The sequence below is a fragment of the Durio zibethinus genome, chromosome 3 (genome assembly GCF_047325235.1).
Source record: "Durio zibethinus cultivar Kanyao isolate XHJ-2024 chromosome 3, ASM4732523v1, whole genome shotgun sequence".
Lineage (NCBI taxonomy): Eukaryota > Viridiplantae > Streptophyta > Magnoliopsida > Malvales > Malvaceae > Durio > Durio zibethinus.
This window is the reverse complement of record NC_143164.1, coordinates 28,168,027-28,312,205: the sequence shown is the minus strand read 5'-3', so window position 1 is coordinate 28,312,205 and position 144,179 is coordinate 28,168,027. Positions and strand designations below refer to the sequence as shown.

At 30.7% G+C, this 144,179-nt stretch overlaps 1 protein-coding gene across 1 annotated transcript; it reads right to left on the bottom strand.

The window, feature by feature from the left end:
- Positions 1–109,552: 109,552 nt before the first annotated feature.
- LOC111283987 (putative laccase-9) lies at positions 109,553–113,049 on the bottom strand. The gene is made up of 6 exons (XM_022872695.2): positions 112,619–113,049; positions 112,371–112,522; positions 112,008–112,252; positions 111,737–111,862; positions 110,119–111,066; positions 109,553–110,031 (listed from the first exon to the last, which is right to left on the bottom strand). The coding sequence occupies exons 1-6, from the start codon at positions 112,721–112,723 to the stop codon at positions 109,898–109,900; spliced, it is 1,710 nt and encodes a 569-aa protein (XP_022728430.2). The 5' UTR covers positions 112,724–113,049; the 3' UTR covers positions 109,553–109,897.
- Between the last annotated feature and the right edge of the window lie 31,130 nt (positions 113,050–144,179).

Below are 144,179 nucleotides of genomic sequence, written 5' to 3'. Positions count from 1 at the left end.
TTTTATTCACTCAATGGCTCATAGTTGGTCCTCTATAAGGCTTATTTTATGTAAAGACTCTAGGTTTTTTTTCACTTTAGAAGCACTTGTTTTGAGCTTCTTTTATTCTCTTGGGTCATCTAGATCAGGAACATGGATTGGAACTGATGATTTCATTCCTACCACTAAAGTGATATGCCTTTGAAATTGGGTAGGTCCCTGTGTTGTTGGCATAGTGGTATGGGCAAATGGATTTCATCCCATAAAAAATATAGGTTATGGTTGTGCTTTTTGTGAAGTCTAGGCTCAATATAGGGTAAAACTTAAGGGATATAGGGGATCATTGTTCTATTGTTGTGAATGCCTTTCTTGGGGATTGTTTTCCCTCACCACTTCTTTCCTTTTGTCCATATTGGTCATCATGGCCATCTTTGTGGCTAACTATTCCTTTATCTTCTCTTGTGCTTTCTTAATCTTATCCATTTGGTTGATTTGCTCTTTTTCCATGCCTTTTTCTCATGATCGAGTGTTATCTAAATGATGGACAAGTTGGTTTGAAGACTTTACCAACTGAACTATCGTTGAACCTTTATTACTACAATTGTTTCTTGAAAAAAATTAGAATATTATGTATTGAAAATTTTTTGTTCAACTTGTTTTTAATTTTTTTACCTTTTACGTTTTTTTTTTGGAAATTGATGGTTATAAAAACAAACATGGTGCATATGATAAATGAATGGAAGTGAGAGATATTTGCTTTGATAAATTTCAACACTATAATTTTTCATTAATTTTAAACAACTTTGGTTACATGAATCTTATCATTCTAGAATTGCATCCATAAAAACATTTAACTAGCTCATAATGATCTTTAGATTCATCTAGAAAGTTTACTAGGTGTTGTCCATATTCTTATGTGGGATTGACTCTTACCTTAATGCCTTCACCATTTCAACCATTTCTCTTGCCTTCTTTATCGCCTTGCAAACTTGACTAGTCAGATGATCTATGTATTGTTGCCTTTCTAAGCTTTTTATTTTCTATTTAATGCATACATCTATTTCCAAGTCACATGTAAAGCTTTAGTCCCTTTTCGTTCTCTACCACTCGTCCATAATGGTTAAAATATTATTCTTATAATCTTATAACCAGTGCTCTAACCCTTGGATCACTTAGCAAAGTGACTTTTTTTCATTTAACATTTAAAGGTGCTTTTTTTTCTTATTTTCGAGCTTGACTAGCAACTTCTTCTTTTCCTTTTGACCTTCCACCAATCTTGTTTAGCAGTTGAGTACAATTTTTCCCAATTCTGGTGCTTTTGAGAAATTATGATAGCCTTTTCTTACTTTTCTTAAGCTTTGTCTTTCTAATGATTCACTTCCTCTCATTCATTTCACATTGCCAACTAAGGTAAGATTTGGAAACTTTTCAGATCTTGAGTTGAACTTGTAATTTCTTGTTTTCTTAGTGCAACTTTTTCAAATCATTATTAGCCACATCACTTTATTTCGTGACCCTTTCCAATCTACTCCCTCGTAGTTCTGCTTTGTATCTCAATTGTCCCATTTTCTCATGAAGCTTCAAATATTCTCTTCTAATTTCCTCCTTTTTAGCTTTTAATTCTTTCTTAACAAGCTTGACTTTTGATAACTATTATTTTGCCCAAAGGTTAGTTGATTGACGCAAGCTATCATTGGGAGAAAGTACCACATCTCCAAGTCATTTTGCCTTCTAAATCTAGTAATCGAGGGTGACCTTGTCGAAGATAAGCCCTAATCTCAACCTTAAAGTCTTTTTACATACTTGGATTAAGTGTTTCAATGTTCATAGTGAATTGAAGTCCTCCTAATTGAACTCTACTTAAGCAAGGCCATAAGTAGCAGGAATAAACTATTTTGTGCCAAAGTGCCTTAGCACCATTAATAGGGCATAACTCACCACTTCTCATAGTCCCAATAGTGGTATCCACAACTCATTTCCTCCTCGATATAATAAAGGCACAGGAGGAATCCAAGGCACCATCCATTTTATTTCATCTTGGGTAAGCCTTTATAAGAATGTGATCCATTCTTCTTTGGTATTTAATGTTGGCTATTGGCTTTTGCAAAATTCTTCAATCGGTGCCTTGTTTTGAAGATATGGCTTTAAAAATGCACTATTCCCACACTTAAAGTGACTTCTTAAACACACATACAACAATGGTGCATATCTTATAAAGCGACCTTTCTTATTTCGTCGGTAGAAGTTTAACAACCATATGGTTTCAACTAAATCGTTAGTGAAAGTGTGATTGCTTGGGTTTCAACTTGCTCAAAAAAGTTCACTATAGTTATCTCAATGTAGCCTAAAGTTTTCAGAAAGATCACCATGCCATGTATTACCAAATCAAAAACAACCATCTTTTGATCACATCTAAATGCCCTTAAACAAAATTATAGAGAAAATCTCAATCGATACTAAGATGTTAGCCTTTAGGTCTTATGAAAGAATCTATAGTTTCAACCTTAACCCCTTATAAGTTTCACCAATTTTTTATGATAACCTAATTTCAGCTTCCAAGTGAACACCTTGTTTAGACATTGTAGTTCTATCTCGAGCAAAATTGAGTACTCCTCGATGGTCGGCATCAAATCCTTTTGATTAAAAGTGAAGCATCTGTAGGATGGATCCCAAAACTGTATAGTCATTTGGATCAATTGTTTCTTAATCACCACTAAAATCAAGGGTGCAATCTACCCATACTTTTCACCAATCTTCTTTTTCTCTTCACTTAGTTGACACCAGATGATGGACAAATCTTCTAAATTGTTTTATGTGAGATCCAAATGCACTTTTTCGGGTAACCCTGATGCATAACTGGTAAGCAAACAATCTCTATTCTTTTGCTAAGCTTCCTTTTGACCAAATATGCATTTTATTATATGACTCACATGGGACACTTAACGGATGATAAGCAAATTTGTAGTTCTACAGGATCTAGGAAAGGAAATTCTTAAAAGAAAAGTGCTATAGAGCAAATATCTCAATGGGAAATTGCATGATCTGTTTCTTACAAAAGAGAAAGAAAAAATAAATAATGAAACAAAATTGAGTTAGTATAAAGATATGATTTGAGATTAAAAAAAAAAACTAATTTTCCCCTATTCACAAGCATTTAGGGTGGTATATAACCAAATGAAATAATAGTTTTTTTTTTGTAACCCCTTATTATTTTTGTGTTCTATAAAAATGCCCCCTTTTGTGAATTTTGTTTTGTAACAAAAACCTTTTTTTCATTTTTTGTTTTGTTTTATTTTGTTTAAAACACATGATTTTTTTTTTATTTTTGCACACTTTGGAATTGTTATGAAATTTCTCCCTCATTTGTCCCAAACTTTGGTGCCTTCTACAATTAGGTTGGCGAAGTTCTACCTAAGGTTGGTTTCCTATAGCTTATTATATGCTTGGTTTAGACCAACACACATTTAAAGGTTCCCAAATTGTTCCTCACTGTCATCCATGCTAGACTAGTAAGGCACCTCGATCTTTACTCATTATAGGCTATGAATGAAAAAGGTTCAATTTAAATGAAAGTATTTCACTTGCCATTACAGAGGTTATCACCTGATGCGAGTTTAGATATTTTACTTCCTCCTATAAGGGACAAAGCTTGGGTATAGAGCTTATGCATGAAATGCGAAGTGTTATCGTGTGTGAGAGGAAAGTTAACACAAATGCCCCATAATTTATTGAGAATAATATGTACAAAAGAATGAAGTAATTAAAAGAAGATACAAATGATTTTCTTTAAATCATTGTTATTATTATCATTATTACTTTTTTTAGTTTTTTTTAGATAAATTTAAAATCAAGAGAGTTAATGTTAAATACCGATTAAGACCATTAAATCAAGATTAAAGATAATTCATAATTAATTATTGGCCTAATTCTCAAAAATATTCTCCTTAGCAAAGTCGACAAGCTTTTGTAATAGTTTTGGGATCGCAAGATGAATTTAAAAGACAAATAGAGTTGTCACCAATCTTTTTTTGGTTAGGTATGATTGGTTATCTATTAAAACTTTACCTTTTTTTATAAAATCTTAAAATTTATTAAAAAGATAATTTTTTGATCTGTGAAAATAGTTTAAGTTTGGGAGTCGATTACACGTAAGAATGATTAGTACCCCCACAACGTCTGTTAAAAAATGGTATCATTTAATTATATGTTATCCTTTAATTTTTGACAAAAGGTCTTAATTTTGGTATTTAAAAATTACTCCCTTGACTACCTTTATTAATTTATTTTCATTTCCACTTTTGTTTTCTCACCCTTTTTTTCTTTTTTATTATTTTATTTTTTAAAGATTAATCCATTTTATTTAAGAAAATAAATTAGAACCTTGTTATCGAAAAAACTCTTAAAATATTTTAGTACGTTGGTAACATTGAAAGAATTTTTCTCACCTCAGGATTTTTTAGGAATCACTATATGAATTTCTTTAAAATCTCATTATCGAATAAAAATTTTGTTTTCCGCATTTTTTATTATTTTTATTTCATTTTATTTTATTCTTTTTTTAAATAAAATTATCAAAATTTTGAATTTTTATTCTCATTATTAAAAGGGTTAACTTCATATATATACCTTATGGTTAAGGCTAAAATGAAAGTGCCTCTTGAGGTTTAAAACATGACATTTAACCACCCTATGTCGTTATTCTGTTATCACTTATTGAACGGCGTTAGAAAGATAGTCAAAAGTAGTCTCTATTTCTTGTTCCTTCCATGATCACTGTTTGTTTCTTCCATTTTCTTTTCTTTTTCCATCTTCTTCTCTTCCATTTTCATTTCTTCCATGATAGTTAGATGTATCTCCGTTTCTTCCATTTTCTTTTCTCTTCCCATCTTTTCTTTTCCATTTTCCTTTTTTCCATGATAGTTAAAGGTATCTCCATTTCTTGTTCATTTTTTTTCTTTTCCCACTACATTACTTTGAGAAAAATGCCATCACCCACGTATGAATTCTCAACAATCTATAGAAAGTGATGGATCGAATGGTGCCAAATTATGCTATTGTGGTGTAGAATCACCAATAAGAACTTTTGGAACAAGCAGTAACTACAGGAGAAAATTTTATGGCTATGTAAAATTTGAGGTAAGATTTCGTTAATTGTTGGATAGCTTTTAGGTAGAAAATTTGTTTAATCCTTGGGTTTTTGCATTTATAGGGAGTACGAAAATGTGAATTTTTTCAATGGGTTGATGAGATACCATGTGAAAGTTGTAGAAAACATTTACTTACATTAAAAGAAACAATCAAAAAAATGACAGATGAGCTTTTGTGATCAAATGTAAGAAAACAAGAATTAGTTTAAGCATTGATAATATGCTTAGCAAGAAAGTTGAGTTTGCAACAACAACAACTATTTGAATAAGAAAACATGAAGCTGAAATTGAATGAAGAACTTGTTCAAGCTTGAAATAAGGAGCAAAAAATTTAGAATGAACTAGTTGAATCTCATGCAAGAAAGGCACAATTAAAGCATAAGCTAGTTTAGATTTAATGCAAAAAAAAAAGGTAATTGCTTTAGTTTGTGGCAGTGTTATGGTGTTGTTGATTTTGATTTTGTTTGATCCCTTAGGTAGAAGAAGCTTAAGACTTCTTTTCTTGAGTTGATGAATTGATATCAGTGGGTTATTTGGAATTTGTTATGGGTAAGATGCAAGGTATGGCTTAGCTGTATGCAAGATTGTAATGTTTATAGGGTGTAGTATGTAGCAATGCCAAATGTTTGATGAAATGTCAATGTGAACTTGTTATTTAAGTATGGAATGAAAGTTTGCCTTTTGTTCAATGTGCTATGTAATGGCTTTTGTTACTAATTTTTTTATCTTGCAAATTGGTATTATACTACTTCTAACCAAGTAGGTAAGTTCTTAAAGTGGTTTAAGAAAATATGGCCTACAGAAAGCTAGCATTCCTATTGTAGAAAATAGCCTTGTAAACAAAGGCCACATTCCTATTGTAGAAAACAGCCTTGAAAACAATGTTAGAATTGTAAAAATGACCACATCCATTTATACAATTATAATTCAAAATACAACTTATACCGTAGAAAACAAAGGCCATTTTATTGAAGAAAATAAGGCCATATGATATACCACACTCCTATTGAACAAAAAACATGCCATCATCATTCCTATTAAACAAAAAAAAGCCACCAGTTTGTAAGGCCAACATAAAATGCATAATAAAAGACCTATACATCACACAAATCTATGCATCAAAATAAAAGGCCTATACATTACATCAGTTTATAACAAAAACAAGCCAAATAGCATACATTCAATGAATCATCCTAGAATAGCATATATAAGCCTTTTCCAGATTGCCCCCAAACACCTTGGCTACTAGTTGCTTGGCTACCAGCTACTAGTTTACTGGTTGTTTGGGTACTAGCATTCGGATTGCTAGATGCTTAAGAATTAACAACTTGACCACCAATATAGCTTGAGGTACTACTTTTCTTATTGGAGCAACTTTGGCCCTAACTTGACCTCGTCCTCTGCTAATATTTCTAGCATGACCTTTCCTTAAGCCAACATTTTCAGCATCACCTCTTCCTCTACCAACATTTCTAGCATCATCTCTTCTTTTGCGAACATTGCTAGCATCTTTTTGTCCTACATTTCTAGCAGATTGAACTTCTACCAGCACCCATTCCTTTAGCAGTACTTAACTGTAACTCAGTTCTAGCAACAACATTAATGATAGGTCTTCCTCTAGATCTGCCTTTAGTTATAAGTGTATTTGTTCTTGAGAAAGATGCAAAATTTGTCTTTTAATCAACCTATAAAATACACTTCATTCATGTTAAATTTAATATATAAAGATCATTTTAAATTAAAGATGCAAATTACCTGACGATTGGTAGACTGAGGAAGAACTTTGTTTCATCCCTTCAACCTCATCCTTCTTTTCCACAAGGTCTCTCCAACCACTAATGCCTTGTATCTAACATTATGTCCAACCTAAGCATAGTTACCATATCTGATTGGCTTGTTCTTTCATGATGTTTTGTAATGATTTTGTGGTTTATCGGTGCTCTCTTTCTTAACTTTCTTAGTTTGCCTAGTGGTCTAAATATGATTGGAAAGGCAAGAGTAGGGTTACCACCTATAGTCCATTCATGTTGTCCTAGAATAGGAATAATAATGGCATCATATGTAACCATTTATGTCTCCTTAGAATAGCAAGAACGGACATAGGATTCTAGTCTTTCCTTATTACTGTAAATAGTAAAAACAATATGTTTACGGTGGGTTCCAATCAAATCCCAAACCCTACTAGTCAACTTTGTTCAGCCAAGTTCACAACGTAAGAGGTTGTATCATATTCAACTTCATATATAGACCTACCAGCATGAATAAAAAAGCAAGTAAAATAGTGTTTTTTAATCTGCATAAGCTTATCTTGAATATTTAGATATAAAGGAACATTGCAAGACTCCATACCAACCATCATAGAATGGAACCTTTTCATCAATCTTTTCCTTATCCATTCTAACATGCTAAGGATAGGAAAATCCCTAGCTTTCAATATATAAGCATTGAAAGATTCATTAAAATTATCCACCACTAAATTAGTTTTCATTCTAAAGCTAAAATGAGACCTTGCCCAAGTTTTTGGATTTAATTGTCTCACCAAAGCATGTGCTGCCCCTGTTTGTCAAGCTCTTTCAGCACCAACAAAGCTTTCTCCTATTCTTTCACTAACCCCACACTTGCTGCCTTCCAAAGAGCTTTTTTATACATTTCTCCCTTAAAGTGAAGTTTGAAATTTGTATACAAATGCCTTAAGTAGAACCTATACTTAACTTGAGGGTACACTTCTTCAAATGTTTGGTCTAAACCCTAAAAAAAAGCTTAGTAGATTAATACCTTTTGTTGGTTAGATATAAACACTATATAAAAAAACTAAATACAATGACAATTAATACTTTTTGTTGGTCATATATAAACTCTAATACTAGTTTAGTGAAACTACCAAGTTTTTCGTGTAGCAAATTCAGGAACCAAGACCAAGTTTCTTTATTTTCTTGTTCAACAACTGTTTGCATCTAAACAAGACCATTTTTAGGATCTTATAAGATTAATTGGAATCATCTTCAGACGAGCATTGTAGAGGTACTATAACCTTTCCCATGCATAACCGTACTCCAAAACCTAATCTCAAATTTGTAGATGAAAATATAGGATTGGTGTCCAATCGCATCTCAAAAAAAAAAAAAAGATTGGTTGCTACTCCTAAATTTTACGTTTAGCAATCAAGTCCACGGACCGATATGTAATGACAGTTTGGTGACTCCATTGGAGATACAAAGAGTTAAACTAAAATTAATCTTATGTAATCTTAGGTCTTGATTGACTAGTCTAGTTTTCTTTATTCATTTTACTGATTTATTTAATTAAATATATTTTATTTGTTTATTTGCTTAAAAGATGTTCAAAAATCTATTCCTTCACACACTACGCATGCATATCATAACATGAGTTCTTGACCAAGGTTTCATCCTTCTTAGGATAAGATAAAGTACTTATGCCCTTGTAAGGTGTTAACCTCTACAATGGCTAGCAAAATACTCCAACTCAAAATGAATTCATTTTTTTTGTAGCCTGTCATGGGTGAGGATTGGAGTTCCTTACTAGTTCAGCATAGATGACCATAAGGAACAATTTGGAAACCTTTAGCTTTTACCCTAATCCAACATATAAATGACTTAGGAAGCCTACCTTAGAATAGAGCCATGACCATCTATAATTTAGAATTATTCTAAACATATAAGGACACATAAAGGAATAGGCTGTTATTGTTCAAACTTCTTTTTATTTGTCTCATACATCATCTCATATTCATACAGAGAGTTATTTACCACATACCAATTTTGACAAAATGAATCTCAATTATATTCATGGATAGCTTAAAGTAGTTTTAATCTACCCCAATCCAACATGATGCCTTAAAAATCAGATTAGAGAAAACATAAAGTAAAGAAGGAGACTGTTCGTTGGCAGATTATGTGTCCACTTTTCATAAGAAGGTTCGTCTTAATTTGAAGCAAAACAACCTTTTTTATCTAGCTTTAATTTGGAAGCAATGGAATAGATTATGCAAGAAAAATTTCAAGAGAAATATGGAAACTTAGCATTACTTATTCTCCATAAAAGTGGATGAACAACTTAATAGAGCCATGATATAGCTTTTGGATCCTTCGTATGGATGCTTCATGTTCAACAAGGTGGATATGGTGCCCGTAATTGAGGAGTATTCCACATTGCTTTGCCTACTCCTTTCATGTCTCAACAAAGTTTATATATGACACAAAAGCATAGGCTATTGTAAAAAGCTTGCCATGATGATGAAAATTAATGTGGAAGATATTGACAAGCATGTTAAAGGAAAAGGCAAAAATGCATATATTCCTTGGGATTTCTTGCATAGTTACCTCATCAAAACTACAAGTGACAAACGGTGCATGACTCTATTTGCTTAAGTTATGTATGGGATAGTGGTATTCCAAAAAAGACTTGGATATATAAAAGTAGTAGTAGAGGACTTCCTAGAGCAAGTCGAGAACAATGTCAATCCGGCACTAGTTATTTTCATAAAAACCATCAAATTTTTGAATTTTGATCAACAAGAAGGAAAGAGTCATTTTATAAGTTGCATACAACTCTTATATGTGTGGATGAAGAGTCACTTTGAAGCCAAGAAGGGCAAATTTTATAAACCTTATCTCACCTCTACCATTCCCCTTAAGGAATTTTGTGAGATTAAATTATAGGAATTAGAGTTCAAGAAATAATGGATTTTTTATTTACAAAACTTGATGAACCCATAAATACTGTGGAGGGTACCCTGGATGCCATATGATTTAATACTTCATAGTTGTGGGGACAAACTTTAGGTTCCACTTTTTGGCATTTGGGGTGTGACCAGTTATGCCCCATTTATGGTGTTGAAATAGTTTGAATATGAATAGTTTGTTCCAATGACACATGGACTTTATCAGTTAGGTTTTGTATATGATGAATTGTGTTCACTAAAAAAGGTAGGAGAGATTGTCCAATAATGGAATAAATGAGAAGAATGGATCAAGGCATCCGTACCAACAAGATCAGCCTAAAATATTTTGTGTGGTGTATCAAGTGAGCTAAAAATGTTGTAGTTCTAGATAAAGATAGTCTAAGCAACCCATTTAGTCTAGTTTCCTCAAAGCCTTAGGGTTTGTAACTATAAGCAAAAATTACAAAACAAAAGTTATAGAAAAAAAAGGAAGAATTGGAACACAAAAATAAAAGGCTCAAAAAAGAAATGGAGGAAAGTATGCAACAATAAGAAAGAAAAATTTAACAGTTCATTCAAGATAGAAATGGATGGAAGAATTTGTTCATTGATTTAAACAAGACACATTCATCTACCACTCCTGAATTGGCTTAACTCCTAAAAGAGAATAAACAATTGCAAGTGAAAATACAAGGAAAGGAATATGTATTCTCAGAAATTCAAAGGTATAATTCGATGCTTTAGAAAGCTATCAATGCAGTGAAAGCTCAAGTTTCCATTTCGAAAGAAAAGTGCCAAGAATACCTTAACAGAGGTGAACGGTGGAAGAATGTATACATGGCAAAATAAGAACACTTAAAGCACTAGTTTTATCATATCAGTATGGCTTCATATAAGGCTGCAAAAACGAAAGATAAGGTCAAAAAGCTAAAGATAAGAGTACATCCAATTAAGGCAAATGGTTCGAATTTGCTAATTTTTCTTTATGAGGCATAGGATTAGTATCAACAGATAAATAAGTTCCTTTGATAGGCAGTAGACTTTAAGCTTTTATGGATGTAACTTTGGATCGGTAATAAGAATCAATTGTTATTAATTGATGTGTGGCAAACTCTCCTTAATACATCATGTTCATTTTATTTATTTTTGTCCATTTTTCATTCATGTATTCATTCATACATTGGTTTGAATAAGGCATCAAAATATAATATCCTAATTCACAACAATTGTTGCAATAGAGGTTCAATAATAACTCACACATCAAAAATTAACTTAACCTACTTGTCATTCATACAACACCAAGGCTCGAACAAGAATAGGCTAGTCTATTTGAGAAGATTGAAAGGGGATATTAACAAGATAATAGATATGCATAAAAGTCTTAACAAAAGAAAAGTAATAGAAGGAAATCCTAGCTTTTAAGAGCAATCATCAGACATGGTGGATCTTGTATACCCTCCAGGGTTTGAGTCCTAGCAACCTTAAACTTTTCAAGGGGCTAGAATGCAAATTCTTACTCCTAATAGATATTTATATAGTTATCCATGAATAACATCTATACCTACTCTAAGATAGCTTCAAATATTTGCTAATCTAGTTTTTGTTAGAAAACCATCTAAGCCAATTCTAATTTCAGATTTGGATAATCCTAAGGAGAAATAAAAGTTAGGAATGAAAGCATTTGAGATAGTGGAAGACACAAATGCCTAGCAGAATACGAAATTGCTAGAAGAAAGACTTAGAGCCATAGAAGGAATAGATTTTTATGGCTTTATAGACACAGCTGAGCTTTGTTTGGTCCCAAACATGTTCATTCCTCCGAGATTTAAGGTCTCTGAGTTTGAAAAGTTTGATGGCACAAAATTTTCAATGACTCATGTCACTATTTACTATTATAAGATGGCTATTCATGCTCGTGATAAAAAGCTATTAATGCATATATTTCAGGACAGCCTTATAGGATCTATAGCTAGATAGTATATTCAATTAGACAGAACCCATATCCATTCGTAGAAAGAGCTTACGAGGGCATTTATTACTCAATACTGACATGCCATGGATTTGGCTCTAGATTTTTTTCTTTGTAAAGCATGAAAAAAAAAGTAATTAAGAGCTTTAAGGAATACATGTAAAGATAGGGAGAAATGGTCACACAAGTTCAGTCTTTCCTCATAAAAAAAATAATTGTCTTGTTGTTAACACCTTGAAAGCACTATATTATGAAAGACTAAATGGAAATGTGACTAAGAATTTATAGACATGGTGATTTTAGGCAAGATTATTGAAAATACCATAAAAAATGGCAAGCTTGATGCAAAAGAGATGAGTGGCACAAAGAAAGGTGGAGCTTTCAAAAAGAAAAAAAGTGAAGCATAAGCATTAAACTATATGGGGCAACAAATAAGAGGTTTTACTTAATATCCTACATCAATGTACCAAGCCTCTTACCCTCCTATAAACAATAGGACATCCATTCCTCATCCATATAAGCTAATACAATAATTAACTTATCCACCTCCTTTTCAACCATCTTTTCAATGACCCACCTATATGAACAACCGTCCAGCTGCACTTATTAGGCTAGAATGGAGACCTAACTAGGGCAATGGTCTAAGAGCCCTTAAAAATACTTAGGAGAAACCCTTTTTTGACCCTATCCCATGACATACATGATTTGTTCACTCAACTTATGAAGAATCATTTGCTATCCCCTATTTTTCATGAACCATTAAAACCTCTATACCCTAAATGGTACGATCCTAATGCACATTGTGATTACATTATGAAAATGCAAGCTATTGAACAGAGAACTGCACTACTTTAAAGTGCAAGATACAAAAGTTAATCGAGAAAAGAGTGCTAAACTTCAATACCAACAATCAAGAGGCTCCAAATGTTAATGTAAATCTTTTATCAAATTATACTAGACCAATAATAAATGTTTTGATTAATGGCCATACAAGTTATGTTAAAAGCAAGATAAATGAAGTCAAAACTCCGATGGCTAAAGTTTTTAAAGCTTTAGTTAAGGCTGGTATACTAGAACCAATAAAGCCTTACAATTGTCATGGCTAAAGTTAGGGAGGAAGAGGGAAGTCATAACAATCCCGTGGTGGTTCTTAATAGAGAATACCAAAAACCGATCTCTAAAAATGAAATTTATGAATTTTTTAAGTTTATAAAGCACAATTAGTATAATGTGGTAGAGTAGTTGAATAAGACACCAGTTAGAATTTCACTATTGTCACTCTTGCTAAGTTCAAAATCCCATCGTAATGCTTTACTGAAGGTGTTGAATGAAGCATATGTGTCCTATAATGTATCTACTAAATATGTCAAATAGTTTATTAATAATCTAATGGTCTCAAATTATATTTCTTTCACTCATGAAAAGATTCCTCTAGAAGGTCAAGGAAGTACCAAAGATCTTTACATTAGTGTTAAGTCCAAGAGTCATATAGTGGCTAAGGTTTTAATTAACAATGGCTCTTCAATTAATGTCATGCGTATGATTACATGGTACAACTACTTATGGATGTATCTTACGTAAAACCCAGTCATATGGTTGTTTGGGCCTTCGATGCAACTTGATGAGAGATGCTAGGGGACATAAAAACGCCATTGCAAATTGGCCTTTGCACTTTTAATGTGAAATTCCAAGTTATGGATATCTCGTCCTTATATAGTTGCTTGTTGGGTAGGCCATGGATTCATATGGTAGGTGCTATTCCATCTTTACTACAACAAAAAGTTAAATTATTGTTGATGGAAAGCTTACATGTGTAGTAGGAGTAAAAGATTTAGTGGTAACCCAACCTGTGAATATCCATTATGTGGAAGCTACAAATGAAGCTTTGAAATGCTTTTATAGATCTTTTGAAATTGTCAATGCTACATATGTGGTTGAAAGATCTAAATTATATCCATCGTACTTGTTTACTACTACTAAGACGATTGTCAAGTAGCTTACTAGAATGGGATGCCAACCAGGAACTAGAATTGGAAAGAATTTGCAATAAATCATAAAGCCACCAGTAGTATATGACAAGAAAGATAGATTTGTCTTAGGGTATAAACCAACATGAGGGGATTAAATGAAAATGATGAATGGGAAGAAAGAAAAAGGATGCCTAATCTCAAAGGATATAGGCTAGGGTCAGAGTCAATGGTTATTCCTTACCTTTATGATTTTCTTTTCATTCAAGAGGATGTATTTATCTAGATCCACTGAAGTCCCAAATGTAAAATTTTTAGAAATTTTTTTGAAGCTGACCTTTCAGATAGTGGATGATGAAGAAAAGAATAGTCAAGATGAAAATCTGTTCATGCATCCTTATCCTCCAAATTTTGAGCTAAATAATTAGAAAGTCATAGAGCTGCCTACTATCTTTTAAACTTTTGAAAAGTAATGTGAAACTTTATGTCCTTAATTGCTTGTCCTATAAGGATTAAGATATCTTTTATGGTGTGTTTTATGTTAATCATTTTAATAAAAGACTTAGAAGATGCATTTATATTTCTTCTATTGTTTTCATTTCCGTTCATTTGATCCATTTTTCTTTTCATTCCTCCATTTCCATTTGCATACCATACCAATGTTGTGTGCCAATATTCTCTTGATTTCACCCATTTGCAGATTCTTAAGTAATGAATATGAAAATAAGTATGACAATGATCTTGGATTTAATTTTGAAAACCCAATTTATGTTGACAAACTTGATAATGAAAAGGATTCAGATGATTGTACTTTGTATCCTAATTTGTTGAAACTAATAAAGCATGAAGATAAGCCAATTAAGGCCCATTAGGAAGTTACTGAATTAGTGAATTTAAGAGACGATGAAAATAGAAAAAAAGCTAAGGTTGGTACATCCTTTCTACCAATTGAAAGGCAAACGTTAGAAATATTGCTCCAAGAATACGAGGATGTGTTCGCATGGTCTTACTAGGACATGCCAAGACTCAACACTATTATTATAGAGCACAAATTACCTTTGAAATTGGAGTGCATGCCAATACAGTAAAAGTTAAGGTGTATGAAACTAGAAATGCTATTGAAAATAAAAGAAAAAAAAAAGAAGCAATTTGATGCTATATTTTTAGAGGTGGCAAAATATCCTGAATAGGTAGCCAACATAGTACTAGTTCCTAAGAAAGACAAAAGGTAAGAATGTGTATCAATTATCAAGATATGAATAAGGTGAGTCCTAAAGATAATTTTTTTACCTCATATTGATACCTTAATGGATAAAACTGCTTAACATTCCATATTTTCCTTTGTGGATGGCATCTCTAGCTATAATTAGATTAAGATGACTCGAGATGATATGAAAAAGACAACATTTGTAACCATGTGGGGCACATTCTACTACAAAGTCATGCCTTATGGATTAAAAAATGCTAGTGCTACTTATTAAAGAGCAATGAAGACTCTCTTTTTATGATAAGATGCATAAAGAGATAGAAGTATATATGGATGATACGATTGCAAAGTCTCATGAAGGAAAGGATCATGTAGTCAATCTTAAAAACTTGTTTGATAAGTTGAGAAAATTTTAACTGAAGTTGAATTTTGTCTAATGTACATTTGGTGCTAAATCAAGAAAACTGCTAGGTTTTATGGTTAGTGAAATGGGAATTAAAGTGGATCCAGATTAGATACATGCCATTTAGAACTTATCCCATCCTTATACTCTAAAAAAAGTGCAAGAATTTTTAGGAAGATTGAATTATATTACTTATTTCATTGCTCAACTCACCTACAAGTGCGACCCTATTTTCAAGCTTCTTAGAAAACATGATTTAGGAAAATGGAATGATGAATGCCAAAAAGCTTTTGATAAAGTCAAAGAGTATTTGTCAAATCCACCTATGTTGGTACCATCAGCTCTAGGGAAACCCTTAATTTTGTACTTAACAATACATGAAAATTCAATAAAATGTGCACTAGGGCAAAGAGATGAAACCAACAAAAAGAGAAAAGTGATCTATTACTTGAGAAAGATGTTCATCAATTATGAGTCCAAGTATCCATCATTGGAGAAGATATGTTACGCATTGGCCTGGACAACTTAAAGGCTTAAGTAATACATGCTTTATCACACCACTTGGCTCATAGCAAAGTTGGATCCCATTAAGTACATCTTCGAGAAGCTTTCATTGACTGGGTGAATAGCGAGATGGCAAGTTATGCTCACAAAATACAATATTGTTGATGTAACTTAAAAGGCAATAAAAGGAAATGCAATAGCCTAGTTCCTTGTAAATTGCACAACCGAAGATTATAAACCAATGAAGCTTGGTTTTTTTGATAAAGATGTGATAGTTATTTCTCAAATTGAAGGCAAAGAACTTGTTGAAAAATATTAAAAAATGTATTTTGATAGAGCTGCAATGCCTTGGGTCATGGTATTGGGGCAATTTTAATATCTCCCAATGGACATTATTATCCTATCATAGCTAGATTGAATTTCAATTGCATAAATAATGTGGCTAAATACAATGCTTGTTTTATGGGTTTGCAAGCAGAAATTGAAAAAAAAATTAAAGTGTTAGATGTATTTGGAGATTTACATCTAGTCATATATTAGTTACAAGGGGAATGAGAAACAAGAGATTCTAAGTTAATTCTATACCATGAATACATCTTTGAGTTGGTCAAGTAATTTAAGGAAATTTAGTTTGAGCATTTACCTAGAGAGGAGAACCAGATTGTTGAGCACTAGTTACTTTGGCTACAATGATAAAAAGAGATGTAAATACTGAGATCAAACCCATCAAGTTGGATGTAAAAGATGCACAAGCACATTACTTAGGTATTAAACAAAAAGTTGATAGAAAACCCTGGATCATGATATTCTACAATACATCAGAAGTCAACAATACTTGGAGAATACAATAGAAAATAATAAAAAGATTATCATAAGGTTGCTTATAGGTTTTTTCCTCGATGGAGATATTCTTTATAAAAGAAGTCGAGATCAGGTGCTTTTAAGATATGTGAATGTAGCTGAAGCAAAGAGGATTCTTGAAGAAGTACATGATGAGATTTGTAGGGCACATGCGAATGGTCATATGATGGCTAGACAAATTATGAGGGCTAGCTATTATTTGTTGACAATAAAAGTGACTATATTGATTATGCTAATAAATGTCATAAGGGTCAGATTTATGCTGATAAGACTCATGCTCTTCCATCAACTTTGCATGTTTTGGTACCTCAATGGCCATTCTTTATACACGGCATGAAAGTCATCAATCTCATCACCTCGAAAGTTTCAAATGGGCATAGATTCATATTTGTGATAATTGATTATTTCACAAAAAGGATAAAAGTTGCATCATATATTAGCATGACCTAATCAGTGGTATGCAAGTTCATAAAAAAGAAGATAATATGTAAATATGGGCTTCCAAAGAGGATTATTTCTAACAATGCCAATAACTTGAACAGCAAAATGATAAATAAAGTGAGCACTCAGTTTAAGATCCATCATCAGAATTTGGCACCATATCATTTGAAAATGAATAAGGTAGTAGATGCTATAAACAAAAATATCAAGAAAATCCTAGAAAAAATGATAAATACTTACAAAGATCAGCATGAGAAGTTGCCTTTTGCCTTGTATGCTTATAAAACATTAGTAAGAACATCTATTAGGGCCACCCCATTTTCATTAGTGTATGGAATAAAAGTTGTGTTGCTAGTTAAAGTGAAAATTCCCTCATTAAAAGTTCTAATGGAAGTTAAGTTAGAAGAAGCGAACCAAGTGTAAAATCATTACGAGCAATTAAACCTCATTAAAGATAAAAGACTTATAGTACTTTGCCATGGTTAACTATATCAAAAAAGGATGATGAGAGCACATGATAAGAAAATCCACAATCATCACTTTCGAGAAGGAGACTTAGTGCTGAAAGGATCCTTTAAAATCAACATGACAATTGTGAAAAATAGATACCAAATTGGAAGGGTTCGTATACGTGAAGAAAGCCTTTTCTAATAGGGCATTGATTTTGGCAAAAGTAGATGAAAATGATTTACTTAGTTAGATGTTGTGAAAATATATTTTGCTTAAAAAAAGAAAAAAAAGAAAGGAAAAAAAGGAAAAAGGGGATATATCTAAGTTGAAAACCTGAAAAAGTGGCTTGGATATAAAAGAAAGGCAACATAATGAGATGACCTCACAACACAGGGGCAAACGTGGTTTGATGAGTTTTGAAGGATCAATGATTTTATCTGGTTAAGTTTTGGAAAAAAATTTAGAATAACTTGCTCATGATTATCTTGTAATCATTCTTTCGGTGCTTTTGTTCTTGCCTAAACATTTTTATTACTATGCTTTTGTTATCTATTTGATGAAATGTGTTCTTTCTTCTTTGAAAAATAAAAATAATATATATCCATTCCTTTATCTCATTTGCTATGCTTGTCCACCCTACAAATGAATAAAAGAAATGTGTGATGCATTTTATTTGTTTTGAAATTAAAATAACGAAAAAACTAAACAATAACATGGAAGATCCTAGCATTACTTTCTAAAAGTTGATAAATATAGGTAGAAAATGACAAGAAGAGCATGACAAGATGTTGATATTGCAAACTTTTAGGAAGGGGAAAAGATATTTCTAAGAAAAATGCAATGATCAGACATTAAGAGCAAGTTGGTCTTGTTGCAATTATTGAGAATTTTGATAATCATAGTGAAAAAAGTGAGAGATTTTAAGAACCTTTTACCTTAATTGGAAGTGAATATTTTGATTGCATTACATTAATTCCATTTAGAGCATTTGGTACATGCATCCACGAAAGGTTAAGATCACAAGTTGTAACAAGACTAAAGATTTTTCATTCACTAATGAAAAACAGATTTTTGGTCGATCAAAGATAAGACTTCAATCCTCAAAAAAGAGAAATCTGTTTTTTCAAATATGAGATTTCAGTTTCAAAAAGATGAGAATTTTAAAGTTGTTAAGCCTTTGCTTAGAGGGGTTTTTTAAATTTTTAAATTTTGTTAAGCTTTTCTACTTAGAAAAGCTTTTTAAATTTTCAAAAGTTGTTAAGCCTTTGCTTAAAGGAGCATTTGAAATTTTCAAATGTTGTCAAAGCTCTACTTAGAGGAGCTTTTTAAATTTTTAAAAGTTGTCGACCTCTGTTTAGAGGAGCTTTTCAAATTTTCAAAAAGTTGTCATGCTTTTGTTTAGATGGATAAAAAAAATGAAACAAAAAAAAAACTTTTTGTCCAACATTTAGCTTTTCATATATGTTTGCCCAAACAACTATAAACACCCATTCTGTTTGAGTAAAATCAAATTTCTTGATTTTACTCTGATATGATCTTAGATTGTTTATTGGGTCCATTAGATTTCAGCCCAAATGTAGTTTCGTTTCTTTTTTACTCTAATTTTAATTTTAATTTTGTTATTTTTTACTATTATTTTTCTATTCTACTTTTATTTTCTTTTCCCATTATTTTCCTTCTTTTCTAGTTTTGTCCCAAAGTCTTTAGTGCATTAAATGCTCTACTAGACTTTACAATAAGAATTTCAAAGGCCGAATTTCAATGAAGTCAAAGTCACTGGTGGCCACCATATTTTCTTCTTCAAGTACCATTTTTTATTCTTCAAATCCTAGATTTTTCTTCTTCAAATCCCAAAAACTCTGAATTTGATTTTCCAGTGGCTCTATAAATAGAACCTTTCTTTAAAAAAAAAATAGACAGAGGGAACAAAACCTAGATATAAGAAACACTACCAAACTCAAACACAAAATTTTTTTTTACAGCCAAAGTCCTTTGTGAGCCCACCACCCAAAAAAAAAAAAAAACCTTTGCAAAAAAAGAAATAAAAAACACATTCCCCGAAATGGAGAACACAACACCATAACCAATAATAAAAAAAAAAGTTTTTTTAGCCTAAACTTTAAAGGCAGATCTAAGAGGTTGGTGGTTGTTTTTTTTTTTAAAAGAGACTAGATTGTCAATCAAGAGCCAAAGTGGATTTTTTGGGTTGTTTTTTGGACATTTTTGGTCACTAACAACAAACGAAGATGACAAAATGACAAGGACAGGGGCGGCTAGCCAACATTCTAGGTTGTAGGTTGGGATAATTTTTTTGGTTTTTTGAAATTGTTTTTGAAGAGGGTTGAAAAGGTTTTTAAAAAGTTTGGTTTATATAGTTTAAAAAAAAGGTGAGACAATGCCATTTGGAACATAGAGGATTTGCGCGTGGACTCGAGAGTCGACCTAAGATTCGCTCACCTGACCTGACAACCCATATCAACTCTGAATCAAAACCAATTCAAACAAATCAAATCAAAACCATACCAAACTGAATTGGAATAAGGTGGACCATTGTTGAACTAGGATAGATCGTTCACTATTGATTGGTGTTGACCCGCATTGATTGGTGTTGACTTGCCATTGATTGATAAAAATTTGATATTTTTAAAATTTTTTATTTTAGGTGTTACTTTAGTATTTTTAGTATTTTAATTTACAATTTGAGATGTCTTAAAAAATATAATAATAATAAATAAATAAATAAATGTAAAATTTTGGAATAATGAAATAACAAAAATAAATAATGAAAAATAAATAAAATATTATTAATAAAAAATAAAGTCACAAGTGGTGATTTTATTTAAAATATTCACGCAAAGAAATTTTTAAAAATATTTTAAAAGTGTTAGAAATATTTTCAAATTGTTCAAGTATAAAAAAAATATTATTAATAAAATAAAGTCACAAGTGGTGATTTTATCAAGAAATTTTCTCAAAAAAATTTACCGAAAGGTATTGGGAATATTTTTGAGAATTTTTATAATAAAATGATAAAATAACAATAATGTCACAATGGTGATTTTATTAAAAATATTCATGCAAAGAAATTTTCTAAAATATTCTAAAAGTATTAGAAATATTTTAGAATTTTTTTTCAAACACAAAAATATTAATTGGGATAAAAATAAAGTCACAAGTAGTAATTTTATCAAGATTCCTAGACAAGGGATTTTCTCGAAATAGTCCAAAAGTGTTGGAAATATTTTGGGAATTTATCCAATAAAATTTTTACTTACCTCAATAATAATATAAATAATAAATAAACATTTCAAAATAGATTAAAATTTTTGTCGATGATGAAATTAAAAGGAAGTCAAAAGTGGTGATTTTCCTTTAAATTTTTAGAATTATAGCAAAAGTGTTTGTATAAGAGAATTATGATCTACTTCGCTTTGAATATTAAGATAAATTCGACGAAAGAGCTCCTTCAAGAAAATAAGTGATTTCTTTGAATATTCTTGAGGTAAAGAGGTTTCTTAAGTTACACCAAAAGTGTTGAGAATAGCTTAGAAGATTTTCAATAATAAAAATATAATAACAAAAAATGAAATATTAACTAAAAAAAAATTGAATGAGACCATTTTTGGGATCTTATAAGATTAATTGGTACTATATTCGGGTGGGCACTATGGAGGTACTATAACTTTCCTTATGCATAATCGTACTCTTGAACCCAATCTCAAATTCGTAAACCAAAAGATAGCACCTCAATAAAAAAAAATTGCTGGCGACTCCTAAATTTTACGTTTAGTGATCAAGTCCTTAGACTAATACGTTATGACACCAATCAAACATTAAATCAAAATACATTTCCCTATACTTGAATAACAAAACCAAATCTTACCAAATTACTATAGAGAAGTGTTCTATCATCCTACAAAACCAAATTTTTTATAATTATTTTGAAAAAACCATTAATATGGAAGAAGTTAAACATATGAAGTTCATGGGCTCCTATTCCACCTCAACCACCCTAAATTTTGCATTAGCTTCATGTGAAAACTAGCATAATATCTTAACATGAATTATTGCAAGACAAATTTGCAAGTATACATGCATATGCACTTAAATTGATAAGGAAATTGAAATTTTGACTTAAGTAGTAAGTACAACATGTTTCAATTATATGCTTTAGTAGGTAGAATAAAGGGCAAAATGTCACTTGATGTAAAGAAGCTATATCACTTTTTCGAACAAAACACAAGAATCCTGATCACTTTTCTTTCACATAATAAACTCATGGAAGAACTATTTGATACAGGAAAATTTTCTCCAACCATGAGAAAATTCAATTTGCTACAACCATTTTAAAAAATATTTCTTCCACTTATCGTGAAAATCTTTCTAATTAATTTTTAACAGTAAAAATTTCATTCCTAACTAGCTTTCGAACTCAAGGATGGGTGTCCAATATAGTCAGTAACTACATCCAACATGCATTACAAGAAATATCATCTTTAGCAACAGAATATTTTGGAATGTATATAAATGTTGCAAAATATATCTTTTTTACAGCATAAAAAGTAATATGTTTCCATTGGTTATTGTAAGTTACATTTGGCAACAAATAGGTCAAATTATATAATAGATATTTGCAATTTAGTTAAATAGTGGAATTAATCTCTCATCTTAATGTGTTCAATTGGCTCCCTATATTTCATTTAATTATCAAATTTAGTCAAATTGATAATGGTTCAAACTTTTTCCATTAAAATTCATGATATGGGATTTTGACTTTTTTGACATGGCATTTTTACCTATATGGCTATTGACTTTGCTGACATGTAAAGTCCACATGCTCAAACATGATGATGTGGCAAAATTCTTTAACACGTCATCATTTTTCCATGCCAACTTTTCTCAAATTGTATGGCCCATCCTTGTAATTTGGTTAAATAGTGGAATTAGTCTTTCTACCTTATTGTCTGTTCAAATTTGATATATATACATAAATTAATTATCGAATTTAAGATTTGATATAAAATAACCAAAATAAAAGAAAAAATAACCTTTTCAATGCAAATAGGTTGAGTCATAAATAGTGTCAACATATAGGTCAATACATGAGTTACACTAGACCCATCTTCTAAAATGGTTTTGTTTCAACCCATTAAAGAAACAAAAAACCATTTTTTTAATTTTCCTTTTTTCTCCTCTCTCATCCTCATTTTCCTCTTACTTGCCTTTACATGTATCATTTAACAAACTCATATTTCAATAGAATTTCTAAAAACTAGTGATTGAAAATTTCAACGATCATAGAAAAATTTATTTAAAAAACCTAAAAACCGTCAATACCCAAAAATCGATTGCTATTTGATTCTTAAAATTTTTTTAAATCAACATTTCCAAAAAATTTTCATATTTTCCTTATTTTTTTCAATTTTCAATTTTCAATTTTCAAGTTTTGATTTTCAATTTTCAATTTTTGATTTCCTTTTTTCCTTTTTTGCATTTTTTTCTAACTTTAACTTCTTGACTTTCACTAAATAAACAATAAAAATAAAATAAATAGATAATAATTAAAATACTTTTAGGCCTTTAAATTTGGGCTTAAAATCCAATTTCACAATTAAACTCAATTGATCCAAAAATGATTTTAGAACCTAATGTCAAGATAAAATTCAAAACCCATTTAATATTAAAAAAAAATTTTTAAAAATAAAATTTCTACAATTGCTTTTATTATTGATTGTGTATCTGGGTTTATTGATTGTGGTTTTCTTGATCTAACTTTTACATTTCTATCAGTTTAAAAGTTTTTCATTTTTTGTCTTTTTTTATATTACAAAAATATTAAAAATAAAAATTAAGAAAAAGAAAAAATCAAAATAGATAAATAAAGAAAGAAAAGATGAAGAAAAGATATAATTTAGTTTATGTTGGGTTTATAATCTAATTTGAGATTAATCCAATTTGTCAAATTAAGTCAAATTAATAATTCAAATATAAAAAAAATTATCTAAATATGAAAAAATGTCATGGTCGAATTAATAATTTATGTTATTTATATATTATTTTAGGTCAAATCTTAAATTTGATAATCAATTAATATATAGGGATCAAACTTGAACACATATTAAGGTAAAAGGACTAACTCTACCATTTAACCAAAGTATGGGAATGGGCTGTATAATTTAAGAAAAGCTAGCATGGAAAAATGATAATGTGTTAAAAATTTTTGCCACATCATCATCTTTGACAATGTGAACTTTACACATAAGCAAAGTCAATGGTCACGTAAGACAAAAATGCCACATCAAAAAAGTCAAAATGCCATGTCATCAATTTTAATGGAAAAAGTTAGAATCGTTAATAATTTAACTAAATTTGACAATTAAATAAAATATAAGGATCTAATTTGAACACATTAAAATAAAGGGATTAACTCCATCGTTTAACTAAAATAGATATATCTATTGTATAATTTGACCGCAAGAAGAATGTATATAGAATTGTTGCAAATGCTTTTTACAATATTACTATCAAGATTTTGTAGAACACCTTTTGTAACATAAAATGTCTTATGTTGCAATAGGTGCTATACACTATTTTTTAAACAAAATGTGTATCAAACATATCGATCCGTGAACTCGATTGCTATATAGAAAAGATTAGGAGTCATCACCAATCTATTTTTTAGGTGTGATTAGCCACCCAAAAAATCCATCTTTTAACAAACCTTACATTAATTAAGGTTTGCTAAAAAAACTTTTCGGTCAACAAATCAAAGTTGGATTCGGGAGTACGATTATGTGTGGGAAATATTATAGCATTCTCATAACACCCATCGAAGACAGTACCAATTGATTTTGTGTTATCCATTAAGCATGACAAAATTTGTTAAAATATTTTCAAAAGAATTTCATATTAGAAATTATTCTTAAATTACTCTAATATTTTAGCAAAAATTCAAGAATATTTTCTCACTTAAGGAGTATTCAAGATATATATTAATACTCTTGAAAGAGCTCCATCATTAGATTCAAAAACATATTTTTTTATTTTGTTATTAAAATCCTTGATATTGAACAATTTTTTAAATACTTTAATATTTTAGTAGCATTTAGAAAATAATACCTCACTTATGAATTTAAGTAGAAATTGCTATTGCAACTTTCTAGTAATTCCATTGTTGGAAGATTTAAAATTTTTATTTTTTAATTTTCAGGAAATATTGATATTTTCAATTTTTCCTAAATATTCTAAAAAAATTCATTCTAAGAAAAAAAAACTGACATTTCATTTTTTCTTATCATTTTTTTACAAAATTTTTATTTTTACTTCTCATTTATCAAACAATTTTGGAAAAATTAATATTTCAACTTATTTCTAAATATATTTCATAGTTATTTTAAATATTTTTCACACCAATTTTAAAATATATTTTCAAAACCACATCAAAATTCATCCAAAAATACAATGAATAATCACAAAAATAAAAACAAAAATATATAAAAATCTACAAAAAATTAGGTAAAAAATGAAACAAAATAAAAATTATGAAAAAAATACCAAAAATGCCTTTAGTCAACTCTGGTCAATGGTTCAATGATCTGAGTGGTTAAACCCAATTCTATGTCGGCTTGAAGCAATTCGTGAGTGGTTCAACGGTAGTTCAAGAATAGTTCGACAGTTCACTGATGGTTCAATTCAATTTTTAGCATTTTGGAACAATTAAGCCAAACTAGTTTAAACTAGTTTAAGGATGATTCACAATGGTAGGACCTCGGGTCGGGCATGTAGACCTTAGATCCAGGTCAGGTCAATGCGAAGACCCTCGAGTAAGTTTTCTTTTTCAAATATAAAAGGTAATTTTTTTCATTCGTTTCTCCAATCTCTTTCTCTCTCCACTCTCCCCCTCTCTCAAATACTCTCGCTCTTTTTTTAAAATTTCTATCGACGCCACCGCTATTTCTAGAAACTGGTCACCGACCACTCTCCACCATCAACAGAGCTGAATCTACTCCAAAATACACCAAAATGTTCCCTTCAACCCCCTCATCACTGTTCCAACCTCAATTTAGTCTAAAACAATCCCGAATGGCCTAGATATGAGCCTAAAGCTATTGGCTTCAAAGCCCAAACGATCCCTTCCATTGCGCCAAACGCCATCAACTCACACTATGTTTCTCCTCAAGCAAAGACCTTCTTGTGAATACCTAATTTTATCCAAGATACTTTTCCTTGTGATCCGGGCGTGCTTTTGCAATTGGGCCTAATCTTCATTTTTTTAGCCTAATGTAAGGCCCACTTTTGATGCTCTATATAAGGCCCAAAATGGCCCAATAAAATGTCTAGGCATAAAAGGCCCATTGCTGGCTATTAATAATAAAATATATATAAATATATAAATTACAAAAAATAAAATTAATAAAAAAAATTAGTTAATAACATAAAAAATTAAATAAAAGCAAAACCAAAAAAAAAAGGGAAAAAACAAAAACAAAAGCTTGGCCTAATCCAATAAAAACCCAAAGCTAAAAAGACCAAAATAAAGAGAGGCCCAAGGTATGGCCATAGGGGCTATTAACCGTGCATGAGGGATTTTTACGCGAAAAATAAAGATAAGCTGCAGCTAAATAAAGGAGCATGAACGCTATAGGGCGTGAGGGGAATGAAAAAAAACAAACAAAAACAATGTAATAATAAAATGAACAGAAACTGCATGGGTGGTTGAAACGTGAGGGCAAAAACAAAAAGGAAGGGAGGTAAAAACGTGGGAAGCAGGACGTGGAAGGAGAAAACAAACAGAAAAGAAAAACTGCCGAAAACAAACTGGCAGTAATCAAAACAAAAAGGGGAAGTGAGAAGGAAAAAAAGGATATGGGGAAAGGCATTTGGCAGCAAAAAAAAAAAAGGGAGGTGGGCGAAAGGAAACCAGAAACGAAAAGAGGAAATAATCAGGGAAAATGAAACAGAGAAAAGGAGGAAACCAAAATAAAATACTACAGCAACAGGAAAACAAAAATCAGAAAAAATACTGCAGCAGCAACAGAACAGAAACCAGAAAAAATACTGCAACAGCAGTAGAACAGAAACCAAAAAAAATACTGCTGCGGAAACAGAACAGAAACCAGAAGAAAATACTGCAGCAAAAACACAAAGAGGACGTGCAGCAGAAAGAAAAGGCAAAACATGGTGAAGGCTTCCAAGAACACCAAGCATACAGGTAAAAAAAAATAAAATAAAAATAGGTAAGTCCATCGAGATGGTTTTTCTAGTTCGTTTTCTTCCTTCTTGCGTATATGGTATTTAAACTTTATTCTTAATTAGTACCTGCTGTTATAGTTTCGTTTTTTTACTGTAAACCTCTTTAGTCTTTGCATATTTTCCATGTTTCTTATCACACCAGTCTCGTTGTCTTCTCTACTGCATGGAAGCTCAAAGCTTCGTTCTTTGTGTGTTTCTTGCCTCTTTTCTTACGTATGCGAGCTGTTAGGGAGCTCAAAATTCCATCTTCATGTCATAGTGAAAGATGAAAAAGACGTTGATATTTAAAAGGAGTCTCATTTCAGTTCCAGTCGGAGAAAAACCCTATGGCTCCCTCCATGCGTTTCTCACGTAAGAGATGGGACCTTTCGTTTATATATCTTAGTTACAGTAAATAGAAGGAAGGGTTTATAGAATCTGGTTGATCTTAGTAGGTTGTGTGGGAAAAGGTTGGAAGTTTTTGGTTCATGCTTAGTTATAACAGAGGATGTTGTTGAAAAAGGATTCAAGTGGTTAAAAATTTAGTTATATTTTATTAAGAACTTGTATTCACGTTTTTGTTTGGTTTTTCTTTTGTTTTAGTTTAAGAAATACTAGTGAAAATCATTAGTATATGAAACAAAGGTTCTAACATGTTATTAATAGACAAAGGTTTAAAAGAAATGATGTGGCTATGAACTTGTTTGCCTTATGTTTAGGCATACATCATGATATGTACACCCATGCACATTTTTCTATTTATGATGTTTGAGTTCATGCATACTTAATTTCCCTATTAGTTTAATTTCCATGTTTGTTTTAAGTTTTATGCAATTTAATGTTCATGTAGATTACTTTAGGTGTAATTTATTTTAAATACATTTTAAATTTATTAATTCTATCTTACTTCTTACAAAATTTTTGTAAAAATAAGAAATAAATATCATAGCTAAAGTAATAATAGTAATCTTAAAATCCCTGCCTAGATGTTGTAGGGAGTTAAAAACATATTTTAAAAAATTAATAATTCCACCTAGATGTTGGGGAATTGTTAAATATTAAAAAATAAAATAATAAAACATAAATAAATTATAATACTAAATAAATTTTTTAAGGAAAAGAAAGATATATGAATATATATAATTAGAAGATTTTATTGTTTAGAAAAAATTATAAAAAGCAAGCTTGCTACGAAAGTCTACCTAGATGTTAAAGATTTGTAGAAAGTCTTGTAAATTCCTAAAATGAGGCCCTAACCCAAGGCTTGTAAATCCTTAAATTGGAACCCCTAAGTCTGAAACCCTAGGTGAAACCCTAAACCTTAGGTAAAATTTTAAACCCTAAATGAAACCCCGAAACCCAAGCTAGAACTTTAAACTTTAGGTTAAGTCCAAAATCTTGACCCATCCAAAATCCCAAAATTTTTTAAGGACTTATATGAAAACCTTTTTATGAAATAATATGTTCTCAAATGGTGCCTAGATGATGGGGCATTTATGAAGTCTTATTTGATTAAGAATTTTCATATATTTCTATAACTTAAAATAAAAATTTTAAAGAATAAAGAATAAATAAACAATAAAATGAGATTTTAAATATAAATAATCACACCCAAACTCTGTCTAGATGTTAGAGAGTCCAAGTGGTCTCTTTATATTTGAACGCTCAGTTCTTAAATTCGTATTTTACCATCATCTGCATAGATTGCATTTTTAGAATAATGTGTACATTCATAATTTATATATATGTTTGTTGATGTTTAATATTAATTATATTATTTTTTGTTTTTACTGCATAAAAAGTTTCCTTTAAAATTTGTAGTTTTGAACAAATAAAACTAAAATGGCATTCCGTGAAATATAATTGTTAGTACTTTGCCTATATGTTGGAGAGTCATCTATGATTATCATTTACAAAGAGTGTTGTTTTATTACTTTTAAGAAAAATGTTGCGATAAATTTTAGATAAAAAGAGAATATTTCAATTCTACCTTTATGTCGGGGAATTTGAAAGTATTTCTTTAATCTAAAATTTTCATAATACTTCTAAATAAAGTTTTCTTTAGATTAATCTTATTTCTTAAAAATAAAGGGAATTAATATTAAATCTTAAAATGAAACCATTTTTATCTAAAACCAGTGATAGCGTATAATTAATTGGTACCAACTTTGTAGGCATTGAGTGGGTGCTAATCCTTCCCCACATGTAATTGACTTCTGAACCTAATCTTATTTTTATAGACCAAAACTATCTTTTTAATAAAGCTCTACATCTATTTTATTAAAAGGATAAAATTTTTGGTGATCAATCACACCCTAAAAGAGATTAGCGGTGACTCCTTATGTTTTTACAGTTTTAAATGTTTATATCTAGCGATCGAGTCTCTAGACCAATATGTTATGATAGCTTGGTGACTCCACTAGGAATGTTTTGAGAGTCAGGCCAAATATATTAATTATGCGCTATTACAATTTTTTTTATTTAATTGGTTTTGATATTTAATTTAATTCTTTTTATTTTAATTTCTCAAAAAAAACATAAATTAATAAATAAAATCAATTGCATGCTAGTTATTACTTTGTTTTGATTTGATGTTTATGATTTATTTATGTTATTTTGATTAATATATCACTTTGCACACTTTTGCATATTCACTTACATGCATAAGCTCATGACCCCAGCTCCATCCTTATTAGGAGGAAGTGAAATAGCTACGCTCTCATGAGGTGATAACCTCCAGATTTGCTAGCAAAACATTTTCACCCAGATTGAACCTTTTCCATTTGTAGCCTGTAGTGGGAGAAGATTTGTATACCTTATTAGTCTGTAATGGACGATGATGTACAATTGATTTAGAAACCTTTAGACAAGTAAATTCCAACTCAACATATCATGAGCCATAGAAAGCCTACCTAAGGTAGAGCCGTGCCACCTTTTTTTAAAAATTTACCAAAGGTTAGGACACTATATATATTCTTTTATTTTTGTTGGATGACATGATTGTTTTGTTATTGTTATTATTTGTTTGTTTGGATCTTTGATTTCTTTTATTTGTATAACAATTAATTTTATTGCATGCATCATATAGATATTGCATTTTAAGAGGGGTATTTGTTTTGGGTCAATCAATGGTAAAAGAAGCACTCATAAAGCCATCAGTAGCTTCAGCCACTAATAAGAATTATTTTGAAGTCAAAAGCCAATTATAAAGCACCCAAGCAAAAGAATGAGATTGCTTAAGGGTTGGTTATGTTTTTATACTTCCACAGTTGGTGCATGTGGATTTGAGTCAAAATGATGTAGCTAAATCGAAAACCATATAGCAGTAGTAAAGAGTAGAAAATAGAGTTTTTTTTGAAGAAATATGGTGATGTGGCACTGCTCATGTCAGTGATGATTGATGAGTCACTAATTTGAGCTGTAATACAATTTTGTGATCCATCTTATCGATGTTTCATATTCAACCAACAAGACTTGATCCCCACAATTGAAAAATATACCTCTTTACTCCAGATAAAGTCTACTAGTCAAGATAAGATTTATTGGAAGGAGAAAAATACCACCAGATATAGAAAAAAGTTGGCCAAAATTATGTAAATAGGGGTCGAGGAAATAGGCAAGCACAAGAAGGAAAAGAATGGGGTTGAGACAGTTTTATTAGCCTTTCTATTAGAGTATATGAAAAAGCATCTTGATACTAATTAGGGATTGGATTTGTTTACTTTGGCTATGTATGGTTTGATGATATTCCCTAAGGTCTTAGGTCATTTCGAGGCATTAGTGGTTGAATTTTTTGAGCAATTGCATAAAGGTATAAATCTTTCGCTGACCATTTTAGTGAAAACAATTAGATCACTTAATTTTTGTCCAAAGAAGGGTGAGAGGCAATTCATAAGATGTGCTCGGCTACTTTTTATTTGGCTTAGAAGTCACTTTTGAGGAAAAGAGAAGATTTCATTTCAGCCTTTCTCAATTCATTTCATTCCCATCAAGGAGTTTGTCACCAAAGATTAGAGAAGGGATTAGACAAAAGGTTAATAGATGTTATTCTTTCTAAAGCTTACTGGTGAGGATGTAACATGGAAGGCACCTTGCATGCTTCCCATAACCATGTTGTACAGTTGTGCAAATGAGTCATGGGTTCTATTGCTAGGGATATAGGGGGTAGTGAGTTATGCACCTTTCATGGGTCAAAGGTAATATGATTCTCATTAATTCATCTTTATGAGTCATGGACTTAGTTTATTCAAATTTAACTATAAGGCACCTGGTTATATGAAAAAGTTTTGAGAGGTCATCAAGGCATGGGAACTGATTAATCATATGAACCCAGCCAGATATATAGATAATGTTACGTAAGGGTACCTTGCATAGAGAATGAAGAGAATCAATGAAGTTAGGCCCTTACTAGCAGATATTTTAGATTAGTTGCCCATTTTTACTTTAGAGCCAGTATGGTCAGTTCTTAAGATCGATAAATGAGAGTTCAAGATGAAAAGAAAGAAGATGGAGAAAAAAAAGAAAACAATGATAGATCAGGTCAACTAGTTAAGGTATGATTAGATAATGAAAGATAATGCATTATAAGAGTTGATCAAAGAACGAAAAGTGTTAAAAGAGGATTTGCAAGATCTTCACCAAGAGAATAAAAGAATGAGAATGGACATTGAACTTTCAAGGGGATCCAAGAAAAATGTGAAAGAATTAAAAAATGTGGTCGCATATTATAAAAGTAGAGCTTAAGAAAACATGCGAGTGATCTTTGCACTTATCAAAGAACAAAAAACATGGAAAGATAAACTTTTTAAAGTCTCTGTAAAGGTAGCCAAGTCCCAAAAGGAAAACAAAAAGTTAAGTGTTGGATGGAGAAGAGAATAGAATAGGAGTTTTGATTTGCAAAAGGAGAAAAAGGCTTTGGAACTGGAGCTGATGAGCTTGGAAATTCAATTAGTCAATAATCAAAATCACATAGATAGGATTTTGACTAAATGGCAAGAGAGGAAGGATTATTGGGCCCATACTTGTAATATGGAAATGGAAACTCGAGAAATGTGGAAAGCGAAAAGCCTAGGAAGGCAACAGTATATGGAGCACCTAACTTCATAGATCTACAAGGTTGTGCAAAAAGCAAACAATGGTGGAAAGAGCTGAAGAACTTGAATGAGAGATCATACTGACTCAACATTACAATCAATCGTTATTGAGTTTCTTATGTGAAGCCAGGGAGCAGTATGCTTAAATTAGGTGTTTTGATGGTTTTAATGCATGAATGATTAGGTGATGTACAAAGATTTTTATGGTTAATAAATGTTTTTTTTACTTAGATTGATCCAAAGCAATACCTCTTTTGCATTACATTACATTCATTGCATATGTAAATTAATAAAAGCAAACTATTAATAATAATAATAATAACAATAATGATTACACCATGCATTCTAATTCAAGATTAATAATTAAAGGCTTAAGGATAGAAAAGCCAAAAAAATCAGCTCAAGTAGTCTCGCACAAATATAATACTTGCTCTAATTCTTGAGTTATGGAAGAAGACAATTCACTTAGGTTTGACATGGTTGAAAAGGCATAGAAGAGATAAGTGATGGAAATACAATTGAATATTGAGGCATAGATGTCCGGGTTAAGACAATTATTAACTAGCTTCCTAAAAGGCCAATAAATTGCTAGCACATAGGAATTACGAGTGTGAATTCCATGATGAGGTTAAAGGGCATTTTATAAAAAACTATATTGCCTTCAAGGATACTATTCAAACTTTGATTGACTTAGATCCTGTAAAGTTTAAAAAGCTGGTTAATGCATTTAATGATTGATAGTAGTGGAATTATGAGTCAATTATGCTAAGGTGTCAAGTGGGGAACTTTTGTTTTTGTAACTTTGACTGTCATCTCAAGAGCACCATTGGGATTGTGAATTTTTGGATCTAGTCTGTATGTTTGGATTGCATGAGTGGACATTGTGCACCATAGTGTTTTATGGATTTATATTGTCATCTGAAGTCTTTTTATTCCATTAAGTTTTGGATATTGTAGGTTTTCTTTGAAAGAAAATTAGGGAAAAGGGAAAAATGTTAGATTTGAATAAAAACTTCACATAGTTAAGTACCGAAGCCATAGAAAGAGAAATGCTTTAAAGGAAAAGAGAAGAAAAAGGAGAAAAAGTGAAAAAAAAAAAAGAAGAAAAAGACAAAAAAAAGGAAAAGGAAAGTTTTGAGTCTTGGATGAGTTAGCGATCCCTATTGAGAATTTCTCAAACACCTTAACACCAATTCTTAAATCATCTAGTTGACTCCATTTCATTAGTCATGACTCTTCAAAATCCATGAAGTTGAATTTATGAACCTTGCCTTCACTTGATAATGTTATGATATCAAAGGTTGATATTTTTTTCTAAGACAATGAATAATGAAACATCAAATTAAAAAAGAAGAAATTTGGATTCCTAGAAGATCAGGCAAACATGACATTTTTTTAAAATTCGATGTGGTAATTTGATGTGTCAATGTTATGCTGTAGTTCCAAAAATTTTTCAAAGTCAAAGTTGACCCAAGTCCTATAAAATGACCTTAGACTTGCTAACCTTTCTAGCCTTTACCTAAAAATTAGCTTGGCTCATGTGTCTTAAAGGCATGTTGCTAAGAGTTACCAACCTTTCAACCCTTTTACCTAAAAAATTGACATGGTCCATGTGTTTCAAAAGCACATTTATCATGAAACTTACCAACCTTTCAACTCTTCACCTTAAAATTGTCTTGACCTATACATCTCAAGGGCAAGTTGATTAGAAAAAAAATACCCCATTGCCTTTAAGATAGCTTGATTTATGATCTATCCATTAATTTATTTTTTGTGAAATGACATGAATCATTTGATACCTTAAATAGATTTATTCCACATGACCCTTTTTCTCATTCATTCTACATGACCCTTTTCTTGTAATAACTTTATTAATGGAGATTGTTAAAATAGGGCATCTTCGATGAAATGCAATTCTAGCAAAGTGGACTAAGGTATGAGTTATGGGGGGCATGTCAAAAAAAGAGAGAAAAAAAGTAAAAGAAAAAAGAAAAAAAAAAGAAAAAGAAAAATGGTTATGACATCATGCATTTAGGAAGTTTGAATAAATTCAAGTAAAAACCTGACAAATCCAAAAGTTTTGGACAAATAAAAGGCAAAAACAATAGTGCAAAAAAGAAAAAGCTAAAAGAAAATCAAGAAAGCCAATAATTTCAAAAAAGAAAGAAGTTTTGAAATGAAAACCTTTCTTCAAATTCATTTCTCCAAAAGGTAATCGCTCTTTAATTTAGGTGATCATGCTTACAATGACAAATGGCCATCTTTCACCATTCCTTCAAATTTGAAATCTATCCTTTGCTACCCATTTGAGCTTGATTAAGTTCTTTCAAAGTAAACTTTAACTAAGAATCACCCTCCAATCTATAGGGCAAAAAAGGACACATTTAGGGGTTTAAGAATGTGTTGTCCAAATGGGATCTCATAGGTTAGGGCAAAATATCCATATAAAAGTTCCCAAAACTTTTGAAACCACTCAAGGAAAAACAAAAATGAAAGAATACAAAAGAAAAGGTGAGGAAAAAGAGAAAAAAATGAAGGAATAAAGAAAAACAAAGAAAAAAAAAAAGAGAAGAAATGAATGGGTGGAAAGCGAAAAGAAAATGGTAGGGAATATACCCCGAAGTGAATCCTTCAAATGAAAGAATGATCTTTGACTTTAGTTACCTTTAAACACTTATTTGGGCCTATCTATCTCTTTCTTTGACAACCTCAAACCTTAGCCTATTATACATCCTATGGAAAGTCCATATTAAATCAAGCATAGACGCTTAAAAAATAAAAGAGCTTTTCTTGGAAAAATGGTCGTGAAACCCATGAAACTTTTAGTCCCTCTTTATTACTTAATTTTCTATTTGGACAATTAATCCCTTTTGATTAGGTTTGAATTTTTTAAGTGCATGGTTAGATAATCAATAAAAAATTTTACAAAAAAGAAAAAAGTAGAAAAATAAATGCAGCTCTAAGGTGAAAATCCTAAAAAAAGCTATCTAAAACAAACCTTGAAGGTTACTCCTAATGCTTAATATGGTAGATGCTGAACAAGGATAAACCAAATCTTTTTGAAAGATCTGAATATCAAGGTCCTAAAATTTTGAAAAAGGTTGATTTTTGAAAATCTCAGCCTTGTTCCATTTCCAAATAACCTTTCAAAATCTCAAACCCTTAAAGCTAACCTTGACATATGTCAAAATGTCAGATATGAAGGCTAAAGAAAATTATTGAATATGTTTAATTTTCAAGGGATTCATGTTTTCGAAAAAATTTATTTTTCATTTGTGAGACTACATAGATAAGGTATATGCCTCTTTTATCGCTTTTAGGTGGAAAAACCCTTTTGAATGAATAAAAACCTCAATGTGCTGAACCATTCAATCCATTTGAAAAAATAATTTTCACCTCTTTCATTTTTTATAGGGATTGCTAATTCTTAAGAGTTTAAGCCCAATTTAGCTAGCACTAACGAAGTTTTAAGCCCAATCTAGTTAGTACCTAGTGAAAATTTAAGCCCAACTTAGTGGGCACCCAATGAAAAGATTTAAGCCTAGTTTCACTAGTCTTTATGAAAAAAATTTAAGCCCAATTTAGCTGAAACCAATGAAAATTAAGCATAGTTTAGTTGACACATCATGAAAAAATTTAAGCCCAATTTGACTAGCATTAATGAAACATTCAAGCCCAGTTTAGCTAGCGCCTAGGTTTTAAACCCAGTATCAGCTGGCAACAATGGAAACTTAAGCCTAGTTTAGCTGGCATCCAATGAAAGGTTTAAGCCTAGATTACCTGGCTCAATGAAGTTTTAAGCCTAGATTACCTAGCCTTCATGGAAAGATTTAAGTCCAGATTATCTAGCACCAATGAAAGATTTAAGCCTAGTTTAGTTGGCACCTAATGAAGTTTTAAACCTAGTTTATATGGCACTCATGGAAAGATTTAAGCCTAGCTTAGCTAATATTCATGAAAATTTAAGCCCAGTTTAATAGGCACCAAATGAAAATTTAAGCCCAGCTTAGTTGGCACCTAATGAAAAATTTAAGCTTAGATTACCTGATGATCATAGAAAAATTTAAGCCTAGATTACCAGGCCCAATGAAGTTTTAAGCCCAAATATCCTAGCCCTTATAGAAAGATTTAAAGTCTAGTTTAGCTAGCCCAATAAAGTTTTAAGCCCTAATTACCTGCCCCTCATGAAAATTTAAGCTCAAATTATCTGGTCGAATAAAGTTTCAAGCTTAGATTACTTGGCGCTCATGAAAAAATTTAAGCTGAGATTACTTGGCCCTCACGAAAATTTAAGCTTAGATTACCTAGCCCTCATGAAAATTTAAGCTTAGATTACCTGGCCCAAGGAACTTTTTACATCTAGATTACTTGGCCCTCATGAAAAAATTTAAGCCAAGTTTAGCTAACATTAATGAAAATTAAGCTCAATTTATTTGGTAACACATGAAAAGATTTAAACCTAGTTTAGTTGGCATCAATGAAATATTTAAACCCAGTTTGACTAACATTAATGAAAGACTTAAGCCTAATTTGACTGGCATCAATGAAAAATTTAAGCCAAGTTTAGCTGGCACATCATGAAAAGATTTAAGTCCAGTTTAGCTAGCACCTAGGTTTTAAGCTCAGTATTAACTGGCACCAATCAAAATTTAAGCCCATTTTACCTAGTCATTATGGAAAGATTTAAGCTCAATTTAACTAGCACTCAATGAAGATTTATGCCCATATTAGCTGGCACCCAGTGAAAATTTAAGCCCAGTTTAGTTGGCATTAAGAAGAAACTTTATCCCTTATTTACTTGACTTATAGCATTCTCCTGGTCATTCAATATTTTTTATTTAATGTGTTGTCTCAGTTGTTCGTTATTTTTTACTTACGATGTTGTCCCAGTCATCCTTTATTTTTAATTTGTAGAGTTGTCTCAATTGTTCATTATTTTTGACTTGCGGTGTTGTCCTGGTCATCTTTTATTTTTAACTTATGGTGTTTTTCTAGTCATCCTTTATTTTTAACTTGTAGTGTTGTTTTAATCATCCTTTATTTATTACTTAGGGTGGTGACCCAGTCGTCTTTATTCTTGACTTACAGTGTTATCCCCATTGTTTTTTAACAAAACAACAAAAAAAAGACAAAAACAACACAAAATAAAAAAACAAAACAACAAAAAACAAAAAAGGAATTTTAGAAGGTAGCATCTGGACAAAATTATTGTTTATGTCTTTGCATTATTCTTGATCCTCGAAAATATACAAAGATGGGCAGTTACAGACACTTAATTTTGTCCATGATGCTTTTCTTATGATCCGAGCATGCTTTTGCAATTGGGCCCAATCTTCATTCTTCAAGCCTAATGTAAAGCCCACTTTTGATGCTCTGTGTAAGGCCCAAAATGACCCGATAAAAGGCATAAGCATAAAATGCCCATTGTTGGCCATTAATAATAAAAATATATATAAATATATAAATTACAAAAAAATAAAATTAATTAATAACAAAAAAATTAGTAAAAAAAACAACAAAAAAAACAAAAAGCTTGGCCCAGTCTAATAAAAACCCAAAGCTAAAATGACCAAAATGAAAAGAGGCCTAAGGCATGGCCATAGGGGCCATTAACCATACATAAGGGGTTTTTACATGAAAAATAAAGAAAAGCTATGGCTAAATAAAAGAGCATGAACGGTATAGAGCATGAGGGGCATAACTATATATATAATAATAAAATGAATAAAAACTGCATTAGCGGTTGAAACATGAGGGTAAAAATAAAAAGAAAGAGAGGCAATAACGTGGGAAGTAGATGTGGAAGGAGAAGAAAAACTACCATAAACAAACTGGCAACAATTAAAATAAAAAAGGAAGTGAGAAAGAAATATAGGGAAAGGCATTTAGCAACCAAAAAAAAAAGAGGTGGGCAAAAGGAAACCAGAAATGAAAAAAGGAAATAATCAGAAAAAAATGAAATAGAGAAAAAGAGGAAACCAAAAAAAATATTGCAGTAGTAGCATAACAAAAACCAAAAACAATACTGAAAAGTAGCAGAACAAAAACCTAAAAAAATACTATAGTAGTAACATAATAAAAACCAAAAAAAATATTGCAGTAGAAACACAAAAAAAGACGTGCAGGAGAAACAAAAGGCAAAACTTGGTGGCAAGAATTTAAATTGTAGTGGCGTTCACATTTTCGGTCAAGTTGCGTTTGTCATTGTTGCAGATATAATGGAGATCTTCACGATCATCGCGGTTATCGCGATTGTGAATTTTTTTTAATTTTACTCAACTTTCTATAAAATGTAATAATTTTAGTTATTGATAAAAAAAACTCATATTTTATGATTTTTAAAGTAATTTATATTATGTCATGTGTTTTATTTATTTAAGAAAAAATATTTATAGTAAAATACTCATATTTAAAAATTTACTAATATGATAATTAGAAAATAACAAGAGATAATAAACATGTGAAAAATAACTAATCATAACAAATCATATATTTAATTATTTAATTACTGTACTCATCAAATTATTACTGAACTATATTATCCATAAATCAACTAACAAGTGATTAGATATCCATAAATTAAGTAAGAGCATTACTATTTATGGGCTCAATGAATTACTTTTTATGGGCTTACAGTAATCAAACTTGGTAGCCTCCATGTTGAGGGCAATCTTCAACAACAATAGCTTTAAGTCTACTTCCTCTGCCTCTTGACTAAATTGCACAGCCCACAACTTTCATTTGCTCACCTTCGATTCAATAATTTTTTCTCCAGATCTTCATCATCATCCCCATCTCTCAACTCTTCTTTTTTTTCTAGTGTGTGCAAGCTGCTCGTCTTTCTCAACCTCAAGTCTCACTCTCGTCTCTTGTATTTCACTTTAAGTCCCATAACTCTTGCCCCCTCCTAGCAGTACACCATAGCCCAATCCAATCCTAAATACACAAAATTGCATCAAATTTAGAAATTAAAAAAAAAAACTAATTTGAGTACTGAATTAATTGCTTACCTTAAACTGCATGTGCTTTATCTTGATTGAAGTTGAATTTGAAAGAATTGATATATCTGAAAGTTTAAGTTTTGTGGGTTTTTTTTCTTGAATTTGTGAATTGATGTTTATTTTCTGGCTTATTATTTTTATTTTAAGTAACCAGAGTTAAATGAAAATTTTTTTCTTGAAAAACAAAGTTTTTTATTGAAATTTTGAATGAAAAATGAAGTACATCATAATTCGTGACCATGATACCCCACTATAGATGAGATTTAAATTTCCCTCTATTTTTTCTTCAATAGCAGTGGTAGATAGTGGCACTACCATGAAATAGCGACCGTTATACCACCATCTGACCATTATTTAAATTTTAACGTGGTAGAGGTTGCCAAGGACACCAAGTATACAGGTAAAAAACAAAAAAAAACAAAGCTGGGTAAGTCCATTGTTCTGGTTCGTTTTCTTCTTTTTTGCATATATGTTATTTAAACTTTATTCTTAATTGGTACCTGTTGTTATGGTTTCATTTTTTTACTATAAACTTCTTTAATCTTTGCATATTTTCCATGTTTTTTATCACACCAGTCTCGTTATCTTCTCTATTGCATGAAAGCTCAAAGCTTTGTTCTTCATGTGTTTCTTGCCTTTTCTGTTATGTATATGAGCTGTTATGGAGCCCAAACTTCCATCTTCATGTCATAATGAAAAGATGAAAAAAAAGCTAAAAGATGAAAAAGAGTCTTATTCCAATTCTAGTTGGAGAAAAACTCTATGGCTCCTTCCATACGTGTCTACACTTGAGAGATGGGACCTTTTGTTTATATATCTTAGTTACAATAAATAGAAGGAAGGGTTTATAGAAGTTGGGTTGATCTTAGTAGGTTGTGTGGGAAAAGGTTGGAAATTTTTGGTTCATGCTTAGTTATAACAAAGGATATTGTTAAAGAAGGATTTAAGTGGTTAAAAATTTAGTTATATTTTTTTAAGAACTTATATTCACATTTTTGTTTAGTTTTTCTTTTGTTTTAGTTTAAGAAATAATAAGGAAAATCATTAGTATATGAAACAAAGGTTCTGACATGTTATTAATAAACAGGTTTTAAAAAAAAATTATGAGGCTATGGACTTGTTTGCCTTATGTTTAGGCATACATCATGGTATGTACACCATGCACATTTTTTTATTTATGATGTTTGAGTTCATGCATGCTTAATTTCCCTATTAGTTTAATTTCCATGTTTGTTTTAATTTTAAGCAATTTAATTTTCACATAGATTACTTTAGGTGTAATTTATTTTAAATGCATTTTAAATTTATTAATTCAATCTTACTTCTTACAGAAAATATTTGTAAAAATAAGAAATAAATATAAAAGTTAAAGTAATAATAATAAACGTAAAATTCCTACCTAATGTTGGATGGAGTTAAAAGCGTGTTTTAAAAAATTAATAATTTTACCTAGATGTGGGGGAATGGTTAAATATTAAAAATAAAATAATAAAAGATAAATAAATTATAATACTAAATAAAATTTTTAATGAAAAGAAAAGTATGTGAATATATATAATTAGAAGATTTTACTTTTTAGAAAAAAATTATAAAGAGTAAGGTTGCTACGAAAATCTGCCTAGATGTTGAAGAATTTTAAAGAGGCTCATAAATTCCTAAAGTGAGACCCTAACCCGAGGCTCATAAATCCTTAAATTGGAGCGCTTATGTTTGAAACCCTAGGTGAAACCCTAAACCTTAGATAAAATTTTAAACCCTAAATGAAACCCTAAAACCTTAGGTGGAATCCTAAACTTTAGGTTAAGTCCAAAATCTTAATCCATCCTAAATCCCAAAATTTTTTAAGGACTTACATGAAAACCTTTTTATGAAATATTATGTTTTTGAATACTACTTAGATGATGGGGTATTTAAGAATCTTATTTCATTATGAATTTTCCTATATTTCTATAACTTAAAATAAAAATTTTAGAGAATAGAGAATAAATAAACAATAAAACGGGATTTAAATATAAAGTCACACCCAAACTCTACTTAAATGTTGGAGAGCCCAGGTGGTCACTTTATATTTGAGAGCCTGGTTCTTAAATTTGTATTTTACCATCATCGGCATATATCATATTTTTAGAATAATGTGTACATTCATAATTCATATACATGTTTGTTGATGTTTAATATTAATTATATTATTTTTCATTTTTATTGCATAAAAAGTTTTCTTTAAAATTTTTAGTTTTGAACAAATAAAATTAAAATAGCATTTTGTGAAATATAATTGTTGGTACTCTACGTAGATATTGGAGAGTCATCAATGATTATCATTTACAAAAAGTGCTGTTTTATTATTTTTAAAATGAATGTTGCGATAAATTTTAAATGAAAATACTATCTTTCAATTCTACCTTTATGTTAGAGAATTTTAAGGCATTTCTTTAATCTAAAATTTTCATAATACTCTTAAATAAAGTTTTCTTTAGATTAATCTTATTTCTTAAAAATGAAAAGAATTATTGTTAAATCTTAAAATGAAACAAATTTTATCCAAAACCAATGATAACACATAACTAATTGATACCAATTTTGTAGACGTTGTGGAGGTGCTAATCATTTCCTATACGTAATTGACTCTCGAATCTAGTCTTATTTTTGTAGACAAAAAATGTCTTTTTAATAAAGCTTTACATCTATTTTATTAAAAAGATAAATTTTTTGGTGGTCAATTACACCCTAAAAAAAATTGGTGACGACTCCTTGTGTTTTCACAATTTTAAGTGTTTACGTCTAGCGATTGAGTCTTCAAACTAATATACTATGACACTTTCTCCTCGTAAAAAATAGAGCCTCAAAAACTTCTTGGATCCCAAGATCAAAAATCATTGTTTTGAATTTTTTTTTATTATTTCTTTTAGTGTGTGTTTTTTTATTTGGTGGCTTTTAGGTTTCACTTAGGATGTTGATAGACAAAAGGATTTATGATGGGTGTTCTTGACTAGAAATGGGCAATGGGTGGACAGCTGGTTGGTTAGTGTTTTATTGAGGGTTGTTCTGTTAATGATGAAATGGTGGTGACTAGGGGAAATGGAGGCCAAATAGGTAGGCTCTCAATGGTGGCTTAGGTGTTGGGTTTTTTGTTGTGGAAGGCTTGGGTTCTCAAGGGTTCTAGGAAGGGATTGAGAACGCAGAGGATGATGGGAAGCCTAGGTTAAAGGGGGATCAGAGGATGTTTACAAGTGGTTATGTTAGTAATGGTTGAGTCTGCTTTGAGAGATGGCTTGTGGGTAGTAGTCTTTGGGATTTTTTTAGTCGATTCCCCTTGTTGTCCCTTTGACCTCTTCAATTTTTCCAAAAAATCCTCTCTTTTCAGGTCCTTTAGCACCAATTTATGAAACCCAAACAAGGACCAAATCCCTGAACTTCGAGGATTGTAATCTTCATTTTCAATTAGGTATGTGGCTTGTAATGAAAATGGGGTGGAGCTTGGACTTTTGCTCTTACCGTTTCTCACCTCCATAACAATTTCTTACCCCTTTTTTTTTACTTAAAAAAATTACTTAATAAAATGTAATATATATATATATAATGATTGTTCTCAGTAAACAATAAATATGATCAAAATGCCGAATAAGTTTAAATTGGATGCATCAAAATAGTGAATGTCATTTAGATCCATTTTAATTAATCCAGACAAAATTAGGCGTCTACAATGTGTTTAGAAAAATTATTGAAAATACTTTTTATAACACAAGTCTTTGCAATATCTTGCAATAAAATATAAAATTATTGTTGCTAAAAATTGCATTTCTTGTAGTGATGACAAATACATTTAATCTTTCTAAATTTTTAGTAAATTTGAAAGGTTAGAAAGCCATACCTCTTTCATTGGATAAGTGTCAGAAATGGATACTTTTATAAATATAATGAAGAACCAAAGCAAATTTAGGGTTAGTTTCCAATAATTAAATGATTTGGTAAAATTATAAGAATATTTTAAGGCTTGGATAATTTGAAATCAGTATCATCTTTTGGATGGGCGTTGTGAGGGTGCTATAACGTTCCTCATGTGTAACCACACTCTCGATCCTAAAATTTGGTTTCATGGACTAGAATATGCTATTTTAAAGATACATAAATCAATCTTGGGACTCCTCTTTAAATAGAATGAATTCTGTCAAGTGGCCATTCACATCTTAACAAAAAAGATTGGTGGCAACTCCTTTAATCCATGTCTAGCAATAGGTCCATGGATCTATACGTTATGACAGTTTGGTGACTCCACTTTGGAGATCGAAAGTCAGGCTAGTAATCGATTTCTTGTTATCCAAGCCTAACTTAATTTAAGAAATTTTTTTCCTTGTCTGTATTTTATTTATTTATTTATTCATTTTATACATAACTGTCATTCATTTGCATATGCATGAGCTTTACACCTGAGTTTTTTCCCTTATGATGAAGTAAAGTACCTATACCTTTGTGAGTTTTCATGTCTTCATATGGGCTAGCAAAAACCTCCCACTAAAATTGAACCCTTTTTGCTTCTAGCCTATAATGGGTAAAAATTAAGGTGCCTTGTTAGTCTATAGTGGACAATGATATAAGTAACAATTTGAGAACCATTAGACTATTAAACCTTTAAACCTAGCTTGTAAATAAACCCTAAGGGTCCGAACCTATGTTAGAGCCATGCCTTCTTTTATGTTAGAAAATCCTAAATAGGACACATGATGGGACATTTATTCTGTTTGTAAATTTATTTTTCTTTGTATATATTATTTGCATACTAATCTTTTATATTGTTTCTTGTATATATCATACTTACTAACCCTTTTCTTTTACTGTATATGCGTGCATTTACATCTTTAAATCCTTCTTATTGCATTCATGCATACATGCATTCATTCATGCATTATTTCATTTAACTTTTTCATATATTAAAATATGTGAATCCTTAATTAAAGAGTAATTTTTTAAAAAGTTTTTGACATAGTTGTGAATATGAATTTTTGTTTTTACTATGTATTGCACAATACATCCATGTAAACATCATTGTATGTACATTATTCCACTTGTTTGGTGCAATCTTTACCTTTCGTATTTTGTATATAATTGTGAATATGAATTCTTACTATATATTGCATAAATGTATCTAAATATCTTTGTACATGCATTATTTTATTTGTTTGGGAAAATATTTGCCTTTTCAATTTTGTATCTAGTTTTGAGTATGAATTCTTATTGTTACTATCTATTGCATATATGTATTTGCATATACATTTTTGTATGTACGTTATTTCATTTGTTTGGGGTAATCTTTGGTATGTAAATATGAATTCTTGTTTTTCATTATGATTTGCATGCAAGCATTTTATTTTTGATCCTTTTGATTTTTATTTGACAATAAAAACCCACATAATTTCTTTCCATGATTGAAAAATGTTATTTGTAAAGAAAAATTTTCATAGAAACAATATTAAAAGAATTGGTAATTACTACCAAGAATAAACATACACTGTTGTTTCACTTACCATTTTAGATTCCAATTTCGTTGAACACCACACCATTCAAAGCCTGACTTTTCAAGTTTTATGATCCTAATTTTCACTTGAGGAAGAAAGATTTCCATGTCAATGATCTTTATTAAGGCTATGAGCAATAGAGTTTGAAAATTCTTATTTGAAAAATTCTTTGTAAGCCAATACATGAGGCTCTTTCTTAAAGATTCTAGATTTTGGCAATTTTATAAGTGTCAAGACTATTCCAAATACATCACTACCCATGTTTCATCACAAAGCCTAAACCTCTCCAATTTCTTTCGCAAGGCAGAATTACTGAAAATACTATATCCTGTCAATATCCTTGTTTGACATCTTGATTTATGCAACACTCTTTTTTCTTTTTACTTCATTGCCCTAAAATTTTCCTATACCCACATCTTAGGAAAAATTTACTAAATTATCCAATTTTTTCAATATCCTTTCTTCTAGATGGCATCGATTTCATTCCTTGGTGTAGGTTGTGAAAATGAAGATTGTAACATTTGGACTTATTTGATGTAGTAAGATGATACTTTGAGCTAGAGCTGCAAAAAAAAAAAATCCCAAAAGAAAAATGAAAAAAGAATTGATTGTAACATCATGCACATGAGATATTCAAAGGATTCCAATATCAAAGAAAAAATAGACTCCTAAGAATTGAATTGCTTTTTAATAAAGGTATCCATATTTGATATGAAAAATGGCCATCTTTCATATTCCTTTCACAACAAGAAAGTATCCATTTGTTACCCCCTTTTGAGCCTATTGAATTATTTTGAAGAAACTCTAACAAAAGATCACCCTCAACATTGGGTGGCAAGAATGTAAGTTGATTCATTTGAGAAAGCATGAGATCCAAAGTTAAAGACAAAGAAAGAATGCCTACGGTCAAAAGGCAAGCTTCAAAATTTTAGGCAATTTGTCAAGATGTGGAAACATGAAAAAAAATGAAAAAGAGAAAAAAATAAAAAAACGAAAATGCATGTTCTAAGAAGTGGAAAAGACAAATGTCCTTAAGAAGAGAAATGATCTTTGATTTGATTACCTTTAAACACATTTGGGCCTATTTATCCTTTCTTTCAAAACCTTAAACCTTAGCCTATGTTACATTCTTTAAAAAGTCTATTTTGATCAAGTGTGGGAATCTAAATTGAAAAACTTTTCTTAAGAAAATCACCATCACTTTTGGATTTTGGCTGAACTTTAAGTTTTTCAAATGCAAGATAGAATAGTTTAAAAAAAAAGAAAAAAAAAGGAAGAAGATTGAATGAAGCTCTAGGATGAGAACCTAAAAAAGCAATCTAGAGCAAGTTTGAAAACAACTTAAGCAAGTTCATTAGAGAAAGTGATTTTGAAGGAACCAATGAACATTGAAGACATTTGAGAAATTCAAAATGATAAACACCAATCTAAAGATTTGTTTTGAAATATGAGCCTTTTTTTCTTTCATAGAAATTTTTAACCTATCACAATCAATCTTGACATTTATTAAAATGCCCCATCTTAAGAATCTAAGAAAGTGCCGAAGTGAATTATGCTTTAAAAAAGATACATATTTCAAATTTAAACATTCATTTATGAGCCTAGATGAAGAAATATTGATTTTCTTTTTTATTTAATGACAAATTCCTTCTTAATAACGAAAATCTTGATATGCCAAACTATTTTATCCTTTAGGAAAAACCAAGATCCTCCTAATTCATTCTGGGTAGTAATCACTAACTTTCAAGAGACTTAAATGTCACATGTTGATACATTTTGGTCATGGAAAAGTGATATGTGGGATAATTTTTAGGGCAGTTGATTGCCATTCTTTTGGGAACTTTTGAAAATTTTCAAATTTGAAGTGTTGTATATATGAATTTTGATAGATGTGAGAAAAATGATTTTCAATCATTATGACAAGAGTGACTTTTCTAGGGTAGTAAAAATGCTTTGTTTTGATAATTATTTTTGCACTATTTGGCAAATATACAAGTCTTTGTGATAATTGCATTTGCAAAATTTTTTGGATATGCATTTGCATTATTTAAGGAATTTCTAAGTTGTATAGTTGATTGGACCATGCATCTACATTATTTAGAGAATATTTAAACCATTGTTTTAAATATTGCATTTGTATCATTATTTGTTTGTACCATACATTTGTGTTATTTGGTGAGTATCTAAATCATTGTTTGAACTTTGCACTTGCATCATGGTTGGGGCATGCATTTGCATCATGTAAAGAATATTTAAATCATAGTATGACATTTGCATTATTTTTTAAGAGATGTATTTGCATCGCTTATTAAGAATCAAGATTGTTACATTTGCAACATGTAGAAAGCATTTGCATTGACATTTATTGCATGCAAAATTTGACTCTGATTAGAGAAAAATTTTGAATTTTGAATCCTTGAATATGAAAGATCTTTCATGATGAGATTTTTTTTTTTTTGAAAAAGAAAATATTGGCTTTGTTTAAAGGAGCTTTTCAAATAAGAATCTTTGAAATTTTGAATGTGAAACCCTAAAATTTTTTTTGAATGAGAATCTTTAGGTGTGAAGCCATAAAGCTTTTGAAAAAGAATTTTTGAAACATTGGATGTGAATCTCTAATTTTTTGAATATGAATCTTTGAAATCTTTGGATGTGAATTTCTAATTTTCTTTTAAATCTTTGGATGTGAATCCTTAAATTTTTTTAATAAAAATCTTTAACTTTTAGATGTGAATTTATAAAATTTGTTGAATGTGAATTTTTAAAATTTTGGATGTGAATCTTTAAAATTTTTGAAGAAAAATCTTTAATGTTTGGATGTGAAACCCTAAAACTTTTAAATGAGAATCTTGGAATTCTGGCTATGAACCTTGAAATCTTTGATGTGAAATTATGAATTTTTTTTATGAAATTTTAAATCTTTTGAATTCAAATATTTGAATCTTGTCTATGAAGTACAATTTACGAACCTTTACAAATTTTAAATTCTTACGAATCTAAAGGCTTTGTGAATCTTCCATCTAAATTTCTTGAGAACCTGAAAGTTTTGTGAATCTTTGATTTCTTGCGAATCTAAAAGTTTTACGAATTTACCAATTCTTGCAAATTTGAAACTCTTACGAATTCTTATGAACCTAAATCTCTTGAGAATCTTTTAAACTCTTGCAAACCTTAAATTCTAGTGAACTTGAAATTCTTGTGAACCTAAAGTTCTTGTGAACTTGATTTCTTGCAAACCTAAAACTCTTGCAAAACTGAAATTGTTGTGAAACTAAAATTCTTGTGAATATGAAACCTTTGCGAATCTGGAACCTTTGCAAAACTTGGAATCTTTGCAAATCTAGAACATTTGTGAAACTTGAAACCTTTGCAAATTAGAACCTTTGCGAAACTTGGAAATTCTTGTGAATTTGAAACCTTTGTGAATTTGCAATCTCTGTGAAACTTGAAATCTTTCAAATCTGAAATCTCTGTGAAACTTGAAATCTTTTTTAACCTAAAACCACTAAGAATCTTGAATCATTTACAAACTCTTGGAATCCTAGCGAAACATGGAATCTTTGTTTAGCTTGGAATTCTTGTGAGTCTAAAAACCCTTGCAAATCTTGAATCTTTGAAAATTTGAAATCATTACGAATTTTTTGCAAATCTTGGAGTCATTGAATCTTTCAATCCTTGTTATAAAGCTTTGCGAATCTTGGAAATTTTATGAATCCCTAAATTTCCAAATTATGAATCTTTGGATTTCAAGAAATTTTTTTAAATTTTTTTTAAATTAAAAAAAAATTTATATCTTTTGTCTTTGCGCAATTCCTATTTCATGGAAACTATACAAAGAGGGGCAACTATAGACACCCAATTTTGTTCAAAATTTTTTTTGGCTTGAAAATGGGCTTCGATCGTAAAATCGGTCCATATTGGAAAGCTTCGGGCCCAATAGGAAAACTTTCAATTTTAATTTGGTTTGGCTGATTTATTTATTTATTTTAATTTTACTTGTTTAAAAAAAAAGAGTCAAAAGTCAGAAAAAAGTAAAAAAAAAAGAAAAATAAAAAATGAGGGATTTTGGCTTAATTCATGCAAATCCTATAAAAAAGGAAACTCAAAATCAAATCATAGATTACAAAATCGCAATAAAATCATAATCAACTTGATTTATTTTTCAAAATTAAAAGGATTCAATCCTTATAAATAAACAAAAACCACACAAAAAGGAGAAAAAAAATAAAATTCCAAGGATCTTAATTTTTTTTTTAATTTTGGGGAGGAATCATTCAACCAAAATTTGGGATTTTTTTTGGGTTCCTTGATTTTATTTCATTCTGAGTTTGACTTAATTTGCTTTTGGGTTTTTTGAATTTGGGTTTTAATTGAGTTTGATTTCATATTCTGTTGAGTTTTTGAGATTTTTGTTAGGGTTTTTTATTGGTTTTTTATTTTCAAATTTCTATTGGGTTTTCATGAATATGGAAACTTTTTTGGGTTTTTTCTGAAAAATATAGGTTTTTTCCTAAAAAAAATTGGATTTTTATGGGTTTAGGATGAACTTTTCGATTGAAGTTCGAAGTTTTCATGTGAACCCGATGACTCGCATGAAAATTCGTGCTTCAAGCCTGATCCGATCACTGTTTTCCTTTTTTTTTTATTTCATCCTATTTTCTATTTTGATTTAATCTGATTTTACTTTTTCAATTTTATTTTCATTTTACTTTTAGAATTTTTTTATTTTTACTTATTATTATTATTTTCATCTTTAATTTTCATCTTTTATTATTTTTAAAATGCCTTTATGAATTTCATTTTATTTATTTATTTATTTAAAAATAATAACAAAATAATGTTTCTAAAATAAATTCATGAATCCTACCAAACTATTGGAGGATTTTTCATGAATTTTAAATTTTTTATGAATTCTACCAAACTATTGGAGAATCTTATAAATCAATTTTTATAAAAAATTATTACTAATAAAATATTTTCTTTTGATCCTATCAAATTATTAAAGGATTTACGTCTTAAATATAAATCTTACCAAACTATTAGACGATTTAATACATTTTTTAAAAATAAATTTATAAGGAAATTTCACCAAATTATTATGAGATATGCATCAAAGTAAATCTTACTAAACTATTAGAAGATTTTACTAATTATTTTCTTGAATAAAAATATATTAATGAACCCGACGACAAAGCCTTTTCAACGTGGGACACTAGTCTCTATGAACACTCTTGAAGTGAGAAACTTATCTTAAATTGCTACTAAACTATTAGAGCAAATTTAGGATTAGTTTCCAATAATTAAATGATTTGGTAAAATTATAAAAATATTTTAAGGCTTGGATAATTTAAAATCAATTGGCATCATCCTTTGGATAGGCATTGTGAAGGTGCTATAATCTTCCTTACGCATAACCACACTCTTAAACCTAAAATCTGGTTTCATGGACTAGAATCTACTATTTAAAAATACCTAAGTCAATCTTGAGGCTCCTCTTTAAATAGGATAGATTTTGCCAGGTGACCAATCATACCTTAACAAAAAAAATTGGTGGCAACTCCTTTAATCCATGTTTAGCTATAGGTCTATGAATTTATACGTTATGACATTCTTCTAAATAGAGGCTCGACAATATTAAAAATTAAACTAAAAGGCCCCTTTTCCTCTTATTAAAGGCTTGATAACTTTAAAAATTAAACTGGAAGGCTCATATCATAAAAGGTTCAACAATTTTAAAAATTTGACTAGAAATCTCCTTTTATCAAAGGCTTGACAATTTTAAAAAAATCTGATCTAAATAGAATTTGGAGATTATGGTCGGAGGTCTTACAAACCTTATCTGATAACTGTCTTTCAATAAAAGGTACACGTCTTTCTAAAAAAATTTAATTAAAGGCTTATGACACTATCAACCCTTGGTCAATTTTCAACTTCAAAATTTAGTCTAGACACTACATTTCTTACTTATTGAGTGCAAGCAGGGAATAAGATGTGAACAAAACAATGCCATGCATTTTCAGTTGTGGTGAGAAGGTTCTCAAGATCATTTTTTCTTTCTTCGCTTTTTTCTTTTTTCAATCCTCAAACATTCAACTTTGAAATTGGCTTTCAAAATCTCGATGGCTAAACAAACTTTTTTGAAAATCAAATATTCATTCTTTCAAACCTATCTATGGTTAAACAAACATTTTTGTAAATCAAATATTCATTCTTTCAAACCTATGGGGTATCAGTTCTTTCCTCAATTTTCTTCCACTCTCATTTTGTTCATTCTTTCATGTCACCCTTGAATTCTTTTTCAATGCAATGCAAGCATTTTTAGGACAAACCTTTCATGATTTCAATTTTAAATGTCGTGCATCAATGTTTCCTTCATTTGTTTGAGAAAGTAACATAATAGAGAGTAAGGTAGGCTGATGAAAACTGAAAAAAAGAAGGATATCCATTACTAAATGATACATAAGCAAATTTTTATGAAGGATCTACACAAATGGGCATTTAAAGGCAAACTACTAGGAAAAATTGTTAGGATAGAGATAGTTAAATTGGAATAACAAGCATTCAAAGACTTTAGACATTTATCCAAAATTCTTATTTTGAAAACCTTGCCATTTGATGTTCTTGATTGTCATAGCACATCAAATTAAACTTTGCCCCAATGTGACTTGATCTATTATTGATGTTGACACATTTTTATACCTATATTGCCTTTTTAGGTTTTTGACTTAGGTAATAGCCTTAAACCCAAGCCAACCTTATTGGTTTTTGATTTGACTTCTTTTTTTTTTATGCAAAATATTTTTTCATAGCATCTAAGTTGATTGGGTTTGGCAATTCATCACCATCCATTTTTGTCAGAATTAATACCCCACTCAAGAAGGATTTCTTGACTACATATGGACCCTTTCAATTGGCATCCACTCTCTCTACTGTCATGGTAGATTAAAAGGTTTTTTTGCAAAACCAATTCTTCTTCATGAAATCACTTAAGCCAAACTCTTTTATCATAGGCTTGCATCAATCTCTTCTGGTACATTTGATCATGATAAAAAGCTATTAATTTTTTCTTCTCAATAAGATTCAGCTATTCATAATAACTTTGAACCTAGTTAGCTTCTTCTAATTCTACTTCATCTATGATTCTTAACAAAGAAATTTTTACCTTAATTGGTAGCACAACCTCCATCTCATATACTATTGAAAATAAGGTGGCTCTAGTAGAAGTGAAGATTGAAGTTCTATAAGCATGCATCGCAAATGGCAACTTCCCATGCTAATTCTTGCAAGTGTTGGTCATTTTTTCTATTATCTTCTTGATGTTCTTACTTGTAACTTCCACTACCCCATTCATTTTTGGGTGATATAGCATTGAGTTGTGGTGTTTGATCTTGAACTAAGCACAAACCTTTTTCAGTTGTTCAAGTTACGAGTATTGTCAAAAATGGTCCTTTTTGGAAGCCCTTAGTGACACACTATCTGCTTTTTTATAAACTTGCATACCACCGTTCGTGTCACATTAGCATAGGAAGTTGCCTTCACCCATTTTACGAAGTAGTTGATCACTACAAAAATAAATCGATACCCATTCAAAGTGTAGACACCCATTTGTGTCCGAGCTTAATTTAGTCCATTGGTGTCCAAGCCAAATTAGGCCCATTGGTGTCCGGCCCATTTAGGCACATTAACGCTCAGGCCCAACTAAGCCTATTTATGTCTGGGCCTAAGTTGGTTGACTCTTTTTATTGATGTCTCTATTATTCGATCATCATCATCATCATCATCATCATCATCATTATTATTATACTTTCATTTTTATTTTTATTTTTCTTTCTTTGGTATTTTTGTGTATATATTTATATTATTATTATTATTATTATTATTATTATTATTATTTTATTTTCATTTCTTTCTTTTTTTTTTATTCCTTCTTTCTTTTTTATTCTAATTTATACGTGGATGAGAAAACAGGGAATCAGAATTGGAATCCTTGGTCAAAGTTTTAATTGCAAATCATATTGTCGAAATTTTGGGACCCAAAAATCATGTTGGACAAAATGTAATCCCAAGATTCAAGCCTAGGATTGCCTATAAATTGGACTAATTTTGTAGAGAACAACACATAGAAATTGATAGAGAGAAAAAGTTTGGAGAATTTTTGCAGTAGGGAAATTTTGAAAATTTTGGAATTTTGGGTTCAATTTGGAGTTTTTAGACTTGATTTTAGGTTGTTGGAGTTTGAATTGGGATTCTAGGAGATTCTAGGAGTAATTTGGGCAAATTTTGGGAGAAATCTGGGGAAAGTTTGAAAAAAATATGAAAAATTTGGGATTTTTTAGAAAAATATTGGTTTGGGGAAAAACATGAATTTTTCGATGAATTTTTCAACGATCGATTGAGTTTCCCGATCAAATTCTAGTAAGTTTTCCAGAAATCGATGGGTTTTTCAGTTTTTGGTTGAATTTCCTAGTGACACTCCAGAAACCGGTGGAGTACGTAGTTTTCATTTGAATTTGCCGACGGGTTCTTGGGAAATTTTTAGAGAAAAGGTAAAGAGAAATCGGCTAGAGAGAGAGAGAAAGAGGAGAAGAGGCTTCTAAGCAAAAAGGCCCAAGACCTAACTTATATAACGCCTCTACATGACATCGTTTTGACCACTTAAGATCCGCATGAACTTGAGTCAGGATCTGTGCGCTAACCTTGGTACCAACCTGACCCGATCGCAAGTTTTTCCTTTTCCATTTTATTTTTATTTTTTGATTTTATTTTATTTTTAACCCATTTTATTATTATATTATTTTTCTAGTTTTATTCCCTTCTTTTAAAAAAAATGTGCTATTATATTTCTTAAAGTAAAAAAAGAAAAATGATTTCTTAAAAGAAAAAAAAAAGGTCTTTTTAAACAAAAAATAAAAATAAAAAAATTTTAATAAAAAATAAAAATAAAAAATTTTCAAATGAACAAAAATAATTTTTTATCCTCTAAACTGTTGGAGGATTGCTTTGAAGTAAGCCCTACCAAACTATTGGGAGGCTTTACTAATTTTTCTGGAATAAAAATTAATAAATCCGATGACGAAGCCTCTTTAGAATAAGACACTAGTCTCTATGAATACTCCTGAGATGAGAAAATTATCTTAAATTGCTATTAAACTGTTTAGATTAAGTTTAGAATAAGACACTAGTCTCTATGAATACTCTTTAGATTAAGTTTCAATATTAAATTATTTGGTAAATCATAAAATGATCAAGGCTTGCATAATTATTTATCAAACTGATACCATCATTTGGATGGGCATTGTGAGGGTGTTACAACCTTTCCTATGCGCAATTGACTCCCAAACCTAACATCTATTTTTACAGACCGAAATATGTTTCAGGTGACCAATCACACCTAGACAAAAAAGATTGGTGGTGACTCTTTTTAATCCATGTCTAGCGATAGGTTTATGGATCTATACATTATGACAGTTTGACAACTCCACTGGGGACATTGAGAGTCAAGCCAATAAATGATTTCTTATTATCTTAATAAATTTGAAGTTATTTTATTCCCTTTCTTTGCTTATATTTGCTTTATTATTTATTTTCCTTTTCATTGTGTATACTTGCTTAATTGTTCATTTTTTTGCCTTCTTATTCATTACTTATATTTGCTTAACTCTTTACTTATTGTATATATCTGTCATTCATTTACATATGCATGACATAAACCCTCTACCTGGACTCTACCTTTAAGAGGGAGTGAAGTACCTATGCCCTCGTGAGATTTCATGTCTTTGCATGGGCTTGCGAAACACTCCCACTCAAATTGAACCTTTTTTGCTTGTAGCCTATGATGGGTGAGGATTAGGGTGCCTTACTATTCTGTAATGGACCATGATGTAAGGAATAATTTGAGAACCTTTTAGAATTAACCCAAACCACATATAGTCAACCTTAAGAGCCCAACCATAGATAAAACCTTATCATCCCATCATTTGTAGATAACCCAAAATCTAAGGTCATGCTGCTATCTTAACTTGCTATATGGTGTTTTTTTTACTTACTTTATTGAAGTGACTAACTAATTTCTTTGTCTTCTTTTATTTCTTTTCCTTTTGTGCATATTCATAAACAGGCTTACAAATTGCATAATGTCCTTGCCCTAAAAATTGTTTCAACAAAAGCTCTCATAGATTCCATAACATGTTAGGTTTGTACCTCATCTATGCTCTTGAAATGTGATTAACCTATGTATGTGAAGTGGGAATCAGAAAAGAGGCAATGAGAAGAGGGAGATTGCTTACCACCTGGTCATGTCTGTACACTATCAGAAAAAGTTTGCCTACTCTTCAAACATAATGATCTGAAAAGCCTATTAGATATATAGAATAGTATGACTCCTTCAAGGCATGAGGCTTTTTTTGAGAAGTTTAGGCATATTGCATATTTCTTTTCAATGGAGGTTGACAATTCACTTATTAAGGCGATGGTGCAGTTTTGGGATCCTTTTTATCGATATTTCATCTTTAATGAGGTTGACTTAGTACCAACATTAAAAGAGTACTCAACTCTAATGGGGATTCATATACTCTATCCAGATAAAATATACACGAAAAAACACAAATCAAGAAATCACAAAAAGCTAGGTCAGATTGTAGGAATGGGAAAGGAGGTCATAGATTCATACATCCAAGAGAAAAGAGAGCATAAGGTTATTCTATGGAAATTTTTTGAGATTTCATTATCAAGCATCCAGATAATGATCAGGGAATGAATGCATTTACTCTAGCCATATATGGGTTGTCATTTTCCCCAAGGTCTTAGGCCATATTGAGATAAAAGTGGTGGATTTATTTGAGCAGATTGAAAGGGAGTGTAATCCTTCACCAGCTATCTTGGCAAAAACCATCAAATCTCTAAACTGTTTTAAGTAGAATGACAAAGCACATTTCATGGGCTGCATACCCTTATTTTATATAGGGATGAAAAGCCATTTCAAATGCAAGAAAGTGTTTTTACCAAACTTCATTTCTACACTCGAAGTCTAATTAGGGAGTTCTGTTAAAGTATCAAATGCTTACAGATTACATTTTAACTCTGACATTGAAGTTGAATGAACAAAAAAATCATGTCAGAACCATCACGAAAAGGCATAGAGAGTTATCCTATCAGGTGTGGTATGACAAAAGAGAAGGATTAAGAAGACAAAGATACATAAAGCTCCTCATAGCTCAGATAGGCAAGGCCATGAACAAAGCAGGCGAGATGCAAAAAAAGCTAAGGCACTAAGAGCTTTAGTTACACTAGTAGGGGAGCATGAATAGAGGCTGCTAAACTTCATTGAGGAGGCTAAAGATTAGTATGAGCAAGTTAGGCATTTCTATAATGGGACAATGTTAGATTCGATGTAAAACAGACTCTTGTGAAATAAATGAAAGTTTCCTTTTGTTGAATTTTTTAAGGGGCAAATATTTTCTTTTCTTTTCTTTTTCATGCATTTGCATCACACTCATTCATTCATTCATTATCATAACATCATCATTGAATCTTCATTTGTGGTACTAAGGTGTAAGAATAGCTACACATCTATACAATACTTGGGCTAGAACCAAGAGGATGGAGCAAGACAATGCAAACCATTTTGAAAGAATAGAAAAGGCCCAAGAAGCACTTAAAGGGAAACTGAGTAAAATTCTAAAAGCCTTAGAAAAGGCAAATAAAAAAAAATCAATGAAAGAAGATACTTCACAAGAAGCTACTGAATTAGCATATCCTCCAAGCTTCGATCCACAACAAAATCAAACTGCACCAATCTTTCAACTTCAGTAGGTAGCTTTTCCAAAGTACAATTACTTGAGGATGGCTTATGCATCCGGTCATGAAAACATCCAAAGTTATGATAATCCTATTTATGCTGAAAAGATAGTTGAACCCATTCAACTCTCTACTATAGATGAAGCAAAGAAGAAAGATAAGCTATAGACAGCTGTGCCCTTAGAGAGTTCTAAAACTGATTAGGCCATTAACAGGCTTAGGGAAAGATTGAGGGCTATAGAAGGCATTGATTTCTATGGATCCATGGATACAGTGGGATTTTTCTTAGTACCAGACGTGGTGATGCCACCTAAATTCAAAGTACCAGAGTTTGAAAAGTATGACAGTACTAAGTGCCCCATCATGTATATCACCATGTACTATCACAAAATGGTGACACATACTAGTAATGAGAAGCTACTAATGCATGTGTTTCAAGATAGCTTGATTGAGTCTTCAGCCAGATGATACAGTCAATTAGATGAGACTCGCATAAAGACATGAAAAGATTGACTAGTCTTTTATTAATCAATACTACTATATCATTGACATGGCTTTCGACCATCTTTCCCTACAAGCTATGGAAAAGATGACATCTGAATCCTTCATGAATATGCCTAAAGGTGGTAGGATGTGATTGCCCAAGTACAACCCCCTTGATGAAAAAAAAACTATAGTATTATTTGTGAGCACTCTAAAGTCACCATACTATGAAAGAATGACTGGAAATGCGAATAAAAACTTTGTTGATATGGTGATTTTGGGAAAGATCATTGAAAATGCCATAAAAAATGGTAAGCTTGAAAGAGGTGAGTCTTTCAAAAGCACCTAAGAAGAAGGAGGTGAGACTCAAGCTATGAGTTTTGAAGGGTAGCAATTCAAAAACTATTATCGACCTATCTACCCTACATATCAGTATATGGTGAACCACACTTTTGCATTTCCTTACCAATCAACCATCCGACCATCTTATCCATCTTCACCAAGATCCTCTACTCACCCAATCAACACTAAAAGTAATGCCAGAGAACCACGGATAAGGGAAAGACCCATTTTTGATCTTATACCCATAAGCTACACAGATTTATATCAAGAGCTCTATAAAAACCATTTAATTGCTCTTGTTCCTGCTAAGTAGCTTAAACCTCCCTACCCTAAATGGTATGATTCCAATGCTAATTGTAACTATCATTTTGGAGTAACAAGACATTCTACTAAAAACCGTGTCTTCTTTAAGCATAAAGTACAAACTTTGATCAAAAAAAGGTTAATAAGCTTTGACATTAGTGAGAATTTAGTACCTAATGTCAACGAAAATCTCTTACCCAGTCATATAATCAATGCTTTGGATACGGTTGGAAAAAATGTGAAAAAGAGAGTAGAGAAGCTTAAGATACCATCTAACTAGCTGTATGAAATCTTATGTAAAGCTAGAATGATACAACTAGTAGCTCTATGTACTTATATGAGAAGATGTATCCCAAATCAGAGGTGTGAGTATCACAACGGGGCTCCAGGGTAGTCAATTGAGGTCTACAGGCAATTCTGTGGTGAAATTCAAAAGCTGATAGATTCTTACCAAATAGAGTTATATAAAAAGTTAAGAGCCTCAAAAGACATTAGGGTGGCTATGACAAATATTAGGGTGGCTATGACAAATATGTGGGTGTCAAAACCTATCACTATACATTGTAAGAAGAAGCCACAATCAATTGAGAATAAGATTGTTCCTAAACCAGTAGCTCTCAAAGTTTCATGCCCATTTCTTTACAAAGACAACAAAGTGGTGCCTTGAAGATATGAGTGTAAGATGATGACTCGGAGCTAGCAAAAGGATATGTCGAAAGATAAAACTGCCCATATAAAGGGTGTATGAGGCATAACTAGAAGTGAAAGATGTTACACTCTAGCAACTTTGGAAAAAAAAAAGAGAAGCAAATTGAATTAGAGATCCCAAAGAAGGATACTCCAAAGTTTATGCCTAAAAAAAAGGCTTATGAGTTTTTGAAGCTAGTTAAGCATAACGAATATTTTGTGCTGGAGCAACTGAATAAGATGCCAGCCAAAATTTCTTTACTATCACTTTTTCTAAATTCTGAATCACATTGTAATGCCTTGCTAAAAGTATTGAATAAGGCTTATGTGGCCCATAATGTATCCGTTGAGTATGTAAATCACTTGGTAAGGAATCTAGTAGTGCCACATCACATCTTTTTTAACAGTGATGAGATTTCACCTAAAAGTAGAAAGAGTACCAAGGTCTTGCACATCACTGTCAAATGTAAAAGTCACATAGTAGCTAAGGTCCTTATTGATAATGGATCAGCTATTAATGTCAAGCTTATGTCCTCTTTAGCCAAGTTACTCTTTGATATGTGCTATATCCAAAACAATCAGATGGTGGTCTGAGCATTTGACGAGACTAGACGAGAAGTCTTAGAAGATGTTGAGGTGCCCATACAGATTGGGTCGTGTGTCTTCAATATAAACTTTTAGGTCATGGATATCTCTCCATATATAGCTGCTTATTGAGAAGACCATGGATCTACAAGGTGGGCATATCCCTTTTTCATTGCATCAAAAGATCAAATTCAATATAGAAAGACAATTGGTGATCGTGATTGGGAAAAAAGATTTACTAGTGACCCAACCCATAAATGCCTCATATGTGAAAGTGGTAGAAGAATCATTGGAGTGTTCTTACTAATCTTTTGAACCTATTAATACAGTAGGTGAAAAACTTAAATTCAGTTGGATTATTATTAATCAGACGGTTAATAAGGGTTGTAGTATCGAGTTTAACCTTGGCAAAGGCCTTCAAGGGATAAAAAAGATTCCTAAGATTGAGGATTATAGTTATAGGTTAAGATTAGGTTATGAGATGGAGGAATGGTAGAACAACAGTTGAAGGGTAAAGAAAGAATCAATGACCTGTCCCTATTTGAATGAAACTTTCATTCCTAGAGGATACATGCACTAGGGAGTTGAAGAAAACACAAAAGAGGAACCAAAATGGGATGAAGCTTTCACTAAGCTATCCATTCATATGGTGGATAATGAAAGTCAAAATGAGAAAGTTCTGGTTTAACCTTACCTGTCAAGATATGAATTACAAAATTAGAGGGTCATCCAAATGCCTATTGTTTTCAATTTGTCTTCAATATAATCACATATCCAAATTGCTTATGCACAAAAGCATTGGGATGAATTCTTATGTTTGGTCCTTTTACTTTTCATTATGTCAATAAAAGTAGGAGCACGCATTTTGTTCATTTCTTCCATTTCATTCATCACCCCATCAAAGTTTTTTGCCAATATTTCTTATTCTATTAACTTTCAGGTCCCCAAATGAATGTGAAGGTAATCATGTATAGGTTTAACTTTGAAAATTTAATTAATACCGATGAACTTTATACTGAGGAAGATTATGAAGAATACACTTTGTCTCCAGATTTAATAAGGCTAATTAAATAGAAAGATAAATCCATTAAGCCTCATCAAGAAGTTATTGAATTGATCAGTTTAGGTGAGGCTAAAAACAAGAAATAAGTCAAGATTGGTACTTCATTCTCAGTGATTGACAGATAGTGATTAGAGGATTTGCTTAGAGATTTTATGGACGTATTTGCTTGGTCCTACCAAGATATGCCTAGACTCTACACTAAAATGATGAGCATAGGCTACCATTGAAGCTAAAATGCAAATCGATGCAACAAAAACTAAGAAGAATGAAATCGGAGATGCTGTTGAAAATCAAAGAAAAAGTTAAAAAGCAATTTGATGTAGGTTTTCTGCAAGTGGCTAAATATCTTGAATGGGTAGCTAATATAGTACCTATTCCCAAAATGGATGGAAAGGTACAAATGTGTGTAGACTATCGAGATCTGAATAAAGCTAGTCCAAAGGATAATTTTTCTTTACCACATATAGATACACTGGTGGACAATACAGCCTAACATTTAGTGTTCTCTTTTATGGATGGTTTTTTCGATTATAATCAGATAAAGGTGGCACCAGATGATATGAAAAATACCACATTTATCACTATATGGGGAACATTTTGCTACAAGGTTATGCTTTTTGAATTGAAAAATGCGAGGACAACCTATCAAAAAGCTATGGTAACCCTTTTCCATGATATGATGCTAAAGAGATTAAAGTATATGTGGATGGCATGATTACCAAATCTAAAAAAAAAAGATAATCATGTAGTCAATCTTAGAAAATTATTTGAGAGGTTGACGAAGTTCCAACTTAAACTGAATCTAGCTAAATGTACATTTGGAGATAAGTTAGGGAAGTCACTGGGATTTATAGTCAAAGAAAAAGGGATAATAGTTGACTCAGACAAAATTTAGGCCATTCAGAATTTATTTCCTCTAAGCACACAAAAGGAAGTTCGAGGCTTCTTAGGTAGATTGAATTATATTTCTTGGTTTATTTCTCAATTCACTCTTAAATGTGATCCTATTTTCAAACTCTTTTAGAAAAATAATCTTGGGGAGTGGAATGAGCAATGTCAAGAAGCTTTTGATAAGATTAAATAGTACTTATCAAATCCTCCAATATTAGCACCCCCTGTTCTAGGAAAACTACTAATTCTATATATAGTGGTATTTAAGGGGTCAATGGGATGTGTTTGGGCTAATAAGATGAATCTAGCAAGAAAGAGAAAGCTATTTATTACTTGAGCAAAAAACTCATAGAGTATGAGTCTAAGTATTCATCACTATAGAAAATGTGTTATACTTTGGCTTGGATAGCTAAAAGACTCAGGCAATACATGCTCTACCACATAACTTGGCTCATAGCTAAACTGGATCTCATCAAATACATCTTTGAAAAACCATCACTATAAGGAAGAATTGTAAGATGGTAGGTGATGCTTTATGAATATGACATAGTGTATGTAAGCTAAAAAGTAATAAAAAAAAATGTCATTGCTGAATTTTTGGCAAATAGAGCCACTGATGATTAAAAGGACATGAAGCTTGATTTTCCAAATGAGGAACTAATGGCCATCTTAAAGTTAGAAGAAAATGATGATGAGGAAGAGATATGAAGGATGTATTTTGATGGGGCTGCCAATGCCATGGGACATAGGATTGTAGCAATTTTAATATCTCTAACAGAACATTATTACCTTGTTACAGCAAGATTGAATTTTAACTACACCAATAATGTAGCTGAATATGAAGCTTGTGTTATAGGGCTACATGCTGCTTTGGATAGGAAAATTGAAACATTAAGGGTGTTTGGGGATTTAGCTCTAGTCATTTATCAACTAAAAGGTGAATGGGAAACAAGGGATTCAAAACTTATTCCTTGTCACAAATACATCTTAGAGCTGTGTAAACAATTCAAAGTAATTTAGTTTGAACACTTAGCTTGTAAAGAAAACCAGATTGTAGATACCTTGGCTACCTTGGCCGTAATGGAATGGATAGGTGATACTACTAAAATTTAACCTATCAAATTAGATATCAAGGATGTACCAGTCTATTGTACTAACTTGGAAGGGGAAGAGGATGGCCACCCTTCGTACCATGATATTATGTTATATCTAAAGAATCAATAGTACCCAGATCTAGCAATAGAAAATGATAAGATAATCTTGAAAAGGTTGGCTATGGGATTTTTTTTTTATGGAGAAATTTATGTACAAACAAGGTAAGAACCAAGTCTTATTATGTTGTATAGGTGCCTTTGAAGCTAAAAAGATTATTAAGGAAGTTCACAATGGCGTATGTGAAGCACATGCAAATAGACATATGTGGCAAGATAGGTCATGTGAGCTAGATATTACTGGTTGACAATGGAAAAAGATTGCATTGATTATGCTTGAAAATGTCATAAATGCCAAATTTATGCTGATAAAATCCATGCTCCACCCAATGCTTTAGATGTTATAGTGCCACCTTGGCCATTCTCTATATGGGGAATGGATGTCATTGGTTTTATCTCACCAAAGGCCTCAAATAGGAATAGATTCATTTTTATGATGATTGATTACCTTACTAAATGGGTTAAAGCTGCCTCATTCATAATTGTGACAAGATCAATGGTCTGTAAATTCATCAAAAGAGAAATAATTTATAGATATGGGCTCTCAAAAAGAATTATCTTAGATAATGCAAAAAATCTAAATAGTAAGATAATGCAAAAGGTATGTGTTCAGTTCAAGATCAAACACCACAATTCAACTCCATATCACCCAAAAATGAATGGAGCAGTGGAAGCTGCAAACAAGAACATCAAAAAGATTTTAGAGAAAATGACCAAAATAGACAATGATTGGCACGAGAAATTACCTTTTGCCCTACATGCGTATGAACTTCGATGCGCACTTTTAATGGGGCAACTCTTTTTTCCTTGGTTTATAGGATAGAACCTGTGTTACCAATAAAAGTAGAGATCTTATCCCTAAGAGTCTTAAGGGAAGTGGGATTAGAAGAAGCTAAATGGGTCCAAGAGTGCTATGAACAATTAAACTTCATTGAAGAAAAGATATTAATGGCACTCTGTCATGGCCAATTATACCAAAAAAGAATGATGAAGGCTCCTGACAAAAAGGTTAGACCTCATCAGTTTTGAGAAAAAGAGTTGGTATTTAAAAGAATTCTTTCAAGTCAGCATAATGATAGGGAAAAAATAAAGTTTTCAAGTTAAAAACTCGAAAGAGCAGCTTGAACTAGAAAAGAAAGACAAAAAAAGGAAAAAGTTCAAGTTGAAAACCTAAAAGGGTGGCTTGACCCAAAAAAAAAAAGGTTCAAGTTGAAAACCAGAAAAGGGTGACTCAAACCTAAAGGAAAGGATTCGAATTGAAAACCTTGAAAAGTAGCTAGAATCGGATGAAAACAAACTCAGGTGAATAGAATATGGCATCACTTAGGAAGGCATTCCAGGGACAGTGAATTTCAAAAAGCTTTAAAGTGTTAGGGCATCATATTTTGATTGAGTTTTGAAGGAGATCCAAGATTTTTGTCATGGTTATCTAATCATTTGTCTTAGGGCATTGCTACCACAAATAGTCGCTCCTGAATACACTCTTTTTTATCTCTATGCCATCATTGGTAATTTATTGCTTATCCTAATTCATGAAAGCTGTTTTATTGTTCTATCTTAGTTCTATACATTGTCGATATATTTGTCTTTTCTTTTTATACCTTGCCATGAATGGAAGAAGTGCATAATTTGCATCCCTCACTTTGAAATTGGGATAATGATTAATAATTGAACAAAGTCATAAGAAATTGTGTGTTACTTTGAAGAATTAAATGAGACAAGGACCAAAGATGAATTCCTCCAAGTAAGAGAAAAGCGGCTTCCACAATGTTTCCTTAGGATAAGTATTTAGGCTAATGAAAGAAGGTTTTTTTTTCTTTGCCAAAGGTGTGCAGAAATGAGAATGTAAAAGCCTTAGTACCACAATTAATGTTTCATTTGCATTCTAGATAGGACATACACTTATATTATCTACCCACTTGATCTTGGCTAATTCCAGATCATTTCTTATGATTCATGGTTTTTCCTGATCATTTACTTTTGACCTTGACTCAGTCTTGATCGCTTTATTTTGACTCTTTTTTATGATTTATGTTTTCATCTTGATCATTTATTTTTAACCTCGACTCAGTCTTGGTCGCTTTATTTTGACTTATGATTTTGTTCCAATCAATTGATCTTGGCTCAGTCCAGATCATTTCTTAGGATTCATGGTTTCATCCCAATCATTTATTTTCAACCTCAACTCGATCCTGGTCACTTTATTTTGACTCGTGGTTTCATCCCAATCACTTGATCTTGGCTTAGTCCAGATCATTTCTTATGATTCGTGGTTTCATCCTGGTCATTTATTTTTAACCTCGATTCGGTCTTGGTCACTTCATTTTGACTTGTGGTTTAGTCCCGATCACTCGATCTTGGTTCAGTTCAGGTCATTTTTCAGATTCGAAGGTCATTCTTGATTCGACTCAAATAGAGTGAGTGTCTAGGTCTTTACAACATCCTTGTCTAACAAAGATATGCAAAGAGGGACAGCCGTAGACACACATTTATGTCCGGGCCTAATTTGGTTCATTGGTGTCCGAGCCCAATTAGGCCTATTGGTGTTCAGGCCCAATTAGGCTTATTGATGTTCAGGCCCAATTAGGCTTATTGATGTTCAAGCCCAACTAGGCCCATTTATGTCCAGGCCTAATTAGGCCAACTCTTTTTATTGATGTCACTATTATTTGATTGTTATCATTATTATTGTTATTATTATTATTATTATTATTATTAGACTTTTTATTTTTGTTTTTATTTTTATTTTTCTTTCTTTGGTATTTCTGTGTATATATTTATATTCTTATTATATTTTTATGTTATTATTATTATTATTATTATTATTATTATTATTATTATTATTATTATTTTCATTTCTTTGTTTCTTTTTCTTTTGTTTCTTCTTTTCTTTTCTGTTTTAATTTGTACGTGGATGAGAAAACAGGGAATCAGAATCGGAATCCTTAGTCAAAGTTTTAATTGCAAATCGTATTATTGAAATTTTGGGACCCAAAAATCATGTTGGATAGAATGCAATCCCAAGATTCAAGCCTGGGATTGATTCCATCCATTTCTTAAAATTATTCTTAGGACTGCTTATAAATTGGACTGATTTTGTAAAAAATAACACATAAAATTTGATAGAGAGAAAAAGTTTAGAGAATTTTGACAGTAGGGATATTCTGGAAATTTTGGGATTTCAAGAATTTGGAGTTTTCAGACTTGATTTTAGGTTGTTGGAGTTGGAATTAGGATTCTAAGAGATTCTGGGAGTAATCTGGGCAAAATTTGGGAGAAATTTGGGGAAAGTTGGAAAAAATCTAGAAATTTTAGGATTTTCTGGAAAAATCTATGTTTGGGGAAGAACATGAATTTTTCGATGAGTTTTTTGATGATCGGTTGAATTTCTCAATCAGATTCTGATAAGTTTTTCAGAAACCGATGGGTTTTTTAGTTTTCGATAGAATTTCTCGATGACATCCCTAGAAACTAGTGGAGTACCTAGTTTTCGGTTGAAATTGTCAATGGGTTCTTGGGGAATTTTTAGAGAGAAGGCAGAGAGAAATAGATTAGAGAGAGAGGAAAAGAGGCTTCTGAGTAGAAAAGTGTTGGACCTGACTTATATATTGCCTCTACATGACATCGTTTTGGCCGCTTAGGATCTACGTGAACTCGAGTCAGAATCCGCACGCTGACCTTGGTACTAACCCGACCCGATCGAAGGTTTTCCCTTTTCCCTTTTATTTTTATTTTTATTTTTATTTTTTGATTTGATTTTATTTTATTTTACTTCAAACCCATTTTACTATTATATTATTTTTCTGGTTTTATTCCATTTGTTTAAAAAAGTGTGCTATTATATTTCTGAAAGTAAAAAAAGAAAAAAAGAAAAATGATTTCGTAAGAGAAAAAAAAAAGGTCTTTTCAAACAAAAAGTAATAAAAAATAATAAAAAAATATTTTTGATAAAAAAATAAAAAAAATTTCAAATGAACAAAAATAATTTTTTATCATCTAAACTATTGAAGGATTGTTTTGAAGTAAGCCCTACCAAACTATTAGGAGGCTTTACTAATTTTTCTTGAATAAAAATTAATAAATCCAATAACAAAGCCTTTTCGAAATAGGACACTAGTCTTTATAAATACTCCAGAAGTGAGAAATTTATCTTAAATTGCTACCAAACTATTGAGACAATTCTAAGATTAATTTTCAATATTAAATTATTTGATAAATCATAAAATGCTCAAGGCTTAGATAATTTGAAATCAAATTGATACCATCATTTGGATGGGTGTTGTAGGGGTATTACAACTTTCTCCATGCGTAACCAACTCTCGAACCTAACATCTATTTTTCTAGACCAAAATATGTTTCAAGTGGCCAATCACACCTAGACAAAAAAGATTGGTGGTAACTCATTTTAATCCATGTCTAGCGATAGGTTTACAGATCTATACATTATGACACAAAGCTTTCAAAATGATGGGCCTAATCACATCTATCCCCCATATAGAAAATTGCAATGGTTGTGCCAAAACATGTAAAGGAATTGGAGGGGCGTGTATCTTATCTGCATAAATTTGGCATTTGTGACACTTACTGGCATAGTTGATACAATCCTTCTTCATTGTAAACCAGTAATAACTGACTTTCATTATTTTTCTAGCTGTCATGCGACCATTTGTGTAAGCCCCAAAAATCCTTTCATGCATTTTCTCTAATAATTTTTTTACTTCCATAGCATCTACATATCTTAACAGCATTTGATCTTGACTCTTTTTATATAAAATCTCTTTATCAAGGAAAAATCCCATTGCTAATCTTCAAATAATTCTTTTGTCATTCTCTAACGCATCCTTTAGGTACTGTCGATGTTTGACATATTGCATGATGTCGTAGTATTGAGGTCATCCATCCATCTCATCTTCAACTCTCGAATAATGTACTGGTGATTCACATATGTTCAATTTGATGGGTCGAATCTTTGCATTTGCATTTAGCTTGAACATTGCGGTCAATGTTGCCAATGCATCAGCAATCTGATTTTCTTTTCAAAGAACATGTTGAATTAAACATCCTTAAATTGCTTATTTAATTTAGCAATATGCCTTTGGTATTAGACCAATTTTAAGTCTCTAGTTTCCTATTCACCTCATAACTGAAAGATTTCCAGGGCTAAGTCTCTATACACCTCTAATACTCCAATCTTTTTTTCAATTGCCATTTGCAAACCCATAGCCCATGCTTCGTATTCTGCCACATTGTTAGTGTAGTTAAAATCTATCCTTGTTGTACTTGGATAGTAGTTTCCTTTCGAAGAAATTAATACTACTCTGATTCTATGCCCTAAGGCATTGAGGCTCCATTAAAAAACATTCTCCATGGTTTTTTCACAAGCTCCACCTCTTTTTCTTGAAAGATAGTCATTAAGTCTTCATCAAGGAAATCAAACTGCATGGGTTCATAGTTATCACTAGTGTGACCTACAAGAAATTCTACAATTGCACTCTCCTTTATTGACTTTTATGCCACACACATAATGTCATATTTGGAGAGCATGACTTACCATCTTGCTATTCTTCTTGGCAAAGATGGTTTCTCAAATATGTATTTGAGAGGATCTAGTTTTGCAATTAGCCAAGCTGTGTGATACACCATAAATTGCCTAAGCCTATAGGCTACCCAAGCTAATGCACAACACATTCTTTCCAATTGAGAATACTTAGATTAATAATCAGTGAACTTTTTACTTAGATAGTAAATGGCTTGCTCTTTCTTGCCTATTTTATCCCATTGCCTGAATACATATCCCATAGAATTATCATGCACCATTAGATACAGAATTAAAGGCTTTCTTGCAATAGGTGGCACCAAAACTGAAGGGATTGATAAATATTCATAGATTTTTTTAAAAAGCACACTGACATTCTTCATTCCGTTTACCAAGATCATGTTTCTTAAACATCTTAAAAATAGGATCACATTTAGAGATTAGTTGAGAGATAAAGCAAGAAATGGAGTTCAATATTCCCAAAAAACCTCTTTTTTTATGTCTATGGAGGGGACAAGTTCTAGATGGCACATATTTTGTCATGATCCACTTGAATTCCTCTTTCATTGACCATAAACCCTAACAACTTTTCTAATTTAGCCCTAAATGTGTATTTAGCTAGGTTCAATTTGAGCAAAAACTTCACAATCTTTCAAATAACTTTTTAAGGTTGGCTATATGGTCTTCCCTTTCATGAGAATTCATGATCATATCATCCACTTACACTTCTATCTCTTTATACATCATATCATGAAAAAAGGTCACCATTGCTTTTTGGTAAGTGGCTCTAGCATTTTTAAATCTGAAAGGCATGAGTTTAAATCAAAATTTGTCACATATCATCACAAATGTAGTTTTCTCTATATCAGTAAGGGTTATCTTAATTTGATTGTATCCTGAAAAATCATCCATGAATGAGAATGTGGAGTGCTTTGCAGTATTATCCACTAAGGTGTCAATGTAAGGTAATAGAAAATTATCCTTTGGGCTTGCTTTGTTCAAGTCTCAGTAGTCCATGCACATTTGAACTTTTCCACCTTTTTTAGAGACCAAGACTTTATTAGACAACCACTCCGGGTATTTAACTACTTTCAAAAAACCTAGATCGAACTACTTTTTCACTTTCTCTTTAATTTTTAATAACATTTCCAACTTCATGCATCTCAATTTTTGTTACACTAGCTTGCATTCTAGTTTTAAAGGCAATCAATTTTCTACAACATCCATGTTGAGCCCTGGCATATCTTAGTATGACCATACAAACAGGTTGACATACTCATGGAGTAGTTCTTCCAACCTTTGCCTTTTGGTACAAGAAAGTGTTGTGCCCATTTTGACTTTTTTTTTCTCATCATTCCCTAAAATAACTACATCTAGAGCTTCTTCATGTGGTTCGATTAGTTTTATCTCTTGCTTTACTAGTTTTAACAAGTTAAGGGATAAAGTATAATCATCTGAATTTTTTTCATTATCAAGCTTATCAATATGAATAAGATTATCAAAATCATATTCTAGATTATTGTCATTGTTATCTTCATGTTCATTATTTGGATACCTAAAAAATGTATATTAAAAAAATATAAGTTAGTATAAAGGTGTGAAAATTTTAAATGAAAGAAAAAAGAAACAAAAAATGCATTGATTTTATTGAATGAAAATATAAGCTTATACACAAAAACCTTAAAATGCTCTTAGGCAGAAACATTGGGAAATTAAACTCACTACATTACTTTGAAAGGGACTTAAGGATAGCTAGTAGCTTTATCATTTTTCAATTGTTTAGCTTGGTTCTAGGTAGGCATTAATACATAAACACCTTATCTTCTTTAGTTGCCATCTCTTCCTTGTTTACCATGCTAATCTTTTGCTCAAAAAAAGCCTCTTCTATGTTCAATGTGGGTTTTCCCCTCGCAATATCTAATGAATCAGGATAGATATATCCATTTAAGCAAAAGATATTGTAGAGGTAAGGGAAAAACCATCTTTTCACTTTTCGGTTCACGTCCTTTGAGGTGAGCCATTCCTTTTTCTTTCTTCTTAGCCATAAATCATTTTCTTTCTACTTCATTAGCCTTGTATCCTAATTCGCATCTTCTTTTGTTCTTAACTATCCTTAATGGCTTCTTGATTCCTTGCAAGTTCACCCCTAAACCTTTTTTAAAATGCTAACCTTTTCCAATTGTTTGCTTGATGACCATCTCTATAACCCTTGATAAGCGTGGAATTGGTACCCTTGACCCTTATCCCACATAAGCTCTATTGGCAAATTCAAAAGACCTAAAAAAGCACTATAATGCCTTTTCGGTAGCTTCATATATGGAGTACTTAAAGGCTTACTCACCAGTAGATCTTTCTCTCTAAAAATACAAACATTTTTCTTTTTAATAATGAACTTGGTTTTTTTATGCAAAAAAGATTATAGCATTGGCCATGTGAATCCATGGCCTTCCAAGTAAACAACTATATGATGGTGAAATGTTCATGTCTTGAAACTCTACAATGAATGTACATAGCTTGATTTTCAAGGCTATTTCAATGTTTCCAAGTATTTCGCGTTGAAACCCATTAAATGCCCTCATGATCATATAACTTGGCTTTATATATGACATGTCAATGAGTAACTCCTTCAAAGTAGTGATGTGCATGACATTGATCAATGAACCATTATCAATAAGAACCTTACCTATGATGTGATCTTTACATCGAAATGAAATATGGAGGGCTTTAGTACTTCCTCGACCTTTTGATGGGATCTCATCATTATTGAAAGTAATGTAATTTGATGCAATGGTGTTTCCCATACTGTGGCCTACATTTTCAACTGATATATTATGCTTCACAAATTTTTCAATTAACATTTTTAATAAGGCTTTTTGGTGCAGTTAAAAGTTGAATAATAAAGACAACGATGAGATGTGAGTAAGCGTTTTGTTTAACTACTCAACAACACTATACTTATTATGTTTGATAAACTTCAAGAACTCACAAGCATCTTCCTTAGAGACTATCTTCTTATACTATACTTCTTAAGTCTATCGAATAAGTCTTTTTTTTCTTCTTCTAACACTTCTTCTCCTTTCTTTACTTTTAGAACTCATAAGCATCTTTTTCAGAGACTAGCTTTTTATACTGTACTTTTTAAGTCTATCAAATAAGTTTTTTTTCCATTTTTTAACACTTTTTCTCCTTTCTTTACTTTTCTTTCTTGAATTTTCTCTAAGGTTTTTAGTGTATTACATCGCCCACCCTTGATCATACCTTTGACTTTGATAATATTTATAGTATCTGGATTGCTTGAACTTAAGCCACCATTTGATCCTTGAACTATAATGTCACAATCCTACTTTCATGACACTACTTTACTATTTTGGCATAGAAAAGGCCTAGGGACATTAATGGTCACAATTGGTATAGGAACAAAGAGATGTTCTTTTTTTGCTGGAGTTGGTTTTTAATCATAAAATATAGTCATTGGCTTGACCATGATACTTAAATATGCATTCCTTAAAAGTTTATCTCCTGTGGCATTCATAAATATTCATTACACTTGGTAAAAAACTCAATCAAGAATGAATCCATCATTATTAGTAGCACCTGATGGAATGCATCATAGTTCGAAATGGAGTACCCTATGGCCCTCATATGATATGGCTATCATTATGGATCATACTTTATATAGCTATCATTTTGGATTAAGGTTGAGGGATGGAAAGCACTAGCCTTTACCAATGCATCAAACACTTTTTTAAGAGGAGTCTTAATTTCATCCACAAATCTCTTGATGTGTTGCACCTCACCATTATCAACGGCATTGCTCATTATACTGGCATGATTCAACAAAGGATTGCCATCAATGTTTGGTTTTTCTCTCTTCTCAAAGTTCAAGTAACCATTTTTAACTAAACTTTGTACCTTGTATTTGAATGCCATGCAATTTTTTAAGGCATGGCCCATAATTTTGAGATAGTATTTACACCTAGAATTGGCATTGTACCACTTCAAGTAGGGAAGTTTTAATGGTTCTTGATGGATAGGCGCCACAAGCTATTTGCTAAGAAGTAAGGGATATAAGTCGATATACAACATAGGAATTGGATCGATGGGATTTTTTCTTGACTGTTTCTTTGCCCTTTCGAGAAACTAATTAGATTATTCAACTAAGTAGGGGTTAGTTTGTGGATGGATGAATGGGCACTTACGATCAAAAACTTGGTCGAAACCCTTACTGTGGCATTGGTTGATAAGTGTAAGGGTTTAGTGAGACATTGTTTATGGTAAGATAGCTAGTTAAGGATAGTATGGGATAAAATTACCATTTTAGTACCCTTTGTGAGTTATAGCTTGGACATTTTCTTTCTTGTTGATGCATTACTCTTTTTTACATCTTTTCTTTTAAGTTTTTCACTTTTAATTACATTTTAAATTATCTCTTCTGATATCACCATGTCTATGAAGCTCTTTGTAGCATTTCCCACCATGTTTTCATAGTATGGTGCTCGAAAAGTATTAACAAACAAAATAGTTGTTTCATTTTTGGTAAGGGATGGCAAAACCTAAGCAACAACATCTTTCCATCTTTACGCATACTCTTTGAAGCTTTTAGTCATTTTTTTCTCTATGCTCTATAAAGATAGGCGATCTAGAGCTAAATCTATAATATGCCTATAGTGAGCGATTAAAGCCCTAAACAACTCTTTCTACGAATGGATGCAATTTTTGTCCAATTGAACATACTTTTTGGTAGCTAATCTGGTGAGGCTATCTTGAAATATATGTACCAGTAGTTTTCATCATGAATGTGAGCAGACATCTTTCTACAGTACATGGAAATGTGGGTTACTAGATATTTAGTCCCATCATACTTTTTAAATTTTAGGACTTTGAATTTAGGTGGGATGACTACATCCAGCGCCAAGCACAATCTGCCACATCTATTAAGCCATAAATTTCCATTCGTTCAATGGCTCATAGTCGTTCCTTTATAAGGCTTATCTTATGTAAAGACTCTAGTTCTTCTTTCACTTTAAAAGTGCCTATTTTAAACTTTTCTTATTCTCTTGGGTCATCTAGATTAGGAACATGGATTAGATATGATGATTTCATTCCTACCATTGGAACAATGTGCCTTTGAAATTGGGTACGTCTCTTTGTTGCTGGCATAGCAGTGTGGGCAAATGGATATCTTCCTATAAAAAATACAAGTTTTGGTTTGTGCTCTTTATGAAGTCTAGGCCCAATGTGGGGTAAAACCTAGGGGATATAAAGGATTGTTGTGCTCTTGTTGCAAGTTCCTTTCTTGGGGACTATCTTCCTTTACCACTTCCTTCCCTTTATCCATCTTGGTCATCATGGCCATCATTGTGGCCAACTGTTCCTTTATTTTCCCTTATGCTTTTTTTAATCTTATCCATTTGGTTGATTTGCTCTTCTTCCAGGGCTTTTGCTCATGATCGAGTGTTATATGAATGATGGACAAATTGATTTGAAGACTTTACTAACTAAGCTATTCTTGAACCTTTATTACCACAAATTTTTTTAAAAAAAAATTAAAATGCTGTGTATTGAAAATTTTTTGTTCAACTTGTTGTTTTTATTTTTTTACTTTTTACTTTTTTATTTTTTTGGAAATTAATGGTTATTAAAACAAAGTTGGTGCACATGACAAATGAATGCAAGTGAGATATATTTTCTTTTTGATAAATTTAACACTAGAATTTTTCATTAATTCTGAACAACTTTGGTTTCATGAAGCTTATCATTATATAATTGTATCTATAAAAACATTTAACTTGCTCATAATGATCATTAGCTTCATCTAGAAAGTTCACTAGGCATTGTCCATATTCTCTTATGGGATTGACTTCTCGCTCTAATGCCTTCACCATTTCGACCATTTCTCTTGCCTTCTTCATGGCCTTTCAAACTTGACTAGTTAGATGATCTATGTATTGTTGCCTTCCTAAGCTTTCTGTTTTCCATTTAATGTAGGCATCTATTTCTAAGTCACACATGAAGCTTTACTTCTTTTCCTTTCTCTTCCACTTGTCCATAATTGTTAAAATGTGATTCTTGTGATCTTGCAACTGCTACTCTAACCCTTGGATCACTTAGCAAAGTGACTCTTTTTCATTCAGCATTTGGAGATGCTTTTTTTCTCCTTTTTGAGCTTGACTTGCAACCTCTCCTTTTCCTTTTGACATTTCACCAATCTTATTAAAAGGTTGAGTACAATTTTTCCCAATTCTAGCACTCTTGAAAAATTATGATAGCCTCTTCTTACTTTTCTTAAGCCTTGTCTTTCTAGTGATTCACTTCTTCTTGGACTTCATCCATTTCACGTTGTCGACTGAGGTAAGATTTGGTAAACATTTTTATTTTGAGTTGAACTCATAATTTCTTGTTTCCTTGGTGCAACTCTTTCAAATCATTATTAGCCACATCACTTTCTTTCGTGACCTTTTCTAATCTACTCCTTCGTATTTTTACTTTGTATCTTAATTGTCTCATTTTCTCACAAAGCCTCAAAATTTTCCTTTTTATTTCCTCCTTTTCAGCTTCTAATTCCTTGCTAACAAGCTCGACTTCTAATAACTATTGTTTTGCCCGAAGGTTAGCTGATTGACACAAGCCATCATTGGGAGGAAGAACCATATATCTGAGTCACTTTACCCTCTAAATGTAGTAATCAAAGGTGACCTTGTCAAAGAGAAGCCCTAGTCTTGACCTTCGTGTCTTCTTTAATACTTGGATTAAGTGTCCCAAAGTTCATAGTGCAATAAAGTCCTCATAATTAAACTCTACGTAAGCAAGGCCATGAGTAGTAGGAATAAACTATTTTGTGCCAAATTTCCTTAGCACCATTAACGAGGTGTAACTACCATGCCTCATAGTCCTAATAATGGTATCAATAGCTCATTTCCTCTTCCATATAATGTAGTCACAAGAGGAATCCAAGGCATCATCCATTCTATTTCATCTTGGGTAAGCCTTTTTAAAAATGTGATCCATTCTTCTTTGGCCTTTAATGTTGCCATTGGCTTTTGCAAAATTCTTTAATCGATGCCTTGTTTCGAAGTTACGGCTTTAAGAATGCACTCTTCCCACACTTAAAGTAACTTCTTACCCATACATACAATAGCGATGCACATCCTATAAAGTGACCTTTCATATTTCATTGGCAAAAGTTCAACAACTATATGGTTTTAGCTAAGATCATTAGTAAAGGTGTGATTTCTTTGGTTTCAACTTGCTTGAAAAAGCCCACAACAATTATCTCCATGTAGCCTAAAGTTTTAGGAAGATCACCATGCCTTATATTACCAAAACAAAAACAGCCATCCTTTGATCATCATCAAAATCCCCTTAAACAAAATTATAGAAAAAATCCTAATGAATACTAAGATGTTCGCCCTTGGGTTTTATGAAAGAATCTATAGTTTCAACCTTAACTCACATAAGTTTCACTAATTTTTTGCAGTAACCCGATTTTGGCTTCTAAGAGAACACCTTATCTGGACATTGTAGTTCTATCTTGAGCAAAACTGAGTACTCCTCGATGGTAAACATCAAATCCTCTTAGTTAAAAGTGAAGCATCTATAGGATGGATCCTAAAATTATATAATTGCTTAAATCAACTATTCCTCAATCACCATTGAAATCAGGGATGCGATATGCCTATATTTTTCACCAATTTTTTTTTCTCTTCATTTAGTTAACCTCAGATTTTCATAACGTCTAGATCCGAGGATCTATCGCTAGATATTGACTTAAGGGAGTCGCCACCAGTCTTTTTTATCTAGGTGTGATTGGTCACCTAAAGAATCTATCCTTTCAGGGAACACCTAAGTTTAAGGGTCCCTAAAAGAATAGGTTCAGGTCTACTAAGCAGAACAGAGTTTGGGAGTTCGATTACGTGTGAGGAAAGTTATAGCACCCTCACAACGCCAATCAAAAGATGGTACCAGCTTAGATTTATGTTATCCAATGAGCCTTAAAATTTTACCAAGTAATTAATTATTGGAAATTATTCTCAATTGACTCTAATACTTTTAGCAAAAAATTGAAAAAATTCCCTCACCTCAGGAGTATGCAAGAAAACTACTATTTCACTTGTAGAGGCTCCGTCGTCGGATTATTTAACATTAAAAAATAAAAAAAAAAGAAAAAAAGAATCATTGTTTTTCTGTAGGGAAAATTGATACTTTCAACTTTTCCCCAAAATATTTTTTAGAAATTTTAATCTCGAAGAAAATTGATACTTTCAACTTTTCTCCAAAAATTTTTTTGGAAATCTTAATTTCGAGGAAAATTGATACTTTTAACTTTTCCTCAAAAATCGTTTTAAAAATTTATTTTTAAGAAAAATTGATACTTTCACCTTTTCCTCAAAAACCTTTTTTGAAAATTTATTTTTAAGAAAAATTGATACTTTCAACTTTTCCCCAAAAATTTTTTTTTTTGGATTTTTTTTAAAGAAAATAAAATAATAAAACAAAATAAAAGAGAAAATAAAAAAAATAAAAAATAAAATAAAGTAAAACAAAAATAAAAATAAAATAAAGATAAAAGAATATTTAATAAACCTAATCTAATAATAATAAAAATAAATAAATAAATAAAAACCTGGAGTGGCCCGGCTCAGCTCGACTGACTTAAGGAAGAAAAACGGCTCAGAGAAACGGTTCAGGGGTGTCGGCTAGGCTCGGTTAACAGTTCGGAGAGGCGAGACATGCGTGGGTCAAAAGCGGGTCAATGCTCGGGTCGAGTCGGATCTCGGCAAAATGTGCGGATCCTTTGGGTCACTCAACGTAAAAACGACGTCGTTTTGGGAAGGTATATAAGGCTGATTCTTTCATTTTTTTGGTAGAAGCCTTCTCTTCTCTCTCTCTCTCTTCTTTCCTTTTCTCTCCTTTCTTTCTAAAATTTTTGAAGAACTCCGATTGAATATTCATCAGATTCTAAAAAATTGGTCGGAATCTAGGTTTTTCGTCGGAAGTTCACCGAAAAGTTGGTCGGTTTCTGGGAATCATCATCGAAAACTGGGCAGCTGGCTAGAAACTTCAAACTTGATCGAAATTATCGTCGAAAAATTCACCGAAATCTGGAAAATTTTCAGAAATTTCCAAAAAAAAATCGTAAAAAATTTCCAAAAATTTTCCCCCGATTCCTAAAGCTATTCTAATGCCTCTAAACCCTTTTTAGCTTTCAAAAATCTTCTGTCTGCTTTTTTTCTCAGCCAGTAGCTTTTTTCTCTATTTTCTGTGTTCTTCCTTCTGTTCCTGAGGATCCCTTTTATAGCGATTGATCAAAAGAGTTTCTGATCAATCCCAACTCCTATTTGGATCGGGATTCAATCATTGAATCCCAATCCAATCTTCAGTCGGATAAATCAAAAAATAAATAAATAAGTAAAATTAAATAAAAATATTAATGAAAATAGATCAGGTAAATAAAAAAAATTAACAGATAAAATAACAGATAAATTATAAAATATAATCTGATAAATATACATATAAATATTAACAAAAAGAAAGAAAAAAATAATAAGGATATATATATTAATAAATAGTAGCAATAAATAAATAAATAATAAATACATAAGATAAAAATAAAAAATATATATATAAAAACAATAATAATAATTAAAATAAAATAAAATAAAAATGTAAAATACAAAAATAAAATAAAAAAGAAAATAGACTTACCTATTTGGACCAGGCCCAATTGATCCAGGCCTAGACCAAATTGGGTGTCTACAGCTGCCCCTCTTTGCATATTTTCTGTGAAACAGAAATTGCGCAACGACGTAGACACCCAATCAAGACTCAACTCGACACTTTTTATTTTTTTCTTTTAAGATTTGGTCAAAACTCCTCTAAGTAGAGGCTCAACTACTTCAAAAAACGTAAACAAAGCTCCTCTAATCAGAGGCTCAATGACTTTAAGAATGAATAAAGCTCCCCTGTTCAGAGGCTCAATGACTTTGAAAAATAAATAATGCTCCTTTAATCAGAGGCCCAACGACTTTGGAAAATAAACAAAGCTCTTTTACACAGAGGTAATTTTTTTTGCTTTTTTTTATTTTTTTTATTTTTTTTGTTTTGTTGTTTTGTTTTTAATTTGATCAATGCTCCTGTAAGTAGAGGCTCAACAACTTTGGAAAATAAATGGCTCCTCTAACCAGAAGCTCGACGACTTTGAAAAAATAAATGGCTCCTCTAATAAGAGGCACCACAACTTTGAAAAGTAAATTGCTCCTCTAAATAGAGGCACCACGACTTTGGAAAGTAAATTGCTCCTCTAAACAGAGGCACCACGACTTTGAAAAATAAATTGCTTTTCTAAATAGAGGCACCACGACTTTGAAAAATAAATTACTCCTTGACAATCATGTCCAAAGGAATTGTAAATTGTGTTTGAAGGAATTTCAAGAGATTATGCCCAAAGGTCTTATAAATCAACCCTGATGCCAAAAGACATCCTATTTCAAGGATTAGGAACTTACCTGACAAGTTTTTTCTCAAATTTGAAATTATCTACACATTTGTCTTCTCTATGTGGGATCTTGGAACACCCTTGCTTCTTGAATTTATACACTATACTTTCCTGAAAGTAGTATATGCTATGCAATGCATATGAATTTCAATGCATGTGATGCAAATGTTGGCCAATTAATTCCTATTCAATGTATGGTACTCAAGTTTTTCAAGCTCTTTTCTTGGGCATCAAACCCTTTGATTCTTCAAAAACCAGATTATGCTGCTCTTCTAAGATCAAGCCAGTGTAGCTCTTAATCGTCTCTTCCACTCACATTCTTCTTGTAAGAAATCTCTTCCCAAATTCAATGTCCTAATCAGGAACTGAACATCTCAATTCTGCCTTTATCACTCTTGACTTATTCAATGTAATGTAAAAATCTTTCATGTTGTTATTCATTCATCAATCATTATTTCAAACTCAAAAAAGTAAGAATGCATTTGCACATTTCTTCCATGGTAAGGTATTAGGAAGAAAGGTATATGAATGGTCAAGAAACAATCATCAGAAAAAGACACAAGAAATGAAATAGAATGTCTCTTATTAGCAAAATGTTGGCTAATTTCGGCCAATGGAGAATTACAAAGATAGGTATGGGGATAAAGCCCAAAATGAACAATCAGATAATCATGATAACACATCTCCAAGTTTTTTTTTTCTGAAAACCCAACCCTTTGATGTACTTAACAATTTAGAACTCTTCCAAATTTGCTAGCCTCCATGTCAGTGGACTTTCAAATTCGATGTTGTATTCTCCTTATCTAAGCTACCTTTTCAGGTTTTCAACTTAGACAAACCCTCTATGACTCAAACCGCCCTTTAAAGGTTTTCGCCTTGAGTCTTCCTTTTTCATTCACTTCTTTTCTTTTTTTTTCACTTTTTATTTTTTTTATTTTTTTTAAGCATAGTATTTCTTCACAGCATCAGAATTTATAGGATGGGGTAAATCATTTCCATCAATCTCAGTCAGTATCAGCGTCCCACCTGAAAAAGCTCATCTTACCACATACGGTTCTTCCCAATTCGAAGTTCATTTTCCCTTACTATCATGTTGGATAGGAAGGATTCTCTTCAAGACCAACTTTCCTTCTCAAAAGCAACGGGGTTGAATCTTTTTATCATGAGCCCTCATCATTCTTCTTTGATATAGCTGACCATGGCACAATGCAGTCAATCTCTTTTTTTCTATGAAATTCAACTGCTCATAATGTTCTCGAATCCATCCAGCTTCTTTCAACTCAACTTCTTTTAGAACTTTCAAGGAGGGGATCTCTACTTCCACTGGTAGTACATCTTCCATCCCATAAATCAAAGAAAATGGGGTTGCCCCAATAAAGGTGTGAATTGACGTTCGATATGCATGTAATACAAATGGCAACTTCTTATGCCAATCTTTATAAGTCTCGGTCATTTTTTCCAAAATCCTTTTTATGTTCTTATTGGCTGCCTCAACTGCCCCATTCATTTTCGGATGGTATGGTGTCGAGTTATGATGCCTGATCTTGTATTGAGCACATATTTTTTGCATCATCTTACTATTTAGATTCTTGGCATTGTTTGAAATAATTCTCTTCAAAAGTTCATATCTACAGATGATCTCTCTCTTTATGAACTTACAAACCATAGAGCATGTCACACTTGCATATGATGCTGCCTCTACCGATTTTGTGAAGTAATCTATCATCACAAAAATGAATATGTGCTCGTTAGAAGCCTTCGGGGTGATTGGACCATGACATCCATGCCCCACATTGAGAATGTCCATGGTGGTGCCATAACATGTAAAGCAGATGGCAGAGCATGGATCTTATCAGCATATATCTGGTATTTATGGCATTTACGAGCATAATCAATGCAATCATTCTCCATCATCAACCAGTAATAGCTTGTTCTCATGATTTGTCTCGTCATCATATGTCCATGGTATATGCCCCACATATTTCATCATGCACCTCTTCAATGATTTTCCTCGCTTCAGTCTTACTTACGCACCTCAATAATACTTGATCCCCGCTTCTTTTGTACAGGACATCCCCATCCAAGAAAAAGCTCATAGCCAATCTTTAGATGACCTTTTTATCATTTTTTATTGCTTGAATTAGGTATTGCTGATCCTTAATATACTGTAGGATGTCATAATACCAGGGTTTTCCATCTTTTTTTTCTTCTACATTAGAGCAATAAGTTGGTATATCCTTAACATCTAACTTGATGGGCTGAATGTCGGTATTATCATTAATTTGAATCATTGCAGCCAGAGTAGCAAATGCATCAGTAATCAAATTCTCTTCTCGAGATAAATGGTCAAATTGGATATCTTCAAATTATTTTGTCAACTCTAGAATATACTTATGATATGAAACGAGTTTTGAATCTCTCGTCTCCTATTCTCTTTTCAACTGATATATAACTAGAGCTGAGTCTCCAAACACTTTTAGTGCTTTCACTTTCCTATCTATAGTAGCTTGTAAGCCCATGACACATGCCTCATATTCAGCGATGTTATTTGTGCAGTTAAAATTTAACCTTGCTGTTACAAGGCAGTATTGTTCTTCTAGAGAAATTAAAATTGCCCCAATTCCATGCCCCAAGGCATTGGCAGCTCCATCAAAGTACATTCTCCAACATTTTTCTCCATGCTCCCCTTCCTCCAGTTGGGAAACAATCATTAGGTCTTCATCAAGAAATTCTAACTTCATTGGCTCATACTTTTCAGTAGCACGATCTGTAAGAAATTCTGCTATAACACCCTCTTTTATTGCTTTTTGGCTCACGTATATAATATCGTATTCCGAGAGCATTACTTGCCATCTAGCAATTCTTCCAAAAAAAAAAAGGCTTCTCGAAGATATACTTAATTGGATCCAGTTTTACTATGAGCCATGTAGTATGATAAAGCATATACTATCTGAGTCTTTTGGCAGTCCACGCTAATGCACAACATATTTTCTCTAATGAAGAATACTTGGATTCATATTCTGTGAACTTTTTACTCAGATAGTAAATAGCTCTCTCTTTTCGGCTAACCTCCTCTTGCTGCCCCAGCACACATCTCATTGAATTTTCACATATAGTTAAATATAAAATTAAAAGTTTTCCTAGAACAGGTGGCACCAATACTGGAGGGTTCGATAAGTATTGCTTAATTTTATCAAACGTCTCTTAGCATTCTTCATTCCATTTCCCAAGATTATTCTTATAGAAAAGCTTAAATATGGGATCACATTTGTAAGTAAGCTGAGAGATAAATCAAGAAATGTAGTTCAATCTCCCCAGAAAACTTCGAACTTCCTTTGGTGTACTGAGAGGTGATAAATTTTGAATGGCTCGTATCTTATCGAGATCGACTTCAATTCCTCTTTCACTGACCACAAAGCCTAACAACTTCCCTGACTTTACCCCAAAGGTGCATTTTGCTGGTTTAATTTGAGTTGGAATCTTTTCAACCTCTTAAATAACTTTCTGAGGCTGGTGACATGATCTTCATCCTCACACGACTTTGCAATCATATCGTCTACATACACCTCGATCTCTTTATGCATCATGTCATGGAAGAGTGTTACCATAGCCTTTTGATATGTTGCCCCACATTCTTTAACCCAAAAGGCATGACTTTGTAGCAAAAAATTCCCCATATGGTCACAAAAGTAGTCTTTTCTATAGCATTTGTAGCCATTTTTATCTGATTATATCCTGAGAAACCATCCATAAAGGAGAAAATCAAATGCTTAGCCATGTTATCTACCAATGTGTCGATATGGGGCAGAGGAAAGTTATCCTTTGGGCTAGCTTTATTCAAGTCCCAATAGTCTACACACATTCGTACCTTTTCATCTTTTTTAGAAACTGAGACTATATTGGCTACCCACTCTGGATACTTAGCCACTTATAGAAAACCTATATCAAATTATTTCTTCACCTCTTCTTTAATCTTTAATAGCATTTCGGGCTTCATCCGTCTTAGTTTCTGCTGAACTGGCTTACATTCTAGCTTTAGGGGCAATCTGTGCTCCATTACCTCTATGCTCAATCCTGGCATATCTTGGTAAGACTAAGTAAATACATCTACAAATTCTCGAAGTAGGTTTGCCAATCGTTATCTATCTCTTGATGAAAGTGAAGTGCCCATTCTGACATCTTTCTTATTCTATTCATCTCTTAGATTCACTAAGTCTACTACCTCCTAATGAGGCTCAATTGGCTTATTTTCTTGTTCAATCAATCTCATTAGGTCTGAAGGCATAACATATTCCTCAGAATTCTCTTCATTGTCAAGTTCATTGGTGTTAATTGAATTCTCAAAACTAACTTCTTGATTGTTATCACGATTATCTTCATGTTCATTTAAAGACCTAAAATTGAATGAAATAAGATATGTTGGCAAGATGTGCTTGGAAAGATGGAAATAATGAAGACACAAGAAGAAATGAATGAAAATGCATCATTCTTTATTTTTATTAAAAATAATAAAAGAATAAATGACCCAAACAAAAAAGATCACCCTAATGCCTTGGGCAATAGCTATTGGGATGTTACAATTACATTATATTAGTCTCAAAAGTCACAGGCATCTCGATGGCACTCTAATTATTCAGCTCATAATCTGGCGGATAAAGGCGAACCCACTTCTCTTGATTAAGCCCCACTTCATCTTCAATAGCATTAATGGTTAATTGGGCAAAAGCGTTTTCCACACTTTTTTCCTAAATCTAGGTACATGAATCCTCCAGGTCTGAAAGTCACATACAGGTGTGGGATAACCATTAGTCTTGCTGTCTTTCCTATTGGCCTTCTTCTGACCTCCCATTCTACCATCTCATAGCCTAGGCCTACCTTGTCGCTATTGTCTATCACCATCAGGGGTTCCTTTATTCCCTGCAGGTGCTTGCCCAACCCCAGTCTTGGATACCATCCCTTGTTGATGACTTGGCTCATCACTATCCTTGAAAAAGGCCAATTTTGAAATCCTTCACCTATAGAATTAACCAATTCAAAAGATCGATAAGAGCATTCCAATGCCTCTTCGATAACCTTTACATATGGAGTGTTCAATGGTTGGGTCACTAGCATATTTTTCTCCCCAACTACCACTACTAGTTGACCTTCTACATTAAACTTGATCTTCTAGTGTAAAGTAGAGGGCACAGCTCCTACCATATGAATCCACGGCCTTCCTAATAAATAGCTGTAGAATGGAGAGATATCCATCACTTGAAACTTTACATTGAAAGTACATGGCCCAATCCGAAAAGACATCTCGATGTCTCCCAAGACTTCTCTTCTGGTCCCATCAAAAGCTTTTACAATCATCTGACTGTTCTTTATATAAAAGTAGTCAATGGGTAGTCTTGCCAAAGTTGACATAGGCATGACATTGATAGCAGAGCCATTATCGATAAGGACCTTGGCTATGATATGACTCTTGCACTTGACTGTCATATGCAGAGCCTTGGCATTTCATTTTCCCTCTAAGAAAATCTCATCATCACTGAATGAAATGTAATTTAGCATGACTAGATTTCTAGCCAAGTGGTTCACATATTCAATAGATACATTATGTGCCACGTATGCCTGATTCAACACTTTCAACAAGGTGTTTCGATGTGGCTCTGAGTTCAACAGTAGTGATAATAATGAGATTCGAGCTAGCATTTTATTCAACTGTTCCACAATTGAATACTCACTATGTTTTACCAGCTTCAGAATTTACAAACCTCTATTTCTGATACTGGCTTCGGACGATCTTCTTTAGGTTTTATTTCAGGATTATTCCATCTTTCTCTTTCTTTAGCCTTCTTCCTTCTAGCCTTCTCTAACATTTCTGGAGTGTAGCACCTTCCACTTTGGGTAATGCCTCTTACACCAATTATATTAGAAGCATCGACTTTGGAGACATCATCTTCTTGCCCCTGGACTATAATGCCACAGCCATATCTCCAGGGTACAGCTTTATCATCCTTGTACGAGAAAAGAGTCAGAACTTTAAAAGTTATCAGCCTAGGGATGAGTTTATCTATGATTGACTTTGGTTTGTTCCTACATTGAATTGTCACTGGTTTTGGAAATAGCTTTACAGGCCTATCAGTCATGGACACCTCAATATTCTTTAAGTCTTCTATTTTTTCATAGACCTCCTAATATGAATCTAAGAATTTTTGTACCTCTTGGTAAAACTGCTCACAGGTTTTAATGGAATGGCCTATTGCCCCATTATGATACTTACAACTAGTACCAGCTATATATGCTCCATGATAGCTATGTGGACTTACTAATTGTATCATGTCAGCTCTTCATAAAACTTCGAACAGTTGGCTGAGAGGTGTCTTAATATCTGTCACTCCTTTCTTCACATGGCGCTCATGTTCTTCACTTATAGCATTCACATTATGATTTGGCAAGGGATTGCCATTAACATTCGGTGCAGTCACCTCTTCTGTATCAAAATAGATCATTTCATCCTTGATCAACCGTTGCACTTTATGTTTTAGGGTGGTACAATTTTTGATGGAGTGACCAGCGATCCTATAATGGTAGTCATAGTGGGCTGTGGGATCGTACCACTTGGAGTAAGGTGGCTTGAGAGGTTTCAATTTACTTGGAGTAATTAAATGACTATTGTAAAGCTCCTTATATAATTCTGTATAAGTTATTGGAATTAGGTCAAACACAGGTTTCTCATGGGTAGTTTGTTGCTCTCATGAACCACCAATGGAGTTAGTTGGGTGATTTTGGGGTCTTGGGGTAGGCTGAGTGTTAAGACTATACATGGTATTTTGAGGCCTATGAGGGCTTTGATATGTTTGGGGGTATGGTGATTGTGCAAATGGTTGGTATTGGTAAAGGGAAGTGTTATTTACAATAAGGTAATATGGTAGATATTCTGGTGGTGAGTAGAGTTGATAGCCTCCAAATTGCTGTCTATCAAAGCTCACAGCCTGAGCTTCAGTTTCTTTCTTCTTCGAGACTCTTTTGCTAGATGCTTCATTTCTTTCTAGCTTGCCATTCTTGATGGCACTCTCAATAATTTCTCCCGAAATTACCATATCAACAAAGTTCTTCGTTGCATTCCCTATAATCTTTTCATAATAGGGAGGTTTTAAAGTGCTAACAAATAGCACTGTAGTCTCTTTCTTAGTCAGAGGAGGTTATACTTAAGAAGCAACATCCCTTCACCTCTGGGCATACTCTTTAAAAGACTCGTTTGCTTTTTTCTCTAGATTCTGTAAAGATAAACGATCAGGGGCCAAATCGATAATATGTCAATATTGACTGATGAAGTCATATACCATATCGCTCCAATAGCAAATGCGGGTTCTGTCCAACTGAACATACTATCTGGTCGCAGAGCCAGTAAGGCTATCCTGAAAGACATGCATTAAGAGTTTTTCATCATGAGCATAAGCTGCCATCTTCCGACAATACATAGTGATGTGAGTTCTGGGGTACTTTGTACCATTATATTTTTCAAATTTTGGTACTTTGAACTTATGAGGAATGATCACATCAAGGACTAGGTAGAGCCTAGCAGCATCAACTGACCCATAAAAACCAAATCCTTTCACAGCCCGTAACCTTCGCTCTAGCATACTAATCTTGGAGCTTTTCTGAGTTTTCACTCTTATCTTTTCTTTCTCTTTCTCTTTTAAATCATCTAGATCAGGAATTTGTTCTACTGCCTTTTCAGTACAGACAGGATTTACATAGCTATTATAATACCCTGGGTTGGAAGTTGATGGTATTCCAGGATATGTTGGATATGTGAAGTGTTGCGGTGGAACCTCTTGAGTAGACTGGGCTTGAGGTGGGCCAAAACCTGAAGGATATAAAAGGTTAGCCACTTCTTGCAATGGGGGAACTTGTCAGCTTGCATTTTCTTCAACTCTTTTTCCTTTATTCAGGTTATTAAGAGCATCTAGAATCTTGCTCAACTCACTTTCAATCTTCTCCTGTGCTTTTTCTATCTTTTCAAATCTATGAGAATTTTTCTGCTCCATTTGCCTTACTCTAGATCTTGTGTTGTATCAATGGGCAGGGTTCTCATTAGATGGAGCTATCTTTAAACCTTGAGTACCATATCTTAGAATTAGTGAATTTGTATGACTATCATATGGTTACTTTATTAAGCGTAATGAATGAGAATGTAATGAATGAAAAATGCATGTATGCAAAGAACATTTGCCTTAAAAACGGTATTCAACTAAAAGATTTCATTTATTCTAAAAAACTTTTATCTACATTGAGTTTATCATCCTAGAATTATAGCCATAAAATTGTTTGATCTGTTCATATTGGGCCTTGGCTTCTTCGATGAAGTTCAACAGATGCTGTCCATGTTTTCCTACTAGGGTCACCATTTGTCTCAATGCCTCTGCCTCTTCCACCATCTCTCTTGCCTTGCATACCCCTTTACAGATTTGGATCCTTAGGTGCTCAATGTATTTCTGCCTTCCTAAGTTCTCTCTTTTACCACACCAGACTTGGTATGATAATTCTCTATGTTCCCTAACCAATGCAGCAATGTGGTCTCCTTGTTCATTCAACTTTTAACTTAGCCTACTCAAGTAACTGTTTAGCATGTTATTCTCTGGCTGTGCTTCAGTACTTTCTTCTTCCAATTCAGCATACTCTTGCTTCAATCTTGTATTTTCCTCAATCAGCTCGACAATGGTTATCTCTTTAGCCCTTTCTCTCACACATAATCTTTTATGCTCTTGGTGTAGCTTTGCTAGATCTTCAATAGCTGTATCACGTTCTTTAGCAATCTTATGAACTTTAACTTCATGACTTTCAGCTCTATCTTTCCACTGGGCTTTTTCTTCTTGAAGCTTCTGGATTTCTTGCTTTAACTTACCCTTTTCAGACTCAAATTCTTTTGTTGCAAGCTCTAATTCTGATGGTGTCTCTTCAAGTTTTTCTTTTGTTGGTGGTTGAGAGATTTCATAAGTGAATACCATTTCTTGTCTTTTTTTGGTTCTCCAAACCAAGTACCCTGGGTGACTTTATCAGTGAATGATTCAGGACTTACTCTTTGGGGATTTTTCCATGCTTTAATCACCTCATTCATCCTCTGAAATGCTTTTGGCTCATTGTAAGAGAAATCTAACTGATAAAGCCCATAAGTCATAGGAATGAACTGTTCTCCCCCAAATTGCCTCCTCACTAGGAGTGGTGCATAATTTGTCACTCTCTTTAAACCCAGAAGTGGGACCACTATACTATCCCCACATTGGTACAACATAGGCTCACGATTCATCCATGGGGCCAACCATCTCACCTTGGCGCTTTTCAACTTTTTTAGGAAAGTTATCCATTCTTGTTTAGAAATTCGTCCGGACCACCCACTTTCATAGAATTCTTTGATCGAAACACGATTACGGATGTAAAGCTTTGAGAAAGCACCATTTCTCTGTTCAAAATGGCTTTTCATCCATAAGTACAATAACTGTATGCAACCTATAAAATGCCCTCCATTCCGACGAGAATAACTCAAAGATCTTATAGTCTCTGCTAATATTACCGTTGAAGAATTACAGCCATTGATCACACTCTTGAAAAAGTTAACCATCGCTATCTCAATATATCTTAAAACCTTTGAAAAGATCACCAGTTCGTATATAGCTAAGGTAAATACATCTAACCTCCATTCTTTATTGGCATGTTGTATCAGAAACTCATGAAAGAACTTTTAAGGTAGGCAAACCTGTTCTTACTTTTTCTTTGTATGAGAATCCACAATTTCCTTGTCTATCCCCATGAGTTGAGCCAGACCTTTACGAAATCCTGATTTATGTTTTTTGACATATATCTTGTCAAGAGCTTTGAGGTGCAAACCCAGCAGAATAGAAATTCTTCAATGGTGAGAGTCATATCAGCTTCATTAAAGATGAAACACTTGCATACAGGATCCCAGAATTATGCTGCAGCTTTGATTAGTTGATCATCAACAACTACTGCTAGAAGGTGTGCTATATGCCCATGTCTCTGGCAAAACTGCTCTTATCTTGACGGACTCATCTTATTCTAGATATCAACCAAATCTTCTAGATTGTTCTATTTGATGAGGATAGATGTTTTTTAAGATAGAGTAGAATCATACCCGATTGGCAAGTAATCTCCCATCTTCAGTTGAATCTTTTTTGACTGGGCTCTTACTTCATTGGGTGCCCCACAAGGTGCTAATACGGATGAAGAACAAACTAGTCGTTCAATGGAGTCCATGAAAAAATTTGTTGAAGACTATTTTTCAAGCAAATGTTCTTTATGCAACTTTATGATATGCGTATGAACCAATGCAAAAGAATAAGAAAAAGGTTAGTATACCCAAAAAAAGAATAAATAAATAACTAAGTAAATTTAAACATCACACAGAGTAAAAGAAATTAATCCTATGCTTTTGGTCAATTCTAAAAGGGAAGAGTGATGGCTCTATCTGTAGGTTAGGCACACTTAAGGTTCACTATATGCGGTTTTAAGGTCAAAGTCTAAAGGTTCCCAAATTGCTCCTTACATCCTTGTCCATCACAGACTAGTAAGGCACCCTAATCCTCACCCATTACAGGCTACAAGCGAAAAAGGTTCAATTTGAGTGGGAGTATTTCGTTAGCCACTGCGGAGGCATTAGACCTCACGAAAGCAATAGGTACTTTACTCCCTCCTAGAGGGATGGAGCTCGGGTATAGAGCTCATGTTATGCACATACATATGAATGACATAATTAACAAAGTAAATAAACATGAATGAATAATAACACATATATACAAAAAGGTTCAATTTTATTAGGCTTTTGGATAACACAAATTATTTGCTGGCCTGACTTTCAGGGTCCCTAACGGAGTCGTCAAGCTGTCATAACGTCTAGATCTGGGGATCTATCGCTAGACATTGACTTAAGGGAGTCGCCACCAATCTTTTTTATCTAGGTGTGATTGGCCACCTAAAGAATCTGTCCCTTCAAGGAACACCTAAGTTTAAGGGTCCCTAATAGAATAGGTTCAGGTCTACTAACCAGAACAGGGTTCAGGAGTTTAGTTACATGTGAGGAAGGTTATAGCACCCTCACAACGTCCATCAAAAGATGGTACCAGCTTAGATTTATGTTATCCAATGAGTCTTAGAATTTTACCAAGTAATTAATTATTAAAAATTATTCTCAATTGACTCTAATACTTTTAGCAAAAAATTGAAAAAATTCCCTCACCTCAGGAGTATGCAAGAAAACTACTGTTTCACTTGTAGAGGCTTTGTCGTCGGATTATTTAAAATTAAAAAATAAAAAAAAAGAAAAGAATGATTGTTTTTGTGCAGAAAAAATTGATACTTTCAACTTTTCTCCAAAATATTTTTTAGAAATTTTAATCTCGACGAAAATTGATACTTTCAACTTTTCCTCAAAAACCGATTTAAAAACTTATTTTTAAGAAAAATTGATACTTTCAAATTTTCTCCAAAAATATTTTTAAAAAATTTATTTTTAAAGAAAATTGATACTTTCAACTTTTCCTCAAAAACCTTTTTTTTTAAATTTATTTTTAAGGAAAATTGATACTTTCAACTTTTCTCCAAAAATATTTTTTTTTCGATTTTTTTTAAAGAAAATAAAATAATAAAACAAAATAAAAGAGAAAATAAAAAAATAAAAAAATAAAGAAAAGTAAAACAAAAATAAAAATAAAATAAAGATAAAAGAATATTTAATAAACCTAATCTAATAATAATAAATAAATAAATAAATAAAAAACCTGGAGCGGCTCAGCTAACGGCTCAGCTAACGGCTCAGCTCGGCTCAACTTAAGGAAGAAAAATGACTCAGAGAAACGGCTCAGGGGTGTCGGCTCGGCTCGGCTAAAGGCTCAGAGAGGCGAGACACGCGCGAGTCAAAAACGGGCCGACGCTCAGGTCGGGTCGGATCTCGAGAAAACGCGCGGATCCTTTAGGTCACTTAATGCAAAAACGACGTCGTTTTGAGAATGTATATAAGGCTGATTCCTTCGTTTTTTCAGCAGAAACCTTCTCCCCTCTCTCTCTTCTTTCCTTTTCGTTCCCTTCTCTCTAAAATTTCTGAAGAACTCTAGTTAAATATTCATCGGATTCTGGAAAATTGGTCGGAATCTAGGTTTTTTACCGGAAGTTCACCAAAAAGTTGGTCGGTTTCTGGGAATCTTCATCGAAAACTGGGTAGCTGGTCGAAAACTTCAAACTTGGCCAAAATTGTCACCGAAAAACTCAATTTTCGTCGAAAAATTCATTGAAATCTGGAAATTTTCTAGAAATTTCCAAAAAAAAAATCACAAAAAAATTTCCAAAAATTTTCCCCTGATTCTTAAAGCTATTATAACGCCTCTAAGCCCTTTTTAGCTTTCAAAAATCTTCTGTCTACTTTTTTTCTTAGCCAGTAGCTTTTTTCTCTATTTTCTATGTTCTTCTTTCTATTCGTGAAGATCCCTTTTATAGGGATTGATTAGAAGAGTTTCTGATCAATCCCAACTCCTCTTTGGATCGAGATTCAATCATTGAATCCAACATGGACTCTTCTGATTGAATCCCAATCCAATCTTCAATCGGATAAATAAAAATATTAATGAAAATAGATCAGGTAAATCAAAAAAATTAACAGATAAAATAACAGATAAATTATAAAATATAATCTAATAAATATACATATAAATATTAACAGAAAGAAAGAAAAAATAATAATAATAAGGATATATATATATTAATAAATAGTAGTAATAAATAAATAAATAATAAATACATAAGATAAAAATAAAAGAAAAATATATATAAAAAATAATAATAATACAAATAAAAATAAAAATAAAATAAAATAAAAATGTAAAATACAAAAATAAAATAAAAAAGAAAATAGACTTACCTATTTGGACCAGGCCCAATTGATCTAGGCCTGGACCAAATTTGGTGTCTACACAGATGATAAATAAATCTTCTAAATTGTTTTGTGTGAGATACAAATGCACATTTTCAAGCAACCTTAACACATAACCGGTAGGCAAACAATCTCTATTCTTTTGCTAGGCTTCTTTTTGACCAAATATGCACCTCATTATATGACTCACATAGAATTCTTACGGATGATGAGCAAATTTATCGTTCTATAGGATCCATGAAAGGAAATTCTTGGAAGAAAAGTGTCCTAAAGCAAATATCTCAATGGGAAATGATATGATGTGGTTTGTATAAAATAGAATTAAAAAAAAAAAGGAAACAAAATTGAGTTAGTACAATGATGTGATTTGAGATTAGGAAAAAAAACTAATTTTCCCTTAGTCATAAGCATTTAGGATGCTACGTATCCAAATGAAATAATAGTTTTTTTTTACTAACCCCTTATTATTTTTGTGTTCTAAGAAAATGCTCTTTTTTGTGAATTTTGTTTTGTAACAAAAACCCTTTTTTCATTTTTCATTTTTTTGTTTTGTTTTGGTTTGTTTGAAACACATGATTTATGCATGTTTTGGAATTGTTATGAAATGTCTCCCCCATTTGTCCCAAACTTTGGTGCCTTCTACAACTGGGTTGGTGAGGCTCTACTTAAGGTTGGTTTCTTACAGTGTATTATATGCTCGATTTGCATTGACACACGTTTGAAGGTTCCAAAATTGTTCCTCTCTATTATCCACTATGGACTAGTAAGGCACCTCGATCCTCACCCATTACAAGCTACGAATGAAAAGGGTTTAATTTAAATGGAAGTGTTTCGTTTACCATTGTAGAAGTTATCACTTGACGAGAGCATAGCTACTTTATTTCCTCCTATAAAGGACAAAGCTCGGGTATAGAGCTCATGCATGAAATGCAAAGTGTTATCATGTGTGCAAGAAAAATTAACACAAATGCCCCATAATTTATTGAGAATAATATGTACAAAAGAATGAAATAATTAAAAGGAGATGCAAATTATTTTTTTTATTCATCATTATTTTTTTTTTGTTTCTTTTATTTTTTTTAAACAAATTTAAAATCAAGAGAGTTAATGTTAAATACCGATTAAGACCATTAAATCAAGATTAAGGATAATTCATAATTAATTTTTGGCCTAACTCTAAAAAATATTCTCCCTAATGGAGTCGCCAAGCTTTCGTAATAGTTTTGGGATCGCTAGATGAATTTAAAAAATAAATAGAGTTGCCACTAATCTTTTTTTTTGCTAGATATGGTTGGCCACCTATTAAAATGTTACCTTTTTAATAAAATCTTAAAAATAATTAAAATTTATTAAAAAAAATAATTTTTGGGTTTACAAAAACAGTTTGAGTTCTGGAGTTGGTTATATGCAGGGAAGGATTAGCACCCCCACAACACCTATTAAAAAATGGTACTAATTAATTATGTGTTATCATTTAATTTTTGACAAAAAAGTCTTAATTTTGGTATTTAAAAATAATTCCCTTGACTACCTTTATTAATTTATTTTCATTTCCACTTTTGTTGTTTCACCCTTTTTTCTTTTTTACAAATATTTACTTTTCTATTATTATTATTTTTTTTAAAGATTAATCCATTTTATTTAAGAAAAATAAATTAGAACCTTGTTATCATAAAAAACTCTTAAAATGTTCCAATATGTTGATAATGTAGAAAGAAATTTTTTCACCTAGGGATTTCTCAAGAATCACTATATACATTTCCTTAAAATCTCATCATCGAATAAAAATTTTCTTTCCCTCATTTTTTATTTCATTTTGTTTTATTCATTTTTTAAGAAAAATAAAATTATCAAAATTTTTAATTTTTATGCTCATTATTAAAAGGGTTAACTTCATAAATATACCATGTAGTTAAGGCCAAAATGAAAGTGTCTTTTAAGGTTTAAAACATGATGCTGAACCACCCTATGCCACTATTTTGCTATCACCTATTGAATGGAGTTAGAAAGATAATCAGAGGTAGTCTCCACTTCTTGTTCCTTCCCTGATCATTATTTATTTCTTACATTTTCTTTTCTCTTCCATTTTCATTTCTTCCATGATAGTTAAAGGTATCTCCATTTCTTGTTCATTTTTTTCTCTTCCCACCACATTACTTTGCGAAAGACAAGGCTCACTTGTATATGGATTCTCAACAATCTATAGAAAGTAAAGGATTTAATGGTACGAAGTTATGCTATTGTGGTGTAGAATTACCAATAACTTCTGGAACAAGTGGTACCACAGGAGAAAATTTTATGGATGTGGAAAATTTAAGGTAAGATTTTGTTAATTTTTGTATAGCTTTTAGGTAGAAAATTTGTTTAATCTTTGAGTTTTTGCATTTACAGGGAGTATGAAAATGTGAATTTTTTCAATGGGTTAATGAGATACCATGTGAAAGTTGTAGAAAACATATACTTAAATTAAAAGAAACAATGACAAAAATGACCAATGGGCTTTCAAGATCAAATGCAAGGAAACAAGAATTAGTTGAAGCATTGATAATATGATTAACAAGAGAGTTGCATTTGCAATAACAATAACTATTCAAACTAGAAAACATGAACTAAAATTGAATTAAGAACTTGTTTAAGCTCAAAATAAGAAGTAGAAAATTTGGAATGGGCTAGCTGAATCTCATGCAAGAGAGCTATAATTAAAGCATCAGTTAGTTCAAATTTAATGCAAAAAAAGGGTAATTGCTTTAATTTGTGATAAGGTTATAGTGTTATTGATTTTGATTTTGTTTGATCCTTTAGGTAGAATAAGCTTAAGACCTAGTTTTCTTGAGTTGATAAATTGATGTCAGTGGGTTATTTTGTATTTGTTATAGGAAATATGCAAGGTATAGCTTAGTTGTATGCAAGATTGTAATGTTTATAGGGTGTAGTGTGTAGTAGTACCAAGTGTTTGATAAAATGTCAATGTGAACTTATTATTTAAGAATGGAATGAAAGTGTGCCTTTTTTTCAACATGCTGTGTAATGGCTTTTGTTACTAAATTTCATATCCTACAAATTGACATTATACTACTTTCAAGCAATTAGGTAAGTTCTTAAAGTGGTTCAAGAAAATATGGCTTGTAAAAAGCTAGCATTCCTATTGCAAAAAATAGCCCTGTAAATAAAGGCTACATTCTTATTGCAAAAAATAACCTTGAAAACAATGTTAGAATTGTATTGAAAAAAATATAGCCTGCAAATAACAAAGGCCATTCTATTGAAGAAAATAAGGACATTTGCTGTACCACATTCCTATTGAACCAAAAACATGCCATCATCATTCCTATTAAACAAAAACAGGCCACTAGTTTATAAGGCTAGCATAAAATGCACAATAAAAGGCCTATACATCACACAAACCTATTCGTCAAAATAAAAGGCCTATACATCACATTAGTTTATAACACAAAAAAGTCAAGTAGCATACATGGAATGAAAAATCCTAGAATAACATATATGAGCCTTTTTCAAATTGCACCCAAACACCTTGGCTACTGGTTGCTTAGCTACCAGCTGCTGGGTTACTAGTTGTTTGGCTACTAACATTTGGATTGCTAGATGCTTAAGAAATAACAACTTGACCACCAGCATAGCTTGAGGTACTACTCTTACCTTTTCCTCTGATTGGAGCAATTTTGGCCCTAACTTGACCTCATCCTCTACTAACATTTCTAGCATGATCTATTCTTGAGATAACATTTTCAACATCACCTTTTCCTCTACCAACATTTCCAACATCATCTCTTCCTCTGCCAACATTTCTAGCATTTCTTTGTCTAACATTTCCAACAAATTGACAACTAATACCAATGCTCTTCCTCTTGAACTTCTACTAGCATCCATTTTTCTAATAGTACTTGACTGTAACTCAGTTCTAGCTATAGCATTAGTGATAGATCTTCCTCTAGATCTACCTTTAGTTGTAATTGTATTTGTTCTTAAGGAAGATGCAATATTTGTCTTTTGATCAACCTATAAAATACACTTCATTCATGTTAAATTTAATATATGAAGATCATTTTAAATTAATAAGCAAATTACCTAAGGATTGGTAGTCTAGGAGGAACTTTGTTTACTCCCTCCAACCTTATCCTTTTTTGCTATGAAGTTTCTCCAACCACTGATGCCTTGCAACATCTAACATTATGTCTAACTTGAGCACAATTACCATATCTAATTGGCTTGTTCTTTCGTGATATTTTGTAATGATTTTATGGTTCATCAGATGCTCTTTTTTTTAACTTTCTTAGTCTACTTGATGGTTTAAATATGATTGGAGGGGTAAGAGTAGGTTACTACCTACAGTCTATTCATGTTGTCCTAGAATAGGATTAATAATGGCATTATATGTAGCAATGTATGTCTCTTTAGAATAGCAAGAATGGACGTAGAATTCTAGTTTCTCCCTATTACTATAAATAGTAGAAACAAAATGTTTATAAGGGATTCTAGTCAAATCCCAAACCCTACAAGTCAACTTTATTCAGCCAAGTTCACAATATAAGAGGTTGTACCACATTCAACTTTATATATAGACCTACAAACAAGAATAGAAAAGCAAGTAAAAAAGTCTTTTTTAATCTGCTCAAGCTTATCTTGAATATCTAGACATAAAGGACCATTATAAGACTCCATACCAACCCTCGTAGAATGGAATCTTTTCATCAATATTTTCCTTAACCATTCTAACATGCTAAGGATAGGCAAATCCTTAGCTTTCAATATATAAGCATTGAAAGATTCACTAAGATTACTCATCATTAAATCAGTTTTTGTTTTAGAGCTAAAATGCGACCTTGCCAAAGTTTTTGGACTTAATCTTCTCACCCAAGCATGTACTGCCCTTATTCTGTCAAGCTCTTTTAGCACCAACATAGCTTTCTCCCATTCTTTCACTGATCCCACACTTGCTGCCTTCCAAAGAGCTTTTTTATATGCTTCTTCCTTAAACTGAAGTTTGAAATTTATACCCAAATGCCTCAAACAAAACCTCTGCTCAACTTGAGGGTACACTTCTTCAAATGTTTGGTCTAAACCATACAAAAAAAAGCTTAATAGATTAATACCTTTTGTTGGTCAGATATGAACACTATATAAAGAAACTAAATACAATGACAATTAATACCTTTTGTTGGTTATATATAAACTCTAATCCTAGTTTAATAAAACTTCCAAGTTCTTCATGTAGCAAATTCAAGAACCAAGACCAAGTTTCTTTATTTTCTTGTTCAATAACTGCATAACAAAAAGGAAAAATGTTGTTATTCTTATCTCTAGCAACAACACTTAGTAACTACCCTTTAAAATTACCTTTTAAGTGACAACCATCTAATCTTATATACCTTCTACATCTAGCCATGAATTTTTCTTTTGTGCATAAAAAATGATGAATATCCTTTCAAACCTAGGAATAAAGGATCTAGGAACACCAATGGTTGCATCAAAATTCTAACTTTTCATTTTTATAAATGAAAAGCTGTCAGAATTGAACAACTTCAAATACTATAACTTATTATCCAATTTCATCATTTTTCTAGCTTTTCTTTTAGCTCTATGTACTTGAGAGAAACTGACTTCAACTTTTAATTCTCTAGAAATCTTTCTCACTATCTTTGTAATTTCCCAATTTGAAATATCTTTCAAATCATCAAAAAAATTCTCAGCCAAAAAAGGTGCAGTGACTTGGTGAATTTTAAACTACCTTGAGCAATTATACTTTGGTTGAAAAGTCTTGATTTGAAAAGCACAATCTTCTCTTAACCTAGATGCATATATTCTCCATCCATAGTCCTTAACATAAATAGCACTAATTTTATCCCATCATTCTTTCTAAACTTATAGTCATAACCTCTATGAACACAGTACTCTTTCAATGCCCTTCTATAAATGGTGCCATTAATAAACTTCTATCCAACCTTTAACTGTAGATTCTTCATATAAACCTCTTCATTGAACATTGTATAAAGGTTGACTTCTTTATCATATCCATGAACATTATGTAGATCACCATCATCCATTACTATATCCTCTTCTAAAACAATGTTTTCAATTGACCTCCCTAGAGTAGGTTGTGTAGTACTAGGCCTATTTAGACCACCAACTTCATTATCCTCAAATATATCATTAGCCTCTATTTCTTCATTAAAATAGCGAGGATCACTACTAGAACATCCATCATTGTCATATTCAATGCTTATATGATAGTCACTACTATTCTTATCATTATCTTTACCATATTTCTCTTCATCATTTTTAGTATCTTCACCAATATTTCGAGCATCATTCTCAACCTCATTTGCACCACTATCTTCTGCCAAATTATAAGTACCATCATCAACCTCATTCGTATCATTATTTTTTGCCTCATTACAAATACCATCATCAACTTCAGTAGCACCAACGTTTTCTACCAAATTAGTAGTATCATTTTCACCATTGTTTTCTATAGTATTATATTGAGTAGACCTCCTTATTTGTACCTCATTTTCATTTTGAGATGGTGTATATGGATATATAACAGAAAGAGAGTCTCACCTATTACAACATATATTGGAATGGTTTTTTTCTTTTAATGACATAAAGCCATATGTTCAACATTTATATCTAAATGAATACATTTTAACCCTTCATCAAGTGATAGCCTAAGAATAAAACATGTCACTGGTACTCTCGTACCCCAATTTAATAACCCAATCTTGCAACTAAAAAAATGACAACCTATCTAAAGGATAATCATTCACCCAAGCTACATCACCTCCTATCTAAACTTTGTTAGGAATATGCATAAATGACCCACCATGATAAAACTCAATAGTTTTCTAGCATTCCACATCTATAGCAAAATAAAATTTTAATTTTTTAGTGAAATTATGATTGATTTTGATATGAATTTATGTATAACAAATTGATTCTAATATGAAGTTAATAACATTTCAAATTTTCAAAAACCCTCAATTGATTCTAATATAAGTTTAGTATAAAAAATCCCCAAATATTTTGCATAAAACTTGCTAAGCCCTAACATTAACCTAAAACCAATTGCATCCAAATTAAAAAGAGAATTGTTCATACCTTATTTGATTGTTGAATCTAACAAAACACCTCCAAACCATGCCCAAATTTCACTTCCTCTAAACCTAAAACCAATTTCCCTTTCAAACCTAAATCTTGATCTTAATCACCAGTTCATTTTCTACCAATAATCGACTAACTTTGAGGATTGATTGTTGAATGAAAAGTTTTTTTTTTCTATGAAGATCAGATTGATTAAAGGAAGTTTTGTTCAATTTTTTGTTAACTATTTGACTACTTCTATTTTTTGTTTATGGCTTGTGTTATATGCATGATAATTTGGTCATTTGGCTTCTAACGACATTAAGTAGGTGATAACGAAATAGTTGCACAAGGTGGTTAACTGTCACATTTTAAATCTCAGGAGGCATTTTTATTCAAGCTTTAACCATAAGGTATATTTATGAAGTTTAGCCTTATTACAATAAAGTAATAAATATTTATTTTGGAAATTTGTAATTTTAAACATGTGTTAATAAATAAAAATAAAGTAATTAAAAATATATATAAATAATAAAATAAAATGCAAAAAATAAAAAAACTGAACTGGCTGATCAATAGTTTAGTCAATGGCCTATATGGTTCTGGCCGTCTAGGACTATTTTCTACCAATATATAGTGGTTTTTTGGTAGTCTGAGGCATTTTTTTACAGTTTAGTTGGTTTTGCAACTATTCGATTGAGTCAATCAGCGATCCAGTTGGACTGATCTCTGGTTTAATGGAAAATTAGGTCATAAGTTGGTTGCACTGGTTAACAGGCCGATCTAACGCACGGATCCTCCCAAGGTGAAATGACATCATTTTGTTTGTCTATCCTTTTTTTTCTTTCTTATAAAAAACCCAACTATTTAAAAAAAAATCATTTTGGCCTCTTTTTGAAGAATAAAAAAACTTCAAACATATAAAAAATTTCACAGCTGCTCTCGCCAGTGGATATGAAACCTAAAAATGGCCAATCACTGTTGTAGTATGCCATTTTTTATCGCTATCGCTGGTACCATTTACCATCATTGATGGTAAAAAAACTCTAAAAAAAACCTTAAAAGACTCTTTTCAGCCTACTCTACACTTTTTTAAAACCCATTTCATGAAAAACTCTCTTCAAAAGCCCAGCCCAACCTTCAAAACTTTGGTTAATAGCTTTTTTTTTTTTTTGTTTTTTAGTTTGTTTTGTTTTTGGTTTGACCTTGGCTCTGTTCCCCATTCCAGGGGATGTGAATATTGTTTTTGTTTTCTTTTCTTTTACAGATTAGTAAAGGGTTTCATTTTTTTATTGATTGAAGTTTTTTTTGGGCCTTTTACTTTGGTTGAGGTTCTTTTTTTTTTTTTTTGGTTTTATTTTTGGATCATGGAGACTCAATTTATAGAGCCGAGATGGGAAGCCCAATCTTATGTTTTCTGGGTTTGTAAGACACCAAGGTGCTGTCAATGGCCTTCCCAATGACCACATTTTATACTATAAGTGTGGCTTTTCAGAGTCTCATCTCTTATGTTCTTGGTTTTCCAAAGTTATAGTTGATTTAAAAATTTTGATTTTTCTTCTTTTTTGGTTCTTGCTTGGTGGCTTGTGAGGTAAGGCTTATTTGCCATAGACCATAAGGTATGGTCATGAGTAGAGTTGGCATCGGGGCGGGGCGGGGCGATTTTTTGCTTTCCCCGCCTCCGACCCGATGCTTCAATATTTTACCCGATACCCGATCCGTACCCGCTCGGAGGTTGTTATTGAAAAACCCGACCTCGACCCGCTAGAATATTTTTTACCCGAATTTAACCCGACCCGACCCGAATTCAATATACTACCTATTTAAATTTACCAAAAATGTAATAAATTATAATCTAAATATATTACAAGCATTAACAAATTTAACATAATCACTCATAAATTCAAACTTAGTACATACTATTTTTTTATCTAGTAAAAATCTCATAAATTCTCATCATAAATAATAGAATTATAAAATACATAAAATATAGTAAATTCAAACTCACAAATTCTTACCATAGATGATGGAATTATGAAATATATAAAACTTAGTAAACTAAAATTCAAATATTAAACAAGCATAAGTTAATAACTAAATTTAAACATAATACATGATACAAGATGAACATCAAAAGCTTAAATCACCACAATAAAAAGCTAAATTGTTTGAACATTCTTTCATCCAACATGATAAAAATCTTTCAAGACCACAATAAATCATTCCATCATCACTAAGCTCCATATCATCATTCTCCTATAACCACATTAGTCCTATAAAATAAAACAATAAGATGAATAAATAAATCTCATAAAATAATATATTTAAAAATAATAATATAAAAATGAATTAATTAAAAAAACAATATTATTTACCAAACTAGTTATCTTTTCCTCAATCTCACTCTCATCAACATCTTCGTAAAAATACTTTTCTTCTAATAAAATTGACCCTACAAATAAAAAAATAAACTATTAACAAATAATATATAACAACAAAATATAATAACTAACAATATGCTAAAATAAAAAATAAAATTGCATAATATATATTATTGTACCTTCTTCTTCAGCCCATAACCAATTTTGACAACATGTTAAAGCTTCTATAGTTGATGGATGAAGTCTATTACGTTGCGCACTCACTAATCTCCCTCCGGTACTAAAAGTAGACTCTGAAGCAACAGTAGAAACTGGTATGGCATAAATATCTCTAACAATAAGTTGTAAGGTCGAAAATTGAGGTCCAGTTAGTTTCCACCAATTCAATATATCAAAATCTCCTTTTCTTGGTATGACTTCTTCATCCAAATAGCGATCTAACTCTGATTTTACTTCTGATTTTTTCTTTTTTTTCCTTGAAACAAAATCATCATAGTCTCCCAAATTTCCCAATTCAGTAGCATCAACACCATCTAAGAATGAAAAGCTTGAACTAGAAGGTCCTTCTTCCTTTTTCAAAGCCAATTTCTCCTCATACTTCTTAACCAAATCCCGACATATTTGTACAATCCTTTCAATTTCAAATTCAGCATTTTCTCCATAAATCTTTTCAAAGTAATACTCCAACAACTCTGTTTTGTATCTTGGATCTAAAATTGTGGCAACACCCATTATACCATGCATATCATTCCAATATTTTTCAAATTTGCCTAACATGCTCACAGCCATACATGAAATAATTCTATTAGTTTGCATAATCCATTCATTCAATGCCAATCTAATTTTGCAAACATTAGGAAAATAAAGATTTGCAGTAGCATATTTTGTGCCAGAAAAACCTTCAGTGATATCATAAAACAATTTCAACTTCTCACAAATCTTAGTTGCAATGATCCAATCATTTTCAGTTGGCAAATATTTGTACAAAGGATCACCATGTAATTGCATACAACGAGGAAAGACATCTTTATAAAACAAAGCTGTTCAAAGCATTAAGTAAGTAGAGTTCCATCGTGTTTTGACATCAACACACAACTTTTTTAAAGTTGGAATGCGCAATTGACGCGCTGCCTCTTCAAATTTTTCCCATCTCTTTGGTGTAGCACTCCAAAAGAGGACATTATCACGAATTCTATCAATTCCATCTCCAATCACACTTAATCCATCTTTCACAATCAAATGCAAGATATGTGCACAACAACGCATATGAAAAAAGTCCCACTAAGCAAAAGTGCATCACAACCAATTCTATTAATTAACAACTCAATAACACCATCATTCACACTACAATTATCCACTGTAATAGATGAAAGTTTTTTATCAATATTCCAATCTAAGAAACATTTCATCAAACTTGAAGTAATGACCTCTTTCGTATGTGGAGTTGGCACATATTCAAACCTAATTAAACAATCAATTATTTACACTAATTTAATAATTAATTCAATAATAATAATTACTTAATAAAAAATGAACAATATCAAAATAAGACAATTTAATAAAATATACCTGATGATGCGTTTTTGTAAGTTCCATTGATTATCGATGTAATGAGCAGTGACAGCCATGTATCCTCTTTTTTGGTGATCAACAGTCCACATATCAGTTGTGATAGCAATTCTCCCTTCATTAGCTTCCAACTTAGATATTGTCTTTGCCTTTTCCTCTCTGAAAATCTTTAAAATATCACTCTTTATAGTATTTCGAGAAGGCATAACAAACAAAGGTTGGAGACTGTAAGAATACTTTTTGAATTGCACATGATCAACCATTAATAAGGGGTATTCATGCATGATTATCATCTTGGCAAGCTCCCTCCTTGTGACATTTTGATCAAAGGAAAAGTTTTTTAATGTTACTTTTCCATCTGCCTTCCTTTGATTTGCTAGCAACACTTGTTGACGAATATCCATTTGAAATCGTTTACTGCACCTCTCTGAATGATCACGCAAATGACTTGTCCCATTCTTAGAAGCACCACCAAGTTTTTTCTTACAATAATTGCATATTGCCTTCCATTCATTATTGATCTTCTCTTTTCTAAAATGTTTCCATACTTCTGATTTTAACTTACTTGAGTTATACCCACTATTATCAACTTCAGCACCCTCGTTAGTCACACTTAATGATAGAGTTGTATTTTCGTCAGATGTTGGAATAGGAGTTTGCTGAATTGGTGACTGATGTGAGGTAGAAGTAGGAGGTGTTGGGGAACACGAATTATCTCCCAAATTAGACATTTCACCTTCATTCATAAAAAAAAAAAAATTAGAGTTATTATTTTTGATATTAACAAATAAAGCAACTAAATAAATTAACTGTTACTAAAAGCATAAGGACAACTATTCTTTTTCACGTTTCTCAGCATCCATTTCTCAAGACTTTAATATTGTACTTAAGTTTCCTTAAATTTCTTTAAAACAAAACTGGAATTCCAACTTGCCATTGGAGATTTTAGGCCTATCATATATTAGAGAGCATGATTATTTTTACTCATTTTTTCTTACAAAAAGAAAATAAGAGTAAAAGTCTAGTGTAATAATTTTTTCCTTTGATAGTTCATATCATCCAATTCAAATAGTTACTCTAGCATTGACTCCAAGCAATAAAAGCATTTAATCACAAACTTGAAAATGATGATTTTATACAGACTTTTCTAGGTTGAGACCACAAGTAAAATAATATTACATATTCTCCTATTGTCACAACTACAAGCCTCAAAAGTAATACTACAAACCTAAAACAATGACACTGGTAACATTCAATTCAAGCATATTATATTGGGGTCTAGACATAGATTCACAAAGACATCATTCAAAAAATTTGAAACAAAATTTATCATTCACAAACACATAGTCGCCCACCTGCCTGAGGTCGATCAGTCGGAAGGGACTACCCTCAGAACTGGATGCGCCCGAATCTGGTTCTAACCAGTCGCCCACCTGCCTGAGGTCGATCCGTCAGAAGGGACTACGTCCAGAACTAGATGCACCCAAATCTGGTTCCAACAAGACCCCCAGTCTGGATGCGCCCGAATCTGGTTCCAACTAGTCGCCCACCTGCCTGAGGTCGATCCGTCGGAAGGGACTACGCCCAGAACTGGATGCGCCCAAATCTGGTTCCAACAAGACCCCCAGTCTGGATGCGCCTGAATCTGGTTCCAACCAGTCGCCCACCACTGCTTGAGGTCAATCCGTCAGAAGGGACTATGCCCAGAACTGGATGCGCCCAAATCTGGTTCCAACCAGTCGCCCACCACTGCCTGAGGTCGATCCATCGGAAGGGACTACGCCAGAACTGGATGCGCCCAAATCTGGTTCCAACAAGACCCCCAGTCTGGATGCGCCCGAATCTTGTTCCAACCAGTCGCCCACCACTGTCTGAGGTCGATCCGTCGGAAGGGACTACGCCCAGAACTGGATGCGCCCAAATCTGTTCCAACCAGTCGCCCACCACTGCCTGAGGTCCAGTCGCCCACCACTGCCTGAGGTCGATCCGTCGGAAGGGACTACGCCCAGTCGCCCACCTGCCTGAGGTCGATCCGTCGAAATGAAAGGGACTACGCCAGAACCGGATGCTCCCAAATCAGTTAGTAAACAAACAAGATTTTCGACGAAAGAAACAAAATTCAGAACCCTAAAAGAAATTACTTATATATATAGTAAGGGTATTTTGGTAAATATCTCGGGTCGGGTTGGGTCGGGTTTCACATAAAACCGACCCCGACCCGAATCTGACATTTTTAAAAATAAAACCGACCCAAACCGACCTGAAACCCGTTTTTTCAAAAAAAAATCCGCCCCTAAATAATCGGGTCGGGTCGAAACCCGACGGTTTCAAGTTAATTTGCCGACCCTAGTCACGAGGGTGTTTTTAGGAAAAGGGTTAGAAGGGAGGTGCAGAGTAAGGTCGCTTTCATAGATGGGGCTTATGGGTTGTCAATGCCATGCATGACACCCACTATCATAGACTTTTTTTTTTAATTAATTAATTTTTGTTATTTTTATTTTTATTTTACTTCTTTTAATTAAACCTAGGCGCTTACTTAAATTTTGGGCCACAACTTTGGGCCAAAGATAAAATTCGAGCCTTTAGCTCAACTAACATAAATTTTGGGCCTAGAATCTAATTGACATTAACCCAACAAGGCCCAATAAAGGTAATATCCATTCAATTGAAATCGAGGTTCGTTCAGACAATCCAAACAAAATTAGGTGTCTACATCCATTATAAGCAATATATATTGAATTGACATAGACAATTTGGTAGAGAAAACTAAGCTCTGATACTACATTAAATCTTTTAATATTTATAAAATATACAAAGATTAAGTAACAGAAATGAAAAACATAACTCCAGCCATAACAATTCAAATAAAGTAGAACCCTTCAAATCTTTTAGTTTAAAGTGACCATGCTAGATGGATACTATAAGTTATATTTTCTGATCACCTAGATTAAGGATCATTTGTAAACTCTTTCTATCACAAAAACAATTACCATTATATCACAAACATTGTGAAAATATTGATGGATTATGTTAGATTTTAAAAAGATAAGGATAAACTTTTTAACTTTCAAATAGATATTAAATATATATTTCAAAGTTATCTTTACCTAAAACCATAAACCTAACTGAATACCTTTTTTTTCCTTTTCTAAACCAAGATTTTATTAAGCAATCAAAATATTACAAGACTAGTTAAAAACTAGCAAAAGGAACAATAAAGTTCCACCACAAGTTCAAAAATAAGCTAACAAAAACTGCCAAAATTGAGTCGAATTCCACTAGATTCTACTCAGATGCACTTAATTTTTCACTTGCAGGCCATTTTGCTGTGACAAAAATTCAAAGCATTAGGATCGAACAGGTTTTATTGCTTAAGCAGTTTTTTTTTTTCCAAGTGTTTGGGTGGCTATAATTATCCATGCAAGTGAATAATATGCATTTGCCTTAGGGATTTTGACCCTTTTCTCATATACTAGTGATTAATCGTCAAAAAATTTCAGTTGGAAAAAAATATATATGAAATCAAGCATCGATGTGGCGACAAGTAGCTCCTAACAATATTGTTCCTCCTCCAATAATAAAAAAAAAATGATTTACAAAATCCTTTCTTCTTCTTCTTAAAAAAAAAACCAAAAAATCCCTTTCTCTTTTCTTTATGGTTGGGGTGTCTATGGATCAAGATTACCTTCCCAAGCCCAAACCCTTTGGACTAGACTTGTACTTAGATTTCAATCTGAAATCTGAAATCATAACAATTACTATTACTATTGACAAATTTGTGTCCATTCAAGCTTTCGCCTTTTCAGAATGCAAAGTTGGAATCTGCTAAAAAATGTGGGAATGATGAAAAACAATAATAATGAAAATTTTGTTACTCTATTTGTTAAGTTACGAAGTAAAAAAAAAGGAAAAAGAAAAAGTCATTATGAAATCCAATCATTAAATTAATTTTTTTTTTATTTTTAACTAAGCAAAACTTAAATGTGGAGAGCAAAAGTTTTTTTTTTTTTAACCAATAGAAATCTACTATGTGATTTAATTTTTTAAATTTTGAATGAACATTTCAACAATTAAAGATAAAATCATAAATTCAAACGTTGAGTTGAACAAAATAAGATTTACAGAATGAAATACCTCTTATGCATAGCTCAATATCACATGTAAGAAATAAACAAATCTAATTCAACGTCAATATAAAATGACCTAGTTGCTATCAATAACAAACATCTCAATGACAAGATGGCAACGGGCCTTCTACATTTGCCAGTCAATGTTAGTAAAATAAAAACATCAAATCCCAAGGGCAAGTTAGGTAAACTTCCAAAGTAGGTTCTCGTGTGACATTGGCTACAGCTAACTACGTCAATATCCAGGTAATAAGGAAATAGGAATCTTTAGGCTTTTTCCATTTCACATGAATTTGTATTTCAACGTGAAGGTTTGTAAAGTTATATTAAATGAACGTTAATAAAATTATTTATAGGATTCAATTAGTGTTTGAAATTTTTTTTTATGAATAAACATAATTTAGATGAAAATTAATATTTTTAATTAAATATCATGTCTAACAGATAAGTTTTTTCAGTTTCCAACAAATTAATTCGAATTCCTGTGCTATGGCATTAGAATGTCATAAGCAAGTCTTTCACATAGAATTTAAAATCTTGCAGGACATTTAACTAACCTCTTTAAGGTATGTGAATGCCTCAAGCAAAATTTTATACAGAAATTGAAAAACAAAAGGTCAAACTGTACAATAAATATCTCTACTTTAGCTAAATGGTGGAATTAATCCATTTCTTTAGTGTGTTTAAATTAGATCTTTATATTTCATTTAATTTTTAAATTTAATCAAATTGTTAATGATTCAAATTTTGTCTATTAAAAGTGATAACGTGACCTTTTGACTTTTTTGATAGGATATTTTTGCTAATGTGGCCATTGACTTCATTGACTTTACTAACGTGTAAAGTTCTTTACACGCGATCAAAGATGATAATATGTCAAAATTTTTTAACACGTCATTATTTTTTCATGTTGGCTTTTCTTAAATTATACGGCTCATCCCTATAATTTGGTTGAATGGTAGAATTAGTCATTCTATTTTAATGCGTGTTCAAATTTGATTCCTATATATAAATTAATTATCGAATTTAAGATTTGATCTGAAATAGCATATAAGACATACATTATTAATTCGACTGTATTTTTTTTCGTATTTATATAAATTTTTTTGGATATTTGAATTTTTAATTGAATTTAATTTGATAAATTGGGTTAATTTCAAATTATATTATAAACCCAACATAAACTAAATTATATATATTTTTATCTTTTATTTATTTATTTTTCCATTTTTTGTTAATTTTTATTTTTATATTTTTGAAATATAAAAAATACATAAAAAAATAAAAAACTTTTAAAATGATAGAAATGTAAAAGTTAGATAAAAAAAACTCATAATCAATAAACCTAAATACACAATCAGCAACAAAAGCAATTGTAGACATTCTATTTTATTAAAAAATTTTATGATATTAAATGGGCTTTGAATTTTATCTCGATATTGGATTCTAAAATCGTTTTTGGATCAATTAGGTTTAATTGTAAAATTGGATTTTAAGCCCAAATTTATAAGCCTAAAAGTATTTTATTTATTATTTATTTATTTTTATTATTTAGTTAGTGAAAGTCAAGAAGTCAAAGTCACAAAAAAAAAAAAAGAAAAAAAGGAAATTGAAAATTGAAAAATAAGGAAAATATGAAAATTTTTTGGAAATTAGATTGATTTAGAAAAATTTTAAGAATTCAATAGCAATCGATTTTTAGGTATTAATGATTTTTGGGTTTTTTAGATAAATTTTTTTACGATCATTGACTTTTTTAATCACTAGTTTTTAAAAACTCTATTGAAATATGTGTTTGCTAAGTGACACTTGTAAAGATAAGTAAGAGGAAAACAAGGATGAGAGAGGAGTAAAAAGAAAAATTTTTAAATTGTTTTTTTTTATAACAATTTAAAAAGACGTCGTTTTAAAAGATGGATCTGATGCAACTTGTGTGTTGTCCATATATTGACTCTATTTATGATTCAACCTATTTGCATTAAAAGTTTTTTTTGTCTTTTATTTTAGTTTTCTTTTACTTATTTTATATAAAATCTTAAATTTGATAATTAATTAATGTATATGGATCAAATTTAAACACACATTAAGATAAAATGACTAATTTTACTATTTAACTAAAGTACAGGAACGAACCATACAATTTGAGAAAAGTTAACGTGAAAAAATAATGACATATTAAAATATTTTGTCACATTATCATCTTTTACTATGTAGATTTTACACGTAAGCAAAGTCAATGACAACATAAGCAAAATGTCGCATCATTAATTTTAACAAAAAATTTTAAATCATTATCAATTTAACTAAATTCGATTATTAAATAAAATATAGAGATCCAAGATAGAGAAATTAATTCCATCATATTTAACTAAAATATAGATATATGTTACATAATTTGACCAAAATAAAAGCAGTGATCGCCACCAAAAGAGCAGTCGAGTGTTCTTGCTAATTTCATTTTAAATTTATTTTTATACTTTTAAATTTCATTTATTCATTACAAATGCAAACCACATGATTTCAAAACTTTACACTTTGTAAAAGAAACTTGAAAACACCTTAAAAAAACATATATTTTGATAATATATGCAATAATTTTATTCTCAAACAAAGATAATTCTTTAAACAAGATACTTTACAACGCATGAGGACCATATATGGCAAGGTGATAAATGAAAACTTATTGTGGACATACCCTGTAACGCATAGCGAAAATGGTGCCTTAACAAAACAACATACGGCTTGATCAAAGGCAAAACCGTCCCTACTTACCATTGGTCATCAACAAAAGGTCAAGTGAAATCAATAATTAACACGAAAATTATTCCATTCCATAAGGTCATGACCAAATTCAAATCGCAGCGAGTTCAATTCCACTTTAACTAAACAACATACGGCTTGATCAAAGGCAAAACCGTCCCTACTTACTATTGGTCATCAACAAAAGGTCAAGTGAAATCAATAATTAACACGAAAATTATTCCATTCCATAAGGTCATGTCCCACTTTATTTTTACTTTGTAGTACTAAACGACAAGAAGTTGCTCTCTATTTTCTAGTTTTTTATAGTACTTCATTGCATGCCTGCCCTGCATGGGCAACCGCGTGCATAAATCAAAGACAAATATTTCGAAGAAAAAAAAAAAAAGACAAAGATCAATTGGAAAACAAAAGCTGGACTAGTGGAATAAAAACTTTTAAATCATTTAATTCCCAGTTGATTTTTTTTTGTTAGGTGGAGTTTAGTTCATGAGTTGTACCCCAAATTTTAAGTAACATTCGAGTTTAAGCCAGTTAAATGATTTTCACTGTGTTAAGATCAAGTAGTAAAAAGTGTTAAACTGAAAGGGTAAATGTGTAAATTTATTTTTTAAATTTTATCACTTTTTATTACTTGATGCTTATAGAAAAAAATTCATGATTTAATATTTTAATTTTCCTTTGATAAACACTTTACATCATTTAATAATAGTATTAAATAAAATAATAACATGATAAATATTAATCAATAAAAATATATTTCGAATCATAATTTTATTGATTAATTTTTTGTTCTGTCAATATATTATTAATAAAATTAATATTTAAATTAAATAATATGATAAAATAAAAATTAAATGATAAAAATAATATAATTTAAAGATCAAATTATTTGATAACCCAAATTGAAATCTCTCTTTCTCTAGAAAAAAGAAAAGTAAATTGCTCATAACGGATGAGACTACATACGTAAGGCACAGTCCAAACAACTTTAAGGTACAACAAAATGATTCCCCCAGTAAAAATAAACAGCTACATCACCTCACACATGTTACAAAACCAAAACGTAACAAGGAGAAAAATGAAGCATCATCATCATTCCATCCCTCAGAAAATTTTATTTCATAGTCTCGCTGACTTTATCAAGTCCTACACTTTGATATGTTGAACAACCCCTAAGCATTAAAGTGATGTAAAATTAAGAACAAGGAGGCATATATGAGGGTGGTGGACGCATGCTTGTTTCGTTGGTGCCTCCATCCTTCACTATGACAACAGTGCTCATTCCCCAAGTCGTGTGTCTCTCGAAATGGCAGTGCATAAACCAAACCCCTGATTCAAAAGTAAAACAAATATGAACATTGGGTAATTTGTGCATAAATAAAATATGTTATACATGTAATTACGATATATATGTACCAGGATTATCAGCCTTGAATCTAATAGCAGTCCATCCTTTTCTGGGGACTGCAACGGTGTTGACCTCTGGTGGATCAACCAAATTAAACCTGCCAGGATCAGTGCCATTGTCAAAATCCGAGGAACCTGTTCCGACCAAATAAAAGCTGTATCCATGAAGATGCATGGGATGATTCTGTGTGGCTCCGATATTTGTTCCTTGGAATACAATTTCCACTTCGTCACCATAATTAAATGTTATCAGCCGCGTTCCTTCGCTTGTGTATGCAGACATGTCCGCCACTGTTGTGTAGTTAAAAGGAGTAGGCGGCTTGTTCGGGAACTCATCAGCAATATGGCTCACATTATAGTTATTGTCATAATATTCTTGTAGCAGAGAGGTTGATGGCATCACAAAACTATTGTTGTTTAAGCTTGCTGCCAGCTTGTTATTGCCGTCAACTGTACAACCCGTAGAATTGGGGCAAGCGAATAGATTGACTGATACTGTCATGAAGATTTGTTTAGTGATGTTTTTGGGGACATGGATTGGGTGAGCTGCATCTGCTAAACTCTTCAATCGAACAACGAAGAGTTGTGCCGATATTGAGTCACTAATATTAGGAAATGTTGGAGTAGGAATTGAGGTTGGAGCTGTATAATTTCCCCTATATTTGATAAGTGCCCTAGAGGTGGTGTTGTCATAAGAAGAATCGGTATCAAGAAAAGGAGTTAGAACCATGTAGTAGTAACTTGCTGCTTGGTTTGCAGTAACCAAAACGTCCATGGTTTGGCCAGGGGTGATGAACAAATAATCAGTGGAAAAGGGTTTGACATATGCTCCATCCGACCCAACTACGGTCAAGTTGTGGTTCGCAATCGCGAAGAACATTTCTTCATTCAGGATTGAGTTGACGATGCGGAGGAGATAAGTCTTGCCAGTCTCAACCAACAAGCTGTACATTGTTTCTGCAACCACATATGAATCATATTGGCATCAAGTTGAACGTTAGGTAGAGGCCTTATGAACTTGAATTAACTTCTACAAGTCAAAATCTTGATGGGAAAGCAGAGAGTTACAGGTATGAATCTAGCTTTGACCAAAATTGCTACCCGACAAAAGTCTTAGAATTAGGTAATTGGAGTCTATATCACTAGAATTGGGAATCCAACAAGTATCTGTAACACAACACGTAAACCTGTTTACCGTAAGCTGATTTTTCTTTAGTCAAATGCATTAGTCATTTGCCAACGACCCATTAGCTTGACAATAACCAGCCAGTTGTGGAAGGTACAGTGTACAGCGTTCTAGGATCAAGTATTTTCTTTTTATAAGAGAGACAGAAATTAAAAAAATATATTATTGAAATTTAAATTTCAAAATTATTAAATATCATATCTTATGTGTAATTATATAAACTAACAAAATTAAACTGAGCTAAATTCTTTGGGTTCTACAAAATATCTCTTTATTTCTCCCCTAATTCACCGGCATAGTTTCATGTTCAAAATTATACTAGTAATGACTGGTGAGGACTCAAAAACATAGATAACCGTTGTTGGTGAGGACTCAAAAAAGGAATTTAATCAATTTATGGACATAAGAAAGAAAAATGTATGATTCTTTTTATTTATATACCATTAGAGCAGTCGTACAAGTCTCCAGGTTCACCGTTGATGGTGTAAGCATCTGAAACGTTTGGATCACCGCCACTTGTGAGAGCTTCGTCTAACACGTCCATCACATCTGATTTGTACCACGAGGCTGCCACCAAGAAAAAGTGGTTGATTAACAATATTTAACACACACCAAATCTGTCAGAAACAGAATTAATAGGGAGAAAACTTTTCATTTGAACTTATCAGCATGCTTTGAATATTTTCACGCTGATAATCAGTGGTACACCTACAGAATACAATTGTTTGGTCTCCATCAGGCTTATCGAACGGATAACTGGTTCCATTGGCCGGAAAAACTTTGATGGCACCATGAACCGTGGCGCGCGACCAGTCACTATGGGCATGCCACCAGAGTGTTCCTTCCTCCGTAGACAAGTTGATCTCCTGTGTGAAATTTCCTCCAGGCTTAATTGGGCATTGTGTAATGTACTCTGGACCATCTGACCATGGATTCCTCGGCTGTCTAACTCCATGCCTGCAAATATCAAAATTTTCTGAATTGGTATGATTCTTTTTTCTGTTTTTTAATCTAAACATCATCAGTTTTCCTGAGAAATTAATCTTAAAGAGACTGAGAGAAAACACCAATATACCAATGAATAGAGATACCATATGGCCCGGCATTCTGGACAGTGACAAAAACGGTATCACCTTTCTTGGCATGAATCTCCGGCCCTGGAAAACTGTTGTTTACAGTAAGAACAGTGGATGTGGTACACAGCTTTGTAAAATTAGTCTCCTTCACCTGCAAATATTATTCCCCGAAAGATCATTAAACCCAACGTTTTTATTGGTTTCTATGACTTTGCTTTGATCCGAACTTAACAACAATAATACTTACAACCCAGAAATAGTTACGAACAGCACCCTGAACCTTGCTGAAAAGCAGAGTACTAAGTAAAATAAACCCTAAACTCCCAGAGATTAAACCCATATTTGGTTTCATTTCTCAAGCACTTCAACAAATAAAAACTCTCCACTGTGATCACCTACGGTTGTTTTGGTCTCCAGCCTACTTGAATGAGCTATTTATAGACTAAGCTTGAGCGAGATGCTTAATGGCTAATGCTTATTACGTTTGTTTAAAGTTAGAGTTGGGGAAACACAATAAAACATTAAATCTTAAAAAATAATAATAAAAAACTCGAGGAAAACATGGATATTGTGCGACCTCACATTCCAATTGTTAATAGGAGCTAAGGTTTTGGTTATCGGTAAATTTCATTTGGGTGTTTCTGCGGTTAATTTAACGTTGGTCGTTGTGAATAGAACAAAGGTCTCAAAGAGGGTCCAACAAGTATTTATGTATCTTTGCTTTATTTTATTTTTTTTTCTAAAAATTTGGAATAAGTAAGTTATTCACACCGTAGGAAAATGTGTGGCATTTACATGAATTTTGCTTAATTATAAAATATGAAAACAAAGAAAAAAGTTGCTAAAAGTGCACACGAAGTAATGATCGTTTCTTCGATATACCCTCAATTAGAAGTTAAAGATTTTAAATTCTAAACCGCGTTAAAGGATATAATTTTCAGGTGTGTACTTATGCTGGAAACTAGCTAGCTTCGCCTACTACTTCTGCCTGGTACAGATTTTTTCTTTATATTTTTCGGTGATGCTTTTGTGATGTGAACTGCTGTAGAACACTTGCTCCATGTACAAGTCAACTTAAACAAATTATTCCAAGGGTCCGTTTAGATTCAAACCGTTTCCCGGTACGATGCAATTGGATATAATTTTTTGCCCAATCGTCCTCAATTATTCACAGTAGAGTCATTTAATAAAAACTTTAATAAGAAATTTAAATCATATTATTTAATGTAAAAATTAATAATATATAAAAAATTATTAAAAATATTATTTATAATTTGAATTTGATTTATATTAATTAACAGTAAAAATTTTATTAATATTTTTATTAAAAATATATATTTAAAAATATATATCAAAATTTATTAAAATTTTTTCAAATTTTACAAACTTAATCTTTGAAACAAAATCTTTCAATTTATTAATTTTAATTTTTTATTTTAATTTTATTTAATTATTTTTAATTAAAAACTTTACTAATTTTATCTTAAAAAATTCATTTAAGTCTTTTCCTTCCTACTGTGTTGTGTTCCATTTTTTCATTGGAGGGGAGAGGGTCTAGTAGAGCATGGATATTTCTTCTCTCATTTTATTCATAAGACATTCGACTGTCTTTCAGGGGATTATTTTCTTCAAAAGTGATAGACATAATTAAAAATAAATTTAAAAAATTCAATTGTCTTTTCAATAAGCATCGATTGCCTCCCTAAAAACTATAGTACAAAATTTAAATTTGATTGGGCACTCGATTCTTTGGAAAATACTTCATGAAGTTTATTAGGTCAAGTTCATAAAGTTTTTTTTTATTAAAATTGATTAAATAAAAATTAAAATAAAAAATTGAAACTAATATTTTGAAAGTTTTTATTACATAAATTAAGTATGCAAAATTTTAAAAATTTTTAAAAAAATTTTAAATGTTTTTTATATAGACATTTGTAGTAAAAATTTTGACAAAAGTTTTATCGTTAAATAAGCACTATTCAAATTTAACTGAAAATGGCATTTTCAATTTTTTTTACATATTATTGATATTCTCATTAAATTCTATCAATTTATATATTTATATTTTTATTACATTTTTATTAAATCATTTTTAATAAAAAAAACTTTACAAATTTCACCTAAAGAAATTCATATAAATTCTTCCCCAATTCCTTTACCTAGAAATATAAGTAATTATTTTAATATAAAATATTGTATCACTATTTATTAAATAAAATTTTATCTAAATAATATGTTTTATTTAATTTAAATTTTTAATGATCATTTTTTAATTATATTTTATCTCACTTCTACCATTATATTTACATTTAATTTTATTAATGTTTATATAATTAATATAATACCTAACCTCACTAATACCATGTTCATAACACTTGGTAAATGGTCTAATGTTGGCTCTATCACTGCTCCATTTAACTATGACAAAAGAATAATAACTTTTCATATCACTTTAACTAAGTTCTTGGAAGCAAAAATATGTTACATACGCATTGTAGACACCCATTTTGTTTGAAATAATTGCAAATCATCTTTAAATAATGTAAATACGATTATGTCCAATTTTATGTTGAGTTATTGATTTTAGTTTAATTACGCAGTTTAATTTGATATTTTAGTTCGAGTTTTATGTCAGTTTCCATTGGATCCATTTTTTAGGCTTATTTGTCTAGGCTCTTCATAGATCAAATGTTGACTTGATTCATGATTATGGGCTAGATGGGTTGGAAGGCCCAAAATAAAATTAAGCTTGATGAATAGTTTTTGCCATCTTTCTCAAATGCTGAAAAAGGCAAAAGTTTCTATAGAAAAAGTCAGACAATGGAAAAGGAAAAGCATGAAGCTTAAGCTGCCCCAAAAACTTCTCATTCCAAATTGTCTCCCTATTCCCCTGATTTCACCTTATAATTTTACCTATGAACTCTATCATCATTTTATCAAAATTCATTAAGCCAGGGAGCTCTACTATCCTAGGTACAGCAATTTTAACATCTTTCTCTTCCACCCAAAAATTTTTTAAGCATTCATTGATACATCTCTGCATGAACACTCCAAAATTGCAATTACCAAAGGTGAATTTGAAGTTTAAAAAAAAAAAAAAAAGATTTTCTAAGGGCTAGCAAGAACTATAAGAACCAAAGGGTTGATATGTTGAAAAGGAAAAAAAAGAAAAAAAGAGAGATATCTAGCCGAACCTAGCCTTTCCCAATCTCCACAGAACTACCTAGCAATCTTTAACAACTCACCAAACTACTTTACTATCACTAATCACAGCCTCATTCACTTGCACCATAACTTAGCCACCACCTCACCAACCCTTAACCACCACAAAGCCAACACCATTACAAAGTCCCACACCATTCACCAAACACCCCCATCGCTTGTAGTCATATACTACCATGATAGACCCAAAGAAACAACAACAAAAAAACCATTTGGGACCCACAACACCTAGAAAAAAAATAATAAACAATAGCAAAATCAAACTCATTCCTCATAAGGGAAGCAACAATAACAAACCAAAAACAAATATATTTCATTAGAATAAAAAAAAAGGAAAAAAGTTTTTGGTTTTTGGGTTTAGAGATTCCAAAGAGTTTCAGGGTTAGATTTCTAGTAAGGAAAAAGGTTTTGACTTGGAGAATAGCATAATTTAAAATGACAATTATAGGAGTAATGGATGACAGAGATTTTTTAGTTCAAACTCATAGTTTTCTAACTCATATTTGGGAATTTTTGGTAGATTTTTTAGAAATCTAGCTAGAGAACAGAGAAAAAAGGATTAAAAAAAGTTTCTAGTTAAATTTCTAGCTCAAGTTGGCATCGACAAGTGATAGTTGGTAGCGAAGATAATGATTACGAATGGCAACCAATTGTAGGAATCTAGAAAAAGGAAGGCTGATTTTCTAAAAACTGATAAAAAGCATTTTTTAGGAATAATGGGTTAAAATGTTTTGAAAAAAAAAACTTTAGCTTTTATTAAAAACACACACATACACAAAAAAAAAAAGAATGAAAATAGTGCATTTTAGAGGCTAGAGACCTACTCGCTAACCTAAAACCAGCATAAAACCAAAGTCAAAATTGGTCCAAATCGAATCACTATTGAATCGATCTAACCTGGCTCAAACTAGTATAAAATTGCTTCAGACTGTGGAAAATCGCTCTAGACCATGCCAACTAGCTAAATTGCCCTTTGAACCATTAACCAACATTGACGGCCCGTTTTGGGTAATTTCTTTTATTTTTTAATTTTTTAACTTTCAAATTATTTATTTATTTATCTATTTATGTTTTAAATCCCTAGAATAAAATTATTTAAGGAAAAAAATTGGTGTTTACAAAAAAAAAGTTAGTAAATTAAAAAATAATAAGATATATATAATAAAAATATAAAGAAAAATAAACAATGAAAATCTTTCCCATGATGAAATATTAAAGAAGTCTGAGTAGTGATTCTTTAAAATTTCTAGGTGATGATTATTTTAAAACACTACTAAATAAATTGAGTATTTAGAAAAATATTCAATATAAAAAAAAATTTTTTACTTATTTTCCCAAAAAAATATAAAATAATAAAATAAAATAAAATAAATAAAAAATGATGAAAGAATAAATGAGTCTGTTTTAGTAATAAAATTATAATGTATAAATATTATTGGTAGTAATTAATTACTTTTATTTTTTTTTTAAATGGAGGAAACAAAAATGAAAATCTCCAATAATGAGATTCTAAGAAAATCCAAATAGTGAAGAAATCCCTAGGCAAGAGAATTCTTTTAAAATGCTATCAAATTATTGGAAAGTCTAGAAAAACTTTCACTAAAAAAGATTTTTTTTGTTTTTTTAAAAAGAAAATAAAAATAAAACAATTAGACAAAGTGACATAAAAATAAAACAATTAGATAATTAAAACAAAGATAAATTAAATAAAATAAATAACGAACAAAAAGAATTTAAGGCATAGACCATATATTATAAGGAAAATAAGTAAGATTATTAAGATAAAAAATTTTTTGCACACATATCACATTCTATTATTTGCGTTTCATACACACACAACCTTGAAAATAACATTAATTTTTGAAAATAAGATTTTTAAGAAGTTCAAGTAGTAATTCTCAAGAGATCCTAAGCGAGAAAAATTTTCTAGAATACTACCAAAATATTGGAGTGTTTAGAATAATTTTCAATATAAAAAAAATTCTCATTTAGTTTTATTTACTAAAAATTTAATTTTTATATGATACAAAAGTATTACAAGTTGATTCATGAGCATCATATTTTTTGCATACATGCTAATTTTGAAAATAAACGAAAATCTCTGATGATGAGAGTTTAAAGAAGTTTGAATAGTGATTCTTTAATAGTTTTCAGGTGAAAATAGTTTTCTAAAATACAACCAAGGTATTGGGGCATTTAGAATATTTTTCAATAAAGATTTGTTGTTTACCTTTTATTTAATAGAAAGGTAAGAAATGAATTTTTATAAAAAGAAAATATTATTTGAGTTAAATTATGAGTATCCTTTTATTATATATATTATAAATATTGATTTTGAAAATAAATATAAATCATCAATAATGAAATTTTTGAAAAGTTTGAGTAGTGATTCTTAAGAGATTCTTAAGTGAGAAACCTTCTCTTAAATATTACTAAAGTAGTAAAATAATTTTAAAAATTTTTCAATACACAAGGCTCTTTTTTATTTTTCAAGCAAAAGATTAAAAAGAGATGTTTTCTATTGCAATAAGAGACATTAAGGAAATTATTTTTTCAATATCCAAAGTAAAAGCACTTTTTATCAAGGTTAAGGGATAATATAAGGTAAGTTGGTACCATTTTTAAAATGAAGGCTATGAGAGTGCTAATTATTTTTTGTACGTTATCGTACTTCTGAACTTAGTTTTGTTTTTATGGATCAAAAAATTATCTTTTAATAAGTTTTAATTAATTTTAAATTTTTATTAAAATGATAAGTTTTTTTAATATGACCAATCGTACTTGATCAAAAAATGTTATTGATGACTCTCTATTTTGATTTTTTGTTAAATTCATCTAGTATTCTTCAAAATCATTATGACAAGCACAAATAATTAATTTCAGATAAGCACCATAAATTATAGGCTGAACTCACTTTGAAAATATATGATTTATTTTTTTTTCTATATTAATATATATGAATATATATACATAAATGTCAGAACTCAAAACCTAAGTTATGGATGGCAGCCAGATTCAACTGGTTTTCTTAGCTAGGCCTAGTGAGGAAGACCAATGTTGTAAATTTTAGTATAAAAAAATGTTTTAATTTTTTTAAAAAAAATAAATAATCAATATAAATTATTTTGATATATTATTTTAAAGTTTTTAGTCTAATTCATAAATATTTATAAATGTACAAATACTTATATATAAAAATATTATTAATAATATAAAAAATAAATATATAAAACATAAAAAATTAATAATGATAAATATGAATTTTAAAAAATTAATTTTATAACAAGAAACAATGATTGCTAAAATTGATAATAATATTTATTTACTTAACTATTTATTTAATTTATTAGTTATGTATTTATTTATTTATTATCTTATTAAATAAATATATAATATAATACTAAACCATATAATAAAGCCAAAATAAATTTTTAGTTACTTTTGTATAAATTTATACAATGTAAATGTATTCACATTTATATACGTTTTATTTTATTTAATTAATTCTACTTAAACCATTATTTTTTTAATTTTGTATTTTCTTTTAAATAAATTTTATCCTTCAAAAAATAGTTATAAAAAAATTGCTAACACAATCCCATCCCCACATGCATTATTCTTTTTTGCCCACCTTTTCACTTTTCATTTAATCCCATCACCACTACCACCATATCCATCTTATGTTATCTTTTCTGATTTACACTTAGGGGGAGTTTGGTATGGGGGAATATGAGATTTTCCTCTAAAATCTAGTTAGTAGGAATATGGTTTCCTCATTTGGTTCATTAGCATCTGATTCCTAAGGTTAATTTTAGTTTCTCAATAGTAATCCCTAGAATTAAAAACTCATCTCTCATGTAGTTTTTTAAGATTCTAGAAGGAAAGGTATTTTTGTTCAACATTTGAACTTAATAAAAAATATTTTTATTCTATTTTACCATTTTGAAAATCAACGTATTTTATTTGACTTTGTTTTTTATATTTAACCAATGAGTACTACATTTAGAGGCTTTGAAATGCAGTAGTTGTGATTATTTACTATGTTTCTTGGAATAGAAATGTAGTATTTGAGCTCTCTTTTCTTTTCTACTTTTTCACTTGAAAACTATGTTTTTAGGCTATAAAAGTAGTATTTATTTGAGTTCTCTTTTTTTTTTAAAAAAAATTTCCCACTCGAATACTGCATTTCTAGGTTGTGAAATGTGCTTCTTGCTAATGAAATGACAAGCCCATTTTTTAATAACAAATAAGGCATTTCATCAGTTAGAAACATAGTATTTGAATATACAATTATGACATTTCTGACATAAGAAATGTTGAATTTGTTAAATAACTTTTTTGAATGACAAAGACCACTTTTTCTTTTCAGACAGCATAGCAGAGCCCTAATCAAATGGCCTATTTCTATTTCAACCAACATCATTTCAAGCTTTGTGATTTCATCTTCATGCTATTCATTTCATCTTTTATTTATCAATAAATAGTGAGTTTGCTATCTGTTGAATGATGATCTATTTTGCGTTATTTGTTTGATTTAAATGTCTTTTTGTTTTATTTGTGATCTCATGTATATCTTGATTAAAAAGCTGTAAATCTATCATATTTGTGCTTGATTTTGGTTTTTATTCTTAATCTACAAATGTTTTGTTGTTGGTTTTTGTTTTTTATTGGATATGTTTTAGATTGTATCTACCAAATGCACATATTAGCTTTCAACACATGTTTTCAACATTAACAAAAATCTTTCTTCTAAATAATTATGGCTTGTTTATCAATAAGAAAGAAGATGCAATTAACAACGATGTTTATTTTGCAATTGAACCAAATGGAGACTATGTTTTAACTATTTCTTATTATTATTGTGACATTAGTTACAATGAAGCTTAAAAAGAGATGTAAGCTATCTTATGCTAATTACACACATGATAAGCTTCAGACTAGGGATTTGAACATAGAGTATAGATAATTGTAGAATGGATAGAAAAGCTTTTGCAAAATTATGTCAATTGTTTTAAACACAAGGGGGATTAAAGGCATCTAGATATATGTCAATAGAAGAAATGGTAAGTAGCTTCCTCCATATCATTACCCATCATACAAAAAATAAATTTATGAAACGTCAAGTAGTCAGATTTGGAGAAATAATTAGTAGGTAATTTCATGTTGTGTTAAATTCTATTTTGAGACTGTATTCCCTATTATTTAAAAAACTAGAACTAGTACTAGAGAATTCAATAGATAATAAATGGAAATGGTTCAAAGGTTGTTTGGGTGCCTTAGATGGAACATACATAAAGATAAATGTAGACTCGGCTCATAAGCCTAGATATAGGACTAAGAAAAATGAAGTTGCTATCAATGTTCTTAGTGTTTGCACACCAAACATGCAATTCATATATATGCTACCAGGATGGGAAGGTTCTATAGGAGATGGTAGAGCACTCAATGATGCCATTACATGCAAAAGTGATTTGAGAATCTTACAAGGTATTAGGTTAATATTTTGGTTTTAGTTTTGCATGGAACTCATTTTTTTGTGTATTAATGTTGTGATATTGAAATAAGCTTTTACTATTTATGTGATGTTAGATACACAAATGAGGAAGGTTTTTTAGTACCTTATAAAGGTCAAAGATACCACTTAAATGATTGGAGGCTAGGACACCAACTAATGACACCCCAGGAATACTTCAATATAAAACACTCTCAGGCAAAAAATTGTATCAAGAGATGTTTTGGTATATTGAAAGTTAAGTGGACAATTTTAAGGGAAAAGTTATTTTATCCAATAAAAACATAATGTAGAACCACTTTTGTTTACTACCTTCTCCATAATTTTATTAGGTTTGAGATGATAATTGAGTTTTTTAAAGGTGATGTTGCTAAAGTGAGTAATAGCCAACTAGATGTACTGAGTATCAAGATTTGACTAACATGTTAAGCCAAGTGAAGCTTGGACTAAGTTCCAAGACAATCTGGCAAAGAAAGTATTCATGAATTGGTTGTAATCCCATGGTTAGGGACATTAGTTCATGAATTTGAACATAATAATTTCAGTGATTGAAAGATAAAATAATCAATTAATATGAACATAATGATTTCGAAATTAAAAACATAATTAACAAATTAAAAGTTTATAAATAATTGAACACTTAATAAAAAAAACATTTTTACCTCAATCAACAGCAAGGAATCGACGATGGTATTGTTGGTAATGGTGGCAATGATGGAGACATAGCAGCAAGGGGGTTCGATTGAGGGTTTTGGGATTTAGGGTTTATTCTTTGTAGAACTAAAATCAATTTTAGGGTTTAGAGTTTCTGTTGGGGATTTTAATTAAAACCCAATTACTGCGTTTCTTTAAAACTAAACACAGTAATTGTTCATTATAATTTTTTTTAAAACACAATGTAATTGAATAATGCTTTTCGAGACTTTGAAACATAGTAATTGTTGTGTTTACTACATTTCTTATAATAGAAACGCAATAATTGATTCTAAAATTTTTTTGCATCCCACTCGAATACTACATTTCTAGGCTTTGCAACGCAATAATTATGGATTATTTCCTGCGTTTCTTGGATGAACTTAGTGCAGTAATTGATTACTAATTTTTTTTATAATTGACCACTCAAATACTGCATTTCTACGATTTGAAATGCATTAATTGTCATTTATTTTTTTGACAAATTATTGTATTTGTTATGTTGTGAAGGACACTATAATAAAATGACATGAGTAAGTAATGTGACTTTCCCCCAACCAAATATAAGAATCAACAATCCTATGCCATGAAGAATCACCCCTTGCCAAGAATCCACTCTTTCCCATGATTACTTTCCCTTCTAGAATTCAAGATTTTGCAAACCAAATGCCCCTTTACAAGTTCTTTTAAAATAATTAATTGTAATTTCAAACTCAATCCCTTGCACATCTTTCAGACTTTTTTTTGTCTTTTTTTCTTGTTTCTTATTTATCATATTGGATTGTAAACAAAAAAAAAAGAGATAAAATCCTTAATATTTATACTGGTCGAAACAAATTAATTCTTCAAAATAAATCAAAATTATTTGAAACATCCAAAATTAACTAATATTATCTAAAATTAAAACTAGCAGGAAAAACTTCCTTCAATACACTAAATTTAGCCAATTTTTAGAGCATACTAGTTGAAAACCACCGATACTAAAATAAAATTTATGAAGACATGCAAATTAATGAACATGATTCAACCGTTTGTTTAGGGCCATAAGTAAATAATTATTTTATTATTAAGATATTAAAACAAAATAAAATCTTTTGAATGATTCTCAAACCAACTTAAAATTTTTTTACACCCTCCTCAATATTCTAATAGATATAATAGTCATTCTTATTCAAACCAGTTAAAACTCTAAAAATATTAGGCAATTTTTGGAAAAATCTTCTTTACTATTTAAAAATAATTAAAATTGTTATTATTTTATCCAAAAACAAGTAATGCACAAAATATTAAGAATGATAACTTATGTCTATCTTATAAACGCAACTCAAATAAAATAAATCTCAAATTTTAACTACTTAAGATGTTTTAGTATATAAGTGACTAAAAATAAATAAATAGTAGTATATCAAGATATGAAAATTATCCTCTCTAATCTCTCAAGTTTGACACCTATTGTTAGAAAAAATAAATAAATAAGAGAAGAGAAATAATAGAAAAGAATTTTGGCTTTGAAGCATGAAAAACACTTTCTTAAAGACAATTGTGCCTTTTAAATACAACAAAGCCTCAAACACTCTAATTAGAAGTAGTGAAAATGGTTATACTGAAAGATTTATTTATAATGAAAGAACAGACATAAACTTTTATTCAAATGGTTATGACCTTCTGTATAATTATGACTATTATGAATAATAATCTATTTATTCAAATAGTTATGACCATTTGTCTTACAATAATTAGTTATGTTCAAGCATAATTTTTTAAAATATGAATAAAATTAATATAAAAATTAACTTTATTCATCAATGATTAAATCTTTTCTATCTTGGGATGCCCCACATTCTAAACTGCCAATAATCTCCCACTAGCTTGGAATGTTGGTGCTTAATCTTTAACCTTTCACACGAATAAATATTATGAATACAAGACGATATCTCTCAATTTAAACCTTCAATTAGCGTATATATCTTAGAATTTTAATAAAGTTGATGGTATTCGTAGATTAAACCTCAATTCCTAGTGTTAGAATTAAAGATATAATATACATAATACTTATTTATTCTTTTATCAAAAGTTTATGATCGCTTTTAGCACTGTTATGGCCATGTGCTTATACTATTCATAAACATCTATAAGAGAGACCCTAATTCTTCTTGTTAAAGTAGCGTCACTTTTATGTTTATATAGGTAGAGTTTCCATTATGTCTCCATAGCTTTAAACATTTAAAATTCCATTAAGAGTATAAAAACTCATCTTCTTAATGCAATGGATTGCACCAGTTTCTAAAATTTGAATGGATTTTACTAGTGCTTAACAAACACAGAATAATAATTTGTTTTTACCCATTAAACTTTGTAATTAGAAGTTAATAATTCAAAATTGGGTTCCCATTATTGGGGTTTAATAGTAAGGGTTTAAATCTATTCTACTTGTAGTACTACTAACCAAATATCTTGAAATTCAATTTTCTTTTATAGTAATTAACCCCATTTGAGATTAAATTGTTAATATAATTTCTTTAAGCTAATATGTCTAAACTTTTCATTTTGCATATCATTTATATGCTCTAGACATTGTTGTCTCATTGTTATTATTTTAAGAAATAGTTGGTTTTAGTTGTGGCCACAACTCTATACTCATAAATTTTAACCATTCTATTTTCATACTTTTATATATCTTTCATACAATTATACTTCTAGTACAATTGGATAAGCTCAATGAATAAACCAAACTATTTTAGTCCTTTTAAGATTTTTAAGGACCTTTTTATTACTTTATTTTAATAAGTGTCTAAACTTATTAACGTGTATAATTTACTCATAAAATTATACTAAAATCTTACAACATTATGGCGGTAATTTTTATTTCTTTTGATTCTTATCACCCCCACCATGTGCAAGTATGCATTCTTTTATTAAATAATGTCTCATTCAATTATCAAGATGTCATATATACTTAATCAAGTTACCATTTCATTTATCTTTTCACTATTTGGTGGATTTTTTTTTTTTAAGTATGAGGCCTCCAAATCTACCCTTAATGAAAGATAACTAGTAAATATTTTTTATCTTAATATTTCTTTTTCATAAAAGTTCCAAAACTTCTGTATTTTAACTCAATATAAAAGTTTATAGTAATAAGCAAATTTCAAATATAATCATGCTTTTATAGTCTCCTTTTAAGACTTTTTATGTCAATTCATAAATATTTGTATGAATCTATTTAATTATGGACACTTTTAATAACTTTTTTTTACCGTGTACAAAACCATTTTTGTCACCCAAATGGATCAAATAGCATTCCTTTTGCTATTATAAAAGCTTTCATATTTACAAGATCTTCGAATCACTCATGACTTTCAAAGTAATATATTTTAAAATTTTCACTATATTTCAAAACTTTTAATAAAACCATAAATGATAAATAATTTGTACAATCCATGAATTAGATCATATATATAACAAAAAATTACCACAACATGATCAAGATTGTGGCATAAATTTTGGCTTATGGCTATTTTAAGCCAACCATAATAATGCACATCATACCTACAAATCATGTAGATTTGGTTATTGAAGTTATCTCATTTATAGTGATGGCTTTTAGTGAAAACCAACTATCTCAAATGTTATTTTGAGTTTCCAATGCATATATTAATTGCCCAATGGCCAACTCCAAGTTCATAACTATTGAAACCTCTAAATTTGATTTCAAAATTTTATGAGAACTTTATTTCTCTACCATTTTGCAGCTATATATCTCTGTTATTTACCACTTTTAATTGATCATAACATTTTCAGATATATAATAAATTCAAACTTTACTCATAAGACCAGTATGCTTATGTGCAATGAGAGTCCATAATATATTTAACTCCAATTTCAAATACTTTCACAATCATTTTGTGATCAATATGCTCATATCTAGATCACCATATCAATGCAAGTCATGAAACATGAATCCAAAGAATCATTTTCATAAAATAGCATAAACATTAATTATAATATGAGTTCTACTCATATTTCATGCAAAAACTCATGATGAATTTGCATTGGTTATATTGTTAATTGGCTAACTCCAAGGTTTATAGCTTTCACAAAATCAATATTATTATCTAAGTTCATATGTTAATATGGTGTATAACCAGCTTGCCATTGTCATTAAACTATCGAAAACCTCGGAAACTTATGCATTTTTCATTTTAACAGCCTGCAAAAAGACATTTTTTCAAGTACAAGAAACAAAAATATCTTCATATGCAAAAAGCAACAATGCTTTTGTGTAATCATTGATTAAGTCTTTAATGATTATTTATGATTGTCGCTTTGTGATTGTTCATAATAAAATTTTATTTTGTAAAATTAGTTCTAATGTAATACACCCAATAAGCAAAATACATGACACGTTACCCATGTTTCTGATAATAACAATTATTTCATTTATTATCCACCAAATAATCCATGAAACACCATATCTTAATAATAATTATTCATATACATCAATTTAATTTTAATTGGTTTTCATGAAAATTGAATACTAGTCAAAATTTGAACCAATAATAAATTTTTTAAAAAAATCAACCTTTGATTTATAAATGACCAACAAAGATAGAACCATACAAATAGCTTGACTCAACTTATTATCTCAATTTTGGTGCCATGAATTAAAAAAAAAAAACTAATCTTGCATCCCAATCTTATTTTCTGCATATATTCTCCACTTACATCTAACTTTTCATGGTAAATACATTTACCCATTTTTTATTATTTTCATGGAACAATTTACTTGTTTTATATATAGCCAAGATATGACAATTAAACAATCGGCCATTCCATTAGAACCCAATTTAATTCGTTATTTTATAACAAGTGAAATTCTTTTAGTCGTAGATCAATTCTTGTCTTTGTCTCTTATGTTTTTGGGCTATTCCCCATCCCAATCTTTATAAGCATTAATTTTTCAAATAGATATAATACAATTCATTAAACCTAATTATAGAGCAAATTTCAGTATATGCATAAATTTATGCAATGTAATCAATATTTTGCATATTATGTTTTGACTTACATACTAATGAAATTAATTTTTAATGTGTTTATCTTATTCAGTCAATTTTTTTACCAGTAATTATGTAAAAAATAAAATACATACCTCTAATGAGGATTTTTTGAAAATTAACATTTTGGTCCATGAAAATATTAATCTTTTGACGCCTTGAGCCTCTTCTAATATTGGTCTCTAAATCGTGTCAATTTCTTTTCCTTGTATTTTTCCTATGCGAAATATAAATTTCTCATAATTACCTTTAAATTGTTAGAAAAAATAAATAAGAGAAGTGAAATAATAGAAAAAATTTTTGGCTTTGAGGCATAAATAACACTTTCTTAAAGGCAATTATGCCTTTAGAATACAATAAAACTTTAAAACTCTCCAATTAGAAGTAGTAAAAATGGTTATGCTAAAATATTTATTTATAATGAATGAACATAGATAAAATTTCTATTTAAATAGTTATGACTTTCTGTATAATCATACTTTTATGAATAATAATCTATTTATATTGAAATAGTTATGTTAAAAATGGTTATGCTAAAATATTTATTTATAATAAATGAATAGAGATAAATTTCTATTTAAATGGTTATGACCTTATGTATAATCATGACTTTTATGAATAATAATCTATTTATATTGAAATAGTTATAACCATTTATCTTATGATAATTATTTCTATTCAAACATAATTATTTAAAATATAAATAAAATTAATACAAAAATTAATTTTACTCATCAATAATTAAAATTTTTTCTATCCAATGTTAGATGTACCACATTCTAAATTATCAACACCTATCACATTCTTATACTATAAAATAACGTAGACAATCCATTGAATGTAATAAAGCACGAAACAAGAAGGATAAAGAATATCGTACACCAAGTATTGTCCTCTGGTCATGGGTCCATACACAGGCACAAGAAAACTAGTAGAAAATTGCAAAACCAAAAGAGAGGAGCATATAATTGTACCACACTCCTATATTCATATAAGACACAAACAGCTTCATTTAATAATATCCAGAGATAATTTTAGTAATTGTCTTTTTTATTGGCAATTTGGAATGCACCCATATGTGAAAAAAAAAAAATTCTTGCTTTACAACTCAAAATATTATTAAAAAAAGGTAAAGGAGAATGGCTTGATTAGTGAGCTATCTTACTTATGTAGCATTAATATATAATTCAAGAGACAAATTAAACTAATCCTTGATTTATTTCGAAGCTAAAAGCTAATTAAAGTTTAACAGTTTAATTCAATTGATTTATATTATTATTTTTAAAATGTGAAATCAATAATTTTGAAATTCAAATTTTAATACATACAATATTTTTTCTATCTCAAAATGTGCATTCCTTTAAAAAAAAAAAATTGTATTCACTAAAGACGCCCCAATAACTAAAGTTCAAAATTTTAATTTGAAGATTAATTTTATGTTAATTTGAACCTTTAAAAATAAAATAAAAAGAAATAAATAAATAAATTAGATATTTAGCAGTTGGGAGAAAAATAATCCAGAAATTACTAACACAGTCAGAGAACGATATGAGTGAATTTCTTCAATCATTGATACGAAGACCGAAAATGAGAAACAAGAAACAAGAAAGAAAGAAAAGCAAATTTAATTAGCAGCACTGAGAGACAAAGCTCATGTGAGACTTTATATGTTTAATCTTTCTTTTTTTTTTTTTTGTAATTTTTCTAGGCTAGCTGCTTACAAGAATTTATAGTTAATATTTGCTTTTGCAGTACATAAATTGACGTACAAACTTTTGTACTGCATGCATGTTCTTTTCATGTTTGTTTATTATTATTATTATTATTATTATTATTGAGTGGGCAAAACTCTTGAAGAGGATGATGAGATTAGAATTCACGCATATACATCTTTCTCAAAGTCTCTTAGCCACAAGATCAAAAGGTGAAAGGCTCTTTATTTCTTTTAACTTAAATTGTGATTAACGTTTTCGTCAGAGCTTATCAACTTTCAAAAGTAATATTCAAATAAACATTATGTTTATATATAGGGTAAATTCCATCTAGATTTTTGAGTTTTAAGTATAATTTAATTCAAATTCATTAGTTTAAAAAAAAAACACTTTATCCTAAACTTTTCAATTGATAGGATAATGAGATTTTTCTATTAGTTATCTTTTAATTATTTCAGTAAAAGTTTCTTTAAAATATCACTTTACCTTTGAAAAATTAATATCTCCAAATATTCACATAAAGTAATGATTTATATAAATGATTTTTTTATTTTTTTCTTAAAATATATTAATAATATATAAAAATGATTTTTTAGGTGCAATATATAAAAATAAAATTCACAATTATAAATAAGCTAATATGTAAATAGTTATAATAAAATGAATATATTGAACATGTAACAATTTTTTAATATGAAACTAATTTCAAAGAAAATGAACATGTAACATATAATAAGAAAAAATATTTGGTTGAAAAAAAAGAAAGAAAAGGTTTGGTTAAAATTTTTACATGCTTAATATGTTCATTTTGTTATCCATATATTTACATATTAGCATATATATAATTGCAAGTTTTGTTTTTATATGTTTCATTTAAAAAATCATTTTATATTATTAATATATTTTAGTATCTTGAGATAAAATATAATTAATTTATTATTATAAAATATTACTTTATACGAGTATTTGAGGATATTGATTTTTAGGGGTAAAATAGCATTTTAATAAGACTTTTAACGAAATAATTAACAGATAACTAACGGAAGGACCTCATTGTCCTATTAATTGAAAATTTTGGGCGAAATAACCATTTTTCAAATTAATGAATTTGAGTTGAATTAAGGACCTAGATGAAATTTACCCATATATATATATATATATATATAATCTCCTTGCTTTTTAAAATGAATGTTCACTATGTATTTATTTTTTAAATCAAATAAACGTACAATCATATTTGACCATAATTTTTTTTATGATATCATTTGTAATTAAAATTTCAAAAAATAAGATTCAAAAGTTTTTGAGTTAATTTAATATTTTTTTCAAAAATTTATTTTTTGAAATTTTAATTACAAATAAAATTATAATAAATAATGGTCAAAGTTGATTTTGTTTAATAAAGAAAAAAAAAGTGAAAATGGACATTCAATTTGAAAAAGAAAAGTTATTATTTTTAGAAATTCATTATCGTTTTTTTTTTTTTTTTTTGAGTAAATTGCATTATTAGGTTTGGATTTTTCAAAACATTTAATGTTAATCCGTAATTTAAAAGACTATTTTTTCCTCCACTTCGTCATTTATATTTATCAATATACATCATTAGAATATAGATTATAATGAATATGCCTATACTAAAAGAATTTTAAAAGGTCACAAATGAAACACTTCGTTTTAGATTATCATAATAATAAACTCTGACGCGAATGAAAAATTATGACATAGATATTATAATATAATTGACAAAATGTAATTGAAAGGAATCAAATCCCCTAAATATATAGTTGATGTTCGAGAAACTAAATAAAAATATCTCTCTAATTTAGGACCAACTTTAGGAAATATTCAAGGAAATATGCTACAACTATTGCCTGTAGTTCACTAAGAGCATTTCACTTACAATAATCTATATTATATAAGAGGTCTATTAATTAAAATATGGATGTTATAAAATATTTTCTGAATCCCACATAATATTGAATTTTAATTGATTAATTGTATTATAATAATTATAAGTGATATAATTCCATGATTCACCAAGATATAGCCAATACCAAAGTACATATAATTAGCAGTGATTTATTCTTATTTTTCCCCAACAACATGTTACTTTTAATGACCCATTGGTGGATTAAAAAAACTAGAAGTGGTTGGACAAAGACCTCTCAGGATTAATCAGTGAAAATCACATGGCACCATAAACATCCAAATGGATAATTAGTGTGTTTTGCTCAGCTTTTGATGTAAACTGCATCCATACTGAAGATTTGGTTGTATCCAAATCAGCTTTAAAAAAAATTAAAAATACAATGTTTTAATAGATTTGTTTAGGTGATAATTGATCTGCATTTTTTATCACCTAACTAATCCTGGATTACTATGGATCTGAATCTAATTTGAACCACTATATGTGAAATGTGGTGATCCACAATTTTTTTAACGATCTGTTTCTTACCAAAAAAAAACCATAATTTTGTACTTTTTTTTTTTTTGTACTTGCTTTTTGAACCAACAACTATTGGACTATTAGAGTCGTCAGCAAGCGCCGGCGTTGGAGACTCAGCAATTCCATTTCCTTGCCGATTGATATCCTTACCTACTTTACCTTTAGTGTTTATAATTTGTAAATATTCTTGCAGTTTGCCCACTTACCGCAATCTTTAAATTTTTTTCAAGAAGTCAACTCTCTAACCAAATTATCTTCCATTGTACAAACTAAAATCATCACAGGCACTTTATTTTATTCGGATTTTTTTATATTTAATAAATTTCAGAATTTTATTTTGATAATAAGTTACGAAATTATTCAATCAGGTTTTAATTTTTAAAATTAGATTTTAAGCTCAAATTTAAAGGTTTAAAAATATTTTTAATTTATTTATATTATTTATTTCTTTCTTTCTTTTTATTTACATTTTGTTCTTAAATTTTGATTTTTTAAAGATTGAGATTTTTATTTAATTTTGAAATTTAAGAGTTGAGTTTTAGTTTAGTAATTATTGGGAATCAAGTTTTTTATAGAAAGAAAAAAAGTTGGTAGGATCTTGATAGATTTAATTGGTATTAAAAGTTTTCAAATTGAAAAGAGATTTAATCTTTATATAAAGAGTTCAATTCCAAGTTCAAAAACAATAAGCAACACAATCAATAATCATCAAGTAACACAAAGTTTTGAGTTTTTAGGGAGAAGTTCTTGAAGAGAGGGAGAAGGAAATCAATAAGTAATTGGATGAGGAGATCACATAACAATCGACAATTTAGCAAGGTAACAAGCAATTGAGCAACCAACAACAATTAAGAAGAATTACAAAGAAAAAAAAAAGAGCCATTCGCATAATATTAAAGCAATAGAGTGAAGCAAAATTTTTCTTGGCAAGTAGGCTTTATTTCGAGTTAGTCTAAAAGCATTGGTTAGGTACACTTTCTTTCATTTTTATTATGATGTTATATTTATTTGCTATCTAATATGGCTTGGGATAATATTTGTTATAATAATTCTTTTGTGAAATTATTTTGTTTTGCTATTTTTTTATTCATTATTTTTTAATTTTGATTTATGTTTTTCTTATTAATTTAATTAATGAAAATAAAAATTGAATTGAATTTTTTTTAAAAAAAGTGTAAATATATTGTTTTATGATTATAAAGTTGAAAATATATTTGTATCATTATTTGTAATTAATATTTGTAAATAAATGAAATGGAATAAATTGGTTTTTTTATCATAAAATATTTAATAAATCCAACGACGAAATCTTTTTAAGTAAACAACAAGTTTATCTTGAATACTCTTGAGGTGAGGATTTTTTTTTCTTATGAAAACCTAAAGACTTTTTTCGAAACTTAAATATCGAAATTACTAAAAGCCATCTTTTATTAAGATTTAGATAAGATAATATAAGACTAAAATGGTACCAATTTAGGCGTTATGGGGTGCTAAAACCTTCTCTACATGTAAATGAATCCTTGACCTAGTTTTGTTGATGTAAATCAAAACTTATTCTTTTTAGGGACCCTTAGTCAAGTTAAAAATAACTTTAAAAGTGATAAATTCATTTAGGTGGCTAGTCACACCTAAATAAAAAAAATGGTGGCAACTGCATAGTTTTTTTTTTGTGTCTAATGATTAGGTTTTGGGACCTGAATGTTATGACAGGTTGGTGACTCCACTAGGGACATTAAAGAGTCAAGTCATTTGTTAGTTATATGTTATCTTAAGCCTAGTTTTGATGGCTTTTGTTATGTAATTATATATGATTTTTATGTGCACTAGCTTATTTGTTTATTTTATAACTTTTTATTTTTCATGTATGCTAATCCATTTGCTTGTTTTGATTTAAGACGTTTGATTTATGAATAAAAGGGGTTGGTGTGTTCCTTCACACACAATACATATGCATTCATGCATAAGCTTTAGATCATAGCTTTATCCTTTCTTAGAAAGAAGTAAGTACCTATAGTCTCATAAGGTGATAACGTCCGTGTGAGCTAGAGAAAACTTTCACTCAAATTGAATCCTCTCTGTTTGAGCTTATAATAGGTAAAGACGGAATGCCTTACTAGTCTATAATGAATAATGATATGAGGAACAATTTGGGAACCTTTAGATTATCAAAACTTTTAATCCCAGCATGTAGACAAACCATAAGAATCTAACTCTAAGCTAGAGCTCTACTATTATCATTTGTATAGAAAACCCTAAAATAAGATATATGAAGGGATGCATTTTATCATTCACTTTATATTTATTTATATTTTGTCAAGATAATTTTGAATTTTTGTAAAAATAAAAATGTTTTTAACTTTTTTCTTTTTCAAAAAACAAAAAAGAAAAATGAAAGAAAAATAGGTTAGATTTTGAATTGAAATGTATTATCTTTTTTTTATATGATCTAGAATCATATTTATTACATACACGCATTTGTTCATTTTTTTCATTCATTCATGCAATATTCCATTTCACTTTTTCATATATAAAAAGATGTAAACGCCTAATTGTAAATTAAAGATTTTTTTTTTCAGTTTGTACATAGTTGTGGACATGAATTCTTGTTTTTAGTTTGTATTGTATACATGTATTTGCATATATAGTTTTTATCCATGTAAACATTTTTTATGTATATTATTTCATTTGTTTGGGGCAATCTTTGTTTTTCTTATTAAGTTTTGGTACATATATTTTGAATATGAATTCTTGTTTTTCATTATGGTATTTGTATATATTTTCTTCATCCTTTTGAATTTAAGATTGTTTGACAATAAAAGCCTACATGATTTCTTTCAATGATTGAAAAATGTTCTTTTTAAGGACAAAACTTTTGTGGAAACAATCTTAAAAAAATTGGTGGTTACTGTCAAGAATGACCATATATAGTTGTTTCACTTGCCATTTTATACCCAAATTCAGTTAAGCATCACACCACTCAAAACCTAACTTCTTAAGTCCCATGATTTTAATTTTCACTTGAGAAAGAGGAATTTCTAAGTTAATGATCTTCATTAAAGCTATGAGAAATGAAATTTGCAAAATCTTTTTTGAAATTTTTTTTGTAAGCCAATAGATGAGGCACTCTTTTAAAGATCTAGATTTTGGAAATTTAGTAAGTGTCAAAGTTATTCCAAACACATCGTTACTTGAGTTCATTCACAAAGTTCAAACTTTTCAATTTCTTTTTTAAGGCATAATTACTAAAAAGGCCATATCCCTTCAATATCTTTCTTTGACATCTTGATTTATAAAACATTCTTTTTCTCTTTCATTCATTGCCCTAAATTAAGGCAAATTCACCAAAAAGACAAATTATCTAATTTTTTCAATATCTTTTAATTTGGATGGCATTCATTTTATCTCTTATGAAATGGAGATTATATGAACATTTGGTGTGGGTTATGAAAATGATGATTGATTTTGATTTTATTTGATGTAATAAGATAATACATTTTGAGCTTAAGTTGAAATAAAAAAAGAGAAAGCAACAAAAAAATGAAAAGAAAAGAATTTATAGTAACATTATGCATATGAGATATTCAAAATTTTAAAAATAAAAAAGAAAAAAAATCTTCTTCCAAGAATTGCTTTTCAATAGAGGTATCCATATTTGATATGATAAATAGCCATATTTCATATTCCCTTGACAAAAAGAAAATATCCATTTACTACCCTTTTTTAATCTCTTAAGTTCTTTTTGAAAAAGCCTTAATCAAGGATCACGCTCTACACTAGAGGGTAAGTATGAATGATGATCTATTTGAAAAAACATTAGTTCTAATGTTAAGGATAAGGAAAGAATGCTTACAGTCAAAAGGCAATTTTGTAGTAAACAAAGTTCTGAAATTTTGAACTCAATTTGTCAAAGTGAAAGCATGTAAGAAAAAAAAATGAAAAAGGAATGAAAATGAAAAAAAAAAGAAAAGAAAAGATGAAAATGGATGTTCTGATAAATGAAAATGACAAATGTCCTTAGGAAAATAAATGATCCTTGGTTTGATTACTTTCAAACACATTTTAGGCCTATTTATCTTTTCTTTCAAAACCTCAAACCCTGACCTTTGAAAAGCCCATTTGATTAAGTGTGGATATCTAAATTGAAATACTTTTCTTTAGGAAATCACCATCACTTTTTGATTTTTGATGAATTTTAAGTTTTCAAGTGCACGATGGAAAAATCAAAAGGAAAAAAGAAAAGAATGAAACTTTAGGGTGAAAACCTGAAAGGGCAATCTAGAAAAAGATTGGAATTTTGAAAACAACTTGTGCAATTACATGCAAAGCAAAAAGTAGTAAATGAAGGCATTTTGAATGAAACAATGAGCATTAGAAACCTTTCAAAAACTCAAGAAAATTAACCCAATTTAAAGATTTATTCCAAAATTTTATCCTTTCTCTCTTTTCCAAAAATTTTAAATCTATCATAACTAATCTTGATATTTGTTAAAATGTCACATATTAAGAATTTAAAGGAGTGCCAAAATGGATTATGTTTTAAAACAAATATGGTTTAAGTTTAATAATTATGACTAAAATATTTAAAATAATTTAAAATAAATTTGAAAATGTTGGTTATCCAAATTCAAGTTTAATAATTTTGACTAAAATATTTTAAATAATTTAAGATATTTATCCCTAAATGCTCATCATTAAGGTATTGCTCAATGAGAACAAAATGTACATGATCAAGTTATAGCATAATTTAACAAATTTTAACCATTATGTAAACTAATTAATTTTGAATGGACACATTTCCCCCATTTTCTTATTCTATATTAAATACAATTTACTTTTTTATCTGAAAGAATGCAATTTACTTTTTATTTTGTGTGCTAATATAATTTACTTTTTGCTAATGATGAATGTAACTTATATCAACTTAATTACTTCTATTCATCAAAAGGTAAAAGAAAGCTTTTAGGAGTTATTTGGTTTGTGATTTAACATTCTGGAAAGGAAAATGATTTTCTTTTTGTAGACACCAAATTTTGTCTGGGTCAATTCGAGTTTGTTTGATTTTTTTTACATGATTTGAATGTTTTGATTTGGGTTAGATTTATCAAATCAAGCTCAATTAAGCTTTGTTTCGAATTAATCATTTTTGAATCATTTTTCTATGAACTCAAATTTAATTCCATTTAATTATTGGATCAATTTTGAGTTTAAGTTTAAATCTTAAATCTTACAGTCCAATTCGGTTAAGTTTTGGGTCAAAATTTGATCACTTTAGCTTGAACGCCTAACAGGAAATCAAATCAATTTTTCGAGCCTCAAACTTCAATTTTAACCACAAATTAAATTGTAAATCCCAATTTTATTTTTATTTCTTTATTTATTTGGAATTAATTAAATTAATTAAGATGTGAAGAATTATAAAAATAATAATAATTAAGAAAACAAAAAATGACCAAGACAACAAATGGTCGGGGTTGATAATGTTAAGAGCTCTTCTACCCACTCCACATCATAAGCAGCCAAATCTCTAACTTGTTCTTCAGAAACAGTGACAGTGTTGTTGCATTTTGGTTCTTATGTCAACTCTACAAGACCTTAAATTCACAGATCACAAATTAAAAAACCAAAGGAGACTCAGTTACAATGGAAGGGGTGAGTTCCAAGAGAAAGGGGGAATAGGGAGAGGGAGAAGAAAAATTTTTTAGTCCCAAGTACTAATAGAAAAGAACACTCCTACTTCCAACCTAGTGCCATCCCAGCCAACCTTGAACTCAACCATGAAAACCCAAAAACCATAATTACAATCCTAAAACCCTTGCTAGTTGAACCACACGTCACCAACATCAACCAAACTTTAGCCACCACCATTCAGACCTAGCATTCACAAAGTTCACCCTATGCAAACACCAATTCAGCATAACCCATATACCCACAAATTGAACTTGGAATCCCTTTCCTCATTAGACTTTAAATCTCCATAAAAACAAAAAACCACTTTTCATTATAACCATTCGACACTATCCCTAAACATAACTCTTTAAGTGACGCCAAAAATGTTACCACCCTTAACCAATAGTCTTTACCACCATTAAATCCATTAAAACCAAAACCTAAACAGCCTCTCCAACCCATAAAGAAAACCATAAAAAAGAACAAAAGAAAGGTACCAACACCAAACCTATTACAACCAAAAATAAAAAAATAAAAAAATCACAGTCTTCCCTATGGGGAGAAACCATAGCTCCAAGCAACCTTGTTCAACAAAAAAAAATCAAATTTGACAAAAGCATGTCAAAAAAAAAGAAAAAAAGAGGCAATGTTGCTAGCAAAATAAAAGACAGAAAAAAAAAAGAGAAGAAGAAAACATAGTGAATTGTAAGACCATTTGGAATGGTGAAATGTGGTGACTTTTAGGGTTCTTACTATAAGTTTTCGACTCAGATCTAGTAGGATCAATTCATGTTTTGGCAAAACCAACAAGAAAATGTGAGAAAGGACTTCGAAATGAAGTTGTGTGAAAATTTTAAGCTACAAAGGGCATTAGGCAGTTAATCACTGAAATTTGGGAAGAGAGTGGGTTTGGCTTTGGTATGTTGAAAGACGATGAACTTTTTTTTTGTAAGAAGAAAATGAGAAATGAATTAAACAAAAAAAGATAGGATTTTATAGTAAAAAAAAGTTAAAACCACCTAGACTTGCCAATCATGTCGACTCGACCCATCTGCTTACATTGAATGCTTCCATTGATCCAATTTCATCCCAATCCAACTCGTACCTATTAGGCCTGCTTCTGTCTTAGTTGAACATAGATTGGGGCCAAACCTTGCTTTAGGCTCTTTTATTGACTTGGGTTCAAATCTAATTTTTGGTAAATTCAATGTAACCCACTTTTGCATGCTTTTTTTATTAATTATATTAAATTATGGGTAATAAAATAAATAAATAAATAAATACTGTTATTATTATTTTTTAAAAATAACTAAATAATTAAGATTATAATTATAATTTTACCTTGCGGAGTCATACTTACAAATGTAATGAAAGTTAAATTCAATGAAAATCTTTAATGATCGTATTTCGGGAAGTCCAAGTAATGATTTTTGAAAATTCTCTAGGTGAGAAAAGACTTTTAAAAATTATCAAAGTATTGGAATATTTAGAAACACTTTTCAATAAAAAGATTTTTAATTTTTTCTTTAATTTGAATAATTTTCTTAAAAAAGATAAAAATATAAAATATTTATAAGAGTATGCATTTTTTAGGAAAAAAATTATTTATAGATAATTATATTATTGCATAAGTTTTAACTATTAATAATTATTAAAAAATGAAAAAAATGAAGTTTCCTAAGATAAGATTCTAAAGAAATTCAAGTGGTGACATGTTAGAAATCTCCATGTGAGAAAAATTTTCTAAAGCGTTGCCAAAGTAATGGGGCATTTAGAATAATTTTTAAGAAAGATTTGCGTTACCTTTTAATAAAGAAATAAGAAATAAATTTTAATGAAAAGAAAATATTATTTGGATTAAATTATAAGTGTTTTGTTATTATATACATTTAACATATTAGTTTTGAGGATAAATATAAACCACCAAGAATGGGATATTTGGGAAGTCTGAGTAGTGATTATCAAGAGATCCCTACGTAAGAAAATTTCTGTTAATATTGCCAAAGTATTGGAATATTTTTTAGGGATTTTTCAATATGCAAGGTTCTTATTTATTTTTTCAAGCAAACAATTAAAAAAATAGAAATATGTTTTTAAACAAAATTAAGAAAATTATTTTTAATACCAAAATTTAGACCTTTTTGTCAAAATTAAAGGATAACACACAATTAATTAGCATTGTTTTTTTATGAGCACTGTGAGAGTGCTAATCCTTCCCCAAGTGTAATCGACTCCTGAACTAAAAAATTATGCTTTTAATAAATTTTAATTAATTTTGAGATTTTATTAAAAAGATAAGTTTTAATAGGTCGTCAATCGTACTTAACCAAAAAAGATTGTTGGTGACTTCTTTGTTTTTTAAATTTGTCCAGCGGTCCCTAAAACTATTATAATAGCTTGGCAACTCCACTAGAGACTTTTTTTTAAGAGAGTCAAACCAAAAAATTAATTATGCGTTATCCTTAATTTTGATTTAATGGTCATAATTGGTATTTAACTTTAATTTTCTTGATTTTTATTTTTTTTAATAACAATAACAATAAAAGAAAAGGAAAAATCACTTGCATCTTGTTTTAACTATGTCGTTCGTTCATTATTTATTTTATACTTTGTATGTATGTATGTATCTATTATTATTATTATTTTATTTTATTTTATTTATGGGGCATGTAGGATAAAGATAGCGATGCTATTTTCTCTCACACACATGATGACATATTTCATATCATGCATGAGTTCTATACCTGAGCTCTAACCCTTTTAGGAGGGAGTAAAGTACCTATGATCTCGTGAAGTGATAACGTTTGCAATGGCAAGCAAAATACTTATATTGAACCCTTTTCCATTTGTAGCTTATAATGGATGAGGATCAGGGTGTCACACTAGTCTGTAATGGACAATAATGTAAAGAACAACTTGGGAGCTTTTAGTTGTGTTATCCCAACCTAGCATATAGTGAACCTTAAGGGACCGACCATATGTAAAGCCATGCAAACCTTTTTAAAAGAAATTACCCAAATTAGGACATGTAGGGACAAATAAAATTAAAATCTTGAAAAAAAAGAAAAGGATGAATAAAAGAAAAACATTTAAAAAAAAAAAAATCTTTTGACATGTAGTGTAATCCATCTAGTACTTGTTCAAAATTTGCTTCTTCAAAAAAATATTTTTTGAAAAGAAAAAAAAGATCTTTTTATAGTATTTTCCAACAAACAAAAAACAAAGCAAAACAAAATTTTTTTTAAAAAAGCAAGAATTTTTTTTTTAAAAAAAGGAAAAACAAAACAAAATGAGGTTTTCTTAATTTCTTTGTTAGCCAAGTAAGAAATAAAAGTGTGAAAAAGAAAAAGTTTTTTTTTCTAAAGAAAAAGATTTTAGCCATTTTGTTTCAACCCAAATTTTCTTTTGAAAGAATTTAGAATCAAGTTTTGTTGTTCTTTTAGTATACCCACATTTTAAATAAAAAGAAAAGTTTTGGAACTGATCAAGTAGTCTAGTGGGCTTTGCAAAAAAAAGAAAAAAATCTATAGACCACCCATTTCGTTTGAGGTTTTTTCAAAATTCTTTGGATTTCGAATTTTGATTTTGATTGTGCAATTGGGTCTTAATTGGAAAAATGAATTTTAAGTCCAAAAATTGAGCCCTAAATTTATTTATATTTTAATTTTTTTAGTTTAATTTTTGGTTTAATTTTTTTAAGTCAAAAGAGTCAAAATCAATTGGTAAAAAAAATAAGAAAGGGTAAAAAGAAAAAAAGAAAAAATATGAGATTTTGCATGGAAAATCTTATATTCAATTCAACTCTTAGATTCTATGTTAGATTTTAACTTTAGTGATTGAATAATTTTGGAAAGACTTGAGGCTCAATCTATTGAAAAAGGAAATATTATACAGTGAATAAAATTTGAAGAGAAATCTTAGATTTTGTTGAATTAATTTCTTCCAAATCGAAGGGGATTCAATCCCTATTTAAGGACTTTGAATCTAATATCAATTTCCATATCAAACAAAGGTGATTGAAAAGAGAGAAAATTTGGGCAAAGTTTTGAATCAATAAAAAAGAAGCAATCAAGAAAAAAAATATTGTAAGAAGATCTAGTTGCCCTTAAGATAACATAAGTTATGATCAACCCTTTTATTTTCTTTTTATGGAGTAACTTAGATCATCTGATACCTTAAATGGGTTTATTCCACATGGTTCTTTCCTTGTTCATTCACATGACTTTTTTTGTGTAACAACTTTTGTTAAGGGTGGTTTGTTAAAATGGGGAATCTTTCATGAAATGCATTATTGGCAAAATGAATTTAGGTATGAGTTATAGGGGGACATGTAAAAAAAAAAGAGAAAAAAAAAAAGAAATGATAAGAAAAGAAAAATGGTTATGACATCATGCATTTAGGAAATTCGAACAAATTCCAATAAAGTCCTGACAAATTCAAAGTTTTGGAAAAAGGGAAAAAAAAAGACCAAAAGAGAAAATGCAAAAAAATATTAAAATGAAAACCTTTCTTCGAGATCATTTTCCTAAAGGGAACTACTCTTCAATTTAAGTGTTTATATTTGAAATAACAAATGGCCATCTTTCATTATCCTTTCATAATTGTAAAAATTTATCTCTTGTTACCTTTTTGAGCTTGATTGAATTCTTTCAAAATAAACCTTAACTAAGGATCACCCTCCATAGTAGGGGCAAAAAGGAACACATTTAAGGGTTAAGAATGGGGTCCGAATGGAATCCTATATGTTAGGGCAATGGCTCAATATAAAAGTTCATAATAAGTTTTAAATCCACTCAGTGAAAAGAATGCAAAAGAAAAGAAAAGGAAAAAATGAAAGCAAAGGAAGAATAAAAGAAAGAAAAAGAAAAGAAATGAATGGGTGGAAAGCAAAAAGGAATAGACCTCTAAGTGTATCCTTCAAACAGAAAAATGATCATTGGTTTTAAATACATTTAAATACTTTTTTTGTGCCTTTTTATCCTTTTCTTTGACAACCCCGAATCTTATCCTACATTACAACCTTGGAAAAGTCTATATTGGATCAAGCATGAAGGCTTGAAATTGAAGAGTTTCTCTTGAAAAAATGACCATGAATCCTTTAAGTCCCCATTTATTACATAATTTCCTATTTGGACCATTAACCCCTTTCGAAAAAATTATTTTCCTCTTTTGGATTAGTTTTGAATTTTTTAAAGTGCATGATGTGTTAAAAACCAAAAAAAAAAAAAAATTTTAAAAAGAGGAAAAAATAGAAATAAAAAGGGCTTTAGGGTGAAAACTCTAAAAAGGGTATTCTAAAACAAACTTAGAAGGCCACTCCTAATGCTAAATGTGGTAGATGCTAAATAAAGATAAGCCAAACCTTATTGAAAAATTTGAAATATCAAAGTCCCATAAATCTGAGATGAGTTGATTTTGAAAATCTCAACTTTTGTCCATTTCCAAATAACCTTTCAAAATCTCAAACCCTTATAGCTAACTTTGACATATATCAAAATGTAGCATATGGAGACTAAGGAAAATGTTGAATATGTTTGGTTTTCAAAGAATTCATGTTTTTTGAAAAGCTTATGTTCATTTATGAACTTGCATGGAAAATTATATGCCTCTTTTATTCCCTTCAAGTGTTGAAAACCTTTTAGAATCTCCATCTATAGAACCATTCAATCCATTTGGAAAAAAAAATTTCTCACCTTTTTCATTTTTGATAGGGATTGGCAAATTCTAAAAAAATTCAAGTCTAGTTTAGTTGGCACCCAAGTCTTAAGCCCAGCTTAGTTGGCACCCAATGAAATTTTAGGCCTAGTTTATCTAGCACCAAAGAAAGATTAAGCCCAGTTTACCTGATACCTAATTTACCTGGCGCTCGTTGAAATTTTAAGCCTTGTTTATCTGGCACCAAAAAAAGATTTTAAGCCCAATTTACCTGACACCTGATGAAAATTTTATGCCTAATTTATGTAGCACCCGATGAAATTTTAAGCCTAGTTTATCTGGCACTAAAGAAAGATTTAAGCCTAGTTTACCTAGCACCAAAGAAAGTTGAAGCCCAGTATACCTAGCACCTGATGAAAATTTTAAGCCTAGTTTACTTGGCACCAATGAAAGTTTAAGCCTAGCTTAGCTGGCACGTAATGATTTTAAGCCTAGTTTATTTAGCACCAAGGAAAGATTTTAAGCCCAGTTTACCTGGTACTCGATGAAGATTTTAAAGCCCAGCTTAGTTGGCTCCGGCATGCCATGAAAAGATTTTAAGCTTGGTTTAGCTATCACTTAATTTTAAACTCAGTTTATCTAACCCTTGATGAAATTTTAAGCCCATTTTATGTGGCCCCAAATGAAAATTTTAAGCTCAATTTATTTAGTCCCAATGAATTTTTAAGCCCAGCATAGCTAGCAGCCAAATTTAAGCCTAGTTTATCTAGCATTAAAAAGATTTTTTTCTAAACCTAGTTTATCTAGCCCCAAATGAATTTTTAAGCCAAGCTTACCTTGCACCCAATTTAAAAGCCCAATTTGTTTTAGACCAATTTTAAGCCCAGTTTAGCTGGCATATAAGCCCAAGATTAGTTGGCACGAAAACCTAGATTACCAGTCACTTTATTTGACTTATGACGTTGTCTTAGTTGTTTTCTTATTTTTTGACTTACAGTGTTATTCTTGTTATTCTTTATTTTTCAACTTGCAGTGTCATCTTAGTCGTTTTGTATCACTTGACTTGTGATTCAATCCCAAACAAAAAAAAAATAGAGGAATTGAAAAAAAGCAAAAATCAAGATTAAAAAAAAAAAAAGGGAAGAAGAAAAAGAAAAGAAAGAAAAACTTTTAAAAAGTTTTGAACCATTAACTCCGGACAAAATTATTGTCTATGTCTTTACCCTATTCCTGATTCTCAGTAATGTGCAGATAAAGGCAACTATAAACACTCAATTTTATCTGAGTTAATTTGAATTTGTTTATTTTTTTATTTTATTTGAGCCAATTTTAGCAAAAAAGTTTTTAGGCTCAATTTGCATGTTTTTTTAGTTGGTTTAAATGTTAAATTGAATTGATTTGAACTTGTTCCGAACTAGTTACTTTTAATCTTATTTTATTGTTACTATTATTATTATTATTATTTAGTATTAATTTAATTAATTGGAAAATTGCAAAATATATATGAAGAAATAATTAATTAATCAAATCATTATTACTACAATTAATCAAAAAATATATATAATAAAAATTTATTACAAAAATTAAATTACACAAAATTACATAAAAGGAAGGAAAAAAACAACAAACAAAGTCGCTGGCAATCACTGCCACAACAAGCCAAATGCCCATAGCTCTGCACAGTGCATCAGTCACTGCCCTTATGCACTAGGCCAACACTACACACTCCCAAGTCTGTGCTCCACCATTACCCTGACTGCTTCATGCCACAAACCCCCAATTGGTTCTTCCTACTAGGAAACAAAAAATTTCATAGCTAAAAACCAAAGATGACAATAACACGA

Bases quoted from the DNA above. Each gene is read 5' to 3' on its own strand.
- LOC111283987 (XM_022872695.2), bottom strand. From the start codon at position 112,723: ATGAAACCAAATATGGGTTTAATCTCTGGGAGTTTAGGGTTTATTTTA. The intron at 112,253-112,370 runs GTATATTGGTGT...TGATATTTGCAG, and splicing joins TATGGTATCTCTATTCATTG to GCATGGAGTTAGACAGCCGA. The intron at 111,067-111,736 runs GTATATAAATAA...ATGTGGTTGCAG, and splicing joins CTTGTACGACTGCTCTAATG to AAACAATGTACAGCTTGTTG.